This window comes from Dromiciops gliroides, chromosome 3 (assembly GCF_019393635.1).
Source record: "Dromiciops gliroides isolate mDroGli1 chromosome 3, mDroGli1.pri, whole genome shotgun sequence".
Taxonomy (NCBI): domain Eukaryota; kingdom Metazoa; phylum Chordata; class Mammalia; order Microbiotheria; family Microbiotheriidae; genus Dromiciops; species Dromiciops gliroides.
The window spans coordinates 259,741,416-259,885,594 of NC_057863.1; the positions used below are offsets into that span (position 1 = coordinate 259,741,416).

General features: G+C 37.8%; 1 protein-coding gene, 1 non-coding gene and 1 pseudogene across 2 annotated transcripts; 1 reads left to right on the forward strand and 2 right to left on the reverse strand.

The window, feature by feature from the left end:
* Positions 1–1,504: 1,504 nt before the first annotated feature.
* Positions 1,505–103,044, forward strand: LOC122745526 (heat shock transcription factor 2 binding protein). Its single transcript, XM_043990860.1, has 8 exons — positions 1,505–1,584; positions 18,027–18,174; positions 32,143–32,246; positions 45,949–46,098; positions 51,919–52,054; positions 57,151–57,268; positions 81,205–81,308; positions 102,275–103,044. Exons 1-8 carry the CDS (start codon positions 1,537–1,539, stop codon positions 102,481–102,483), a joined length of 1,017 nt encoding a protein of 338 aa, XP_043846795.1. The 5' UTR covers positions 1,505–1,536; the 3' UTR covers positions 102,484–103,044.
* Positions 76,873–78,479, reverse strand: LOC122746043 (annotated as a pseudogene).
* Positions 103,045–122,872: 19,828 nt separating the features above from the next.
* TRNAL-CAA lies at positions 122,873–122,954 on the reverse strand. The gene has a single exon. It is a non-coding gene; the product is annotated as a tRNA-Leu (tRNA).
* Positions 122,955–144,179: the final 21,225 nt, after the last annotated feature.

Here is a 144,179-nt window from a genome sequence, read left to right on the forward strand (position 1 = left end):
GGTAACATTCTTCATCACTAGCCCTTTGGAATCATGGTTGAACACTGAATTGAGTTCTTAAGTCTTTCAAAATTGCTTGTTTTTATAATCCTAGGAGTTTCTGTAGCAGTTTTGGGCAGGAACGGAGTTGTTTCTGAGTTTAGTTCTCCTGCCCTATAATAATTCATACAGTTTTCTTTACTGGACACATCATTTCAGTGTCCATATCTGGGTGAGAAAGTGTACAATGGGTGGATAGTCTCTTTTCCTCAGTCAAACACTAACATGCTCATCATACAGAAGAGGAAGCTTTTCAGGTAGAATTTGAATCCAGGTCTTCTGATTCCAAGTTGATTTCTCTATCCACAACACCTTACTTCCACCTATCTTGGAGAAATCTTCAGAAATCTGTTGCTATTAAGATGGGGCAGCTAGATGGCACAGTGGATAAAGCATGGTCCTGAAGTTGGGAGGACCTGAGTTCAAACCATACCTCAGACACTTACTAGTTGTGTGACCCATGGCAAGTCACTTAACCCCAATCGCCTTAAACACATGTGGCTATTTTCAGTCATCCTGATATATTTCTTGCCACTGGACCTAGATGACTCAGGAGAGAGTGAGGTTGGTGACCTTGTATAGCTCTCCCTCATTTAAATCTAATTCACTGCAAGTGATGACATCACCTCCTGAAGTCATGGTCCTCTTTGAGAATGAAGGGCAAACAACAACAACAACATTGCTATTAAGATAAGCTCTTTATGAAAATGGGATAGGAAAGAAGAGCCAGAGGTAGGATGCTTCCCCTGAGTCACTTGAGTGATGCTTCAGTTGGTGACTTACTAGTGTTTGGTCTGGACAGGATTTATATAACATGACTGAATTTTGCTTATGCTTTTAGATGAAGTTTAATTAACGGTCATAGTTGTTTTTCAGTTGTGTCAGCCTCTTCCCGGAAACGAAGGCAAACAGTTAAGGGACTTCGCCTGGGGTCACACGGCTGGTGAGGCCATATTTGAATTTAGGAAGATGGAAGATGTTTTCCTGACTCCAGACCTGGAACTCTACCCACGGTACCACCTAGCTGCTATTCAAATAATAGTAAACATTGGCATTTGAGTAGCACTTAAAGGTGTTTTGCTTTCTCTATCTCTTTTGGGCTGTATTTCTGTGAAGCAAGGCACATTGGCCTTATTATTACATATTAGGCAACTGAGGCACAGACGACCGACCACTGGTGAAAAATCGTTGTGTGAGTGACACGATTCAAACTCAGGTTTTCCTGACTTCCGTGCCACACTGTGTCCTTTACACAAGGCTGTCTACTTTTCGAGCATACCAATCAGAAGCATTACAAAGCAACGCAATTAGAGCGGGTAGGAGGAGAGGGCCCATTATTTCAAGCACGAATTCTCTAAACCGCAGCAGCACCTGAGTGAGTCATCGCCCCCGCCACAACGCAGCCCCTCCCAAACTCAACTCCTCCACTCATTCAAGGTGGAGGAACCTCACGTGACGTTGCCGCGCAGGCGCAAACACCAAAGGCCACTGCCAGCGATGGGGGACGATACCAGCGTTACGGCGGGCGGGGAGGATACCTACCGGGTCAGTGAGGCCAGGGCGCCTCCGCATCTTTCCCTTTTTTTTTCCAGAGCCTTGCAGCTGTTTATGTTATTCCGTGTCCTAGGAGACGGGCTCCACACCTGAACTGCCAGAGAGCCCTGCTCTCGCGGCCTTCCAGCCGCCTTCCTTGGGGGGTGGTGTGTGTGTATGGGGGTGGGGGGCGGGGCGGCGGAGCCTCGGGATTCTCCGCAGGTGCCGGGAGGTGGGGGCGCCCGGACCTGTCCTGCCTGGCCCCTGTGGTACCTTGCGAAGAGCCTTCCTCCCTTGTTTGGGGCCACCCCCCAGAAAACTGTTTTCTTCGTTTGTTGGGAGGACCCACGGAAAATTAGCCTTCGTTCGAGGGGAGGGCGAAGGGGGACAGGCAAGGCTAACAACAACCCTTTTAATCTTTTAAATGGGATGGGGGGAAGGACTGTTCTGGGCGGCCTCTTACGTTTTTATGCTTTTCGAACCCCCGTTTTCGTTTGACTCGTTGTTTCCGGGCATAATACAAATAAAAGAATTGTGTTCTCAGAGGCTACAAAGTTTACACCATCACTTGGTGATCCTCCCTGGTGGAGTTGGAATCCGTTACACCTCATTCTGTGTGATTCTTGATTATGCACTTAAACAAATTCTGTTTTTGGAGACCCAAAGTGGATGAGAGGCTAGCCAGAGAACACTTGCAGATTGTGCATACACGCCTTTTACTCCATGGGGTGGTGGTGTTTTTTACAGTGGCGGTGATGAGATGAGAAAATTCATTAAAGAAATGGTTGTTGAACATCTTGAAAAGGAAGTGTTGATTTCAGAGCGGGTTCCTTAAGAACAGGCTGTGCCAGACTAATTGCCTTTTTTGACAGGTTTACTAAATTGGGAGGTGAGGAGAATGCTGTAGAGCTCATTTACATAGATTTTTAGCAAAGCTGATAAAGTTTTTCATACTATTTATGTGGAGGAGATGGAGAGATGTTGATAGTACAATTAGATGGATTCAGAACATGGGGAAGTAGCAGGACTTATTTGTTAGGAAAACTTTAGTGATGTATTTTAGGGGATCTGGCCTTAGCCTTGTGCTATTACATTTTAATCAGTGACTTGGATAATAATACAACATTCCCGTCAGATTTGCAGATGAAATAGAGTTGGAAGGGATAACTAACACACTAGATGATAGTATCCAAAAGCAATCTTGACAGGTTTGAGTTAGAGTAGTAGAATAAGAAAAATTAAATAGGGTTAAATTTAGTATTATATACTTGGGTACAGGAAGTCAACTTCACAAATAGAAGTTGGAAGAGGCATAGTTTTCAGTATCTAAAAAAAGTCTGGAGATTTTAATGGACTGTTAAGTTTAATATGAGTTAGTAATACTATGTGGCAGCCCTCAGAGCTAAAAAGAGCTTGTGCTACATTGATAGAAACATAGGAATAAAGAGTTGATAATCCAGTTAGGTGGCGGGTCGAATAGAGTGCTGGGCCTGGAGTCAGGAAGACTTATCTTTGTGAGTTCAAATCTGGCCTTAGACACTAGTCAGTGTGACCCAGAGCAAGTCACTTAACCCGGTTTGCCTCAGTTCCCTCATCTGGAAAATGAGCTGGAGAAGAAAATGGCAAACCATTCCAGTATCTTTGCCAAGAAAACCTCAAAATGGGTCACAAAGACTTGGACATAACAACAAGAACAATCCCACTGTATTCTGCCCTGGTTAGATTTATCTGGAGCATTATTTTCACTCCCCCCCCCCCATGGGGCAATGAGGGTTAAGTGACTTGCCCAGGGTCGTCACACAGCTAGTAAGTATCAAGTGTCTGAGGTCGAATTTGAATTCAGGTCCTCCTGAATCCAGGGCTGGTGCTTTATCCACTGTGCCACCTAGCTGCTGACTATGTTCACTTTTGAGTGCTGAAGTTTAAGAGGCTGTTAATAAACTGAAAAGTACTCAGAAGAAGTACTCACATCCATACTAAAGAACCTTGAGTCCATGTCTTATGACAATCTATTGAAAGAACTGGGAATATTTAGATTAAAGGAGAGAAGACTCAAGGAGGACATGATAACTCTCCCCAAGCATTTGAAAGGCTGTTATATAGAGGATGTATTGGATTTGTTCAGTTTGGTCCTGTAGGGTAGAGCCTGGAGAGCAGATCCCCCAGTTGGTGGAAGTTGAAAAGAAGCAAATTAAAGTTCGATGTCAGGACAGTTTTTTGTTTTCGGGGCTATGGGGGTTAAGTGACTTGCCCAGGGTCACACAGCTGCTAAGTGTCAAGTGTCTGAGGTCAGATTTCAACTCGGGTCCTCCTGAATCCAGGGCCAGTGCTTTATCCACTGTGCCACCTAGCTGCCCCAGGACACTCTTTAAAAAAAAAAAGTGATGAGGTAGTGGATTTTCCTTCCTAGAAAGTCTTTAAGCATAGACTGACATTTTGTCAAGCATGTTTGTAATAGGAATTCTTTTCATGTATAGGTTGGACCAGATAATCACTGAGGTTCTTGCTCACCCTCCGATTGTATCTATGTGATTCTGTCACCCATGTAGTTCAGTGGTACTTCCTGGCTCATTGCAACATACTGCTTTCTGGGTAAAACAGCACATTATGTGAGGTCTACTGAGGTTAACTCTACTACATGTGAGCCATGAATATTGTATAATATGGGATGATGTGTTACATAAATAATATACGTATATCTGGTGTGATTCACAGGGACTGTTTTTTGACTGGGAAGATAAAGTGATGGGGACATGAATTTTACCAGCTCTACAGGGGCAGCAGAGATGTTCTTTCATTCTACAGGCATACCTTGGAGATATTGCGGGTTTGGTTCCAGACTACCACAATAAAACAAATATTGCAATAAAATGAGTCACAATTTTTGGGTTTCCTAGAACATATAAAAATTATGTTAACACTATACTTTAGTCTATCAAGTGTGTTACATATAAATAAACAGGGTACATGCCTTAATTAAGAATCCTCTTTGCCAAAAAATGCTAACCATCTTTGAGCCTTTAGGAGGTTGTAATCTTTTTGCTGGTGCAGGGTCTTGCCTTGATGCCAGTGGCTGCTGCCTGATCAGAGTAGGGTGGTGGTTGCTTAAGGTTGGGTAGCTGTGGCAATTTCTTTTCTTTTTCTTTTTTTTTTTTTTTTGGTGAGGCAATTGGGGTTAAGTGACTTGCCCAGGGTCACACAGCTAGTAAGTGTTAAGTGTCTGAGGCTGGATTTGAACTCAGGTCCTCCTGAATCCAGGGCCGGTGCTCTATCCACTGCACCACCTAGCTGCCCCATCTGTGGCAATTTCTTAAAAGAAGACAACAGTAAAGTTTGCCACATTGATAGACTCATCCTTTTGTAAAAGATTTCTCTGTAGCGTGCTATGCTGTTTAATAACCACTTTTAACTACAGTAGAACTTTTTTCAAAATTGGAGTCAATCTTCTCAAACTCTGCAACTGCTTTATCAACTAATTTTATGTAATCTTCTTCAGTGTCGTCGTGTCTCAGGGAGATGGGAATGGCCAGAGGAGCAGTCAGAACACACACAACATTTATTAAGTTCGTCATCTCATATGGATGCAGTTTGAAGCATCTCAAAACAATTACAATAGTAAGATAAAAAAATCACAGATCATCATCATCATAATGAAAAAGTTTGAAGTATTGTGAGAATTACCAAATGTGACACAGAGACATGAAGTGAGCACATTCTGTTGGAAAAAGAGTGCTGATAGAGTTGTTTCATGTATGGTTGCCACAAACCTTCAATTTGTTAAAAAAAACACCCCCCAAAACCCCATAATATCTGCAAAGTGCGATAAAGTGAAGCACAATAAAATGAGGTACGCTTGTATTCCTTCTTCCTCTAGAGCACTATAGGCCACCTATAAAATTTATAGCTAGACTTTCATAATAAGATCATATTTCAAGAGCTAACAGTGACCTTTGGTGACTTGCCCAAGGTCAGTATTTAAAAATCTAAGTCCTCTCACTGCAGTGCCAATGTTCTTTCCACTATGTCATTACTGCCTCTTTCAAATGTACATGTAGTGCAAATACTTCAGTAGGGTGTTAGTTCATTGCTTCCTGGATAAAGATGGCATATTTTGGGGGATCAACAATTAACTTTGTGTTTATAGGTCTTAATACTCTTGTCACCTTTTCTACCAGTCTATTACCTTTAAAATAGAAATAGAAGTGCCACCAGATCATATATGACTGAGAGCCATTACAATTTTTTTCTCCCTTTTATAAGTTGTTATGGCCAAAAAATTCAGTGGCTAATCTGTGAGCAATGAGTGTCTCCATACCACACACATCTTTAGGTAGTGCTCTAGCCTTTAAAGCTTGGTAGAGAGGGCCAGTACTTGCTTTCCCATGGCATGGCCTTTGAAAACCCAGTGTTTCTTCCATAGACGTCATGGGGTTGGGGGGCAGCTAGGTGGTGCAGTGGATAGAGCACCAGCCCTGGATTCAGGAGGACCTGAGTTCAAATCCGACCTCCGGCCTCAGACACTTAACACTAACTGTGTGACCCTGGGCAAGTCACTTAACCCCAATTGCCTCACCAAAAAAAAAAAATTGTCATGGGAGAAATTGGTGCTGGTGGGGGTCCTTAGGTAATGCCCCTTTAAAGAATGACACAGTCTTGGGACAGCTAGGTGGCGTAGTGGATAAAGCACTGGCCCTGGATTCAGGAGGACCTGAATTCAAATCCGGCATCAGACACTTGACACTAGCTGTGTGATCCCGGGCAAGTCACTTAACCCCAATTGCCTCACACAAAAGAAACAACAACAACAAAAAATGACACTGTCTTGCACACAAATCCAATTAGAATCTGACAATGGAAAGTTCCCTTTGGAGGTGGGGTGGTGGTCCTGACTTCTGGAGTTATCTCTGTCCCCTGGCACCAGTCGGGCAGCAGCCATGCCTAATGGGTTTATTTCCCTTAGGTGTGTCCTGATAGCTTAGCTTCTCAAGGAGAGTTACCTCAGACCCATGTTCTTTAGTTTAGCTGGCCAGTTTAAACTTTAATAGTCCCAAATTCCTTGATATATCCCAATCCCATAACAGAATTAAAAAGGGCTTTTGTGTAATATAAGAAAATGTTCATTTTATGGGATTTTTTGATATTCTGATTTTCAGGATGTAAAGATCTTATTGTTTGCATTTCAAGGACCTTAATTTTGTTTTTATCAATTTTTTATTAGGAAGGAATTAAAATTTTGTGAATTAGCTGAGGCTTTGGTAGAAAACTTAAAACATCCTCTCTAATATGCCTTTTTAATTTTTAACACTTTAAATTATAAGTTTTGTTTTTACTAAAGGAAATTTCAGTTTAATTAAACACCCACTTTGTGCAGTATGGGGTTACAAAGTTAAAAAAGGATAACTATCCTCAAAGAACTTATATTTTTTTAAAATTCCGAGAAAACAAATAAAAAACGATGAAAAAGTAATGGAAGGGGGCAGCTAGGTGGCACAGTGGATAAAGCACCAGCCCTGAATTCAGGAGGACCTGAGTTCAAATCCAGCCTCAGACACTTAACACTTACTAGCTGTGTTATCCTGTGCAAGTCACTTAACCCTCATTGCCCTGGGGTGGGGGTGGGGAGTAATGGAAAATAAGTATATGGCTTTTGTTTTTGCATATTTTAATTAATTATCTATCTTGGATATCAGATTAGAGATACTTGATGCAAATATTTTTTGCAGTTGACATTCCCATATTATCTTATTAGTACTAATTTTGTTCATTACAAAGCTTTTCAATTTCACATAATTAAAATTATGTGTTTTATAATTTGTAACTGCTTCTACCCTTGTTTGGTTAATAATTTGTTCCTTAGACATTTTATTTTTTTTCTAAAGGTTTGATCTTTACTATTCAGGTTATATTTCTATTTTGAATTTATTGTGTCATGTCTTCCCATGCCTCCCATATTCATCATATTCGGTTTTTCTTAGAGTACAATTGTTTTGTTACACTAATGTACCACATTTTGTTTAGCCATTCTCTAATCTATTTTGTAGATACTCGTGTAAATCCAATTTCTGCCAGCCTGCTTTCCAGTTTTCTCATAAATTCTTGTGAAATAGGAAATTCTTTCCTAGGTGATTTCTGTTTTCAAATTTATAGAACACTTGGTTATTGAGTTACACTGCTTGATTCTTCTTTTTCTAGTTTGTTCCATTGAACTACATCTCTATTTCTTAACTAATACCAAATGATTTTAATGTGTACTGTTTTATAGTAGAGTTGAGGACTGGAGATGCTATTTTGCCTTTGGTCCTACATTTTTCACTGATTCCCTTGATATTCAAAATGTTTTGTTCCACCAAATGGATTTTATTATTTTGTCTAATACTTTAAAAAATCCCTTAGGTAATTTGATTAGTATAACACTAAATCTGCAAATTTCAGTCTAATGGTTGTTTAAAGTCTTCATTTGTATAGTTAGAGACAGTGCACATATTATTCTTTTGTTTTTGTGTTATTCACTCTGCATTCCATGTAAGTTTCCCATATTTCTTTGTATTTTACATCTTCCCTTCTGTTACAGTGATATTACCTTATATTCCTATCCCACAAATTTTTCAGCTGTTTCCAAATTACTGGATTCACAGTTTGTTAATAACTTTTTGCTGTTGCAAATAGTGTTGCTATGAATATTTTAATAGATAGATGTTTTCCTTAAGGTATAAACCTAATAGTGAAATCCCTGAGGCAGAAGGGGTCTGAACATTTTTACTGCTTTCCAAAATGGTTTTGCAGTTCCTCCAGAATTTTTTCCACAGCTCTGCTGGCATTGAATTTTAAACTCTTTTGCCATCTTTGTCAATTTGATGGTTCTCAATTGTTTTAATTTGTATTTCTTTGATTACTTAGAGACTTGACATTTTCAAATGTTTGCTGAAAACTTGTTTCCTTTTCCCTAATAACTTGCTCATTTTTAATATTACACCACAAAATAGACATGTACATGCAGTTCTTTACACTCATTTTATAGTCATGTATGAGTTTATTAAAAGAATATATCCAGAAGAATACAAAAAGGAAATATATAATGATAAGAAATATGAGAAACATTCCAGTCCTCAGAAAAATAAAAAATGTATGAAACTATATATAGGCCATGGGTAATCTATGGAGAGGAAAATGTGCATTCTTTTTTATATTTTTCCATAGTTCATTTGATTTGTACTTTTTGTGTTCCCATAGGGAGAATATATCACTGACATTTCAGTGTTCGCTTTTATCTGCAAACATAATTTACGCAGGCTACAGATTACATGGTTGCCTCCAGTTCTTAACTTTTCTTTTAACCTGTACCAAAATACCTATAGTAGAATGAGATACAAACAGTATAATTAGCAATCTTATCTCTAAGGAATAGAGTAAAAAATCCAAACAAGTATTTTTTTTGTTTTGTTTTGTTGTTTTTTGTTTGTTTTGCAGGGCAATGAGGGTTAAGTGACTTGCCCAGGGTCACACAGCTGGTAAGTGTCAAGTGTCTGAGGCCGGATTTGAACTTAGGTACTCCTGAATCCAGGGCCGGTGCTTTATCCACTGCACCACCTAGCCTCCCCCTCAAACAAGTATTTTTCATATTCAAAAACTATTAAAGGAAACCACACAAGTAGAACAAATAATATACATTTTTTTTGGTAAGTAAATATCAAGTTTGGTTTCAGGTGACAGCCTACCTAACCCCCCTCCATTAGAAAGCCTCCTTGAAAAAACTAAAAGTCACCAAATGACATTGAAATAAATAATATTAGGCATGTTCTTTTTTTGTATTTGGAAACCAGTTGAAAAACACTTTACTCAAGTCTAAGTAGGGCATCCAGGTGGTGTAGTAGATAGAGTGCTGGGCCTAGAGTGAAGAAGACTCATCTTCCTAAGGTCAAATTTAGCCTCAGACACTATCTGTGTGACCCTGGGCTAGCTACTTAACCTGGTTTGCCTCAATTTCCTCATCTGTAAAATGAGCTGGAGAAGGAATGGCAAACACTCTAGTATCCTTGCCAGGAAAATCCCAAATAGGGTCACAGTCAAAACATGACTAAAAATGACTAAAGAATAATGAAACATCTAAGTAGGAAACATACTTGAAAGATGGCCTAAATACTTTTTTTTTTTTTGGGTGGGGCAATTGGGGTTAAGTGACTTGCCCAGGGTCACACAGCTAGTAATTGTCAAGTGTCTGAGGTCAGATTTGAACTCAGGTCCTCCTGAATCCAGGACTGGTGCTTTATCCACTGCGCCACCTAGCTGCCCCTAAATTTATTTTTTCTTGTTTTTGTTTTTTTTTTTTTGCGGGGCAATAAGAGTTAAGTGACTTACCCAGGGTCACACAGCTAGTAGGTGTCAAGTGTCTGAGGTCAAATTTGAACTCAGGTCCTCCTGTATCCAAGTCCTGTGCTTTATCCACTGCGCCACCTAGCTGCCCCTCCTAAATACTTTAAAAATACATTTATAATTAATTTGTTTCATGTGCAACTTGACTAATCTGATTTATATCAGTTATGTAACTTGTAATGATAAAAAAGTCATCAATAGATTGCAAAATAATGTTACTTTATTTAAGACATACAAATAATATTTATCATGCATAGTCTCTTGTATAAGCCTTCATTATTGTCCTTTTTCTACAGTATTTCTGTGGGGCAGTTAGGTGGTGAAGTGGGTAGAGCACTGGCCTTGAAGTTGGGAGGACCTAAGTTCAAACTTTACCTCAGACACTTACTAGCTCTGTGACCCTGGGCAAGTCACTTAATCCCAATTTCCATCTATATATCTTGCCACTGGACCCAGATGGCTCTGGGGGAGAGAGTGAAGGTTGGTAACCACAGTCCTCTTTCACTTAAATACAATTTATTGCATGTCGTGACTCCCTCCCTGATTTCTTAGTCCTCTTCAAGAACAAAGGACAAACAACAAACAACAGTATTTCTGTATTCAGCAAAATAAAATGTCTGAATTGTGAACAGTGCTTGTAATGCAGACTTAGTGGCTTAATGATATTAATGGAGGCAAGTGCTATAATTTCCATATGTTCTGGGACATATACCCATTTACTAAATTTCTTAGTTGTTTCACAACTATTTCTTTTAACTTGTTGCTGTCATTTTTCCTGAACTGACCCAATACATTGACCTTTATTAGTATCTTTAATCTTTTCTAAAAGGGTAAGGGCTGCATTTCTTTTTGGATTTCTTTGATGGAATTTAGAGAACAGTTGTTCATTTTTAGCTAGATAAGTAGACCACACCATAAAGTTGTCTGAAGTCAGTGAATGCTAACTGAAATTTCAGCAGCCTTAGAGCTAGCACACACTACACATTGTATGACATTTAAGTAAAATTGCTGTATAGCTCCCTTGGTTATGTTTTAACTCTATTAAAACCTCAGTGTCATCTGTGGCTCCTCATTTTCTTTCACCCCATATATTAAAATCAATTGCATAGTTTCCATCTCCCCAATGTATCTCAATTGTGACCCCTTCTTTTTTTTTTTTCTTTTTGGTGGGGCATGAGGCTTAAGTGACTTTCCCAGGGTCACACAGCTAGTGTCAAGTGTCTGAGGCCAGATTTGAACTCAGGTTCTCCTGAATCCAGGGTCAGCACTTTATCCACTGCACTACCTATCTGCCCGTGACCCCTTCTAACTCACATACCTACCACCTTATTTCAGATCCTCATCGGTTTTTACCTAACTATTGCAATGGTTACTAATTGGCCTTTTTCAAGTCTCTCAACTCCAGTACATGTGCACTCACAATTTACAACTATTTGTGGCTTTTCTTTAAGCATGGATTTGATCATGTAACTTTTTCATACTGACTTTTTAAGTCAACTCCAGTGATTCCTTATTGCCTCTAGAATAAATATAAACTTTAAGAAAAAAAAAAAAAGCTTGTAAAGCCTGTAACAACTCCGCCGCAAACGATTTTTCCACCTTCATTGTTCTTTTTTTTCTTATTGTTCTTTGATTCAGAGAATCATCTGTGTAGAGTTCATTATTGAACATGGAAACTGATGAGGTCACCAAGTGATATAGTATAGAAAGGCAAGAAAAGAGGGCACAGGGAGGGGTTCTACCAAATTCCTCTTATTATTATAAATATGGTCTTGCTGTCCAAACTAGGGTGTATCAAAACAGAAAGAAAGCTACAGACCAATTTTCCTAATGAATTTTGATGCAAAAATTTTTAAATAAAATGGAAATTACAGCAATATTATAAAGTCCATACATTATAACAAGCTAGATTTATATACCAGGAATGTAGGGCAGAGTCTGTTAGAATTATATATTAGGATCTTTATTAGGATTATATAAAATCAGCCATATTAATAACAAAAATCACATAATCATTTCAATAGATGCAGAAAAAGCTTTTGACAAAATATAACACTCATTCCTGTTAAAACCACCAGAAAAAATAGGAACTTAAAAAAAAATAAGAGCCAGCATTCTTTTGTAATGGGGACAAGCTAGAAGCTTTTCCAATAAAATCAGGAATGAAGTAAGGATATCCTTTATCACCATTACTATTTAATATTTTATTAGAAATACTAGCTATAGCAATAAGCAAAGAAAAAAGAAATTAAAGTAATTGTCATAAGAATATTTTAGAGATGAGGCCTTTATCAGAAGTACTGGCCTCAAAAATTGTTTCCCAGCTTTCTGCCTCCCTTCTAATTTTGGATGCATTGCTTCTGTTTGTACAAAAATTTTTTAATTTAATGTAATCAAAATCATCCATTTTGCATTTTATAATATACTCTATCTCTTGTTTGTTCATAAACTGTTTTCCTTTCCAAAGATCTGATAGGTAGACTATTCCTTTCTCTCCCAATTTAAAGGTCTCATTTCTAAAATATATAGGGAACTAAATCAAATTTATAAGAATCCAAGTCATTCCCCAATTGAGAAATGGTCAAAGGATATAAACAGGCAGTTTTCTGATGAAGAAACCAAAGCTATCTATTCCCATATGAAAAAATGCTCTAAATCTCTAATGATTAGAGAGATGCAAATTAAAACAACTCTGAGGTACCACCTGACACCTATCAGATTGGCTAAAATGACAAAAAAGGAAAATAATAAATGTTGGAGAAGCTGTGGAAAAATTGGAACACTAATCCATTGTTGGTGGAGCTGTGAACTGATCCAACCATTCCGGAGAGCAATTTGGAATTATGCCCAAAGGGCGATAAAGCTATGCATACCCTTTGACCCAGCAATACAACTTTTGGGTCTTTTTCCCAAAGAGATCATGGAAAGGGGAGAGGGACCCACATGTACAAAAATATTTATAGCTGCTCTGTACCTGGTGGCAAGAAATTGGAAGTTGAGGGGGTGCCCATCAATTGGGGAATGGCTGGACAAGTTGTGGTATATGAATACAATGGAATACTATTGTGCTATAAGAAACAGTTAGCAGGAGGAGTTCAGAGAAAACTGGAGGGTCTTGTGTGGGCTGATGATGAGTGAGATGAGCAGAACCAGAAGAACATTGTACACAGTATCATCAACATTGAGTGCTGATCTACTGTGATGGACTATATTCTTCTCACCAATGCAATGGTACAGAAGAGTTCCAGGGAACTCATGATAGAAGAGGAAAAAAAAAAAGAACTGTGCAGTATAGATGCTGAATGAACCATACTATTTCTTTTGTTTTTGGTGCTGTTTTGAGGTTTTTCCTCATTGCTCTGATTTTTGTCTTATAACATGACTAATGCAGAAATAGGTTTAATGTTATTATCTATCTATCTATCTATCTATCTATATATATCTATCTATATCTATATCTATATCTATATCAGATTACCTGCTGTCTGGGGAGGGAGGGGAGGGAGGGAGAAAAATCTGAAATTGGAAAGCTTTGTATAAACAAAAGTTGAGAACTATCTTTACATGTAACGGGAAAAAAATAAAATACTTTATTAATAAAAATAGCTTCATGGGAAGTAAAATGAACAATTTAAATTCTCTAAAATTAAAAAGTTTTTGCACAAAGAAAACCAATTCAGTTATAGTTAGAATAGATGAGGGGGCAGCTATGTGGCACAGTGGATAAAGCATTGGCCCTGGAGTCAGGAGAACCTGAGTTCAAGTCTGGCCTCATACACTTGACACTTACTAGCTGTGTGACCCTGGACAAGTCACTTAACCCTCATTGCCCCCCCCATCCCCCCTAAAAAAAGTTAGAGTAGATGGAACTGATTTAAATTTATAAGAATAAGACATTCCCCAATTGATAAATGATTAAAGAATATGAATAGGCAGTTTTCAGAGGAAGAAATTCAAGTTATCAATAGCCACATGAAAATGTTTTAAATTACTCCTAAGTAGAGAGATAATTGGGCACAGTGGATAAAGTGCTGGGCCTGGAATCAGGAATACTCTTCATGAGTTCAAATCTGACCTCAGACACTAACTGTGACCCTGGGCAAGTCAGTTAACCCTTTTTACCTCACTTTCCTCATCTGTAAAATGAGCTAGAGAAGGAAATGGCAAACCATTGAAGTATCTCTGTCAAGAAAACTCCCAATGGGATCATGAAGAGTAAGACATGACTGAAATGTCATGGTGCATGTAGAGGGAGGGATACGACTTGGTAAGAAGGGCCACTGCTTCAGTGGAAATCAGAGTGAAGGAGAAGATAATGGAGGAGGGTGTTTGAGTGATTTGGGATGAGGAAAAGGGTAGAAGGGAGTGCTCTTGGTAAATAGCCCCAATTTTTTTCGGTGAAGTATGAGGTGAAATCCTCAGCAGAGAGCATGGGAGGAAGGAGTCTTGGGGGGAACCTTATATATAAGTTAAAAGGTATGGGAAAGCATCTGTGTAAAATGAGATAGTAAATAGATTAGGGAGAAATGGAATGATTGCCTCACTATCGGGAGGGTTCAGTAGAAATCAGATAACAAATTTGTCGTGGACTGACTTAATACAGTTTCATGATTTTCTCCAGATCTCTTTAGCAGCACAATAATAGCAGTGAAGGAGCAATACAGAGTTGGCAGGATATCATCATTGATCAAACAGGAGGACAAGAAATTGAAGAGTAAAGGATAGTGTAAAGTTAATCTGCTTCAGCATGGGTCAAGATAAGGGAGGGGACTACATAATTTACGGGGGTGACAGTTTGGGAAAAGAACGGAAGAAAGGAGGGAATTGAGGTTATAGGATCACAAACAGGAAAAGATGCAACAGTAAAAGATTATGAATGGATAGAGGAATTTTGGAGTTTATATACAGGGAACTAGAGTTCAGGTCAGTGCTGCAACCTTCCCTGTGTGCAGCTGAGGTGGAGTAGAGTCGTTAGGATATGGCATCTAAGTGGATTGAGGAACTTCAGTATATTCGAGGGATCATCCGTGTGTATGCTGAAGTCCCCCGGTCTGAGAGGAGAACTTGTGAAGAGAAAGGCTGTGAGCTATACATTGAACTTACTGAGAAAGGAAGAATGTCCTAGGAGCTGATAGATCATAGCTAACAATGATCTGGACTGGATGATGAATCTGAATAGTGAAGACAGGTTGCTGAGTGATGGTGGTGGAGGGGTAGTCTGGGAGTGCTGACTAAGAGTAAGGAGTATTCTGACTCCTCCACTTTACCACTGAGGCAACCAGGGAATAAGTCATCTGTGACCACATACTGAGTCATATAGATCCAGAAATAAACAGGGATTATTTTCAGCTAGGTGGTGCAGCGAATACAGTGAGTGGTGGGCCTAGAGCTAGGAAAACTCATCTTTTTGAGTTCACATCTGGCCTCAGACACTAAGTGACCCTGGGCAAGTCACTTAACCCTGTTAGCCTCAGTTTCTTCATCTGACAAATGAGCCGGAGAAGGAAATGGCAAACTACTTAAGTATCTTTGCCAAGAAAACCCCAAAAGGGATCATAAAGAGTTGGACACGACTAAAAACAACTCAGTTTACCATATCACCCATCAGACTGGCTAAATTGACAAAAAAGGAAAATGACAAATGCTGTAGGGTAAGGGAAAACATGTCCTTTTTGATCCAGTGACACTGTTCGATAAACAAGACACTCCATTTCTTTCTTGAACAGTGTTTTCAGCATTCCATCTCAGCTCTGGGCACTTTCTCTGTCCCTCGTTCCTGCAATGCTCTCCTTCCTCTGTTCTGACTAACGCCCTCAGTGGCTTCCTTTGAGAGACAAATAAAATCCCATCTTTTACTAGAAGCCTTTTCCAACCTTCCCTCTGTTAATTATTTCCCATTTTCCTGTATATAGCTTACTTTGTATACATTTGTTTCCATGTTATCCTCCCCATTAGATTGTAGGCTTCTTGAGGGCATGGATTATCTTTTTTCCTCTTTTTGTATCCCTAGTGCTTAGTGCGGTACTTGGCACATAGTAGGCCACTTACACGTTTATTGATTGATTGAATGGCTGAGCAAGTTATGGTATATAAATACTATGGAATATTACTGTTTTGTGAGAAATAATGAAGGGGATGATTTTAGAAAAACCTGAGAAGATTTATATGAACTGATGCAAAGGAAAGTAGGCAGAAGCAGAACTATATATAAAAACAACAATATTGTAAAAACAAACAATTTGGAAAGACTAGGAAGTCTCATCAGCAAAATGACCAATTATATTTCTACAGGATTCATGATGAAGCATGCTATCCACCTCCAGATAGAGAAGTGATGGACTCAGAGTGGAGATTGAATTCTTACTCTCTTTCTCCCTTCCTTCCTCCCTCCCCTTTTTCCTATTTGCCTTCCTTTTAACTTTTTTTCTCTTCTTTTCCCCTTTCCTTCTTTCTTTCCTTTCCTTTTTTTTCTTGTATGGGTGTACATGGGCAAAAGTTACACAATTTTAAAGTATGTAAATGGGTCATCTGTATCACTGGAGGAAGTATTCATATCACTGGAATTCCTGATTAGTTGATTTAGTAAAATAAATTTTCTTTCTCTATTTTCTTATAAATACTTCAAGTCAAGTTTTGTGTGTGCATGTGTGTGTGTGTTGTTGTTGTTGCAATTCATTTTCTCCATGCTTTTCCCCCCTAATTTAGGGAGGAATATATTAAATGTAATAAGGCTACATCCTATACTTTATCCCCAATTCATTAACTATCAAGATGATTGCAGTATGTTCTGTTATCTTTACTTGTGTAAGTTGTTTAAACCTATATTAAGCTTTTTTCCTTCCAAATTTTAAATTTAATTTATGATATACTTTTAGTTATTATTTCATCTCTTCTAGAAATTCTAACAGAACTTGTGGCCAAACTATAAATGTATCTGATGTTCTTTTTGGTAGTTTCTGTGAGTTGCTTTCTTCCTTTTGACATGTCCTAGATGTCACTGGGTCTTATACAGTATCTCTGTGATAGGCATCTTTTGTTTATATTTCCAGCTTTACTTCCCCAAATTGGGCTTTTTGTCAGGTCTGGACTATGACTATGTGATTTGAAGGGATGGTGGGCCTGTTTCCTCCACATTGTTAATGTCTCATTTTTGGTTGCTGGATTTTCTGTTGGTATTTTCTGTGCACAAAAGGTTGTCATTCCTAAGCTCACTCATAGCCTTATGGTACAGAGTGCTGAGCTCTTCTAGGCTTTCCGTGGTAGCTTAGATAAGTGCGTATACACTTTAAGTGCCACCACGATGAGCAGACTAATCACCTTATTGGTAAAAGGTTTGTTGCTCTACTGGTTCCCATTTCTATTTAATCCAGGGCTTCCCTCACAGGAGTACTTAGATCTTTTGATTCTGGGATCTGGGGTGTCCTTGCCCTGCCTGGGGTTTTCCAGGATCTTCTGGTCTCTGTATTTGGGGACTCCTATTTGGTACATTCTGAGGCTGTGGGAATGGGAGATTTGCCTCATTGCAGCTATCTATGCCCCACTTTTTAGTGCTAGTGCCTACAGACTCTTTTTTGTTGTTGTTGTTGGGCGGGGCAATGGGGGTTAAGTGACTTGCCCAAGATCACACAGCTAGCAAGTGTCAAGTGTCCGAGGCCAAATTTGAACTCAGGTACTCCTGAATCCAGGGCTGGTGCTTTATCCACTGCACCACCTAGCTGCCCCTGCCTGCAGACTCTTGAATGTACACTTATGCTAACATAAACTAGATAAAGATACTTACTGTAATTTTTTTTTTTGGGGGGGGGTGAGGCAGTTGGGGTTAAGTGACTTGCCCAGGGTCACACAGCTAGGAAGTGTTAAGTGTCTGAGGCTGGATTTGAACTCAGGTCCTCCTGATTCCAGGGCCAGTCAGTGCTCTATCCACTGCACCACCTAGCAGCCCCTTGTAATTTATTTCTTAATCATTATTTAGTTTGATCTTCTTTTGTTTTACCTTTTCTTGAGTATATGTATGAGATTCGTACTGTTCTACTCTTATTCACTCTGACACCTTGATTAGAAATCTCTACTTTATCTTTTAATAGGTGGATACTAAGGAAGAATTTGTTCAAGTCAGAAAGAGAGACCTAGAGCGGTTAACAACAGAAGTGATGCAGTTACGAGACTTTTTACCCAAAATACTGAATGGGGAGATGTTGGAGAACTTCCAGAGACTGGATGCTGTAGAAACAAGTAAGTCCCATCTTACAGAAGTAGCAGTAACAAATAAACAAATAAATGATATTACCTTCTATATGGAAAATAATCATAAAGAGATTGGTTATTTATTACCAAGCCCTGACAGACTTGAAATCCTGATATGTTCCATTTTCCACTTCCAATTTATTATGTAACCTTATGTTTTGGGGGGTTTTGTTTCCTAAAATTATATTTGGCTTTGTTAATTTACTTAAGTATAAGTTTGGTGTATGAGGCATAAAACAAGGAGATGTATGCTTGCCAAAGTATTCACTACTGTAATGGAGGAGAATTACTTGAAGGAGGAATTCCTGGGAAAGTTTGAGGTTCTTTAGAGTCTGTGGATGGCATCATGCTATTTACATCAAGTCCCCCCCTGAATTATAGAACCTTTTAGAAGAGAGCTTTAAATACTCAACATAGTTTGGCCTCTCTACCCACAAAATAAAGACCTATAGATGAAAATATCCATTGCTCAGATTTCAGCATGAATTTGGATTGAATTTTGGCTTGAGATTATTCCATTATCCCTTAGTATGTACTGTATATTTGAGAAAATAGTTCAGTTAGAATAATGAGTTGAGCTCAGAGTTGAAAAGGAGGAGAGCAGGCTGGATTGCTTTTAGGAAACTTAAAAACTCTTTTAACAGCCCACAAACTTATCTTTTCAATATCAACATGGTGGTTATCATGGTGTTCCAGAGACCTAGAATACCATTGCCTCTGAAGAAATGAAGGTGAGAATCACATTGAGGGCAATGGAGAAACTCCTGAGTGTAAGCAGACTATACCATATATGGTATATAGCCAATATATGGGTATACCATATAACTAGCTCATAATCAGCGAGGAATTCTGAAGAACATGAGTAAAGGATGTCATCAAGGACTTATTTGACAGAAAAAGATGATATAGTCACAAGAGCAAGGGTTGGTGGGTGCACAGAATACTCTACTGCTATCCTTGTGATGTTGGGACAGTCAGTCAGTAGAGATTAATTAAATGCCTGTTATATTCCAGGCATTGTTTTTAGCATGAGGGATAAAAAAAGAGGCAAAAGACAGTCTTTATCCTCAAGAATCTCATAGTCTAATGGGGGACATATCAAGTAAACAAAATGTCCAAAAAAGATAAATACAGGATAAGTAGGAAATAATTTAAAAAGGGAAGGCACTAGAATTAATAGGGACTGGGAAATGCTTCCTGTAGAAGATTGAATTTTAGTTGGAACTTGAAGGAAATTAGGGAAGATAGTAGGCAAACATTAGGAGGGAGAGCATTCCAGGCATGAGGGAGAGAAGATTCCCCAATGTGAGAGAGGTGGTATCAAGGGTGTTGTTTGAGAAAGAACAAGAAGGCCAGTGTTACGAGATTAAAGAGTATGTTGCAGGGTGTAAGGTGTAAGAAGAATGGAAAGGTATGGGGAGATTTGTTATGAAGGTTTTTGCATGCCAAACAGAGGGTTTTATATTTGATCTGAGAGGCAGTAAGGAACCATTAGATTAGGGAAGGGGGAGAGGATGTGTAACATGGTTGTACCTTCGCTTTAGGGAAATACTTTAGTGAGTAAATGGGTGATAGATTGGAATGGAGAGAGACTTGAGGCAGAAGACCCACTAGCAGGCTATTGGAGTAGGTCAGACATGAATTAATGGCCTGTACTATGGTGGTAACAATATTGGAGGAGAGAAGTGGGTGTGGTGTATTTAAACAGTGTTACAAAGGTATTAAGAGATCATTGGTAACTTTGGAGAGAGTAGGTTCAGAGGAATGATGAGGTCAAAAGCTAGATTTTAAGGCATCAAGAAGAGAGTGAAAGAAGGGGAAATCTGTTGAAGGAGATAGGGTGGGATGGGATCACTTGTAGAGGTGGTGGGCTATGGTAAGGAGTAAGGCTGCCTCTTTGTGTATGATAGGGATGAAGGAGGAAATAGTGGTATTTGAGTGATATGAGATGAGGAAGAAGGAGCTCACAGTGAATGGCCTCAATTTCTTCTATAAAATATGAGGTTCTTAGCTGAGAAGGGAGGAGAAGTAGTCATGGAAGGTTTGAAGAAAGATGAAAAGTTTTGAAAGAGCTTCTGTGATGAGTGTGATGGTGAGTTGATAAGGCAGGTGGTGAAGGATTTCCTAGTGAAGGTCTAGTTGAGGTTGTATAACATAAATTTTTAGTGGACCCTGTTGGAACTGTTGTTTGATTTTTTTTATCTACATTTAGCAGCACACATGTAGGAATAAAGGCAGCAGATGGTTGGGGTGATGTAAGGCTGAGTGAGGCTTGGCAGGGTGCATTTGGGAGCCAGAGATTCAAGAGAAGACAGTGTAGAGTTGAACTGGTTCATCAAGGGTGTGAGAACCAGGGCCCCGCCCCCAGCAAGCATGTGGCTTGGCTTGGCGCCTAGAAGTCGTTACTATTCATAGAACTGCCTGTAAGTCATGTCAATCAATGCTACCAGCCACTTAGCTTGGAGCTGTGTGTGGGGACCGCCCCTTTTCCTGTCCTGCAGAGAGCTTCCCTTCAGGAAGATAGAAGATTTTTCTTTTTTCGGTTACTGGGACTGCTGGCAGTGGCAGAAAAACTTGGGAGAAGAAGGAGGCCAGGCTGAATTCCTCTCTCCTCTAGGGTAGCAAGGCTTTTTCTTTCTGAACTCCATGTGTTATTCCTCTCTCTTTTGCTAACTTCTAATATACTTTAATAAATGCTTTAATACCCAAAGACTGGGGCTATGAGCTTCTAATTAAAGGCAACCACACATTAGATTTTAGTTATAACAGATTTTATTTTATTTTTAAAATTTTTGTTAGCAGGCATAGTTCAGTTTATTCAATGTTTATTAAAAAAATATCTTACATGGTTGCCACAGCAGCTGCCTGGGTCCTCTGGACAGACACCCAAGTGTGAGTCTTCACAAGATGGTCAATGAATTCCTGATAGGGAGACAACAATTAGATTTTAAACATCACAAGGGGTCAAAAGAGAAGAGAATGGCTAGTACAGGCGAGATTAACTGGGAGGCAATTAAGAGACAGGGGGATTGTAGATGGTGATGTGGACAAAGAGTAGAGGTTGGTAAAGGAAAACAGAGGAAGTGGTTGAAGTCTTACAGATTTCAGGGGATTTCAGAATTCTTCAACATGGAGGTGATGCATTTGTAGGTGATGGCAAATTCAAGGGTGTGGCCATCTTTGGGTATGGCTGAGTAATGGTAGAAGAGTAGGTCATGGGGAATGAGTAGCTTGGGGAATTGAGTGGTTAAGGTGTTTGAGAGAGTTACCGTGTTTCTTGGGAGTCCCCCAGTATGAAGGCAGGAATTAGAGAGGAGAAAAAAATTGTGAGCCATGTATCACTAATTGAGGATGGAAGGGGAGTGACCTGGAGGTCTGTAGACAGCAACTACCAGGATTTTGATTGAGTAGTAGATGGGAATAGCATGGACCTCAAAGCAGGAAAGCTTATTGAATGATGGAGATGGGGGAAAACCTGAAAGCAGCAATGGGGGAACAAGGAATATTCCAACATCCTCGCCTCAGCCAAGGAGAATAAATGAAGGTACAGCCAGTACTGACACAGGGACCTTGTCTCATCAGTGAAGAGCCTGATTTTGGTGATAGATAGAAGATGGAAGGAGTAGGAGAAGAAAAGATTTAGGATGAAGAGAAGTTTGTTGCCTATGGAACAGATATTCCAGAGGCCCCAGTGGAACAGGTGAGTGGCATTAAGTGGAACTTTGGAGTGGGAGAGTTGCAGGGGGTGGAAATAAGGAATTGGGGCTTGGAGGATAAGGAATGGGGTTTGGATGATGACCTAAAGGATTCAGAATGAGTTGGGAGTGTAGAATATGACCTTATGTGAGAATATTCATTATGGAATAGAAAGTACTACTTCTCTTCCCAGAGGAGGCTGGAGAGCAGGCAGAAGACAAGTGCAGGATGAGATGAAAGCATATGGTCCAGATGGGAGCCCCAGTTTCACTACTCCTTTTGCCTCTGAAGTCTGGACTGAGGGGCTTCAGCTGCTGATCCATGCTATGGCCAAGTCTCCCCCTGGCTTGCCCAGACACCTTCTGCACTGTGCTGCCTTCCCCTTTTATCCAAGTGAGACATACCCTTCCTGAAGTCCTTCTAAGCTATCTTAAGTCAGAAGATTGTTTCACTATGTCTTTTTGTAGGTTCTGTAGCTCCAGAATCCATTTAGAGGCTTGATTTAATGTTGTTTCCAAGGGAAATTTGGTAGAGCTCAGGCAACTTCCTGGCTTCTTTCCGCCATTTTGGCTCCCAACTACTAAACTGAGCTTTGTTTTTTAATGAGGAAGGCTTCTAGTGTGTGTGTGTGTGTGTGTGTGTGTGTATTGTGACTGGGAAATAAAGCAATATAAAAAACCATCAATAAAACATTTTAGAAGTCTCAATTTCTCTTTGGATAGATATTTTTCTGTTTTTTATGAAAAGATTTTTAATACTCTATTGTTAGAGGGGGCAGCTAGGTGGCGCAGTGGATAAAGCACTGGCCCTGGATTCAGGAGGACCTGAGTTCAAATCCGGCCTCAGACACTTGACACTTACTAGCTGTGTGACCCTGGGCAAGTCACCATTGCCCCACCAAAAAAAAATACTCTATTGTTAGGATTATCATAAAATAACACTTATAAAGTCTTTTGTGCTCTTTTAGTTACTTCCATGGATCTCTAATCTCATCAATATAGATACATCATTAATGGACATTGCAGTTTTGTGGCTACCATGAATTTTTCCATTGTCCTGTGAATCACCTGCAAATTTTGTTCTCATATTCATTATATAGCATTAAATTATATAGCATCATTAGGAGAATATTTAAGTTGAAAAGTTGGGCTTTAGGGTTTGGCTCATCTTGGAGTTATTTGAAAACACCACATGATTTCTCTAACTCAATTAACTCTCTATCCTATTTTATATCATAGGAGTTCTTCATCATTTTAGTTTTTCTTGCAAGAATTGTTAGGAATTCTCTTTTGGTCTTTCTATGAGGAGGTCTGTAATATCTTGGGGGCTTAATGCAATCAACACAAGCAGGGTTCTAAAGGAATTTCAAAAGTATGCCTGAGAAGGCACATGCAACATATATATCTCTCAGAGGGCTTTGAGACAAACTTTGGCCAGCCAAGGATTTTTTTTTTTTAACTAAGAGGCAGAAGTAAGGAAGGGAGTACATTTCAGGTATGGGAGACAGCTTATGCAAAAGCACAGGATTATAAATAATGAGCTAGAAGAGACCTCAGACATCTTCTAGTTCATCCCCTTATTTTACAGATGAGAGACTAAGAACCAGGGAAGTTAAGTTACTTGTCTAAGATCACAGAGGTAGAAATCATTAGAAGTGGTATTTGAACCCAAATCCTTTGACTCCATTCTGGATTGAGTGTTGTGTGCAAGGAACAACAAGAAGGCCAATTTAGGTGGTTTTCAGAGTGTGTGAAAGGGAGTTTAGAAGTGTGGGTTAGAGTCAGATGGCTAAGAGCTTTAAATGCCAAATAGAATCAGTGAAGAAGCTAATCAAGACCAATTAGTAATTTTATATTTGATTCTAGAAGTAATGGGGAGCCACAGGAGTTTATTATGTAGAGAAGTGACATCGTTAGACCTATGCTTTAGGAAAATTACTTTGACATCTGCTTAGAATATTGAATAAAGACTTGGAAGCAGGGAGCCAATTAAGAGGCTATTTTAATAGTCTAGGTAAGATGTTATAAGGACTTGAACTAGCTTAGTGGCTATGTTATTAGGGAAAAGTGAATGGATACGAGATATGCTGTAGAGCAGTTATGTCAAACTCAATTAGAAACAGGGGCCACTAATCTGTATATAATGATCCCCACATCTCTCTAAAAGGTCACATGTTGACTTAGTTTAAAAATGTAATACTATCTATGTTTTATTGTATTTTTGTTTGTTTTGTTAAAAGTTTCCCAATTGCATTTTAATCTGGTTTGGGCTGTACTTGAGGGTCTTGTGGGCCATATGCAGCCTGGGGCCATGTGTTTGACACCTTTGTTATAGAGGAAGAATCATCAGGGTGTTAGGCAACTGATTTGAGTATATATGGCTGAGGGAGAGTAAAGAGTTGAGGATGACTGAATTTGTGAACTTGTGGTAACTGGGAAAATTTGGAGGAGAGGTGGGACATGTTAGGTTTGAGGTACTTGTGGGACATCTAATTCAAAATATGGCAGTTGGTGATAAGAACTTGGGGTTCAGAGGAGAGAATAAGGTTCAGTAGCTGAATCTGGGAGTCATCTGCATAGAGATGATAAGCAGGATTCATGAGTACTGGTGAGGTTGCTTAGAAGTAGAGATAAAATAATAATAATAATAGTAACAGTAGTTAGCATTTATATAGTGCTTTAAGAATTACAAAACATTTTACAAATATTACCTTACTTTATCCTCCCAAAAACTCAGGGAGGTAGATGCTGTTATTATTCCTATCTCATAGATGAGAAAACTGAGGCAAACAAGTTTAAATGATTTGTCTAATGTCCCATAGCTAAGTGTCTGAGACTACCTTTGAACTCATGTCTCCCTGAGTTCTAGATCCAGTGCTTTATCCATTGTGCCAAATAAAAAGATTTTGGACAGAACTGAGGTTGTGGGTTGTATATCTATTCAGATCATGTATCCATTGAAAATTTATTATGCTATATATTAATATGACCTAATGATCTAAGTAATAAAATTACTTAAATCTAATTTCTACCAAACTTAAAACTGTGCATACCTTTGATCCAGCAATACCAGTGCTAGGTTTTTATCCCAAAGACATCCCAAAAAGGAGTAAAAGATCTACATATACAAAAATATTTATAGCAGCTCTTTTTGTGATGATTAAGAATTGGAAATCAAAATTCCTTTGAACTGTCCATCAGTTGGGGAATGGCTAAACAAGCTGTGATATATAATAGTGATAGAATATTATTGTGCTATAAGAAATGACAGCCAGGATGACTTCAGAAAGGCCTGTAAAACCTTATATGAACTGATGTAGAGTGAAGTGACAGGAGAGATGTTGTATATAGTGACAGCAATATTGTGTGATTGTGTCAGTCAACTGTGAATGACTTAACTACTCTCAGCAGTGATCCAAGACAATCCCAAAGGACCAATGAAGCATACTATCCACTTCCAAAGAAAGAACTGAAGCATGCTGTTTTTCACTTTCTTTATCTCATTTTTTTCTTTTATTTGAGTTTTCTTACACCAAAGGACTAATATGGTAATTTTTTAAATGAATTGCACATATATAACCTATTCTGATTGTTTATCTCCTCAGGGAAGGGGAAGGGGAGGGAGGGATAGAATTTGGAGCTCACAACTTTAAATGAAAACGTTTATTATAATTTTTTTTTCTTTCCAAACTGCTTTCTGGTTTTATTGCAGATCTTGTAGACCTGGGTCCTTCTGTGTAAATTGGATTCTTCCTCAACTCGTTTTTGTTCTTAGGTTTATTGTGTTTGCTTCTCTTATTTTCAGTGATTCATTGAACTATTTTTACTACTTTTGAAATGATTACCAGATAATTTTGATAAATCACTGCTTTATCGTATAGTTTAAAGTTGGGAATGGAATCCTTTCTTCATTTCCTGCTTTCTTTTTAAATTATTTTCCTTGACAATCCTTGGGATTTGTTCCTTCCAATAAATTTTGTTATTACTTTTGACTTTCTATAAAGTGACCATGTGGCTTGATTGGTAAAGGAATAAATATGTAAATTAATTTAGTATTAGTGGTGTTTTTATTGTGTTAGTGCTATCAACAATAAGGAATTGGTATTATTCCAATAACTTAAATATTTCTTTATTTCTGTAAAGAGTGCTTTACATAGTGTATTTATATAAGTCCTTACAATATCATTGTAGATTTACTTCCACATATTTTATACGCTTTGTAGTTATTTTGAATGGTATTTCTCTTTTGATCATTTCCTTCTGGTTTTTGTTAGTACTAAATCCTGCTGATTTTTATTGATTTATTTTATGTTCTACTACTTGTCTTATTTACCACATTTACTTTCTACATTCATTTCCTTATTTATTTGATACATTTATTTACTTATTACTACAGTTGTCTTATTTAGTTTCTTCACTAATTCTCCGAGTTTTAAATGAACCATTATATAATCTGCATATAGTGATAATTTTATTTCTTTCTTGCCACTTTTTATACTTTTATTTCTTTCTCTTGTCTTATTGTTATATTTATAAAACTATGCCATTTAATAATGAAGAGAAAGGGGCATCTTTGGTTTGTCCATTCCCATTGGAAAAGCTTTCAGTGTTTTTCCATTTCAGATAAAGAAAAGCACTTTCAGGCCTCCTACTCTTTTTTGGGATTTCTCTTTTTTTCTTTTTAGGATTTCTAATATAAGTGAGTGCTGTATTTTAAAAAGAATTCTGAGCCTATTATTATAATCATGGTTTTTTTTTATCATTTATGAGTAATATTATTGTTTTCCTAATAACTGAATTTTTACATGCCTGGCACAAATTCAATGTAGTCTTTTTTTTTTTTTTTTTGGCGGGGCAATGGGGGTTAAGTGACTTGCCCAGGGTCACACAGCTAGTAAGTGTCAAGTGTCTTGAGGCCGGATTTGAACTCAGGTACTCTTGAATCCAGGGCCGGTGCTTTATCCACTGCCCCACCTAGTCGCCCCTTCAATGTAGTCTTAATGGATAATCTTTTATAGTATAGGAGTTTGGGCATCTAGTAGATAGTGTCCTGGACATGAAGTCAGGAAGACCTGAGTTCAAATTTGGCCTCAGATATGTACTAGGCATGTGATCCTGGGCAAGTCACTTAACTCTGTTTGCTTCAGTTTCCTCATCTATAAAATAAGCTAGAGAAGAAAAGGCAACCCCCTCTAGTATTTTGGACAAGAAAATTCCAAAGGGGGATTATAAAGAATTGGACACAACTAAACAACAACAATAACAAGTATAGGAATTAGTTTTTTTTTTTAAATTTTGTGAGGCAATGGGGGTTAAGTGACTTGCCCAAGGTCACACAGCTAGTAAGTGTCAAGTGTCTGAGGCCAAATTTGAACTCAGGTACTCCTGAATCCAGGGCCGGTGCTTTATCCACTGCGCCATCTAGCTGCCCCCAGGAATTAGTTTTTAAATATTTATTGGAACTCACTTATAGTAGCCATCTAGACCATCTCTGCTTAATTTTTAAATTTCAACATGCAGAATGTGTACTTTGAAGTGGGGCTAAAAGTGTGCCCCACTTACTATATGATAAGACCATGGCAGCTTCAAATTTATGGAACACTCAAGAACCAGGAAGTGAGCTAAGCAGTTTTTTATGTAAGATATTATATAGATGCTACAAAACACATGATGCACTTTCTTTTCAAGCATATACCCAGGACTTGCCCAAGACAAAAGTCAGGGAGGTTCTTCTTATACCCTACTCTTACTGCTTAATTCCTCTTTTCCCTGCCTTCTCATCACTAGTCCCTTCATGTACTGAAATAACCTTTTCAACTGTGACATCTATTTGTCCCATGTTCCCAAATTACCTCTCTTTATCTTTCTGGCATGAAAACTTCCATTCCTATTTAATATTGTACTAGAAATTTTAGTTATAGCAATAAGAGAAGAAAAAGGGAATTAGAATAGGTAATAAGGAAACAAAACTATCACTCTTTGTAGATGATATGATGTTATACTTTGAAAATCCTAGAGAATCAACTAAAAAGCTACTTGGAAATTATTAAGAACTTTAGCAGAGTTGCAGGATACAAAATGAACCCACGTAAATCATTAGCATTTCTATATATTACCAACAAAGTCCAGCAACAACAGATAGGAAGAGAAATTCCATTTAAAATAACTATGGACAATATAAAATACTTGGGAGTCTGCCTGCCAAGACAAAACCAAGAACTATATGATTAGAACTATAAAATACTTTTCACACAAATAAAGTCAGATCTAAACAATTAGAAAAATATTAATTGATCATGGGTAGGCCAAGCAAGCCAATATAATAAAAATCCTATCCAAGTTAATTAATTTATTTAGTGTTATACAATCAAACTATCAAAAATATTTTAAAGACATAGAAAAAATAATAACAAAATTCATCTAGAAAAACAAAAGCCCAAGGATATCACAGGAATCAATGAAAAAATATGGAAGAAGGTGGTGTAGCTGTATCAGATCTCAAATAATTATTAAAACAATCTGGTACTGGTTAAGAAATAGAGAGGTGGACCAGTGGAATTGAATAGGTACAAATTACACTATAGTAAATGACTATAGTAATCTGGTATACGATAAACCCAAAGATTCAAGCTTTTGGAACAAAAACTCATTATTTGACAAAAACTGCTGGGAAAACTGGAAAACAGTATGGCAGAAACTAGGTATAGACCAACATCACACCATATACTAAAATAAGGTAAAAATGGGTACATGATTTGAACATTAAGGATCATACAATAAGCAAATTAAGAGATAATAGAATTGTTTATCTGTCAGATTTATGGACAGAGGAAGAATTTAGGACCAAAGAAGATATTGAAAGCAAAACAAAATGTAAAATAGGTAATTTTGATTGTATAAAATTAAACAGTTTTTGCACAAATTAAACTAATGTAACCAAGATTATAAGGGAAGCAGAAAACTGGGAAAGAATTTTTAAAAGAAGTATCTCTGATAAAGGCCTCATTTCTCAATTATATAGAGAACCGAGTCAAATTTACAAAAATACAAGTTTTTCCCCAATTGATAAGTGGTCAAAGGATATGAACAGGCAGTTTCAGACAAAGAAATCAAAGCTATCTATAATCATATGAAAAAATGCTCTAGATCACTATTGATGAGAAATGCAAATTAAAACAACACTGAGGCATCACCTAACACCTATCATAGTGGCAAATATAACAAAAACAAAAAAAATATTGGATGTTGGAGGGGATGTAAGAAAGCTGGGATGCTAATCCACTCTTGGTGGAGTTGTGAAAAGATCCAGGCATTCTGGAGAGCAATTTGGAATTATGCCCAAAGGGCTATAGAACTGTGCATACCCTTTGATTCAGCAATACCACTGCTAGGTTTATATCCCAAAGACATCCCCCAAAAGAGAAAAAGACCTATTTGTACAAAAAATATTTAAAGTAGCTCTTTTTGTGGTGACTAAGAATTGCAAATCAAAGGAATGCCCATCAACTGGGGAATGGCTAAACAGGCTGTGGTATATGATGGTGATGGAATATTATTGTGCTATAAGAAATGACAAGCAGGATGATTTCATAAAGGCCTGGAAAGACTTGTATGAAGAGAACCAAGAGAATGTTGTGCACAAAGACAGCAATATTGTTTGATGAAGGATTGTGAATGACTTAACTATTCTCAGCAATACAATGATCCAAAGGGCTAATGATGAGACATACTATCCACCTCCAAAGAAATAACTGATATTGACTGAACACAGACTGAAGCATGCTATTTTTTACCTTCTTTCATTTTTCTTTTATTCAAGTTTTCTTGTACAAAATGACTAATATGGTAATATTTTATATAATTGTACAAGTATAGCCCATATCTGATTGCTTACTGCTTCAGGGAGGGGGGAAAAAGGGGGCAAAATTTAGAATTCAAAATTACAAATAAAAATTGTTTATGATTTTTTAAAAATGTTGCTATTAAAAAAAATTTTTTTTAAAGAAAACTTCCATTCCTAGTTGGTTCAGTGGATAGAACTCTGGATTTGAAGTCAGTGAGGCCTGAGTTTGAATGCCTCCCTAGACAACTTAGTGGGTATATTAACCTGAGGAAGTTGCTTAATCTCTCTTAGCCTGTTTCCTCAATTGTAAATAGAGATAATAATAGCATCTATCTCAGAGGGTTGTTGTGAGCTTCAAAGGTAATAACACATGTAAGGCACTTTGCAAACCTTGAAAGCTTTGCAAATGATAGCTATATTCTTTCAGCCGTGATTGATCTCAGCTACTTGTTAGGTAGATAGTCTGTGTAAGGCCATTCCTACTGGGGTACAAAGGACTATAATCATTTTAACTTGAACTCTTCAAGATTTATTTATATTTAAAAAGACAATTAAAATAAAACCAAATAAATCTCTTATTGGTTGAATGTCAGCATGACAAAGTGAATAATTATAGGCAGTATGAATGACTCTTCACATTGTATGTTTGATGAATTATTCAGTACTATCCTGTATTAGGATCAGAAAGGTTACAAGCAAAAGCTTTGGACAGGAAGTTAAAATTGCATTGGTGTTGGGGTAAAACAGCAAAATTAGACACATCTAATCTAAATCTTTTTAGATTTGAAAATTATAGCTCATAAGTTCAAATGTCATAATTTATAGCTGAAATAACTGAAGCCCAAAGATGGTAAGTGGTTTCCCTAAGGTTTTCTTGCTAGAAAATGGCAGTGACCATTTGTTCATAATTATAGTCTCCAAACTTGCTAGTATGGTGCCTTGTACATATGTAACACCTGTATCAAATGCCTGTCTTTCAGGGCTCTAGTGATTGTTACTGTCTCCTTAAGAGCCTGCCAAGTTTAGAGAATAATAGTGTTAACTAGTCATCTATTAGAGATTTTTGTCATAGCTGTGTAGAAACTAAGATTCTGGAGTTAATAGAGATGCTTGAGAGAAACTGGAGAAGACAGCAAAAAAGAAGTTAGGCTTTTTTTTCCTGGTGGAAGTTTTAACTTTTAACCCATGTAAAGGATAAAGGAAATCTTTAAGAGGAGATTTTGCTGGGTATCTTGAGCCTGGAGTCAGGAAAAGTCAGGAAGACCTGAGATCAGATTTGGTCCAGACATAACACTAGCTGTGTGATCCTCAGCAAGTCATTTAACCTCTGTTTTACTCAGTTTCCTCAACTGTAAAATTGGGATAATAATTGCATCTATTTTGTAGGGTTGTTTTGAGGATCAAAGGTACCTGGCTCTTAGTAGATGCTTAATGAATACTTGTTTACTGATAAAAATAGGAAAGAAAGAATTTACAAAATTCCTTCTTTCTTTTTTTTTCTTTTTTCTTTTTTTTTGCAGGCAATGGGGGTTAAGTGACTTGTCCAGGGTCACATAGCTAGTAAGTGCCAAGTGTCTGAGGCCACATTTGAACTCAAGTACTCCTGAATCCAGGGCCAGTGCTTTAACCACTGTGCCATCTAGCTGCCCCCCAAATTCCTTCTTTCTTGATACTTAGACCAGGGAGAGATAAAACAAAGAAAGAAAATTACAGGCAAATATTCCTAATGAATATGGATGAAACATTTTAAATAAAATCTTAGCAATTACGATAAGATTTTATAGATATGAAATATACCTTTAGTTTTTTGTATGTATTGCAGCTTTATCCTGCCAATGTTGTTTTTCTCTGCTTAAGTAACAAAGATTGAAAAATAAAATTAATAACAGTTTGGGATTAATTTAGAATTTGTAGGAAAAATTTAAAATATTGTATAGACAGTTTACACTTTTAGTCCTATATATCTTAAAGATAACAATATAAAGCAAATTATTATAAGAAAAAACTCAGCTTTTTATTACCTGTATAGTATTTTTGACATCTGTTATAAAATTAAGCAGAAACCATTAAATGAGCAAGTAAAGGTATAAGGTTTTATTAGGCAAGATTGAGTCACTGAAACCCCAAATCCAAGATGGCAAAGAAGGGGCACTGCCTATAAATGGCTTTTGTGGTGATGTTTGCAACTGGCCACAAGGAGGAGGCATTATACAAATGAAAAAGTTTAAAAGAGCAGCCTCTCATTTGTTAGCCCCAAAATGTTGGAGATAGTAGGGATCTTAGAGGGTCTTAGTCTGATTCTGTTATTTTTATGGAAAATCAAATAAAGGCTTTACTAACAGAGGAGGCAAAAGTTTGAGCCTATAGAGATTAACAGTTTGAAAAATCTTAAGAATAATTTTTCTTCCTTCTCACCAGGCCTAGGAAAAAAAGAGCAAGAAGTAGAACAGATGAGAATGGATTGTGAACATTTTAGAGCCCGATTGGAAATAGCACAAGCAGATAGCATAAAAGAGAAGAAGGTACAGTGGTTGTTAAAGAAAAAAATTAACTTTTCAAGTCCATATTTATGTTGAACAAATAGTAGAGTATTTCAGTTTTGAATAAGAAATAAAAAGAATTGTTATTTACAGCTCTTAAATCTCATTAGATAGATAATATTTCTCTAGTTTTTTAAAATTCTGAGTAAATTGGAAAATGGTTGGACAATTGGCTTTTATAGCTAAGTAATGTGGGTGTTCACTTTATGCCTTTTAGTAGCTGATTACTATTAATTTACTATAAAAGATTGTTCAAAAACATAAAGGCCTATATGTAATAAAAATAATGAAATAAAAATGCAGTCCAGTAGTGATTTACAACCAGATATAGACATATTTAATCTGAAGTATTCATCTCTTTTTTGGTGAGCTATTTATTGATGAGAGGCAGAGAATGAATTTGAAAATTGTTGGATGATAGATTTTTATAACTAGTGTGCACATTCACTTTATGTCTTTTAGTAGTTGATTACTGTTAATTTAGTACGATTGTTTTAAAACACACGCATACATACATATACACACATGCACACATTTTCAATACCCTACCTTGGACTCGTGTCCCATGATTGGTCTGAGCTCAGAGCTACACTCTCTGCATCTAGAACTGAAAAGGACAAATGAAAAGGACCAAAAATTCAGTTCCATTTTTTAGGACTACATGGTCTAAGGGGGGGAAGATGTGGCCCTCAGACTTTCCCTCCCAGTGCATGGTGTCACCTGCTATGAGTGAATGAGCCCTTTAGCCCTGGACAGAGACAGAAGAGAATGAGAGAGAAGGAAGAGAGGGGAAACAAGAGAAGCTGCTCCCAATTATGTGACAGGCCAAAGGAGAATATCCATACCTGCCCTGGTCTTCCTGTCTCACAGAAGCAGGTCCTTGTAGTTCCCTACATAGGCTCCTCCATTTTAGGTGATCTCAGCATGCACCAAGTACCATTACATTTATGTAAGAAGAAACCCAGTTTAACTAATATCTTTATGGTGTCCAGTTTGTCATAACAAGTGATTATTATTATTATTATTATTTTTTTTTTTAGTGAGGCAATTGGGGTTAAGTGACTTGCCTAGGGTCACACAGCTAGTAAGTGTTAAGTGTCTGAGGCCGGATTTGAACTCAGGTCCTCCTGACTCCAGGGCCGGTGCTCTATCCATTGTGCCACCTAGCTGCCCCCACAAGTGATTATTTTTATATTCAAAGCTGCAAGATATGTTGAACTCCAAGGAATTAGAGATCACTTTCTCCTTGATTGTCTGTTTCATTTAAGAACTGAGTCTTGGACAGATATCAGAGAGAAGAAATTAGGTTTGGGGAACATGGATAGAAACCAGTGACTTGGAATCAAATGAAGTTGTAGCAAATAGTCCTATTTAGGTGAGGTCATGCTAGAAGTTCTAGAGTCCAAGTTACAAGTCAGAGCTCAATTTAAAAGGTCAAGACTGGATAGGAGTAGATATAGGAGCAACACATCAGAACAACTTAGAAGATAATTCATTTGAAGATTATTGTTCCTTGTTCTCTGCTTTCTTTTGAGTCCGTGTCTAGGCTTAATTAGTCTTAGGAGGCAAATTTGGGCTATTTAATTTAAAGATTTACACTTGTGTTAGGAAATGGGAAATTCTAGGTTTCAAAACATAAGAAAACTGCTGAAGCCTCTTTGAAGTAGAATTATATCTTCTGACAATGTACCACTAGTTTAAGCCTTAGTATGGTTATTCATAATATTGACTAAAGTTTGTCTGGGATTATGCAAAGATCTGTTTTAGTGCCATTCTTATGTAAAAATATAGAATCATACTTATTTCAAGGGCTTCAGCATATCAAAATTACCAAGGGTATGTTTAAAGAGCATGCTGGGAGTGCTAAGCAAACCCTAATGTCTTTAAAAATAATAGCATCTTTGTGTTTTAATTTAATCACATGATATGCTCTTTTAGTTTTAAAGCAAAGATTTTTATGTTATACAATAAGCACTGACTTCTATAATATAGTTATTATAGAAATTTATTAAAAGCTCATGTTTACTTAAAGCATATATCTCTACTACGGTGGCAGAGCATTGCCATTGTTCTTCCTCTTCTCCAACTACTATTGTATAAAAAACTTTGACCTATATAAGTGACTTTGTAGCGTTTGTAATCTTTGTCACATGTAGCCTAATGAAATAGCATATCAAGCCTGTGGCCTTCCATTCATTATAGTGGTTGCTTCTTTTAAATTTTAAAATATAGATAATTTTTATATCAAGATAAGAAAGGGAATAAACACACTGACTATTAATGAATATGCTGATAGTTATGCAAATACTTTAGCCTCATTGGCTAAGAATTTACATGAAGATAATGCTGGTTCTACTGTGAGTAACAAACTGAGTAGAAACAGATTTTTTTTTTGTTTGGGTTAGTATAGTTTCTAATTAAAGTTATCAAACATCCACACTGATGACTTGGTTAAAAAAATAGATTAGAACTCCATTCCTAATTATCCAGAGATCCATATCAGCTTCTATTTAGTAAATTAGGGAATAAAAAAAAGTTTTCACTATGGTATGAAAAAGTACAGGTGGGGGGCAGCTAGGTGGCGAAGTGGATAGAGCACCGGCCCTGGAGTCAGGAGTACCTGAGTTCAAATCCGGCCTCAGACACTTAACACTTACTAGCTGTGTGACCCTGGGCAAGTCACTTAACCCCAATTGCCTCACTAAAAAAATTACAAAATGTAAAAAATACTTGGGATTTTCCCTCCAAGATACACAAAAACCTACGTATATATAATTTTTTTCATATATATAATTACAAACAATTGTTTATAGAAATAAAACCCGACTTAAATAATTGGAACAATATTAGTTTTTCATGATAGCACCAGCTGATATGATAAAAATAATAATACTACCTAAATTTATTTACTTATTTAATACAGTACCAATCAGCTTACCAAAAGGATTACTTTATAGAACTAGGCAAAATAATAAAGACATTCATATGGAGGAAAAACAGGTCAAAAATCTCAAGAGAAATAATAAAAAGGAATGGGAATAAAGGGGGACTAGCAGTTGCTGGATCTCAAACTTTTCTACAAAACGGTAATTTTTAAAACAGTTTGTTACTGGTTAAGGAATAGATAGCTTGATCACTGGAACAGATAATATATGCAACATACAGAAGAAAATAAATCTTATACTCTAGTATTTGATAAACACAGAGAACTCACTTATTTAACAGAAACTCCTGGGAAAATCAGACAGCAATATAGAAGAAATTAGATTTAGACCAACACTCTATGTCTTATACAAAGATAAACTCCAAACCTAGATATGTGAAGGTCACATCATAAACAGATTAGAAAAACATGGAAAAAATTAACATATTAGATCTGTGGATAAAAAAAAATTCACGACAAGGAATAGTTCACAGAAAAAAATGTATAGTATTGATTACATAGAATTTAAACATTTTTGCACAAACAAATCTAATGCAGGGGCAGCTATGTGCCACAGTGGATGGAGCACCGGCCCTGGAGTCAGGAGTACCTGAGTTCAAATCCGGCCTCAGACACTTAACACTTGCTGGCCGTGTGACCTTGGGCAAGTCACTTAACCCCAAATTGCCTCACTAAAAAAACCAAAACAAAACAAAACCCCAAAAAGCCCCCCAAAAATCTAATACAGCTAAGGTTAGAAGGAAAACAACTGGGAAGAAATCTATGCAGCAAATTTCACTGATAAGGGTCTCATGTCCAAGATATATAAGGAACTAATTCAAATTGATAGGAAATAGAACCATTCTCTAATTGATAAATGGTCTAAGAATATGAACAGACAGTTCTTGAGGTAAGAAACCCAGGCTATCTATTAGCCATATGAAAAAATGTTCCAAAATAGAGCAATTCTAAGATTCAACTGCATAGTGATTCGGAGGGGTGCACCAGATATAAAATGTTGCATGCCTTTTTAGATGATGTCACTGGTACTGTTAGGCTTACTTGACTATTTTATTTTGTTACAAGATATTTCTCTCAAAGTGAGAGTAATCTGTGTATAATGTAAAACAGAAAAAACAAACCTCATGAATAAAACTTAAAAAAAATAACCACTATCTGTCAAAACTTCATGTTCTTAATGGTCAAATTTAGTGAATGGAAACCTGCTGTTTTATTGTTAGATGAGAACAAACAGGCTTATTTGTCAAAGGAAGAAGAAATCTGCCATAAACAAAGAATAATCTAGGTCCTAATTGACTCTGTTCTGTATTGGGTCAAAGGGTGGAGACTATTAAGGGGAAATTATTATATAATGAAAAGCTGACAGTGTCCCTAATATGACCTCATAATGTTGAGGTATTCACAACATCTCCTCAAAATGCTACCTTTCTCATCCAAAATAGTTTAATTGTGACCTTTCAGAATGTTGTGTCACAAAAGATTATGTCTTCACTAAATGGAAAAATGATTCAGTATTTGCTAATGACACTACTGACTGGACATCACGAACTTATATCTTTTTATGATATTTTGACAATGAAAAATGTAGTTCATTTGAACATTTTGTTTTTGTTCATACTTAATTTATTTTTGACCAGTTAAATGATGTTCTTTGTGTTCTCAAAGTTGACCAGTCATCGGTGATGTCTGTCTGTTTGGATGACACATTGACTATATCTGGATGTACTGTCAGAGCTCATAGGAAATGTAAAAAAAGAAACAGTGAAATATTCTAAGCATATTGCTATGAACATTGTTTGAACTTTAACTGTTTTTATTCTATTCATTTATTCATTCATTCATTCATCTATTAATTAATTTTTGGTGTTAGACTTTTTATGCCTTCTTGGGGCAAATTTCAGCAGGACTCAGGTTGAAGGCCTTGATATTACTGTCAAACACAAGATGGGCATGGAGAGCAAAAACAATGTCTGCTGTAAAGCAAAATTTAATCCAACATTTTTTAAACTTAGCAAGAGCATACTGAAACAACTTAACCTTTCTGAAGCTAAAATAAAAGCCAGGAGTCTAATCTATGAAATAAATTTATTCAAGTTCATCTTTGCCCTTCATATAATGTATACTGTATGGTAGATGGGGGTAGATTAAGGCTCTTTAAGTGACAGATTTCAGTTTATTTCAGTAAGAGGGTTAGAAAATTCCTGTAACTCTGGCCATGACAAGTAACCAAGAGTATTGTTAATCTATTTAACAAATAAATTTTAGCCATTTTTTTTGGTTTTAGGTTAACCACATTTCACAATGTAATCCTTTCATAGGGGGGCCAAGCATAAATCTACAGTTCCTTCCTAGAGACTGCTTGCCCTGTTGACCTTGGACCATTAACAACTGCTCTTTCAGTTCTGCCGTCCAAACAGTTTTGAATCTGTTTGTATTATTGTCTAATCAAGAACTTCTTAGCCTTTCTTAGTGTGATAATCCCCTTTGGCAATCTGGCAAAGCCTATAGACCCCTTCTCAAAATAAAGGAAATGAATTGTATTGAAATAGTTATCAAAATATTTTTTAAAATTCTCTCTTAAATCTACCTGCAGATTGATCTGGGTCTGTGTATCACAGGTTAAGAATCTATCAACTCCATGTCTTTAAATCTTCTCGTTTTCCTTTTCTGTCATATTAGCCATATATCCTTTGTAGTTAATTTGGTATTTATAATAGTCAAAATGACTTAGTCATGCACAATTGTTCTTTTTTTTGGGCAATGAGGGTTAAGTGACTTGGCCAGGGTCACACAGCTAGTGTCAAGTGTCTGAGGTCTGATTTGAACTCAGATCCTCCTGAATCCAGGGCCAGTGCTTTATCCACTGTGCCACCTAGCTGACCCATCTACAGTTATTTTAAAAGGAATTTTTCTTTCTAGCTCTTGCTGCTGGGCTTTGTTGGTTATATATAGAAATGCTATATGATTTATATAGGTTTATTTTATATCATGCAATTTTGCTTAAGTTGTTAATTGTTTCAAGTAGTTTTTTAGTTGATTCTCTAGGATTCTCTAAGTATACTATCATATCATTTACAAAGAGTGATAGTTTTGTTTCCTCGTTGCCTATTCCAATTCCTTCATTTTCTTTTTCTTCTGTTATTGCTAAAGCTAACATTTCTAGTACAATATTGAATAATAGTTGCAATAATGGCCACCCTTATTTCACCCCTGATATTATTGGCAAAGCTTCTAGCTTATTCCCATTACATAAAATGCTTGCTGATGGTTTTAGATAGATACTACTAATCATTTTAAGGAAAACTCCATTTATTCCTATGCTATCTAGTGTTTTTAATAGGAACGGGTTCTGTATTTTGTCCAAAACTTTTTGTTGTGATTCTACCTTGTTCATTTGCTATTTTGTTGATTTGATTTCTATGCCCTTTTTGGCCTGGGTATCCAAAGTTTGGTTTTTTTTTAAATAAATTTCTATAGTATTTTCAGAATGTATCTCTTAATTTTATTGTTTTTCCTATAGTCATTTTTGGTTTCTATTTTATTTGTTTATGCTCTTAATTTTTACTATTTTCTATGGTGCTAATTTTGAGTTTATTTGTTAGCTTTCTGATTTTAAAAAATACACATTTAGTTCATTAATCTCTATATTTTGTTGGGATTTTTTTAGTCTTTTTCTATTAAGTAATCAGTTTTATTGATATATAATTGGAAAAAATAGTTTCTAATAGTTCCTTTATTTCCTCAACAGTTATGATTTTTTTTTTTGAAATGGTAAATTTTCTTTTTTAAAAATGTAATTAGTGGGGCAGCTAGGTAGCGCAGTGGATAGAGCACTGGCCCTGGAGTCAGGAGTACCTGAGTTCAAATCCGGCCTCAGACACTTAACACTTACTAGCTGTGTGACTCTGGGCAAGTCACTTAACCCCAATTGCCTCACTAAAAAAAAATGTAATTAGCTAAAGCATTATATGTTTTATAGTTTTAAACTTATTTTTACTTATCAATTAAATGGATTTTGGGATTTTTTGTTTTTTGTTTTTTTTGTAATAAACATTTTTATTTATAGTTTTGGGTTCCAATTTTTATCCCTCTTTCCCTCCCTCCCTTCTCCCCTCCCTGAGGCAGCAAACAATCAGATATGGGTTATACATGTATGATTATGTAAAACATTATCATATTAATAATTTTGTACAAGAAAACTTGAATAAAAGAAAAAAATGAAAGAAAGTGAAAAATAGCATGCTTCAGAGTGTGCTCCATCAATATCAGTTCTTTCTTTGGAGGTGGATAGTATGTTTCATCAGTAGTTCTTTGGGATTATCTTATATCATTGTATTGTTGAGAATAGTTAAGTCATTCAGAGTTTTTCATAAAACAGTATTGCTGTTTTTGTGCACAATGTTCTCTTGGTTTTGCTCACTTCACTATACATCATTTCATACATGTCTTCCAAGGCCTTTCTGAAGTCATCCTGTCTGTATATTTTGTTAATATATTTTAAGGGATATGGGTTTTTGGTTTTTTTTTTGCGGGGCAATGGGGGTTAAGTTACTTGCCCAGGGTCACACAGCTAGTAAGTGTCAAGTGTCTGAGGCCGGCCATGTACTTTTTTTGATTCACCTGATGCACAGTAAATTTTTTTTTTTTGTCTCTCATTTCTATGTATTTCCTTGCTTTTTAGATGTGTTTTGGGTGACATTTTTCTTCTTATATGATTCTGATTGTGATTCCTTGGTATTCTTTTTTTTTGCTGCTTATATGTTTTTTCTTTGACTTGGAAGACCTAGATTTTGCTTATGACATGCCTTAATGTTTTCAGTTGAAGATTCTTTTAGGAGGTGACTAGTGGGTTCATTTTAGTTTTACTTTAAATAGATCTGGGCATTTCCATTTTTAAATTCTTGAAATATGTTATACACTTTTTTTCCCCCTCTCTGGGCTTATGATTCTTAAACTATTTTTTCTTGACCTATTTTCCATGCTAGCTGTTTTTAATATCAAATGCCTTATGTGTTTTCCATTGTTTCGGTCTTTTAATTTTGTTCTACTGTTTCTTCTTTTCTTATGGAGTCATTGCTTTCTGCTTTGTACGTCCTGATTTTCAGAGAGTCTCTTTAAGATAAGGTTTTTGTACTTTTTGTCTTGAGTTCTTTATTTTCCTTCCACTTCTTTCATTCATAGTTCTTATATCATTTATAATTTTATTTTTCAGTCCCTTACTTCATTTCTTTAAGGTGCATTTATTGTTCTTGTGGCTGACATTTTTCTCTCTCTGAAGTTCTGTTTGTATTTGTTTTGGCAATACTTTCTTATTCTGGACTTATCTCTTTGGTTTCTATGGATCCATCCTATTTCTTCATATTTTACTCATATCTCCATCTTCATTTTCTGATTTGGAATTTTTTTTGTAAGTTCCATGCTTCCATCTTCTCTTGCACACTTGAATTGAATTACTCAAGCCGTGGTAAGTTCAAAACTCAATTTCCTTGGTCCTTGCTGTTGATGTTTTCCCTGGTGTATCTCAGTTCAAAATGCTGGTAGGTTTCAGGTTCCTCTGGATTGTCCAAGTTCAAAATGTTGCAGTCTTCAAGGCCCTCCATATAATTTCAAATCAGAGTGCTAAGAATTTCTTGGACCACTGGCTCCCTAGCTTGTGTCCATGAGTTTATGAGTACCTGGGAACTTTTTTTTTTTTTTTGGTCAGAGTACTCTTATTTTTTCTGCTCTCAGGTAGATAACACTTCAGGCCTCATTTGTTCCTGAATTGCCTTGGGTCCACATTGGCAGATTTATGACTTGTTTACATGTATTCATTCCATTTTCCCATACTGGATCCTTCATAGTCCCCATAGACTTCTGGCTTTCCTTTTTTGCATTTCCTAGCTGGATAAAGTTACTGTAACTTCTTTTTGGACTTCTTGATCATTATTTGGCCTTTTGCTGGATTACATAGGTGCAATTGTGTTCTTCTGTGACCATTCACACATGCATCTTAACCGGAAAATCCTATTACTGTTATTTATTGTAGTTCTAGAAATACTACCTCTAGCACATGAAAAGAAAAAGATACTGAGAGAGTCAGCACAGGCAAAGAAGAAACAAAATCATCATCTTTTGTAAATCATATGACTGTTAACTTAGAACATACTAAGGGTTCAACTAAAAATTAATTAAAACATGAATAACTTCAATAAAGTATGAGAATATAAAAGCAAATTTTTTTTTTTGTGAGGCAATTGGGGTCAGGTGACTTGCCCAGGGTCACACAGCTAGTAAGTGTCAAGTGTCTGAGGCTGGATTTGAACTCAGGTCCTCCTGAATCCAGGGCCGGTGCTCTATCCACTGCGCCACCTAGCTGCCCCTAAAAGCAATTTTAGAAAGTCATCAGCCTTTCTTTTTATTACCAAAAAAACTTATCAGGAATAGAAAGAAAAAGAAATTCCCTTTAAAATAAGTATAAAACTTGTAAAATATCTGTGAACCTACCTATCAAAACAAATACAGGATTTCTATATATTTGAATATAGCTGTGGTATACTCCATACAAAAATTAACATGGACTTTAATAATTAGAGATATTAGTTACCACGCCAACATAGTAAAAGTGACTCTATTAAAGGGTTAATTCATCAATTCAGTGCCATATCAATCAAATGGTTAATTTATTGAACTAGGGAAAATGGCAAAATTTATTAGGAGTAACAAAAATCAAGAATCTCAAGGGAATTGTGAGAAGGAATGAGGCCTAGTAGCATAATATCTCAAACTGTACCACAAAACAGTAATTGCCAAAATTTAGTAGAACTGATTAAATTATGTAAAAGTTGATCATTAAATCTAAAAGACAGATCTATAAGACTCAAAATTAATGGAACATGCTAGCACAGAATTACATAAAACCAATGATTTCAACTATTGGGTTAAGGACTCTCGTATTTCCAAAAAATGCTGGAAAACTAGAAAACAGTTTAGCAGAAATCAATTTTAGACCAATGTCTCACTCCATCTACCACAATAAGCTTTAAATGTATACAACAGATAGGATTAAATAGACAAGGAAGGAAATCTTCCTATAGATAAGGGAAGATTTCTTGCCCAGACAAGATTTAGAGAGTATCACAGCAAATAAAATGGATAATTTTGATGGTAGAAATTGTACTTAGAATGCAGTTAATTGGAAAAAACAGTGGTTAATTTATAGTAAACACCTCTAATAGAGGTCTGATGTTCAAGAGATATTGGGAATGGTTATAAAAATAGAATAGGAACCATTCCCTGGTAGACAAGTGGTAAAAGGAAATGAAGAGGCAGTTCTTAAAGAAAAACAAACTATCAACGACCACATATAAATATGCTCCAAATAATAAATATTAAGACAAATGCTTATTAAAACACTTCTGAGGTCCTACTTCTCATCCTTCATATTGATAAAGATGAAAAAACAAGGTAAATGACAATTGTTGTGGGGCATGGGTTAGGATAGGTACACTAATGTTTTATTTGTAGATTGTGAATTAATATAACTATTCTGGAAAACAATTTGGATTTATTTCTCAAGAGTCTTCATACCTGTTGACTCAGCAATGCCACTATTAGGCAATACATCATATTGACAAAAGAAAGCTATAAGCCCAGAAGTATTTATATCAGCACTTTTGTTGTGACAAAGAATTGGAAACAAAATTGGTACCCATTAATTGAGAAAGACTGAGCAAATTATGGTATAGGAATATAATAAAATATTATAGTATTCTCTAAGAAGTAATGAATTGAATGCATTTAGAGAAGCATGGGAATACTTTTATGAATTGAATCAGAGTGAAGTAAGAAGAAGGATAACAATTATTAAGTAATTACAATATTACAGAGGAAAATAGCTTTGAACAACTTAAGATTTCTGATAAATGCACTGATGTTGTGACTTCAGAAGACTGATGATAAAGCACGCTTCTTGTGTTTTTATGAAGAGATGATGATGTGGAGATTCAGAATGCGACATGCATTTTCAGACCTGGTCAGTTGTGGCTGTTTTTCTTGATTATATTTGTTATGAGGGGTCCTTTTTGTGGAAGAGAGAATTATAAGGGGAAGGGAGTAGATATAGAGATAACAAAAAAAGGAAAAAGAAAAGTATATCAACAAAACATTTTAAAAAATACAGAGAAGAGGGGCAGCTAGGTGGCACAGTAGATAGAACACCAGCCCTAGATTCAGGAGGACCTGAGTTCAAATCTGGCCTCAGACACTTGATACTTACTAGCCGTGTGACTCTGGGCAAGTCACTTAACCCCAATTGCCTCATCAAAAAAAAAAATACAGAGAAGATCAGAAGTTCAAAAGGGAATACATATAATCAGTACTATTGTAACTACCATGTTATATTTGTTTCTTTGATTTTTTTTTTTTTTTTTGGTGAGGCAATTGGGGTTAAGTGACTTGCCCAGGGTCACACAGCTAGTAAGTGTTAAGCTAGTGGCGCTCTGTCTCGCTCTCTTTCTTTTGGACGCTGGTGGAGAAGGGAGCTAGAAATGCGCTCTCCCTTTAATAGATAGATGAATATAGGCCTTTCTCTCTCTCTTTACCAAATTCTTATTCTCCTTAATAAATGCTTAAAAGTCTAACTCTTGCTAAAGCTTATAATTTATTGGCGACCACTGATTAGATATTTTAGACAGACTAGCTAGAATTTTAGCCCTTAACACCCCAATTGCCCCCCCCAATCAAGGAATTAGACTTTTTTTGTATTGTATTTATTGTATAAAACATGGGTAAGCTCATGGATGCTATTGTTACTCCTCCCTTGCCCGCTGCAAAGTAACTGAGAAGAGATCTATATTTATTGATGCATATGCCTATTTTTCATTTTTATAAAATTTTATGAGATCAGCCTATACACATATGGAGGGTGTCTTTAATGCCATTATATGGAAGGGATGGACAGACATTTCTACCACAGATCTCTTTTTCATAGTTAACAATTGACTGAAAACTATAGCCAATACAAGATCCTACTGGGCTTGTTTGCTGTTTGTTTGGGCTTTACTGACCTTATCTAACATATGGAAGGCCAGGAATGTGACTGGACTGGTAGATGAGATAATGTCCTTGTACCAGACTTATCTTTGACTCTGCCTTTTCCTGCCTGCTTATCTACATGGGAGGATGGAAAAGGTTTGGAGTTGAACCTAGTACCCAAGAGCTATTTAATGTTTATTTAGCAAATAGATAATGGTGAGGAGTACTCTAGACTTCAGAAGTTAAAATCAGGAGACTTGCTGGCCATAAGTGAGATCTCCAGAGAGACTAAGGGCCATTTAGTCCAAAGAAAAAGTTGAGTCTAAAAAAAGATCCATTTGATACTGAGAGCACTAACTCTTTGCCCTACCAAATTAATTTAATTTAATTTTTTTTTGGTTTGTTTTGTTTTTATGGGCAATGAAGGTTAAGTGACTTGCCCAGGGTCACACAGCTAGTAAGTGTCAAGTGTCTGAGGCCAGATTTGAACTCAGGTCCTCCTGAATCCAGGGCTGGTGCTTAATCCACTGTGCCACCTAGCTGCCCCGAGCACTAACTCTTTAGCTAAGATTATTCTTTCTCCTTTTTGTTTATAAAGCTTGGTGCCTGGGACTAAAAATTCCTAGATAGAATTTAGAAGTCTCATAACCAAGACTCTCAAGAGAATGAGACAGATTAGTCTCTAAGTGCTGTTTGTTTGTAAATAAGAAGCATTTTTTCCTAGGACTTTTGCTCATTAGTGGTTGGGGTAGCTATTTTTCTAAGAAATGGATTTGAGCTAAAAGATTCAAGCAGAAATAGCCCTAGAGATTGTCTTCAGATGAAGCTGGAAGCCAGAAGCTGACAGAAGCTCCATATCCGTGTAGTCCTAGTGGGACTGGACCCGGCAATGCTCAATGAAGACTTTGGTTAAGCCAAGCAGCTTCTCGAGTTGACTTTGACTAATACAGAAGTTTTCAGTGGACCAGCTGTTCTAGTGGAACTTACACATTTGATGTCCAGAGTCTAATGGAGCAGCATGCAGCTGAGATTATGTGTTAGAGTGGGGAGCAGGCCTGATAGGGGCAATGTGATGACATCACCAGAAGACATCATTGTCCCTAAAGCATCAGAAGCATGAGTTGCCCTTCTATACATGCACTCTGGCCACATGTATTTCTCACATGTTGACCCTGCATATATTCATGTTCCTCACTGATGGTGGGTGTTTGTAGGAGGTTTGTTAGGGAAACATTTTATTGCTACTTTTCTTACTATGAAATTTCATTATATAGTTTTGCTTTGAACTAATTGTGACCTCTGACTATGAAGAGCAGGGTATCTGAGCTATTGTTTTAGGACACACATATAGGGCTCTTAACAGTGTTAAAGTTCATAAATACTTTAAAAATAAGCTGTACATAATAAAGACTTATTGTTTCATATACAAGTCTCTTTCTTTGCATATGGAAACATTCAGATTTATTGATGCTTGTCAAGTTCATAATTTTTAAAAATTCAAAAAGATATAAAGCAGTTACACTCAGCTGTATCCTTCTTTCTCTGAGCTTTGCTTGCCCTGGATGGTGGCTCTCTAAGAAATAACTTTGATGAGTCAGCCTTTATAGTTAACATTTACACTTACAATTCTAGCATTTAATTTTAAATTTATTATAACTTTTTAAAAAGAATAGAAATAGAATGATGGTGTTAATCTTCTGATATTTTATTCTGATTTAATTTCAGGAGAAACTGGCTCTTAGAGAGCAGCTGAATGAATTGAAGCAGCAACTATTGCAGCAGGCAGAATATTGTACAGAAATGGGAGCAGCAACATGTACCCTTTTGTGGAGTGTCTCCAGCAGTGAGGAAGTAGTTAAAGCAATCTTGGGAGGCGTAAGTATCCTATGTGAACTAAATTTGGTATTATAATTGAACATTAAATAACTTAAAGGATATGGTAGTTATAGTAATACTTTTGTATGAAGGACCCAGTTCTTTATGTCTTTTTTTACAAAAATTTATTCAGTACTTAAAACACTGCAATGACTCTCATACTTTCCCAATCACCATTGGACTGAAGCAGGGTTGTGTGCTTGCTTCCATGCCTTTTACCATGATGTTTTCAGTGACATTAATATTGATAGCCTTCAATGAGGACAAAAATGGCATCAAGGTCAACTACTGCACTTAAGGTCAATTATTTAACTTGAAAAGGCTATAAGCCAAGACTAAAGTGGAGGGAGAGTTGGTTTGTGACTTTTTGTTCTTAGATGACTTTGCACTCAATGCAGCTTCTGAGGCTGATACAACAAAACATTGATGATTCTTTGTCGCTTGTGCTAAGAATTAACATGAAAAGACCAGGTTCTCCACCAGCCAGCACTGCACTATCCATATGTAGAACCATCAGTTACAGCAAATGTAGAAATTTTGAATGCTGTGGATAAGTTCACTTACCTTGGCAGTAAACTTTCCAGGGATATACACAGAGATGATGAGGTTGATGCATGCATAACACTGAACTAGCTCAGCATTTGGACTCCAAGAAAATGTGTGGGAGAGAAGAGGTATTAGGATGTCTACCAAACTGAACATTATTGTGCTGACCTCATTATTCTTTGCCTGTGAAACCTGGATAGTAAATGAGCACCATGTCAGAAAATTGAACTGCTTCCATTTGAATTATCTTAGGAACATTCTGAAGATTACCTGGACACTGAGGTCCTTTCTCAAGCTGAACTGTCAGTCATTCAAACCATACTATAGAACATGAAACTCCAATAGGTTGGCCATGTTGTTTGAAAGCCAAATGTAAATTTGCCTAAAGAACTATATTACCAAGAACTTACACAAGGAAAGCACTCACATGGAGGTCAGAAGAAGTGAAAGGACACTAACAAGCTCTCTCTGAAGAACTTTGTAATCAGCTGTGAGACATAGGAGACACTGGCACAGTATTATCTAGCATGCATGTGCACATCAAGAAGATGTTGTGTTCTATGAGCAAAGTAGAATTGAATTAGCTTAAAAGAAATGAAAGACGCATAAATTTAGAGACATCTCCCTTCCAAATGGTCACACAGAACTTGGATGCATGACTTGTGGTGGAGCTTTCTGAGCTTGTACTGATACGATCAGCCACAGTTGGACACACTGTACACTGGCCCCAATATTGTGATGTCATTTTGGTCTTTCTCAATCATGAATGACGAACAATAACACTAATAATCATAATGAAGGACACAAAGAAGTCATATAAGATTTTCTCTTCCCTTAAAAACTTAGAACTTAAGTTTCTCATAGAGATGAGACATGTACATAAACAGCTGTAATACAAAGTCATGTAATAAGAGCTAGATATCATAATATATATTTACTAGTAAGGAGAGTACTTATAGCTAGAGTGAGAAGGAGATGGTGGGAGGGGAATTTGAGGGAGTCAGGACATCAATGATGTGATGACCCCCTGAAGGTGACACTGGCATAGAATATTTATGTGGCAGATGATAAGGCTAGGAAGACAAGGTCACAAACTCCTATAAAGAGTCATAAGCAAATTTAGGAATCATCTCATAGTCCTACTCCCTCATTTTTATGAGGCAGAAATGGATTTCCAAAAAGGTATGTATTGATTTGTTCAAGGTTGCACAGGAAGGAAGCAGCCGAGCTGGAGTTTTCTCTTGCCTCGTCACTCCACCTCCCGTCTTTAAAAGATCAACCTCATAAATATGAGATGGGGGAGGTGTAGCTAGATAACAGTCCATTGAAAAATATTCATAAGATTTAGTAGATTAAAAGCTCAAAATGAACCAGTAGTATGATATAGCCCCTAGAAAAGCTAATGTGATCTTTGGTTCCATTAAGAGAATAATAATAAGGAAGTGGTATTTCCATTGTATCGTATCTGGAGTATTCTGTTCTACTTACATAAGATGTGCCATATTTTAGGTAGGACATTGATAAGTTGGAGAATATTTTTTTCTTTTTGTTTAGTGAGGCAGTTGGGGTTAAGTGACTTGCCCAAGGTCACACAGCTAGTAAGTGTTAAGTGTCTGAGGTCAGATTTGAACTCAGGTCCTCCTGACTCCAGGGCCGGTGCTCTATCCACTGCACCACCTAGCTGCCCCCAAGTTGGAGAATATTTAAGGAAAGATCTCAATTTCATGCCATATGAGGATCTATCAAAGAAAATGGGACTTTTTAGCCTGGAGAAGAAAAGATATAGAAGGAACATCATAGTTATCTTCCAAGAATCTGAAGCAGTGTCACCTGGACACACTGTGTGGACACATGGAGATTGTTTCCTCATCTGTAGAATGGGGATAACAGCTGTAACATCCACCACCTCAGAGCTGTTGTGCAGCTTTAGCACTTGGTAAACATTTTCTGAGTAACTGGTTTAATTAGGTGACATCCACATATACTACATCAAATTAATAAATTTTATAATTCATTGAAGTACAAAACATTAAATTCCAAACCTCAGCAGCAATAGTGGTGGGTGGTCCTTTCCCATCCCAAGTCCTTAGTAGACAGACAGTCTGGCCCAGGTTGCTATTAAAACAGGTCATTTGTTTCCTTGTACAAAGAATCCAATCTAACCCACATTTCTTAAGCACCTACCATGTGCCAGGCTCTGTGTTAAGTACTGAGGATACACTTAATACTAAGAGGATTCCTTTCCTTAAGGAGTTTAAAATCTCAAGGAGGAAGATAGCATACAAAAGGAAGTAGGAAAGTGGGGGGAGGGATGGGAGGATGGAGACAGCAGTGGGTATCTTGTTCTGTGAAAGTGAAACCAGACAGAGCAACAGATACAAAGCGGAATGCTATGACTGCATTGAAACAGGTTCTTTGTTTCTGTATACAAAGGATAACTTTGATCAGTATTAAATTATACTGTATTAAAATCACTGGTCTAAAAAACTAAAGGATCATAAACACCTTTCTGGTGCTACTACTGCCCAAGATCCCATTTGATGCTGAAACTACCATTTTCCTCCTTTGTAAACTTTTAAAACACTCTGTGTGTGTGTGTGTGTGTGTGTGTGTATAAGTATATATATGTATAAATATATATATATTATATAAATAATTGTTATTGTTATTGGACCAGTGAAAGGCTCCATAGTCAGGGAAACCAGGGAGATATTGATGTATTCTAGGCATGAGGTAATTTGGGCCTGAATTAGTGTCATGGCAGTGAGTATAGGAAGAAAAGATGGATATTTAAGATATTATAAAGGACAAATCAATAGTATCTGGTGATGTGTTTTAATTTTTTTCAATTTTTTTTTTTAAGCGAGGCAGTTGGGGTTAAGTGACTTGCCCAGGGTCACACAGCTAGTAAGTGTCAAGTGTCTGAGGCTGCATTTGAACTCAGGTCCTCCTGACTCCAGGGCCGGTGCTCTCTCTACTGCGCCACCTAGCTGCCCCTCAGGTGATGTGTTTTAAATAGAGGGATATGGGAAACAAAATAACTAAGGGTTCAATAATTAAAGGTATGTAATAAAAGAGATATGGACATCAATAGAAAGAGAAAGTTTGGGGAATGGGGAATGAAAGTAATAAGTTGCTTAGATTTTGTTTCTGAAAGTCAGTGTTTTACTTAATGTGTGGTTTAATACACAGGATAAGCATAATGACATTTTCAATCATCTACTGTTAAAACAACTTGCCTCTCATATTTTTACCTTGTTTTCATTTACTCTATCATTTCCTTATTCCTTTACCACAAACTTCTTTGAAACACTGAGAATAAGTGAATGAGGCTTTCTCTTCCTTCTACTTGACCTCATAGTTTTGTTTTCTTTTTTTGGCAGGGCAATGTTAAGTGACTTGCCCAGGGTCACACAGCTAATAAGTGTCAAGTGTCTGAGGCCAGATTTGAACTCAGGTTCTCCTGAATCCAGGGCCAGTACTTTGTCCACTGCACCACCTAGCTCCCCCCTTGACCTCATAGTTTTTGACACTATCAGCTAACTTTTCCTCTTGGATATGGTCTCTTTCCTTGGTTTCCCTGACACTCTTAGGTTTCCTTGACTTCTCCTCTTACCTGTCTGACATCTCAGTCTCTTTTGCTGGATGGATTGGTTCCTCACCTCCTAAGCATGAAATTCCTCAGGACCATCCTTGGCTCCTTTTCTTCTCTGACTACACTCTCTTGATGATATTATCAGCTCTTGTGGATTCAATAATCATCTTTATGCAGATGACTTTGAAATCGACTCCATCCTAATCTTTCTCCTGAACTTTAGCTCTTTGTTAACAGCTTCTTTATCTGGATCTCAGCAGGTCCAAAATGGAATTCATAATGCCCTTATAAGGGCTTATAAATTCTTTTAAGGGATTTATAAATCCATGTGTCCTCCTAACTTTTTGTTGTGGGCATTACTATTCTATTCATCTAGGTTTGTAATCTCAGAGTAATCTTTGACTCTTAGTATTTTTACTTTTTTTTTTCTTTCCTGAGGTTTTCCCCATTTGTTTGGATTCTTCTTTCACAACATGTATACTGTGGAAACACGTTTAACATGATTATACATATATTACTTATATCAGATTGCTTGCCATCTTGAGGGAAGAGGGAAAGGAGAGAGGAAAAAAAATTTGGAACTCAAAATCTTATAAAAACAGATGTTGAAAACTAGCTTTACATGTAACTGGGGAAAATAATATTAAGAGTGAAAAAAAATATTTGACTCTTTTCTTTCCCTCCTCTTCTGTGTCCAGTCAATTAAAAATTTTTGTCACTTTTACTTCCATAGCATCATTTATATCCATCTTTTTTTCTTTGCTCATGCAGCTTTAACTCTAGTTATGGCCTTTGCATTCTCCTGCCAGGACTATTACAATATCATTCTAATTAACTTCCCAGTCTTTCCTGTCCCTAATCCATCTTCCACATAAATTGATAATCCTAAAACACATATCTTGACAACATTGCTCCTTTGCTCAGACATCCTCATTGGCTACCTACTGCCTTCAGGGTAAAAGATTCTTAGCTTGGCATTTAAGTCCTTTGAAATCTGTCTCCCATCTATCTTTCCAGTGTTATTTCATCAGACTCCTTTGTACACTGTCTTTCAGTCATGGTGGCCACCGTGTGTTGTTCATACACTGAATTCCAATTCTTACTTCCTGCCTTGGCATAGGCTCTTTTTCATGTGTGCCTTATAGAATCCTGCATTTCTTTAGTTTTTTGTTTTTTGTTCTGTTTTCGTTTTAATGGACAATGGGGGTTAAATGACTTGCCCAGGGTCACACAGCTAGTAAGTGTCAAGTGTCTGAGGCTGGATTTGAACTCAGGTCCTTCTGAATCCAGGGCCAGTGCTTTATCCACTGCACCACCTAGCTGCCCCCCCCCCCTGCATTTCTTTCAAAAGCACAACTCAGGTGTCACCTCCTTTTCAAAAGCCTTTCCTGATTCTGCAAGTCATTGGTGTTCTCTTCCCTTCAGAAATTACCTTGTATCTATGTTCCATTTAGCTATCTGTGTGCACATGTTGTATATCCCTAGTAGAATATAAGCTCCTTGGTGGCAGGTGCTGTTTTGTTGTCTTATACTTTCAGTATTTTACACTGAGTACATGATTAATAAGCATATGTTTTATTGATTTAATTGTTCCTGGGAAAAGAGAGTAATGCTACTTACTCTGTTTTTAAAAGCTTTAAAAGAGTAAGGCTTTTTAATTGTTCTTTTCAAACTTTTAGGGTAAGGCGTTGAAGTTTTTCAATATCACTGGACAAACAATGGAGAGTTTTGTAAAATCACTGGATGGAAATATAAAACAAGAACTGGATTCCGATGAAAATCAATTTGTATTTGCTTTGGCTGGAATTATAACAAGTAAGTCATTTTTTTGAGCTTATTTCTCTTTACATCTACAGTCTAGAGAATATATTATATTGACAAAGTATTGGCCAGCACATTTTGTTCACTTATGTATGTGCACAAAAGTCTTTTTTTATGACATCTCAAACCACAGTGATAATTGAAAGTTTACATTAAAAAAATTCTGAAGTGAACATAACATTTCATTGATTTTCTATTTAAATGATGAAACACTTAAAAATTTAGAGCTTCAGCTCTTTTCAAATTAGCTTTTTATGTTACCGTATTTAGGGCAGCTAGGTGGTGCAGTGGATAAAGCACCACTCTGGAGTCAGGAGGACCTGAGTTCAAATCCGGCCTCAGACACTTAACACTTACTAGCTGTGTGACCCTGGGCAAGTCACTTAACCCCAACTGCCTCACCAAAAAAAAAAAAGAAAGAAATATATTACCATATTTAGTCTGTGTACTAATATGCATGCTAAGGTAAGTGCTAATTTAGTTTTTCAAAAGGCTTCATAGAGAAATCCTCTAAAATGAATATAAAGAAACCATGTTGCTTTTAGCCAGGCCAGATTCAGGCTAATATGGTAGTTCAGACTCAAGATTGGAATGTGAAATTATATCCTTACAGACAATTTAACAAAAAAAAATCTGTATATGAAAAAATAATACAGAAAAATGGCCTACCTCTATTAGAAGCATAGGGCAAAGTGAAAATACAGAGAATCTACCAGTAGTCTCTCGAGAAACCCCAAAATAAAAACTGCCAGGAAGGGTCATAACCAAACTAGAGCTCCAAGATCAAAGAAAAGTAAGCAACCAAAAATGAAAGAGTTCAAGTACCAAGGAGCCACTGTCAGAATCATAGAAGACTTGTCTGCTACTTTTTTAAACAGGAGATTTTGGAATGTGGTATTTTAAAAGGTAAAAGATAATGGTTTACAAACCAGAACAACCTATTTGGCAAAATTGAGTGAAATCCTACAGGGACAAAATAGATCTTTAATGAAATAGACTTCCAAATATTCTTGATGAAAAGGTTGGAACTGAGTAAAAACTTAGAAATCCAAATCAGAAATAAGGGATAACAATCATGACTTTAGAAAAGGCAGCCATAAATATATACACTACACTACTTACAGGTACTATATTCATTCATAGTTAATGAATTAATATCAATAATATATGCACCTGCATGCATATGCACAGGCACAGACACATAAATGTAACTGAAATAGGCAGTAAAACCATAATAGTGGAAGATCTCATTTTGTTTTTAAAATTTTGGAGTACTGTAGAGTGATGAAATGAATATTAGAAGTAAGGTAGCCAAAAAAAGAAAAAAAAGAGAAATGAGGATCATTGAAGCGTTTTTAAAAATATACAGAAGAGAACAGAATGGAGGCCAGAAAGAATGACAGACGATGACCACTTTAAATTACATGTTGAATTTATTATATATAATAAAAATTATATGATTATATTAATAGATGCAGAAAAAGCTTTTTGACAAAATCTGCCCCTTGTTTAGATTAAAAATGTTGCAAGTATAGAAATAAATGGACCTTTCCTTAATATAATAAATATCTAAAACTGAGAGTTAGTATTATCTGTAAAGAAACAGGAATCCTTTCAAATAAAAAGGGTAAAGCTAGGATGTTTATTGTTATCACTATTTGCTATGGTTCTAGAAATTGCAATTATACCAAATAAGTTGAGAAAAAGACAGGTTTAAGTAATTGGAGAGATATGAGTTACCTATGTGAAATTAATGTCCCACCAATTATTTGCCTTATTTTTAATAATATGGGAAATATATAATAAAATAATAAATAATAACAGTAATGATAAAGATAGGTGACATTACTACTCGAATTGACATACTCAGTGCTGTAACAATCAAACTACAAAAGAGTCACTGGAGGTCTTACTTTGCCAGTTTTGTAAAGTTAAGTTGATATTTTGCACCCAAGACTTTTTACATTTTATGCCCATTAAATTTCATCTTCATATATTGGACCCAATATTCTAGCCCATTAAGATCTTTTGGAATCCTAATTCTGCATTAAATTTTGTTAGCAACACCTCCTAACCTTATGTTATCTATAAATTTGATAAGCATGTCATTTATGCCTTTAAAAAATAAATGTATACTGATTTTTTGTTTGTAAAAAAAGAGTCATTGGATAGAAATAGGCAAAATAATAACAAATATGAAAAAAGATGTGAAGGAAAGGCACTTAGCAGTATAAGATCACAGAGGAAGCCGTTGTTTCTATACCTACCCCTCCAGGTTATATGATCATGAGTAATTTTAATGTGTAAGAAGGATGTGTCCTTTCTCTGTTCCCTCTATCAGGTATGTAATCTCTCTGATTTTTTGAGGAGGGGAACAACACAATTGCCTGAACAAAAAAGTTAGCCACACTTATGGAGGTTTTGAATATCTGGGCCATGGATGAATTTTAGAGTTGAGAGAGTTGAAGACCATTGTGCAAGATACCCTCATGGCTCTCCCAGAGGGCCTACCAGTTTATTTGAGATATGAATACTTATGTACTAATATATGTTATATTACTGTGTTCATTATGTGTTTAGAAGCTCTATCAACAATTTGGATTTTGTGGCAGTTCATCCATATTTATTTTTTGGTACTTGTAAGCAGGCCTGGGCTATTTGTTTTTTTTTTAGTGAGGCAATTGGGGTTAAGTGACTTGCCCAGGGTCACACAGCCAGTAAGTGTCAAGGGTCTGAGGCCAGACTTGAACTCAGGTTCTCCTGAATCCAGGGTTGGTGCTCCATCCATTGAGCCACCCAGCTGCCCTTATTTGGTTTTATAGTGACATGATTCTAGACAGTTTAAGGTGCTTATAAAATAAGATTTTCCTGATGACCTAGATAGAAACTCAGAGTACTAAACCCCAAGTACTTATCCCTTTATGAGCCCTACACATTTCTGAGGATTTTCTGAGTATTTTCTTTTTAATTTGACTTGCATATTTTAGTGAGGGGGTGATTGCAGACCTCCATGTGGACGTCCTTCTGTGTTGCAGGGGTAGAATAGGGAAATTTTAGGGGCTCTATGCGATGACCAAGAGGGAATTTTTTGTTTGAACGTTGAGTTGGATTGTCTATGTGTTGCTAGAACCCCTGGAGAAATTTTGGATGTCCTTATTTGTTTCCAAGGATTTGGGTGAATTTTTACCCAGTAGTAATAGCAATAATAATAATAATAATAGCTGGCATTTACATAGTGTTTTAAGGGTTTTGCAAGACACTTTGTATATATTATCTCTTTTTATTCTTATAACAGTCCTAGGAAGTAGATGCTATTACCCTCATTTTACAAATGAGTAAACTGAGGCTGTGAGAGGTTAAATCATGTGTCCAAAGTCACATGGATAGTCTGAAGCAGCTAGGTGGTTCAGTGTATAGAGCACTGAGTATGGAATCAGGAAAACTTGAGTTCAAATATAGCCTCAGACATTTACTAGCATTGTAACCCTGGACAAGTCACTTAACATCTGTTTGCCTCAGTTTCTTCAACTGTTAAATGGGGATAATGACGTTACCTACCTTCCAGGTTGCTGTGCTGATCAAATAAGATATTTGTAAAGCGCTGATTAGCATAGTGCCTGGAACATAGTAGGTGCTATACAAATATTTATTTCCTTTACTTTCCATTCCTCTGAGGCAGAATTTGAACTCCGGTCTTCTTAACTCCAAGTCTAACACTCTTTCCAGTATATCATCTAGTTTAGCTTTCTGACTTGAAAGGTTTATATTAATTTCCAGTTAATCCCAGATACGCTAATCCCTGTGACAGAGTCTCACATTTCTGGGAACTCTATAAGGACTCACAAATACAAATAACCAGTTACTGGAAGATGCAAGGGCAGCTAGGTGGCACAGTAGATAGAGTGCCAGCCCTGGGGTCAGGAAGACTCATCTTCCTGAGTTCAAAAATGGCCTCTGACACTTACTAGCTGTGTGACCCTCAGCAAGTCACTTAATCCTGTTTATCTTAGTTGCCTCATCTGTTTAATGAGTTTGAGAAGGAAATGGCAAATCACTCCAGTATCTCTACCAAGAAAACCCCAAAAGGGGTCACAACAAGTTGAACACAACTGAAATAACTGAACAACAACTAAGGCAGATTCAAGTGTTCATATCTTCATGCCAAATATATTTTTATTTTTTGCAAAATGGGGATAATAGTATCTATTTCCAAGAGTTGTTGTGAGAATAAGATGGAATAATATTTATAAAGTATTTTCTAAACCTTAAAGTACTATATACATGCTATTATTGTAGTAGTAGTAGCAGTGATGGTGGTGGTGGTGGTGATGGTGGTGGTAGTAGTAGTATAGAAGTTGACTTTACTTACCCATATAATTAAAGAAATTTGATCAGTACTGGTGAGACTTTCTCTCTTTTTCTCCTGGTCCCAGTTAGTAACTTGTGACTTTATCTTCTTGGTTAAAAGTTATTAGTAAAAACAGGCATGTTAGGGGCAGCTAGGTGGCATAGAGGATAGAGAATTGGCCCTGGAGTCAGGAGTACCTGAGTTCAAATCCGGCCTCAGACACTTAACACTTACTAGCTGTGTGACCCTGGGCAAGTCACTTAACCCCAATTGCCTCACTAAAACAAAACAAAACAAAAAAAAAAACCAGGCATGTTTTAAGGCAGAAATTCTCTTCCTTAGCTTTGCTATATGGTAGTCAGCTGGTTTTCCCCTCATCTAATATTCAAATGCTCACAATTTTACAGACATTTAGTCTCCATCCTCTGGGAGCATTATATACTGTTTATTTTGCTTCTGAATACATGCTTTAATTAAATTAAAACAGCATTTCATTGCAAAAGTTGTTTGTTCATCACAATAGGAATATCTCAACTACCTTAGTTAAAATACTGTGGTTGTCAGTTCAGCTTTATGGTTTGACAATTATTGGGCTAAAATAATTTTTAATCTACTTTTTAATACTTTTTGTAGTTCTGAAACTGAAATCAAATATTATTATACACTAAGGACAATCTTTTATAACTATTTAAGTCTTGGAACCATATGAAATTTAACAATGAACTTTATATTTCTGTTGCAGATGTTGCTGCCATAGCTTGTGGTCGTGAATTTCTGGTTAATTCAAGTCGTGTACTGTTGGACACAATAATACAGCTTCTGGAAGACTTGAAGCCAGGACAGTGTACCAAACTCAAAGTGTATGATGGATAATATTAAGATGAAGATTATTTTCTCATTGCTTAGAATGTATTGAACTAGTCTGTCTAAGTAAGCTCTATTCACTTGAGAGTATTCCTTAAAAAAATTAGAAAGGATAGATTTTTGGTGAGTTAAAGGAGCACTGTCTTATATGTGTGTGCATGTGTCTATATATATATTATATATATAGACACATACACACATATGTACACATACCATATATGCATGTATATGTATGTGCATATACACATGCACACATACACAGAAATATGAGCTGAATCTGTGTTTTCATTAGCAATGGAAACTCCTGGGTAAGGAAACTCCTAATTTGCAGCTTAGTACCTTCTTTGCAACTTACAGTATTAGAGAGTTGCTTAGAGCATTGAGACATTATATTACTTGCCCAGAGGACTACACACACACACACACACACACACACACACACACACAAATGTAGACATTGAATTCAGATTCATTCATTCAAATATGAATTCAGATTAATTCCAATTCCAACCAGTCACTAATTTACAAATAGGGTTTTATAACACCTCAAAGTAAAATGTAGTGACTAGAATGCTAGACTTGGAGTTAGGAAGACCTTAATTTGAATTCTGTCTCAGACACTAACTAGCTCTGTGACACTACTCAAGTCACATAACCTCTGTGTGCCTCAGGTTCTTTATTTATAAAATAAGAGTTGAGGGGGCGGCTAGGTGGTGAAGTGGATAAAGCACCGGCCCTGGATTCAGGAGTACCTGCGTTCAAATCCGGCCTCAGACACTTGACACTTACTAGCTGTGTGACCCTTGGCAAGTCACTTAACCCCCATTGCCCTGCGCAAAAAAAAAAAAAAAAGAGTTGAACTTGATAGCCTCTGGAGTCCCTTCCTGCTCATAAATTCATCTATAAATCCCATGGTCACAAATTAATTTTAATCTATTTTAGTTAAAATACACATATGTGTGGTGTAGCAGAAATGAGGAATATTCACAAAATCAAACCAAAATTTTGATACACATTGAAACTCCAAGATTAGTAATCACTGCCTTTGATGATACAACAGGAAAAGATGTTTAAGTTCAGATTTATTTTCTTGCTTCATTTCATTTAGTTTGAGTTTTGTACTTAGAGGACATTGAACTGTCAAATCAGATTATTTCACTTGATAATCAATTTTATTTTTTATTCCTTTTTGCAAATGCAAAGATAATTCGTGAAGTTGCATATATTACCTTTCTTGTACTTCTCTTTGGGGTTATTTATAGATAAAATAATCTGTTCATCTGTTTTGGGGTTATTGTTTTTTGTTTTTTGCAATTCCCTAAATGTTTTTCTCTTTCTTTTTTTCTTGACTGTATGTATACCTTTTTTCATTAATAATTAGACTCAGTTTTGTGGTATGTTTTTGCAGCTCAGGTTCTATTACTTTTTGGACTGTATTATTCCATTCCTTTCTCTGATTTCATATAGCTTCAGACTAATTCTTTGCTATTTGAGTTGTATTTCTGTCATATTTAAACTCGTTCTTGTGGATGTTTGCACATTTTGCTATTTTTACTTAAAATTGCAAAGTATAACCACTACATGTCTCAAAGTTTAGAAGAAAGGGTTTTTTTTTCTGGTGGCAGTTTGTGAGTTCTCTTAACTGATGCTTTGTTGTCCATATTTAAAAGGTGTTTTTTTTTAACAGTTCTCTTGTATTGTTTCCTATAGTATGGTATTTAAACCTTTTGATTTGTCATTTATTTCAAGGAGACCTGTAATCCTTAAATTATCTATGCACATCCTATCTTAAAGGTCAGCCATGTTGATTTATGTAGAATTCATTTGTTCTATTCATATTGTCCCTTTTTCTTCTCTTCAGCTAAATTTTCCTTTTCTTCAGTATTTTTGCGTCCCAAATTTGTTAATCTGTTTTTCAAAGTTTCTGCTTCTTTAGAGAGATTATCCATAATAGATTGTTTTTCCCATTCTGTTGTTTTATAATTCTGTGTTGAGAGCTTTAATTTCTGACCTAAATTCATTCCTAGCTTTTTTTTGAATTGTGATGTTCATTGGAATTCTTCAAAAACAAAGGAGGAATAACAACTTCCAGCTATTTAAGTTGTTCCTTATTTCTTTAAGGAGCACTTTGTAATTGAATTTACACAAGTCATTTGTATGCTTTGGTAGATTAATTTCCAAGTATTTTATATATTTTGTAGTTATTTTATTTTTTAACTTTAACAGTCTTTTTATTTTAAAATGTCATATGTGAATGCTTAGTCTTCCCCTACCCTGCCCCAAATTTTATATCAACTTTTGTGAAAATGATCCAGTCTTTAAGGTCTTGTTTTGGTGGGACCATCTAGCAAGACTAATCCTACTAAACAGTTGAGTATGCAATAGAAACATGATGAGGAAGCTCAGAGGCATAAGAGTTTTAGGGAAAGAGAAACAACAGATCTCTGGCAATGTCTTCCTGACATGTAGAAGAGAATAGGTACCTTATAGTAGCCGACCTAAGCTGTGGCCTACTTTAACCCAATTCTGTTCCCTGATGGTTGCTTCTTTTATTATCATTTCTCGTCAGGCTCAAAATATTTTTACTCATAATGACTTAGATATTTAAGCCTGAAAAGTTGTTATGTCCTGTGAATGAGTCCTCTGGCAATCTGTACTTTTTCGATGTGAGTCCACAGCAAGTATAGTACTTCCACCCATAGATGTCTTTGACATAATTCTACCCATCCCTGACACAAATACTCTTTGACCCCAAACCTTATAAATTCCTAGATATCTTTGCTTAATTTATATGCAGGAACAAGTAATTTTTACTTTTACTGAGCAAGAAATTTGTTACCCAGATTGGGCATAGAAACCCTGAAAAATGATCTGCATGAATTGGGGCCATTTCTACATGTTTGGATGACTGACATCCTATATATTTGGCCCATTGAGCCTTACACTCAACCTGGGGGTTAAAGGCTCCCTAGTCCAGGATTCTTCTTGTGAGGTTTGGTCTAATAGAAATATGTTGCCAATAAAGAAAAAGTTTGCTTACGCCTAACTAAGCTACTTATAGATGCTGGCTCATAGTGCTAATTGCTCATTAGAAAAGAAGAAATTGCCCTTAGATGAGTCAGCAGCCCAATTACTTCAGTGGGTATAGGCTGATAAAGAATAATTCTTCTTTGTTTTAAATTTTGGTTTACCACTCTTTTATCCTATGTACTATACCAAAGAGAAAAGTCTGGGAAAAGACAGAAATATTATTTCCTGATATTTTCAGTTTTGCTAAAATATTTTTAATATACTTTCATAGTATCACAGTACATTTTAAATTTGGAGGGTATTTTTGAGGTTTTTGTAGAATTTCTCTACTTCCTTATCCTCTGCAAGGGATATTGATACAAAAATTAAATTATTTTCCTAACCATGTTTTTTGCAAATGTTTATCATGTGCATTCAAGAATTAAATGCAAAGATGATGAAAAATGTTAGAAAATATAGTTCTGAAGTAAAGAATCAAAAAAAGAGAGAGAAGCCAAAAGCTACTACACGGAAACCTTACGCCTATCTGTGCATCATGAATACAGCTAGGTCCAGGTTAGTGCAGGTAATGAATCCCTTAAAGTGATCACATTATTTAAGATTACGCCATTCAAACTTTTAATTTTATGTAAAATCTGATAATTGGTTCCAGGCCAATGGAAATATACATAACAAATATAACAACAAAGGATAATAAAAATGTATTTCTGATTTAAGTTTATTACAGTCAATCGTCTTATACCTTACTCCTCTCACCTACTCACATATGCTTAGATCCAGTCAAGGAGGAGCAGGTTTCTTTGCTGCTCCTCAAAAATGAACCTCAATCTTCTCAGGCCAGGCGTTTTCACTGGCTAGCATCCATACCTAGAATACTCTCCCCCCTCATCTCTGCCTCTTAGCTTCCTTGGCTCCCTTCAAGGCCTAGCTAAAATCCTACCTTCTGATCCCCTTATTTTAATACCATCTCTATTTCCAATTTATCTTCTATATAGCTTGTTGTCACATAGCTGTTTGCCTATTTTCTCTCTCATTAGACTGTGAACTCCTTGGGAACAGGGACTATCTTTTACCTTTCTTTGTATCCCCAGTGGTTGACATAGTACTTGGCACATAATATATGTTTAATAAATATGTAATACCTATTTATAGAAAGCAGAATTTAAAATAAAAAACTACTGAACATTATTATTGGCTGAACAACAAAATTGATTAAAGAAAGCAAAATATATGTTTACAGCATTCATATGATGAAAACATTGTTATTGTCATTTAAACTATTTTAGTAGCATAGACTGAAATACCTTCTTTTTATGCTGATAAGTACAGAGAGCTTTATCCACATCTTGGAGAATTTACATGCTCACATTCTCACACAATGAACCAAGTGTATGATACATTTTTTGGTGGAGTAGTAAACTAATCCGACCATTCTGGAGAGCAATTTGAAACTATGCTCAAAGGGCTATGGGGCTGTGCATACCCTTTGAACCAGTTATACCACTGCTAGGTCTATATCCCAAAGAGATCATAAAAAGGGGAAAAGGACCCACAAATATTTATAGTAGCTCTCTTTATGGTGACAAAGAATTAGAAATCAAGGGGATGCCCATCAGTTGGGGAATGGCTGAACAAGTTGTGGTATATGAATGTAATGGGATACCATTGTGTTGTAAGAAATGATGAGCAGGCAGATTTCAGAAAAACCTGGAAAGACTTAAGTGAACTGTTGCTGAATGAAGTGAGCAGAACCAGGAGAACATTGTACACAGTAACAGGAATATTGTGTGATGATCAGCTGTGATAGACTTTGCTTTTCTCAGCAATACAATGATCTAAGACAATTCCAAAGGACTCATGATGGGAGAACTGTGGGATCTGAATGTAGATTGAACCATGCTATTTTTACTTTTTTTTTTTTTTCTTGAGGTTTTCCCCTTATGTTCTGATTCTTCTTTCACAACATGACTAATGGGGAAATATGTTTAATGTGACTGTACATATATAATCTATTTCAGATTGCTTTCTGTCTTGGGGAGGGGGGAGGAAAGGGAGGGAGGGAGAAAAATTTGGAACTCAAAATCTTATAAAAACAAACGTTAAATACTATCTTTACATGTAACTGGAAAAAATACTAATAAAAAAAACCAAACAATGAACCCTTCCCTTATATATCTCCCAGACCAGTAAGAGAAAGAAACCTCTGAGCTTTAATTAGAGATGGATTACTTAGCTTTTATTGTTTGGGAATTAATTAGCCAACAAACAGGTGATACTGATTAGAGAAATAGGAAATGAACCAAATGTAGTTGGATGATCCAGAGTGTTACCTAAAACTGTTAATGCTTTAAATGAAGTAGTTTTGTCCTTGGAAAATTTTTCAACAGCTGGGCTGAAATAACTTGAAGACCAGTCTTCAAAAACAGTGTTAGTCACCCATGCTTTTTCTGGACACTTCGTTAACCCAGAGGTCTTTCCTGGAGAAAAATTCTCCTACCATGGTCCATTTGACTAGAGGTCAATGAATCAATCAGGAGTCAAAGCTAGAAGATTAATAGGAAAGTAGAAATACAAATAGTCTTAGATCTAAGCTTAGTCTATATTGTTTTATAAAACTCACCGAATCCCAAAGCTACCTCTCAGGCTGAGAACAGCGTCAAGCACATGCTGCCACGAGGACCAGAGCCAATCATCCAAATACCCGAACACCCGTCAAACCTGAGCCAGCGTGTATGTGCTGAGAGCGAGAGAGACCACTTCTGTTCTCTCCTCATTTTTAAGCTCGCACCCTGGAAGTGGAGTGCTTGGTCACGCTCTCCCGAGCATCAGCAGGTGCACGGCTGTTTATCACGGTCTCCTCCCCAAAGGGAGGTCCTTCAAAAACTGGCAGTCCTTCAGTAATGTGCATTCAACTCTTAAATTTTAGTTAAAGAACTTTCATTTTTTACCACACTATCTACTTTTCCATTTTCTTTCACTGCCTTAAATAAACTTGAATTTTTTGTTTGAATGGCTGCTTTGATAAGAGAAATGCATTTTAGATTGCAGTCTTCATTCTGCGCAGCTAAAAGATATTTCATCTCTCTCACTGTAACACTTTCTGTTACTTGTACTTGTTTATAAACCACAAAAAGGTGATGTAACTTTGCTTTTTTCTTTTGTTTTGCCTGCATGTTTTATAGTATTGTGTACCTTAGTTTTAGGTACTCTTTTTTTTTTTTTTTTTTTTTGGGCAGGGCAAGGAGGTTTAAGTGATTTGCCCAGGGTCACACAGCTAGTAAGTGCCAAGTGTCTGAGGTTGGATTTGAACTCAGGTCCTCCCGAATCCAGGCCAGTGCTTTATCCACTGCACCACCTAGCTGCCCCTAGTTTTAGGTACTCTTGACATCCTGTCCTATTTTAAAGTTATTGTGACCATGTTTATGCTATTCAGTTATATCAAATTTTCATTCTAATATAATATCAAACCGCTTCTTTTTTGCACCGTCAGTGTTTCTGTTTAATTATTATTCCTCCTTTTATTCATTTTGTTAAGGACTCTTTTTAGGAAAATTATTACAATTATTGGTAATAAAAATGCAGTAGCATATCACACCCATACCTTGTGATGTTCAGCCTGATAATTTAACAGTGTGTTAACATTCTTCTTAACTAGCTTGTGCAAGTCACATTAATTGCATTTTGACTAACCTTGGATTTTGGCTTACCCAGTATCATTTTTATAATTCATGTTAAATTGAATTTCGCATTATTAGAACTCAAATTAATTGTGACCTAGTTAATACTTTCTTTAAAAAATAGGAAAAAAATAGGAAGATGTTAGACTGTGAGCCCCAAATATGTCACCAAAAAATGAAATGCATCACACATCATATCTTAGCATATGAGACTAATTGTTAACATGAAGGGCATTTCCAAATCATCTGTTTGTATATAGTCAAAGTACCTGCTTACTAGAGTAAAAATAAAAATCAATATAAAACTTGAATAAAAATGAGAAAAAGATATGCTATGAACTTTTGATTAAGACAGCAATAAGGAAGGTCTAAGTAAAGCTAGCTCTCCTGAAGATGTGTTAACATTAAGGAAGAATGCCACATGACATAAAATCAAGGAAAAATATCACTGAGGATAGGACAAGGAGATGGGACCTGAAATAAGGACTAGTGTAGGGGTTCAGGACTTCCAGGTAGGTAAATGCATAAAGAAACTGGGCTAAGGCTCACAACCATAAGGATATGGAGATGCTTTAAAAGCCCAGCCTGAATTCAGCACCATCTCTGGTAAGGCTGCTCCAGAGTACAAATCTTAAACAATGGATGAATGACTGCATTAATAAATTGCATGAGGCCAACTGGATGGGAGCAGGGGGTAGGGTTGCTTTTGTTGTTTGTTTTTTAAAGTTTTGAGTTCCAAATTCTATCTCCACCCCTCTCCATGAGATGGAGAGCAATCTGATATAGGTTGTATATGTGCAATCATGCAAAACATTTCCATATTAGTAACTTTGGGCATGAAGCCTCAAAAGAAAAGAGAAAGAAAGAAAAAAAGAAAAGTGTAGCTGGATAATTTGGAGTGCTCCCTAAAATTGGTAATATTTTAAATGAGATAATTTTGTCCTTGGAATATTTTTCAACAGCTGGCCTGAAGTAACTTGAAAACTAGTCTTCAAAAACAGCTTTAGTCACCCATCCTTTTTCTGGACACTTCCTTAACCCAGAGGTCTTTCCTGGAAAGGAGTTCTCCTACCATGGTCCATTTGACAGAGAGCACACTAGGATACAAGCTTGAATCAAGCATGATTCAAAGTTGGGCCACTTAGGAATGATGCCTGAAGCCATGGACTTCTGAGTATGTGACTACATAAGAAAATAAGCCAGCATGATTCAGGTTTTGGTTACTCCAGGAGCCAAGATTGAAAGCTACAGTGACTACACATGGAAATGGACTGAACCAACATTACCTGTTTGAAGGAAGCCCCAAAAGACTTGTATGAACTGATGCATAGTGAAGTGAGCAGAACCAGAACACTTTACACAGAGACAGCAATATTGTTCAATGAAGAACTATGAATGACTTAACTGTTCTCAGCAATACAATGACCCAAGACATTCCCAAAGGACTAATGATGAAACAAACATATTATCCAACTCCAAAGAAAGAACTGATAGTGATTGAACAGACTGAAGCATGCTATTTTTCACTTTCATTTTTTCTTTTATTCAAGTTTTCTTATACAAAATGACTAATATGGTAACATTTAATATAATTGCACTTGTATAACCTATATCTGATTGCTTAGCACCTCAGGGAGTGGGGAGTAGAGGGAGGGAAGGAGGGATAAAATTTTAAAATAAAATGAAGGAGGGGCAGCTAGATGGCGCAGTGGATAGAGCACCAGCCCTGGAGTCAGGAGGACCTGAGTTCAAATTCGGCCTCAGACACTTCACACTTACTAGCTGTGTGACCCTGGGCAAGTCACTTAACCCCAATTGCCTCACTAAAAAAATAAATAAATAAATAAAATAAAATGAAGGAAGTCTCAGGAGATAAATAGAAGTTGAAGACTATGTCTTTGGGTGGGGCTTGATACTAAATCAAGCTCCCAGGCCAAGACTGAAATCCAAGGTCAGGGCTGTGGAAAAAGGCAGGCTCTGAACCCAAGCATCCTCCTCCTCATGGATAACAAAACATCAGGTTTCAGATGGTAATGAAAGATATAGTCCTAATAGGACATTGTCCCATTTCAGGACTTCAGCTGGACATAACACCTGGGCTTAAGCACTCCATCCATTAATGCCAGGTAGTTCAGATTCTAGCCCTGTCACAAAGTCCTAATTTAAGAACTGAAGTTATAGATAGATACCAGCAAACAGAAAAAAACAAAAGGCCTACTGTAATGAAGATATGTTATGGTTTAAAATAATCCTAACAATACCCTAGAGGAAGGAAATAATTCAGAAAAGAACAATCAATTAGAAACTCAAAAAAAAAAAGATGAATTAGCTACTTTTTTTTTTTTTTTTGGTGAGGCAATGGGGGTTAAGTGACTTGCCCAGCGTCACACAGCTAGTACGTGTTAAGTGTCTGAGTCTGGATTTGAACTCAGGTCCTCCTGAATCCAGGATCGGTGCTCTATCTACTGCACCACCTAGCTGCCCCCGAATTAGCTACTTTTAAAGAGTAGATGCAAGAAATGGAACACCTGAAATGAGATAAAAAAAAATAAAATTAGAACCCTTGGAAAGACAATAAACATCTGAGTAAAAAGTTACAATCTTATTCAAATAGTACTTGACCTCATCCCCCAAAATAGAATGAACTAAGTAAAATTCGGTAATTCAGTGAAGCAACAAGAAATATTACAGTAAAGTCAACAAGGCTGAAAAGTTAGAGGAATTAGTTTTATATCTACTAACTGATCTAAAAAATAGGATAAGGATTTAAGAATCACTGAATTCCTTGAAAACCGTGGTGAAACAAAAGCTAGATACTGTGTTTCATGAAATCATAAAATAAAATTCAGTTCTATTAGAGTCAGAGGGCAAAGTAAAGGTACATTTGACTAGTTACCTCCTGAATAAAACCCCAAATTGAACACAACCAGAAATGTGTCTCTCACTCACACACACACACACACACACACACACACACACACACACATACACACACACACGTATAGAAATATGTTAACTTCAGAAATCTTTTTTTTTAACTCTTGCAATAAATAAACCATTAGCTAATCTAACTTTTTATAATGAAAGGAAAACCATATTTCCAGTATCAAAAATGAAAAAAGGACAACTTTTTTTTTATGGGCAAGGGTTTTTAATATCTTAGTACCCAAGGTATTTCTTTTATCTATCTATCTATCTATCTATCTATCTATCTATCTATCTATCTATCTATCTATCTATCTATCTATCTATCTATCTATCATCTATCCATTCATCCGTTCGTTCATTTGTTTGTTTATTTATTCATTTATTCATTTAAGTTTTCAACCTTTGTTTAGATAATATTTTCAATTTCAAATTTTTTCTCCCTCCCCTCCCTGGCCCCCTCCCCTAGACAGCAGTTAATCTGATATATAACATTAAACATATTTCTGCATTAGTCATGTTATACAAGAAGAATCAGATCAAGAAGGAAAAACCTCAAAAAAGAAAAACAACAGCACCAAAAACAAAAGAGATAGTATGGTCCAATCAGCGTCCATATTCCACAGTTTCTTTTTTTTTTTTTTCCTGGATTTGGAGAGCCTTTTTCATCATGAGTCCTTTGGAACTTTCTTGTACTATTGGATTGGTGAGAAGACTCTATCACAGTTGATCAACACACAATGTTGATGATACTGTGCGTAATGTTCTCCTGGTTTTGCTCATCTCATTCATCTTCAGCCCATGCAAGACCCTCCAGATTTCTCTGAACTCCTCCTGTTCATTGTTTCTTACAGCACAATAATATTCCATTACATTCACATACCACAACTTGTCCAGCCATTCTCCAATTGAGGGGCATCCCCTCAACTTCCAATTCCTTGCCACCACAAAAAGAGCAGCTATAAATATTTTTGTACATGTGGGTCCTTTTCCCTTTTTCATGATGTCTTTGGAAAAAAGACCCAAAATTTTTTTGGTATTGCTGGGTCAAAGGGTATGCACAGCTTTATAGCCTTTTGGGCATAATTCCAAATTGCTCTCCAGAATGGTTGGATCAGTTCACAGCTCCACCAACAAGGCATTAGTGTTCCAATTTTTCCACAGCTCCAACATTTATTATTTTCCTTTTTTGTCATTTTATCCAATCTGATAGGTGTCAGGTGGTACCTCAGAGTTGTTTTAATTTGCATTTGCATAAACTGTGGATAAGCCCTTCATTTCAGGAAAGGTAAACAAATGATCAAAGATCAATGCAAAATATAGTATGACTTCAGAGGAGTAATGGTGAATCATACTACCTGTCTCCTGACAAAGAGATGATAGACTGATAATGTAGAATGGGTCATATATTTTGACACATGACCAATATGTGAAATTCTTTTGCTTGACTATGCTTGTTTGTTAGAAGAGAAGATATTAAAAATTACTAAATAGCAAGGAGCTAGTAAAGCCAACAACAACAACAAAAAAGCAGACGTTGACATAAATAACCTGAACAGCTATGAAACTAATATTAAATTTTGTTAGATACTTTAAAATCAGCAACAAACTACTTAATAGAGATTATTATTTCATATACCATTCTCTTTTGTGGGAGAATATATAGAATTGTTTGGCTCTTATTCTTATAAATTCGTCTCAGTTCCCTATATATTTGAGAAATGAGACCTTAATGAGAGAAACTTGCTATGTAAAATCCTCCCCTCCTGCAGTTTCCTACTTTCCTTCTAATTTTGGCTGCAAAATTTGGATGCAAAATGTTGATTTTATTTGCGCAAACCCTTTTACATTTCATGTACTTAAAATTATCCACTTTACCTCCTGTGATCCTCTCCCTCTCTTGTTTGGTCATGAACTCTTCCTCTATCCACAGGTCCTGCAGGCAATTTTTTCCACACTTCCCTAATTTGCTTATGATGACACCCTTTATATCTAAATCATATACCCATTTTGAGCTTCTCTTGGTATATTGTGTGATATGTTTGAATATACCTCATTTTTGCCAGACTGCTTTCAGTTTTCCCAGTAGTTTTTGTTGAAGAATGCATTCTTGGCAAAGTAACTTTGATTTTGGGGTTTATCAAACATTGTTACTTAGTAATATATTTTTGCATATTGTATATTGTGTACTTAATCTATTCCATTGACCAGCCACTCTATTCTCTTTTAAATAAATGTATTTATAATATTACTTTTGTTAAATTTTGAGTTCCAAGTTGTCTCTCTCCCTTCATTTTCGTCCTGACCCATTGAAAAGGTAAGCAATATGATACCCATTATGTATATGAAGTCATGTAAAACATATTTCCAAATTAGCCATGTTGCAAAAAAAAAACCCCACAAGAAAAATAAAGTGGGGAGCGGCTAGGTGGCACAGTGGATAAAGCACCGGCCCTGGATTCAGGAGTTCCTGAGTTCAAATCCAGCCTCAGACACTTGACACTTACTGGCTGTGTGACTCTGGGCAAGTCACTTAACCCCCATTGCCGCGCAACAAAACAAAACAAAAATAAGGTGAAAAATGCTGTGCTTCAGTCTATACTCAAGAGTTCATCAGTTCTCTCTCTGGAGATGAATAGCACTTTTCATCATGAGTCCTTTGGAATTATCTTGGATCACTATATTGCTCAGAGTAGCTAAGACTTACTCTTGAATACGATTTTTTTTTTTGCAGGGTAATGAGGGTTAAGTGACTTGCCCAAGGTCACACAGTTAGTAAGTGTCAAGTGACTGAGGCCAGATTTCAACTCAGATCCTCCTGACTCTGGGGCCAGTGCTCTATTCACTGTACCACCTAGCTGCCCCAAATTTTATTTGTTTGATTTTTTGTTTGTTTTTGTGCTTTTTTGTGAGGCAATTGGGGTTAAGTGACTTGCCCAGGGTCACACAGCTAGTAAGTGTTAAGTGTCTGAGGCCGAATTTGAACTCAGGCCCTCCTGAATCCAGGGCCAGTGCTCTATCCACTGTGCCACCTAGCTACCCCAAGACTTACTCTTGATCATCGTTACAATATTGTTACTGTGTATAATATTTTTCTAGTTCTGTTCATTTCACTTTGCATCAGTTCATACAAATCTTCCCAGGTTTTTTTGAAACCATCTCACTTGTCAACCACTCTAATTTTCCTTTTGTTTTGTCTGAGATCATAATCGCCACCCCTGCCTTTTTTACTTCAGCTGCAGCATAATAATTTCTGATCTAGTTACTTATTTTAACTCTGTGTGTGCCTTTCTGTTTCATTTATGTTTCTTGTAAACATGTTAGATTTTGTTTTCTAATCCATTTTGTTATCCTCTTCCATTTTTTTTTTTTTTTTTTTTTTTTTTTTTTTTTTTTTTTAGGCAATGGGGGTTAAGTGACTTGCCCAGAGTCACACAGCTAGTAAGTGTCAAGTGTCTGAGGCCGGATCTGAACTCAGGTACTCCTGAATCCAGGGCCGGTGCTCCAACCACTGCGCCATCTAGCTGCCCCCGTCCTCTTCCATTTTTAGGGTGAATTCATTCTATTCACAGTTATGATTACTAACTGTGTATTTCCCTCCCTCCTATTTCTTTCTATTTCTCCTTTTTTCATTCTCTTTTTATCCTGTCCTTCCTCAAATATTTATTTTGCTTCTGACCATTACCTCCTTTAATCTGCACTGTCTTGTATCAGCCTCTCCTCTTTCTTTTATTCCCTTTGACTCCTACTTCCCTGTTTGGCCAGACAGAATTCTGTACCCAGCTGAGTGTATATATTTATTCTTCCCTCTTTGAGGCCATTTAGATAACAGTGAAGTTCAAGCTTTGCCCACCCCCCTTCCATTTTCTCCTCCACCACAATAACTCTTCCTTGTGGGCCTCTTTTACATGAGATAATTTCCCCCATTCTTCCTCTCCCTTCTTCCAGTTGATATCTCTTTCTCACCCCTCCATGTTTTTGGAGTTTGGCCAAATATCATTGACTCATACCTGTGCTCTTTATTTATGTAGACTCCTTCTAACTTCCTAAAAATGACAAATTCCTAGGAGTTAGACGTATCATCTTCCCATATAGGAATATAAACAGTTTGACTCTATTAAGTGTCTTATGAGTTTTCTTTTATGTTTACTTTTTTATTCTTCTCTTGAGTCTTGTGTTTGAATGTCAGATTTTCTATTCCACACTAGTATTTTCATCAAGAATTCTTGAAAGTCTTCTATTTCATTAAATATCTATTTTTCCCCTAGTGAGATTCTATTCAGTCTTTTCAGTTTTGCTGAGGAGGTTGTTCTTGGTTGAACTCTTAACTCCTTTGCCTTCTAGACTATCATATCCCAAGTCTTCCCCCTCTTTTTTTTTTTTTAAAGTGAGGCAATTGGGGTTAAGTGACTTGCCCAGGGTCACACAGCTAGTAAGTGTTAAGTGTCTGAGGCCAGATTTGAACTCAGGTCCTTCTGAATCCAGGGCTGGTGCTCTATCCACTGCGCCACCTAGCTGCCACCAGTCTTCCCCTTCTTTTTAATGTTTGCTGCCAAATCTTGTGGTTTCCACAGTGTTTGAATCATTTATTTTTGGCTGTTTTTGACATTTTCTTTTTGACCTGGTAGATCTGGAATTTGACTATAATATTCCTGGGAGTTTTCATTTTGGGATCTCTTTCAGGAGGTGACCTGTGGATTCTTTCAATTTCTACTTTGCCCTCTGGTTCTAAGCTATCTGGGCAGTTTTTCCTTTATAATTTCTGTTATAATTTTCTCTTTTTTGATCATGGTAGTCCAATAAAATTCTTTTTTTTTTTTTTTTTGTGAGGCAGTGAGGGTTAAGTGACTTGCCCAGGGTCACACAGCTAGTAAGTGTCAAGTGTCTGAGGCTGGATTTGAACTCAGCACCTCCTGATCCAGGGCCAGTGCTTTATCCACTGCACCACCTAGCTGCCCCCAATAATTCTTTTTTGGTTTGTTTGTAGGTTTTTGTTGGGTTTTTTTGGGGGGGGCGGGGCAATGAGGGTTAAGTGACTTGCCCAGGGTCACACAGCTAGTAAGTGTCAAGTGTCTGAGGCTGGATTTGAACTCAGGTCCTCCTGACTCCAGGGCTGGTGCTCTATCCACTGTGCCACCTAGCTGCCTCCACCTTTGGTCTTTTAATGTAGAAGCTGCTAAGTCTTGTGTTACCCTTACTTTAAGCTCCACAGTATTTAATTTTTTTTTCTAATTACTTGTAGTATTTTCTCCTTGACTTGGGAGTTTCAAAACTTAGCTATGATGTTCCTGTGAGTTTTCATCTTGGGACCTCTTTTAGATGGTGATCAGTGGAATTTTTTTTTTTCATTTTCTGTTTTACTCTCTTATTCTAAAACTTTAGGACAATTTTCCCTAATTACCTCTTGATTTCTCATAAAGTCATTAGCTTCCATTTGCTCAATCCTAATTTTTTGGGGGGGGGCGGGGCAATGAGGGTTAAGTGACTCGCCCAGGGTCACACAGCTAGTAAGTGTCAAGTTTCTGAAGCTGGATTTGAACTCAGGTCCTCCTGAATCCAGGGCTGGTGCTTTATCCACTGCACTACCTAGCTGCCCCTCAATCCTAATTTTTAGGAATTATTTTCTTCAGAGAGCTTTTGTACCTCCATTTCCATTTGGCTAATTCAGCTTTTCAAGGCATTCCTTTCTTCATTGACTTTTTGTACCTCTTTTACCACTTGGCCTAGTCTGTTTTTTAAGGTGTTATTTTCTTCAGTATTTTTTTGTGTCTCCTTTACCAAACTATTAACTTTTTTTCATGATTTTCTTGCATCATTCTCATTTCTCTTTACATTTTTTCCTCTACATCTCTTACTTAATTTTCAAAATCTTTTTGAGCACTTCTATGACCTGAGACCAATTCATATTTTTTCTTGGAAGCTTTAGATGTAGGAGCTTTGACTTTGTTATCTTCTTCTGAGGGTATATTTTGATCTTCCTTATTACCATAGAAACTTCCTATGGTCAGAATTTTTTTTTTCTGTTTGCACATTTCCCCAGCCAAACTCTCTCTAAGTGGGGCACTGCTTCCAGGGTGGAGAGTGCAGTGTCTCAAGCTTCAGGGAGTTTGTGCATCTTCTTTCAGAGATACTTCTAGGAATTTGTAAATTTTTACTTCTTCCAAGGTAGTATAATTTAATGAAAGCTATGTTTACTACTCTTTTGGCCTGTACCCTGGCTTATAAGCAACCACAGGTCTGCTTTTCTTCCCTGCAACTATGAACAGAGTCCCACTCCACTGTGGCCACAAGTTCCAGTGTGCTTGGTTTCCTCCCTGAACTGGGACCTCCATTAAAGACTGCAGCCTGGATGGGAGTATGGGCAAAACAAGAGTCCTGCCTCAGTGCTAGCAAAGAAATCCCTGTAATTTCCTTCTGACCAATTGTTCGACCCACATACTGTCTGTAGGCTGAGAGTTCCAGAAGCAGTTGCTGCTGATAATGATTCAGAGGCTCCCAAGGCCTGCTCCTGGTTTGCTGGGGCCTGGTGTGTGCTGGCGTGGTCTGCACTGGACTGTGCCCACTCTCACCCTGGTGCAACAGACCTTTCTGGCTGACCTTCTAAGTTGTTTTTGGCTGGAAAAATATTTCACCCTGTATTTTTGTGGGTTCTGCTGCTCCAGAAATTGTCTTATGAAATTATCTGAAGGTATTTGGAGGGGTCTTGGGGAGAGTTCAGGCAAGTCACTGCTTTTCCTCTACCATCTTGCCCCACCTCCCCAATAACCTCTTGAAGTATAGTATATAGACTCTTTTTTTGATCATAACTTTCAGGTAGTCCACCAGTTCTTTTATTGTCTCTCCTGTCTGTTCTACAAGTCAGTTGTTTTTCTAATGAGATTTTTCATGTTCTCTTTTATTTCTTCATTCTTTTGATTTTGTTTTATTATTTCTTGATGTCTTATGAAGTCATTAGCTTCTGCTTATCCAATTCTAATTTTTATTAATTTTCTTGATTTTCTTGCATTACTCTTATTTTCCCCCTGAATTTTTCCTCAACATATTTTTTTTTAAAGTCCATAGCTTAAAGAATTTTGAAGGCTCTTCCAAAAATTCTTTTGGGGCTTATGACCATTTTGCTATTTTATTTGAGATAGAAGTAGCTGTTTTAACTTCACTATCTTCTTCTGAGTTTGAACCCTGATCTCTCACCATAGTAATTAGCTATGGTTGAGTTCTTTCTCTTTTGCTTTATTATTTTAGCAGCTTATTTCTCATCTGTGGACTTTGTGTTAAAGTCTGGCTCTAGTCCTAAGGTATGGAGGATAATTTCAAGCTTTAGGTTTTTTGTCCTGTTGTTTTCTTAGCTCTATCCAGGGACCTGATTTCAGGTATTCTTCTCTGTCCCTAAACTATGACTAGGGCTCCCTATAGTACTATCCCTACAAACACTCTGGTTCCCTGCAATTCTTCCCTCTGCTGCAAGCTTCAGCTCACCCCCTCTACTCTGGAAACTAGGCACTCCACAAGTGTCCATAGCCAGCAGGGTCCCTGCCCTCTGTGATCACATTCACCCCCCATATACTCCTTCCTCCTCTCCTACAGCCATAGTCCGGGATTTAATGTCAGTTTACCTGGGCTCAGTGTCCAGCACCAGTGGAGAGCCCTGCGATGTTCTATTGATCAGCTATCTGACCCCCACACAGTTAGAGGAAAGTTCCTGAAGTTGAGGCTGCATCCTACACAGCTGCCCACAAGGCTTGTTGTTTGTTGATTCAGTTGCCCCCAGGGCTTGTTTGTTGACTGAACAGTATTTGCCCAAAGGTATTTGCACTTCTGCTAGATCAAACCACCACTTTAAGAGGTAGGATCTTTCCTAACATCTTCCAAAGTTGTTTTAGGCCAACAGCTTCTTTACTCTGACTTAATTACTTCTGCCTCTCAAAGTTTGCTTTGAAGCATTATTTTATATTATTTGTGGGGAAATGTAGCAGAGCCAGGTAATTTTCTGCCTTGTTCCACCATTTCCCAGAATCTTTCTCCAGGTTTTTAAAAAAATCATAGTTTTCATAGAGCCCAGTGATTCTTTAATTTTTTCTCCTTGGCCTATTTTCAGTTTTTTGGGGTTTTTTTTGGTGAGGTAATTGGGGTTAAGTGACTTGCTCAGGGTCACACAGCTAGTACGTGTTAAGTGTCTGAGGCCGGATTTGAACTCAGGTCTTCCTGAATCCAGGGCTGGTGCTCTATCCACTGTGCCACCCAGCTTCCCTTCAGTTCTTTTTGATATCAGATATATTATATTATGTTCACTTTTTCAACCTTTTGATTTTGTTAAAATATGTCTTGCTATCTTATGAAATTAATGATTTCTCTCTGGTCTTTTCTCATTCTCAGGAAGTCTATATCTTGGGTAAAATTTATTAAATTATTATTTTTTTAATTAACAGAAAGCTTTTTTCTTTCCCTTCAATTTCCCAACCAAAAAGAAAAAACCCAACACAAACAGCAACAACAACAACAAAAACCAGACACAAATATGCCTTTCATTGTATCCCAATTGCTTAGCACAGTGTCTGACACATAGAAGATAGTTAATCAATGTTAATTGACTGAAAGTACCAGTCAACTATGAATTCCACATATACTACCAACCCTACAAGACTAAAGTGGATTCTTATGCCCTGTCTCAAAGGCCATGTGACACCAAAGCTATGGTGATACCAAAAGAAAGAGTGAAAACCTAATGTGACACCCATGGAACAGAGAGAAAAGTTCCTAATCCCTTTCATAGTGACCCCCATCTTTAGAATATGAACATCACCAGTCTTTTCTAGCCACTTTTCCCATTGGGACTGACTGTCTCTTTAGTCACTGTCCTTGGCTAGACCAAAGGAGGTCTGAGCAGACCCAAAATAGATCAGTGGGAAGCATCCAGTAGCCTGCTGTGGTAGTTTACTCTGCCTTACACCAAGCAGAAATTGCTGCTTTTACCTTGGGGAAAATCAGATTTATGCTTTTACTCTGCTATGGGAAGTGAACAATAACGTTTCTTTAATTTAGTCCCCAAGTCCACTGCCAGAAAGATTCATTCATTCATTCAGTCAACATTTTTAAGCATCAGCAATTTTGACACAGGGTCTATTTTCTCCATCTAATTTTTCTATATATGTATTTATAGAACATGCCCTTCTCTCTTGCCTCTCATTCCCACTTATGAAATGCAGAGAAATAAGAAACTGTTGATGCTGACCACCTTATTTTCTTTTTTTGAGTGTTCTGTGTATTTGTTGTTTTATAGCAAAATGTCCAACAGATCATAACTTTGATCAGTTATGCAAATTCAGATTCAGCTGTGTATAAAAGTATATCTAGTGCTTAAGGACAAATGGCAGACATGACTTTTAAAAAAATTTATTTATTTCTGGTGAGGCAGTTGGGGTTAAGTGACTTGTCCAGAGTCCTCCTGACTCCAGGGCCAGTACTCTATCCACTGCGCTACCTAGCTGCCCCCCAGACATGACTTTTTAAAAAATGAATACTTAATACAAATTTATGATCCTTATAAAATAGCATTTAAACTAGATGGTTTAAATTGATCTACATCCTGAGACCCACAGAAACTTATTTTCCCCAAACCAAAATAATCATTAGTACCATTTTATGAATAATGGATTACAGTAAATAAATCCCTATTTCTAAGAGCTTTTCCTGGCTCTTCTACAAACATGATCTGTCCTAGAATAAAGACAACAGAAATCCCTTGAGAGTCAAAGGTCCAAAATGCTAACTATGGTTAAATATTTGACATAATCTATCTTTGCCATTTACATTTTTAGTTGGAATTTCTCAGATTACTTTCTTGTACTCATCATATAAAACAAAACACAAAAGCTCATCCATGTCTTTAAGAACAATGGACTAGGCACCCTTGAAGAAAGCTTTGTGACTCTCATCTTTGGTTGCTTGTGCCCAGTCGAAATCATCATTCACTACTTAACTGTATTGAAGTGATATGAGGCAGCACTTTCTATAGCAGTCACTGATTTTATAAATATCAAAATTATTGCAATATGAGTGTTCATAGGCTCTGGGAGCATGGCTTTTTCTACTCTATAGATAATATCCTGCACTGATCCATGGAAAACATGAAACATGCCATGAATTCCATCAGATTTGCTGATTTTCACAAGGCAGTTTCCCAGGCCTTTTAGTTCTCTTTCAGTATCAGATTTCCTGGTATCAGTTGCCAAGTGGGTTCTTGGAAAATCCAAGGGGGAGACAAAGCAGAGAGAGTGGCTCCAACTGTACCACCAGAGGCCGGATAAAAAACTATGTGTGCTTGTCCACTTCCCCAAACACCCACTTATACTTGTCCTTAAAGGCAAAGTTAAAGGCCTAGTGAGGAAATATCTGGTGACATTTGCTAAGTTACCTCACCAGAAGGAAAGCATCCCTTGTTCCTTGGAATTCAGACAATATGGTCACGCCCTTGAACTGCTTATCAGCAGGAATTTGATTGCTTGAATGCTGTATGTGCATCTGTAGTAGTTTGACTCTCTTGATGGGGACTATCAAGGTCTTAGAAATGGTTATTCCTAGAAATAGTTGCTCCACAATATTTACAGAGTGGGCAGGTGATAGAGTTGGGGCAGAGAGCCTGTGTGAGAGGGCCTAAAGCCAGGGAATACATTGCTTACATAGCCCCTTGCTATGGCTTGGACCAAAGAAAACCCCCCTTTTTCTTTTGCCTACTTGCAATACTAATGCAATACTGATAATGTTGGCCCCCACTGCCTAAAGGCCGTGTATGTTATATTTCAACTCTCCCACAGGGTTCCTCTATACTGTTAAGGGGATTTTGGGGTTCTAGGCTCTCTGCCATTGATTCCAGCTCCCACTGATGGTGTTCCTCTGATTATAGGAGGGAGAATCCATTCTACCCCAGTTCCATTTAAGCATTAACAGTTGAATTCGTTTTTACAAAGAAATATTTACTTCAAAAATATAATCACAGATGTGTAAACTTACTCCTTAACATGTGGGATTTCCTCCTCTCCTGTTCCTATACCACCTCATTCTCTGGGGAAGGCAAGGGGCTTAGATTATGTTAAGGGTTAAAATTCTAGCTAAACTGTCTAAAATATCTAATGAGTGGTCGCCAATAAATTATAAGCTTTAGCAAGAGTTAGACTTTTAAGCATTTATTAAGGAGAATAAGAATTTGGTAAAGAGAGAGAGAAAGGCCTAGATTTCTATCTATTAAAGGGAGAGCACATTTTTAGCTCCCTTCTCCGCCAGCGTCCTCAGGAAAGAGCCCCAGAGTCCGCGCCAGTCTCTTCCTTCCTCCTCCCACTAGTCCGCGTCACTTCCTGAAGCCTGGTCTTGCCCTCAAAGACCTTTGCTTCATGGGCAGAACTCTTCTACAGTAAGTATCCAGCAGGTGGCGTCATTCCAATCGTTACAATTAAGAGGTTAGTTTAGTTCCTAGAGAGCACAGTCCCCTAGTTTCAAATCCCAAATCCACTTTAGGCTTGAATACCAAGCACCCTGGCTTCTCAGGGCTTCCCTACCAGGCTGGAATCCTACCTGGAATCATGCCTCTGAGGTTGCCCTGGCTTCATCTTCTTGTCTGGTGGGGATCACTGCCAGCACTTGAAACTGAGAAGCACAAAGGAAACAGAAAAAGACGAACATCTCAGGCACAGGGTAAAAAAGGTTGGCAGGGGTGGTAAGAAGATATCCCTCCTTAGTTCAGTTCATGATGCCTGTGCTATGGGTAAATTGTGTGTGATCTTCACTGTCTGGATGCAACAGGAAAGAGCTTGAGGACTAAAGAATGAAATGTCCCAGTCTTGCAGCTTTAAAAACTCAACCTGTTCAGGTTATTACAGCCAATTGAAGAAGGCTCCTCCATGCTAAGAGAATTCAGAAAAGCAAAGAGAATGCAGAAACAGCCTAACCATGTTAGGTATCCAGACATGCTTCAAAGTCCCAGTGTATACTTCCCTCTGTTTGAAATTTGCCATCAGCAAAAAAATAAAAATAAAAATAAAAAATATATATGTATGTATGTATGTATGTATGTATGTATGTATATTTTTAACCATCCTTGTCCCAAGTGCAGAACAGTTCTTTATGGTCTTTGGGGAGGCAAAAGCAACGTCTTTTCACTTGCTTCCTCAGTGGCGTGTAGTAAAGTCTAAAATAGCCAATGTTGTACGATCCAGTATGTACAGATGAAAACCATAGTTATCCCCAAATACAAAGTTTTGCAAGCAACAAGAAGCACTTCATAAAGTTTGTCAAATATTTCTGCTTGCCTAGCCTTAGCCTTATATGATCTATCTCAACCCACAAGCAAATGAAAGAGCAAAGATAAAGAAAACTGGCTCCCCATTTTGGAAAGTATTGAACGTTTCAAACTACATGGAATTTAAACTACTTCCCTATAGGGATTTGGGACATGAGTCAATAATCACTACCCTTTTCTCAGATGAGAAACCGTCCTAGGTGGAAACTCTTAGATGCTTTTCTCAGTGCTATTCAACTCTGGTCCAGACAAAAAGTGCTCCTTTCTATACAGGGCATATCTATATTCTCTAGGGGTGCCTGTAGCAGAGGTAGTTTACCATAGGGGTTCAGACAGCTTTTCCTGGGTCTTTATTCCAAAGGGTACCCCAGATTTTCACCAAGGATCCTTGCTACTGTAAGCCTAAAACAAATACAACTGGACACTCACCCAATAGAACAAGAAGACAAGTCAGCTACTTCTGAATTTTAGGCATAAGCATTTTCACCATAAGAAATTGTATGTATTAATGTGCCTATTATTTAAAACCCTACCAACACTGACTATTTAAATTTTTTTGGTCATCTTTGCCAATTTGCAGTGTGATGTGAAACCTCAGGCTTGTTTTGATTTCTATTTTCCTTATTAGTGATTTGGAACATTCTTTCTTATGGTTGTGAATACTTAGTAATTTTGTTGAGAACTGACCACTTATCTATTGAGCAAAGTTCCATAGCCTAGAGTCAGGGTGTCCATGGCACTGAAAAGAGGAAGGAGGGGGCCACCAAATGGTCAGAGCAGATGTCATGTTGTGAGTTTGGTTTTTTTGTAAACCTGTGTCAGGTCCTTTTGTCTTCACTTATAACTGAATGTTCATATGGATATGGTTCAGTTCCTCCAGGAATGTATCAGTTCCCGAGTCACTGGAAAAGTAATGTTAGAAGTATTAATTAATGGTTGTATCAATGTTTGTAAATTAATGTTTGGCCCAAGATCTGTTTGAGTCTAATAGAAAGGTTATTATATGAAAGCCATTTTACATTTTTGTTCAGTGCTATACGTAACCATTATCGAATAAATTTGTCGCATTAATTTTCTAGTGATGAGTCCCACCATACTTAGCTAGGCTGATCCTTAGACACCATTGTCTATTGCTGAGCCTACATTCAGAGCAGTTTACCCTGGTTGAAGCTGTTTGTGCTCTGTTGGCATAGCCTTTGAGAATCTACTTTCTCTTTTTAATTGTAAGGCATGGTAGCAGGACTTTGTGAAGTAATACTGCCTACATAGCAAGTAAATGAGTAAATAAAATGGATCTGTGAGTCTGTTATGTATGCCCATAATGCTGTAGTTTTTGTAGAGAACTGATAATTCTTATTTTGCCTTTCATCATATATAGATAAATAGTATGTAGGAATTATAGTTGATTTTCATTATCTGAGTATAAAAGTAGAATTTCTGAAAATATGTTAACTCTAGTGTTTATTTAGCATTTTCTAAAAATTTTTTAAAAAAAATTTTTAGTGAGGCAATTGGGGTTAAGTGACTTGTCCAGGGTCACACAGCTAGTAAGTGTTAAGTGTCTTGAACTCAGGTACTCCTGACTCCAGGGCCGGTGCTCTATCCACTGAGTCACCTTGCTGCCCTAGCATTTGTTTTTAAAATATCCCACAAAGTACCATCAGAAATGGGGAGGAATAACATATATCATTTTCTACTATTGTTTACCTTAACACCTATAACTCTGTAATCCTTTTACTTTGTTTTTGATTTAAAGTAGAATGAGTTATTACCAGGATCTTAAATTAGAATAACTGAGGTTTTATACTATTTGTACCTTAAGTTTGTCAAATATTTCTGTTTACTATAAGTTTCTACTACATATAACAGAAATGGCTTTATATTCTCAACAATATTCCATTTTATAGAAATTGCCAAATATATTGATATCCAATTGAATCTAATAAAATATAATTCTGGTGGAGGAATTGTACCATGTTTTCAACTCCATTTTTTTTTTTCCACATTTCAGGTTAATGCTGATGACACTGTACAATGTAAGCATCAACTTGAAAGGCCTGAAGTATATAAGTGAAAGTCCAGGTTTTATCTCTCTACTGTCATGGCTCTTGAAAGGTAAGGGCTTTGCATAAGATATATATGTGAACTTCTTATGCAGTGGCTAATTATAATTTCCTGTTAAAATTTTGATTTAATATATTGGAATGTTTTAGTTCTTTAGAATTTTCAAGAAATTCCGTGAGATACAATTGGGTGGAGTAATCTCTCTAACCCTGCAGGAAAATAGGAGGGGAAGGGGATAAAGAGAGGGGCAAAAGAAGGGAGGGCAGATTGGGGGAGGGGACAGACAGAAGCAAATCCCTTTTGAAGAGGGATAGGGTGAAAGAAGATAGATAATAGAGTAAATATCATGGGGAAGGGAATAGGATGGAGGGAAACAACAATAGTAATCATGAAAAAGAGAAAAGGGAGGAAAATTGTACAAAAAATATAGCAACTCTTTGTGGTGGCTAAGAATTGGGAATCAAGGGAAAGTCCATCAATTGAGAAACGACTGAAGAAGCTGCGGTATATGATTATAGTGGAATGGTATTGTGCTATAGGAAATGACAAACAGGATGATCCCAGAGAAACCTGGAAAGACTCATATGAACTGATGTATAGTGAGCAGAACTGGGAGGACATTGTGCATAGTGATAGCAGTGTTGTTGAATGAGGAGTTGTGAATGACTTAACTACTCTCAGCAATGATCCAAGACAATCCCAAGGGACTAATGAGGAAGCATACTATCTACCCCCATAGAAAGAACTGATAAAAAGAGCACTTGTGGATTATACATATATAACCTATATCAGATTGGTTGCTGTCTTGTGGAGGGGGAAGGAAAGGGAGAAAAATTTGGAACTCTAAATATTATGAAAATGAATGTTGAAAACTACCCTTACATGTAACTGGAAAAAATAAAATAAATGTTTGTTGCAAAGAAAAAAAAGAAAATTTCCTTGAGATAAAGATAACTCAAAGGTATTCTATGAATATTTGTCATCTTCTTGTTATTTAAGTATAATTAGTACAGGTAAAAAGGCCACTTAATTCTGCTTAAAATGGGGACCAACATTTTATAGTAAATACTGAAGGACAGGTTTGATTAGGACTTTTATCTTGAAAAATAAAAATAAAATAATGAAAATAAGTATATTTCATCTTATATTTCAATAAATTTATATTCTAATTGCAACCACTCTAATTCTCAAAATGAACAAAGAATGTATCAAGTATTGAATGGTTTTGAGGAACATAATTTTTCTGACAAAATTGTATAATATATAGAGCATGATATGACATCCTTCACTTCAGATTTGACTTGTGTGGCATAATAATAAGGGGAGTCATTTTTACTAAAGTATTTGAGGACTTAATCAATTTTTCCAAGGGCTTCTCTTAATCCATGAATGCTCAAATTATTCTCTTTTGAAATACCTATCTAAAATTAGTGAGACACTGACACAAGATGTTGACTACCTGCGTGGGGATGGGCAGGGATAGATGCTATTATAGACAAGGATATTTGATCAAGAACTAATTTTGTATGTGATTTATTTGTGAATATTTTTCTGTTTTGATGAATTTTGCTTCCCTTTACAATATTTTTCTTCCCCTCAATTTCTTTAGCTTCACATTGCAAAACATTTACTGATCTGCATTGGTAGGAGTTTCATATAGCAGTTGTAATGAGTGCACTCTAGCCCCCCTCTCTAAGGACCAAGCAGACTACATCTCCCCTCAAAGATCCTTGGTACCCTGAAGAGTTGGGGATTGTGGAACTTTTTTCTAATGCCATTGACTAATGTCCCCATTACCTATGTTTTCTTTGTTTGTTAGGGACCTATGACTAGCATTCAAATTTGATATCAATTAGCTTTTTTGTTTTTGTTTTTTGGTGAGGCAATGGGGGTTAAGTGACTTGCCCAGGGTCACACAGCTAGTAAGTGTCAAGTGTCTGAGACTGGATTTGAACTCAGGTCCTCCTGACTCCAGGGCCAGTGCTTTATCCACTGCGCCACTTAGCTGCCCCATCAATTAGCTTTTACAAAGTAATATTTACTTCAAAGATATAGCATGAAAAAATATACAAATATTTTTACCCCCCAATACCTCAGAGGTATACTCTTCCCTATAAAACCTCTGTGTCAGAAGAAGGCTTGACATGTAGCTCAGTTATTACATAGCCTTGATCCTATCAGATTTATGTCCAGATACACAGTACAACTGCTAAATGAGTGTCTATGTCAGCTATTGCTAGGCTACAAGCCTGAAGCTCACTCCTAAAAGTTGCTCCTTGTGACATCAGCGTCACACTGGCTGTGAAACCTAGCTTGGGCTCTGACTACTGGATTCCAATGCACAGATTCCTGTGGTTTGCTTTCCTGACCTTTTAACACTCCCAAGGTCATCATGGTCTGTTACCAGGTGCCTTGAGTTAAGTGTCACTGAATAAAAGCCAAAGGAGAATGAGGCAAAAGGATAGTAGCTGAAGCTGACAGGCTTTTTGGAATGCTTTCATAGGAAATAATAGAGAGCCTTCTTTTCAGTGGGTGGTTAGTTAACTGGAACTATCCTGCTCCTCTGCCTGCTGCCACAAAAAAATGAAAAAAAAAAAAACCAAAAAACTTTTTTCTGAGATACTGCTGTCTAACCATATCTTGCTCATCTTGTATAAGATGAAATCGATTTCTTGACCTAAATATAAGACTTTAAGACATAGTAGTCAAGATGGTGCAGCCTACTATTTCTCCCTCAAGGTATTTTGCTTCTTTAGCTAGGCTTATTTGATATGAAATAATAATGATAGCTAACATTTATATAGCGCTTACTATGTGCCAGGCACTGTGCTAAGCCTTTTATTATATGAGAACCCTGTAGAGTCAATTCAAAATTAATTGAAATGATTAAAACTGGCAGAGTTTGGGGGGCAGCTAGGTGACTCAGTGAATAGAGCACCGGGCCTGGAGTCAGGAGGACCTGAGTTCAAATCTAGCCTCAGACACTTGACACTTACTAGCTGTCACTGGGCAAGTCACTTAACCCTCATTGCCCTGCAAAAACAAAACAAACAAACAAACAAAACTGGCAGAGTTTGAAGCAAAGTGCCTTGCTACTTTAGTAAGGCTGGTAGGCTTGCCCTGTGTGTATTAACTGGTTGGTATTTGGTGGGGATGGTTGGCTTCTCCCCAGGAGTCACATCCCCTAGTGATGGTAATGAGGGCTGGGGTGAAAGCAGGAATAGGACTCTAAATAAGGCTGCCACTCTCAGATTTCCTACACATGCTAGTGGCAGTTGATCAGCAGTTGTTGCTGGTGGTGATGAGGAAGTTATGCCCTCTCTTCACAAAGGTTTCTCTCCTCATTGAGACCCCAACTGGAAGCAGGTTTAGTGGCTTGGGGGCCATTGTTGTTCTCAAGGCTCTTGCATTCAATGTCCTGGGTCATCCTTATCAGGGTCTGAGGAAAAATGGTGGTGGTTGTAGGACTTGCTTTGCACTTACTGTCTCTGTGTGTCCCTTGGGAAGTCTTGCTGCTTCAGCTGTGCTAGTTTGATATGAGATGATATGAGAACACCAGAAAGTCTATTAAACATTCATTGAAGTAATTAAAACTTCAGCAAAATTGATAACTAGTAGTATGTAACATAAATCCTCATCAATCATCAACATTCCTGTATATTCCTAACAAAAACCAGCAGGGAGAGCTAGAAAGAGAATTGTTGTTGTTGTTGTTGTTGTTTTTGCAGGGCAATGAGGATTAAGTGACTTGGCAAAGGCCACACAGCTAGTAAGTATCAAGTGTCTGAGGCCAGATTTGAACTCAGGTCCTCCTGAATCCAGGGCCAGTGCTTTATCCACTGTGCCACTTAGCTGCCTCCTAGAAAGAGAGATTTCATTCAAAATAACTATGAACCTATAAAATATGTGGCAGTGTGTCTTCCAAGATATATACATACTCTTTGCAGAAATAAAGATAAACCTAAATAATTGGAAGAACATTAATTACTTATGGGTAGAACAAAAGCAAATACAATAAAAATGACAATATTCTTTAAATTAATTTACTTACTCAATCAAACTTTTCAAAGAATATTTCATAGACCTAAGAAAAAATGGAATTCATTTGGAAGAACAAAAGGTCTCATCTCAAGGGCAATCATGAAAAAAATGGGACTGTGTGGGCTCAGCAGTACCAGATCTCAAATTATACCACAAAGCAGTAATCATCAAAATTTGTTACTGGCTAAAAATAGAGAGGTTGTTCAGTGGAACAGATTAGATATTTAATATATAGAAGCAAAAAAAAAATACAGTAGCATTATGTTCAGTAAACCCCCTAGTCCCAGTTATTGGAGGGGAAGATATCATTCTTTGGCAAAAACTGTTGGAGAAACTAGATGACAGAAATTAGATTCTAGATAAACGTCCCATACTATATACCAAGGTAAACTCCAAATGGTTACATGTCCTAGATATAAAAAGTCACATCCTAAATAAATTAGAGGAGCAAGGAAGAAATTATCTTTCTGACTTATGGATAAATGTAAAGTTCATGACTAAAGTGATAGCTTCACAAGAACTATAATGGATAACTTTGGTTTTAAAAAATTTAAAACATTTTTATACAAGCTTATTTAATGTTTAAATGGAAGGAAAGTGGGTAACTTGGAAAAACATTTTCCACAATTTTCTCTAACTGATTCATTTGTATAAGACTTAAGAGCCATTCCCCAATAGAAAAATGGTTCAAGAATATGAAGAGGCAGTTTTTAAAGAAAGAAATCCCTACTAACTATAACACTATGAGAAAAATATTCTGACTAATAATTGCAGATATTTGCAAAGAAATGCATATTCAAGCAACTTTTGACATTCTGTATCATATTTAAAAGACTGGCAAAAATGACAAAAGAGAAAGTTAGCAAATGTTGGCAGGATTGTGGGAAACCAGTATACTATAAGTGGAGCTGTGAATTGGTCTAGCCATTATGAAAAGGAGTTTGGAACTATGCTCCCAGATTTACTCGACTCTACATACCTTTTGACCAAGGTATACTGCTAAGAAGTTAAACAGACCTATATGTACAAAAATATTTATAGCATCTCTTTTCATAGTATTCAAAAATTAGAAATATTAGGGGGGTTTTCTTACTGGGGAAATGGCTAGTTGGTGGAATATATGCTTAATGAAATATTATTTTGCCATGATAAATTATGAAAGGGACATTTTCCTTCTTTATCTCTTTTAATTAGATCTATTTTTGCCTTTGCTTTGTCTGAGATAAGGATTGCTACCCCTGCTTTTTTGACTTCCCCTGAAGCATAATATATTCTGCTCCAACCTTTTACCTTTATTCTGTGTGTATCTCTGTGCTTCAAATATATTTCTTGTAAATAGCATATTGTAGGATTCTGGGGTGTTTTTTGTTTTTTGTTTTGTTTTGTTTTGTTTTTTTAGATTTTTTTTTTTTGGTGGGGCAATGGGGGGTTAAGTGACTTGCCCAGGGTCACACAGCTAGTAAGTGTCAAGTGTCTGAGGCCGGATTTGAACTCAGGTACTCCTGAATCCAGGGCTGGTGCTTTATCTACTGCGCCACCTAGCTGCCCCTTTTTAGAATTTTTTAAAGGGTTTATTGAAAGATCGTAAAAGAAAGAGAAAGATTGAGAAGAGATTTCTTATAACCTGGCAATCCTAGCCTTCCTAATCTCCCACTTCTGAAGTTCCCTGCCACCATGCCCATGTCTCGCAGCCAAAGAAGAAGCACAGTCCAACCAGTGTCTCCAGGATTCTGGTTTTTCATCCACTCTGCTATTCGCTTCCATTTTATGGCAGAGTTCATCCCATTCACATTCATAGTTATCATTACTGTCTATTTCCTTCTATTCTATTTACCCCCTTTGTACTTTTTCCCCTTTCTTTTACCCTATTCCTCCTCACCAATGTTTTGCTTCTTACCCCTGCCTCCCCCAATCTGCCCTCCCTTTTTGTCAGCCCCCCTCCCTTTTCTTTACTCTTTTCTCCCCTGCTTCTGCCCTCCCTTCTGTCAGTGCACTCCCTTTTTCCCTTACCCTTTTTTTTTTTAATTTTTTTTTTTTTTTTAGTGAGGCAATTGGGGTTAAGTGACTTGCCCAGGGTCACACAGCTAGTAAGTGTTAAGTGTCTGAGGCCGGATCTGAACCCAGGTACTCCTGACTCCAGGGCCAGTGCTCTATCCACTGCGCCACCTAGCTGCCCCCTTCCCTTACCCTTTTAATTCCCTAAAGAATAAGCTAAATTTCTTTATCCAAGTGAACGTATATGTTATTCCCTCTTTGAACCAAATCTGATGAGAGTAGGGTTGAAACAATGCTCACCCCTCCCTTCTTTCCCTCTATTGTAATAGATTTTTTGTGTCTCTTCATATAATGTAATTAACCCCATTCCACCTCCCCTTTCCTCTTCTCCCCATAAATTCCTTTTTTCCACCCCTTAATTTTCTTTATATCATCACATCAAAGGTAATTTATATTTATACCCTCTATGTATATTCCTTCTGTCTGCCCAAATAGAGATACAGTTCTCAAGAGTTATAAATATTATCTTTCTGTGTAGGGATTTAAATACTTTAACCTTATTTAATAACCTTTTCCCCCTGTTTACCTTTTTAAACTTCTCTTGAGTCTTATATGTTAAGATCACATTTTCTATTCAGTTCTGGTCTTTTCATCAGGAAACCTTGAAAGTTCCCTATTTCATTGAATGTCCATCTTTTCCCCTGAAAGAAAATGATCAATTTTGCTGAATTGTTGATTCTTCGTTGCAATCCAAGCTCCTTTGCCTTCTGGAATATCATATTCCAAGCCTTGTGATTCTTTAATGTTGAAGCTGACAGGTCCTGTGCAATCCTGACTATGGCTCCATGATATTTGAATTGCTTCTTTCTGGCTGCTTAGAGTATTTTCTTCTTCACCTGATAATTCTGGTATTTGGCTACAATATTCCTTGGAGTTTTCCTTTTGGGGTCTCTTTCAGGAGGTATTCTGTGGATTCTTTGAATGATGATTTTTATCCTCTGATTCTATAATATCAGGGCAGTTCTCCTTGATAATTTCCTGGAATATGGTGTAGAAACCATAGACTTTTTTTCTGATCATAGCTTTCAGGCAGTCCAATAATTCTCAAATTGTCTCTCCTGGATTTATTTCAAGGTCAGTTGTCTTTCCAATGAGGTATTTCACATTTTCTTTTATTTTTTCATTTTTTTGATTCTGTTTGACTGATTCCTGGTGTCTCATGGAGTCATTAGCTCCCATCTGTCCAATTCGAATTTTTAAGGCATTGTTTTCTTCAGTAAGCTTTTGCATCTCCTTTTCCATTTGGCCAAATGAATTTTTAAAGGAATTGTTTTCATCAGTCAATCTTTGTGCTTCCTTTTCCAAGCTTTTGATTCCTTGTGCTTCCTTTTCCATGTTGTTGATTATTTTTTTCATAATTTTCTTGTGTTGCTTTAATTTCTCTTCCCATTTTTTCTTCTACCTCTCTCAATTGATTTTGGTTTTTTTGGTGAGGCAATTGGGGTTAAGTGACTTGCCCAGGGTCACACAGCTAGTAAGTGTCAAGGTGTTTGAGGCTGGATTTGAGCTCAGGTCCTCCTGACTCCAGGACCAGTGCTCTATCCTTTGTGCCACCTAGCTGCCCCGTCAATTGATTTTTTTTTTTTTTTGGCGGGGCAATGGGGGTTAAGTAACTTGCCCAGGGTCACACAGCTAGTAAGTGTCAAGTATCTGAGGTTGGATTTGAACTCAAGTACTCCTGAATCCAGGGCTGGTGCTTTATCCACTGTGCCACCTAGCTGCCCCCAATTGATTTTTAAAATCCTTTCTGAGCTCTTCCAAGAAAGCTTTCTGGTCTTGAGACCAATTCATCTTCCCTCTTGAGGCTTCACATGTAGGCAATTTGAGAGTATTATCCTCATCTGAGTTTGTGTTTAGCTCTTCCCTGTTGACACAGAAGCTCTTAATGTTAAGAGCCCTTTTTTGTTTATTACTCATATTGTAGCTTATTTTTTTAAAGTTGAGGTCTGCTCCTGGGGCACAAGGGCCACTGTTTCAAGCTTCTTGTGCTTGGATAGGGGCTGTGTCAATGGCTTTCTACTCTGAGGTCTCTATAGTTTGTGGATTTCTCACTGCCCTGGGCTTGCTCCCTGTGCTTGCTCCAGGTACTGGGATGGCCAGGCCCAGTTGCACCTGTCCCGTGGGTGGCCCTCCAGCTGCCAGCCTGCCCTCTCAGCTGGTTCTGGTGGATCTCACAACTGGCCCACTGCAGCACCAGCTTGCTGAGCCAGGATCAAGGGGCCTCAGTTGTTCCGCTGTGGTCAAGAGCTTCCTGTTGACTTGCCCAGACCCCCTCCCTGCTGAGCTGGCCTGAGCTGTGCTGCACTCCCCCTTTGCCCAGGTGAGACTGACCTTTCCTGAAGTCTTCTAAATTATCTCAAGTTGGAAGATTGTGTCTCTCTGTCTTTTTTGTAGGTTCTTTAGTTTCAGAATTCATTTAGAGGCTTGACTTAATGTTGTTTTTGAGGGAAACTTGGGAGAGCTCAAGCAACTTCTTGGTTTCTCTTTGCCATCTTGGCTCCACCTCCAAAAGGGACATTTTCAAAGAAAACTAGGAAGACTTCTATGAACTCATATAGAGCAAATGAGTAGAAGTTGGACAATTTATACAATGATAACAGAAAAAAACAACTTTGAATGATTTTAGAATTCTGGCCAATATAGAGGATAAGCTATGAGTCCAAAAGAATGAAAATGAAACACAATGGCCACCTTGTACCAAAGAAGTGATGAATTTAAAATAAAGAAATTGTAATGCATAGCTTGCCTAATGTGGAGATAGCTGTGTCCCCAACCACATGGGTGAGGTAATCTCCTTTGATTCACTGCCTGCATCTTCAAAAATGGTGAGACTGAGTTGGTCTCTCTTTTCACCATCTTTTCAACTATAATTCTAGCTGCTGTGCCCAACATGGATGCCTTGAATTGAACCAGAAAGTTATAGGGGAGGGACTTGACCTTCCCTTCCTTTTTCTTTTATTCCCACCTGCTTTGAAGAATGGGCTTGGAGTGTTTGTTTCTGCTTTTTGTTATTTGTCCTCAGTTTCAGTTGCTAGAGGTGATCCTTACAGACCAGGTTGAAATTCAAGCCATGGCAATCCTTGGAGCCAGCAGCTAGCCATCTCAGCATGGAAATCCTGAGAAGCAAGGATGCATGAGACACAAGCCCACAGCGGGGTATTTGGACTTGGAATTATGTCTATGCTCTATGGGAACTGAGTGAAGCCAATCTCTTTCCTCTCCCCAGAGACTGAGATGGTATACAAGGAAAGGGAAGTTAAGCTTCTCACATATTGGGGGAGATGTTTGTATATTTGTAATTATGCCTTTGGAAGTAAATATTTCTGTGTAAAAGCTCTGCTTACATAAGTGTATTGAGGCCTTTATTTTTACTTTTTCCAATCTTAATAGTATTTAACTTTTTTTCAGTTACATGTAGATAGTTTTCAACATTTGTTTTTATAAGATGTTGAGTTCCAAATTTTTCTCCCTCCCTCCCTTTCTTCCCCCCTCTTCAAGACAGAAAGCAATCTGAAATAGGTTATATATTTACAGCCACATTAAGCATATTTTTCCATTAGTCATGTTGTGAGAGAAGAATCAAAACAAAAGGGAAAAACCTCAAAAAAAACCCCCAAAGTAGAAATAGTATGGTTCCATCTACATTCAGATTCCACAGTTCTTTTTTCTGGATATGGAGAGCATTTTCCATCATAAGTTTTTTGGAACTGTCTTGGATCATTCTATTGCTGAGAAGGGCTAAGTCTATCACAATTGATCATCACACAGTGTTGCTGTAACTATGTACAGTGTTCTCCTTGTTCTGCTCACTTCACTCCACATCAGTACACTTAAGTCTTTTCAAGTTTTTCAGAAATCTGCTTGCTCATCATTTCTTGTAGCACAATGGTATTCCATCACCATCATATACTACAACTTGTTCAGCCATTCCCCAATTGATGGGCATCTCCTTGATTTCCAGTGCTTTGCCACCACAAAGAGAACTGCTATAAATATTTTTGTACATGTGGTTCCCTTTCCTTTTTTTATGATCTCTTTGGGATACAGACCTAGTAGTGGTATTACTGGGTCAAAGGGTATGCAGGGCCCCAAAGTCCTTTGGACATAGTTCCAAATTGCTCTCCAGAATGGTTGGATAAGTTCACAACTCCACCAACAAAGCATTAATGTTCCAATTTTTCCACATCTTCTCCAGCATTTATTATTTTCCTTTTTTGTCATATTAGCCAATCTGATAGGTGTGAGGTGGTATGAGGGCTTTATTTTTCATGGTTTAAAAAAATTCCTCAATGGAGAGAATATTGGGAGGGGCAGATTAATAAAATAAAAGAAAAAGAAATGAATGTATTATCTTAACAAAAAGCATTAGTAAAAATTTTAAAAGAAGCTAAAAAAAGAACATCTGGCTCCATTGTACTGAGAATAAGCTACAGTTATGTTTTGAAAACACTCATTTAACAACTTAGAGTTGCTATACTATTTCAATAGTTTTCTAATAAATAAATGGTTGAAAACTTAGTAATTGATAAACAAAGGTGCTAATTTTTAGAAACCAATGCTGTTGACCTTAAAAACTGTACATATTCTGTTGTTAGTTCTACCACCCTCTTCCTTATCTCCCCCATCTCTAATTCTGTAATCAATAAGATGAAAAAAGGAATATGATTACCATATCCATCCTGACATTCCGTTTTGTTCTTGGTAGTTCTTGACTTCACTCTGTGATGATTCTGCAAACCAGGAGTAAAGAAAAAGGCGATTTTATCTTAATGACCACATAATTAGATTAAAAGCTTCTTGTACCCAATGTTGCCTATTGGTAGAAATTTTTCTGTCTCTGATTATGATGTTTATTACTATCCCCTCCCTTCTTTATGCTCATTTACCCCCATTTGCCATGAGATCTCTCTGGGTTCATTAATTTCCACCCTTCTGCATTTCATTGCCCCCTAGGAGTTCTTGTTCTCCTTCTCACAAGATAGAATGCTTGTTAATGAAGGTATGATACCCTGCAATACAGTGGTTCTTTAAACACCAAATCCCTGCAGATCAGACCCATTTAATGTCCATTTCTCCCATTATGGATCCTGTCTCCCTCCATGGTAGTGTTCTTTAGTAGAATTTCCTCCCAACGCTGAATCAAGTTTTCCTCCTCCCCTCACCCCATTTTAATCCCCACCCCTTTTTTTGCCATCTTACTCGTTTTCCTATAGCTTCTCTTCTTAAATTACTAAAGGGTTATTTTCCCTGAACCATTTACTAGTGATTTGGTTATGGTACGTTGGGTAGTCCCTTCTATCTTCTTCCTCTACTCTTGCTTTTTATGTACCTTCCAATGCTGTAGTTTATCCCACAAAAGACATTAATTTACTTAATAGTCAGGGTTTTGTCAGAATTAGTCCATGATCTTTAGCTCCTCTTGTACTTTTAGAAAGGATCTTTTAATGGTCCCCCTCTTCTTGTTGTTGTTATTTTTGAACTCCTTAGGTGTCTTTCTCTTTTGTTTTTGTTTTTTCTCTTCTTTTTCTGGAGTAATGTATTTCATTTCTTGCGCTTTCCTTGGTTGCTGTATTTGTTTAACTTTCTTTTGTTTCTATTGACTAATATGTTCTAAACTAGTTTTTTTGTTTGTTTGTTTGTTTTTGATGAGGCAATTGGGGTTAAGTGACTTGCCTAGGGTCACACAGCTAGTAATTGTCAAGTGTCTGAGGCTGGATTTGAACTCAGGTCCTCCTGAATCCAGGGCTGGTGCTTTATCCACTGCACCACCTTAGCTGCCCCTAAACTAGTAATTAGATCATATTTGGTGTTCTTTTTTTTTTCTTTTTGCAGGGCAGTGAGGGTTAAGTGACTTGCACAGGGTCACACAGGTAGTAATTGTCAAGTGTCTGAGGCCAGATTTGAACACAGGTTCTCCTGAATCTAAGGCTGGTCCTATATCCACTGTACCACCTAGCTGCCCCATGGTGTTCTTTCTAGGAATGCTTCAAATGTTTTTTTTTTTAATTAAACACCTGTCCTTTTTCATTGATAATTAGGTTCAGGTTTGCAGGATATGCTTCCTTATGTTGCATTTTGGTCTCCTTTTGCTCTTTGTAATACATTATTCCATTTCCCTCCTATATTTTCTGTTGGGTACAGAATAGTCTTGTGCTATCTGAATTTCCTTTCTTTTATATTTGAAGATCTTTTTCCTGTCCCTTGAAGAATTTGTTGCTTGCCATTGGAATTCTTCAATTTAACTACTTTGTGTCCACAGCATTTTATTTTATTTTGTAGAGGTAAACATTGGATCCTTTGAATTGGCACATTGTTTTCTGCGTTTAGAAATTCTGGGTTCTTTTCTTGCGTGATTTTTTTGCATTTTGGTCTTCTCATGTTCTTTTCGAAGACCTATGGTCTTAGGTTTTCTCTATGGATCCTATACTTGAAATTGATATGTTTTGCTTGTATGGAGAATGTTTTCTTTTAACATGATTGCTTATTGCTTTTCTTTTCCCAGATTGTTTTTATTTCTGTTTATTTTTACTCCCAATCAGTTGTTCTCTCTTTAGTTTCTCTGGACAGCATGCATTCAAGTTGTTCTCTCCTGCCAATTATTTATTCTCTATAGGCCATAAATTCTGCCTTCATTATTCTTATTTTTCTCTTAAACCATTTAGGAATATCCTATTGTGGTTCCATGCTCTTTTGGGAATCCACAGAAATTTTTCCCTCACTGAATATTGATTCATTTTCCTTTGTCTTGTAATATTTATTTGGAAATGTTCATACTTATTTAGATGTCCTGCAGGCCACCTCCCATTCTATTATAAATAACATTTCTGTTGATTTATCTACTTGGCCTCGAGATTTGTTTGATTTTTTTTTAATTGAATTTTCATCCTGAAATATTTGGTGATTTTAGTCTTTTTGAAATTATATTCTGCTACTGCTCTATTTCTGACACTTTACCTTTTGATATCAGTTTTCCTGAGGATTGGACCTTAAAGCTGACTCTGCCTCCTCTCATGCTGGGGAATTTACTTTTTACCAGCCTCAATCTACTCAAAATGACTTTTTTTTTGAGGGGAAATGAGGGTTAAGTGACTTGGCCAGGGTCACACAGCAAGTGTCTGAGGTCAGATTTGAACTCAGGTCCTCCTGAATCCAGGGTCAGTGCTTTATCCACTGCATCAACTAGCTGCCCCTTTTGAGGGGATAGAATTGGCCCCTAGGTGGCTGTCAGTCCCCATTTCTTTACACTTGGTGCAGTCCCCCATACAAACTAGCAGTAACCTCTTCCCCAGTAACCTCTGTTATTTTCTTTTCTGAAGCAAGAGAATTGCTGAGTAAATTTCAGAGCACAAGTTCATGGGTCCCATTTTGCAACCCTCTCAGAATGTGGGCACTTTTGGGAGAAGGGGGTGCTAAGTGAGCACTAAGAGATTAGGAATTACTGTTCTCTGCATTTGCTTTTCTTCATACACATAATTCTTATTTAGGAGAGTTTTGAGAGTTTGTGAGGATCAGAGAAAATGTCTAGTCCTCCATCTTGTTGGTAACATGATATTAATCAGTTATATTTCAGTGACAGGTATGTGACTTCTTTCTTTGCAGTATTATAACTCAAATCAATTATGACCTATTTTAATGGTAACATTTGATCTTTATCAAGAGTATTATTACTAATGAAGCAGCTAAATGGCTCAGTGGATTGAGTACTGGGCCTGAAGTCCAGAAGACCTGAATTCAAATCTGGCCTCAGACATTTACTAGCTGTGTGACCCTGGGCAAGTCATTTAACCTCTGTTTGCCTTAATCCACTGGAAAAGGAAATGACAAATTACTCCAGTATCTTTGCCAGGAAAAACCCCATGGAGAGAATTGGCATGCTATCACTCATGTGCTTACATGACTGAATGACTGAACAACAATAACAATTATTATTAATAAAAATTCTTTTTCTTTACTTGGGTAGAACATATAAAAGAAATGGATTTATCACAGTTAAAGGTTCTAATAACACAAGCCCATTATATTTTGAGCTTTTTGTACTTCATAGCACTAAATGCACAGTGTAATTGGCTCATGTATGGGTCCAGTGATGGTGAAGCTAGCTAAGTTCAGAGAGACTCATCATAAGATTGAAAGCATGGTGAAGAAACTTTCATCAATAGTAACTTTCAAAGATATTCTAAGTTATCAAGATATACCAAGTTATCAGTGGAAGGAATATATACACTAATGAAATTATACATACTTGAAGTATATAAATTCCCCAGCTTTCCAGTAATACAACTCAGAATGGTATTAAATAATTCCCCCATGCAGACAGATTTATAGCTGAAAATCCTGATTCCAAGTGAATGCAAAGATAATGCTCTTTCCAGTCTCAGAGTTTGCTGCTTCTGTTCACTGCATTTTTCTCTTTGGTAGGTATGCTTTTGCAGCTGAGTGAGAACCTAACAGAACTTGCACTCTAGTGACATAACTCTTAAAAGCCCAGGGTCATCTCCAAACCACACTGAGATAAAAGACTAGGATTTTAGTGGAAGGGGCACAGTTGTTTTTTTCTTAATTTTTTGGCAGGGCAATGAGGGTTAAGTGACTTGCCCAGGGTCACACAGCTAATAAGTATCAAGTGTCTGAGGCTGGATTTGAACTCAGGTCCTCCTGAATCCAGGGCTGGTGCTTTATCCACTGCACCACCTAGCTGCCCGGCACAGTTTTTATAGAATGGGAATTGATTTTTTTCCTAAAATTGTTGGAAGAGAAAGTTTATGATGAGGAAAAATTGCATGAGAAAATATAGTAGTTTGTCTTAGTAATATCATAAAAACCATTTGTTATGTACTATTTTGTGTGGGGGGGGGCAGTGGGGGTTAAGTGACTTGCCCAGGGTCACACAGCTAGTAAGTGTCAAGTGTCTGAAGCTGGATTTGAACTCAGGTACTCCTGAATCCAGGGCCGGTGCTTTATCCACTGTGCCACCTAGCTGCCCTTGTTATGTACTATTAAAAATCAATATTATTAGCTACTGTTTTCTAGCTACCAGTGATAATATGCTGTCACAGGAAGGTAATAAGTATTGATTAAGTGTCTACTAAAGGGCCAGATATTGTGCTAGACACTGGGGATACAAAAAAAAAAAATCCTCCCAAAATGAAATAGTTTTGTACCTTCAAAGAACTTATATTTTGGGAGACACATATATAAGTATATACAAAATAGCTGGAGGAATCAGTAAAGACTTAATCCAGAAGGTGGTGCTTGAGCTGAGTTTTAAAGAAACAAGGGATTCTAACAAGTGGGTATGAGGGGGTAGTGCATTCCAGTCTTGGGACACTCTTAGTGCAAAGACGTAGAAACAGGAGATGGGAGTGTTGTATGTGGCAAACACAAAGGCCTATTTGGCTGGATTTATAGCATTCTGGATGGGTACTAACACATAATATTGGAAAGGCAGAGAAGGGTTCAGATGCTTTGAAATCTAAACAGGGAAGTTTATATTTGATCATAGCCACAAAAGGGAGCTATTGGAGTTTGTTGAATTGGTGAACTACACTCCTTTAGGGAAATCATTTTGCCAGTTTTGTGGAGGATATATTGGAGTGAAGAGAGACTTGAGGCAGGGAGACAATTTCGAGGGTTATAGCAGTTGTTCAGGTGAGAGGTGATGAAGGTCTGAACCTTGGTGGTGACCATGTGTGTAGAGAGAAGGGGACGAATGTGAGAGATGTTATAGAGGTAGAAATGGGGTGACTTGGCAACTGCTTAGTTATGTGGGGTACGAGAATGAAGAGTAGAAGAAAAAATGAAATGGCAAATCTGGGTGACTGGAAGGAAGATTGTGCAAGAAAATAAGAAAGGTCTGAAAATGGGTGGGGAGGAATAGTGCCCAAAGGATTCTGTCTTTTTGTTCTGACATGGACTGTAAAAATGACCTACTGTGGTTTCTTCTTCCATTTCCTGATCACCTCTCAGTTTGGTGCTTTTCCTTGGTCTTTGTTGGGGTAGTCATACTGTCTCAATTTCCATATCTGTTAGATGGCTCTACAACTATCATACCTCTTGTTCAGATTGTTTTAAATGAATGGTTTGTTCTGGGTAAGTGCAGTATAAGCTAATAATTTACATTATTTTTTAGACTATGAGCAAATATTTCTGAAAATAGAAAATAATTCAGATGCCATGTTGGTGTGAAAAAAGGAAGGAATTTTTATTGTAAGGTATGTTTAAAGACAAAATATTCAGCTGTCCCGCTGACATAAACAATCTATAAAGCTGTCTCCTATTAATGCTGTGATTAAACCCATTGGGACCAGAATTTGAAGATTTTCCTTTGGGAGTCAGCAATTTTAATTGAGAAATTCTGACACTTGAGAAATTAAGGTATAAAAAGGAATATGTATCTAAAGGTCTGTCAGTTGCCATTTGAAAAGAACAGCTGTTCTTTCCTCATGTCCATGAGTCCTCTTTTTGTGAATGGAGATTTCCAGAGCAGTTTGGAAATATGAAATCAAAGTGTCTCAGTGCTATAGCCAAATCCTTTGGTCTGAATCAACAATAAATTAGGCTGATAATAATGATGGGAATTGTTGGGAAGGGATTTTTTTGTGTGTATGTGTATAAGCTTTCCCTTCTTTTTAAAAAAATAATAGGGGGCGGCTAGGTGGTGCAGTGGATTAAGCACCGGCCCTGGATTCAGGAGTACCTGAGTTCAAATCCAGCCTCAGACACTTGACACTTACTGGCTGTGTGACCCTGGGCAAGTCACTTAACCCTCCATAGCCCTGAAAAAAAAAGAAAAAAAATAAAGTTATGAATTCCAAATTTTATCCCTCTTTCTCTCCCTCCCTGGGGTGGTAATCAATCAGATGTAGGTTATACATGTGCAATCATGTAAAACATTACCATTACTTAATCATTTTGTATAAGAAAAGAATAAAAGAAAAAATGAAAGTGAAAAACAGCATGCTTCAGTCTGTGTTCAATCAATATCAGTTTCTTCTTTGGAGGTGGATAGTATGCTTCATCATTTGTCCTTTGGTATTGTCTTGGATCATTGTTTTGTTGAGATTGGCCAAGTCATTCACAGTTTTTCATCAAATAATATTGTTGTCTCTGTGCACATTGTTCTCCTGGTTCTGCTCATTTCACTATATATTAGTTCATGCGTCTTTCCAGGCTTTTCTGAAATCATCCTGCTTGTCATTTCTTATAGCACAATAATATTCCATTATAATCATATACCACATATTGTTTAGCCACTCCCCAGTTGATGGGTATTCCTTTGATTTTCAATTATTAGCCACCACAAAAAGAGCTGATGTAAATATTTTTCCACAAATAGGTCTTTTCCTCTTTTTTGGAGTGTCTTTGGGATAAAAACCTAGCAGTGGTATTGCTGTATCAAAGGGTATGCACAGTTCTATAGCCCTCTGGGCATAGTTCCAAATTGCTCTCCAGAATGGTTGGATCTTTTCATAACTCCACCAATAGTGGATTAGCATCCCAGTTTTTCCACATACCCTCCAACATCCAGTATTTTCCTTTTTTGTTATATTTTCCACTCTGATAGTGCCTTTCCTTTTACCTAAAGATAAATGTTTCTAGATATCAGAAGGGCTGTTGATAGTAGTAATAATAACTGTGACAATAACTGATATTCACATAGTACTTTAAGGTTTGCAAAGTGCTTTACATTAATCTTCACAACAACCCCTGTGAGGTAGGTGCTATTATTAACCTCATTTTACAAATGAAGCTGAGACTTAGAAAGGTTTAACTTGCCTGAGGTCAAACACCTAATGTCTGACTTAGAAGACAAACCCAGGGTTTCTTGACTCCAATTCTAGGTATTTATCTACTATGCCATTTTGCCTTTCTCACCGACTTTGTATCAGTAAGTGAACATAAGTTTTTTTGTGCGTGAAGAAGCTATTCAAAGGCCTATGAAGAAACAGAAGCCCTCTGTGACATGCTTGAAAGAAGATTGAAATCTGTAATCCATACAAAGGAGGTATTTTTTTTATAGGAATCATTTTGCTGAAGGATATTGATATCCTAATTATCCATCCTGGATTTATTGGTATCCACCATAAACAAAAACCTAACAACTCTATAAATAATTTCCTTGTGGTGGTTCCACTTGTCTCACTGTTATAAATCATTTGACAATAATAAATCCTTTGTCCAGGTGGCCAGAGAATATTGTGGGCATATATGAATTGAGTTGGCCCTGCTTGTAGAGTCAATTGCATTTAAGCTGTTTAGCACTGATGTAATGCAATTACTTAAGCCTAACTATGGAGACCAATTTGCCAGAGAGCCATGTTGCAAATGACAGATGTGACTGAGAATCTGCTTGCTTTATCAGAGACTTCTGTCAGTAACACCAAATGGCATTGTTAGCTGTAGAGAAAGCATCTGCACAATGAAACGCTTTCATTATATTGTTAAAATTACATCAGTGCTTTGTAATTGTGGTGAGAATTCTATTATACCTTCTATTCAAGATCATTAACCCAAGTAGGGAACTAAAGAATTTTTTCCCCCTTCAAAATTACAGACTTGGAATTAATAGCTGAGAAATTAATTTGCTAATAAACTGTCCACATTAATGGTTAACAAGGGTTCACAAAGAACTTGACAACTAATAAGAATTACAATGACCACAAGCATTTCTGACAGTAATAAAACTTTGTCAATTCTGACATTTGACTGATTGGTCTACCAAAACATAATATGAACTTGAGGTTATAAACATTGTTCCATGTGGTGATTTTATTAGAACTTCTGCATTATGATTTATTATACAAAATGTCCAAGTCTTAAACTTAAGAAGAAAAAAATACATTTTTCCGGAAGTGAAGCCTAGGAGGATCATAAAGTAATTATTCATTTGTTTAGGTGAATGCTGCTGTTGCAAATGATAACTTATTTTGAGGACTGTATCATAGTTTCCATAATGGTAAATGTAAGCTTAATGAACTATACATATTCATTGTAACCAAAAAGAGTTTTGTTAAATGTTAAGTGCAGCTAGGATAGTCTCTTTCTTGCCCCAAACACCTTCATTGCTATATATGTTTTAGTATTACCTAACTGACCCTTCCTTCTTAGTCCCCTTTGCTAGCAGGACATTTTGATTTTAACTATAGCTTGCTCAGGCTCTTGGTGGAGGTTAATTTTTTTTTTGGTGGAAGTTGATTTTTATGAAAAATTATCCCTCAATTTACCTGGAAAGCATAAATTGAAAAACTAAAAAAAAAAAAAAAACCACCAAGTAGAATACTATTTTTTATGTTGTCTTATTAAATCAAGATAATAAGAAAAGGGCTTTCAAGGATATTGTTAGTCATAGAGTATTCTCAAAAATAGATAAAAATCTACTTATCCTGAACAAGTGGATTTCTGATTTCTGTAAGATTAACATACACCATCATCAGCATTAAGATTTCTCAGTTCTTTAACTCAGAGGGCTGTGGATGAGTTCTTATGATATTAAGTAGAGAAATCAGATATTGTCTGCTATAACTAGCAGAACTCTAACTAGCTAATTTTGTGTCCCAGGTCAAGAATATTCAATTGTACACACACAAATTCATACTAGCATGAGATACATGGGATCATAGATATATGTGTGATGCTCCTTACAGTTGCCAGGGAGGTGCGAATTCTGGAGATGAATATCTGCTGGAAGCTTTCAGCATTTTCCTTATTGAGTTCTCAGAGTTAGTCCTTCCCCTGGATGGATGCAGCCAGATTTGACTAATAAACCCTAGGCTTAAGTGATTCCTCGGGGACAAGAGAGAAGCCGAGAAGGGGGCCAGAGCATACCCAGCATTTGTGGGAAACCTCGTGCTAAATCATAAATACATGTCCTACTTCTGGATCTGAGTCTTATCCCTACTTTGCATTTGTTGTGCTGTAGCCATGGAGTTTGTACTCCAAAAGGGGGAAAAGACAGGTACACAAGTCATTATTACTCTTACTTCAATACTTCAACATCTATGATTTCATCTAGGTTTTCTTTAAGAGTTTGTAAAAGTTAAAGGAACTGGATTTAGATGCTACTTCTGAAACTACGTGTATGATTTTCAGTGTTACATAGCTTCTCTAGGCTTCAGTTTGCTAATCTGAAGATCCAATGAAGAGACTGGAATAGTTGACTTCTGTGAGGTCTCTTCTGGCTCTCCATCTAAAATTCTAAGTTTAGTAGCAGAAAAATTTGTCACCCTGAGGCCAACTTGTTCAAAACCCTTTATAAATTTAGCTAGGCTGGTCCTTGGATGTTGTCCATTATCATTAATCTCATATTCAAAAGCTTTCCAGTTTCTTAAGATCTGCTAGAGCTTACACAGACTTTGACCTTACCCACCACCTTCTCCATAGCACATCAAAGCAATAGAATTATACTTTAGTAGAGGACATAGAACTGTAATGCACAGTTATATATTCTAAGTGCATTAGAGAGCTGTAGTCAAGAAATAGAGTGAAAATCAGCGGGCTTATCCCAGCTAAAGAATTTTGTTGTGAGAACTTCTTGCTTCTTAAAGTATTTTTCTGACTATCTTTTGTTATCTAAGGTGGTATTTGGGTGTGAAGTAAGAGTACAGATGAAATGTTATCTTTAAAAAAAGAATTTGATGTTAGTGGAAAGAATTATAACAGACCCAAAGATAAAAATTTATTTTTGAATTAAGCATTTTGAAATTATATGATCCTCGGTAACTTCTGGTGATGAGATTGCCAATTAATATTCAGGATATAGTTGAGTTTTTTCTTATTTCTCACTTACAACTTGCATAACTGATTATGCAATTAATTTTTCTTTTACAGAAAAAAGAGATTATTTCTTTAGTTATAGAAACTTACATAAGGTTGTATGAGAACTTGTGTCACATCAGGAGCTCGAACTTTTTCTTTTTCTTTAGATCCAGACACAGAAGTATGTCTTCATGTTCTTCGGCTTATCCAGTCTGTGGTTCTGGAAACAGAAGTCTTCTCCAAATTAGCATCACAGTTCCGTGACTCCATGCTCCTTCAGCATATCATAACTACATCTAAGAGTCAAAATTTCAACCTGAGGACACTAGCTCAAGAACTCTTAGAAGATTTTAAAGTCCTAGAGTTTGAAATGTAGAGATGCTTAGAAATTGAGGTATTTTGGTCATAGGTATCATTGTTTCTGATCCTTTCCTCCTCTTTCACTCCCCCACACTGCATTTGTTATGCTGTAACCATATTTTCCACATGGTGAAATACAAATGACTAGAGAGGAACATAAATTTATATGTGAGTCCGGATTAAATTCCTCTTGGCAGAATACAAACATCTAAAAATAGTTGGGTGATTCTGCCAGAGGCATCTCAAGAAGGCATATCTTGTTCATTTCTTGAATTGTTTCTGGATATCTGAATATCTTGAAAATGGTATTTCTTGAAGTGAATGAATGATTCATTGCATTTCACTATGTTTTCATCAAGCCTTTAGTTTTCCTATGATATCATCTAAAAATGGAAAAGGAAATAAATATTTTCCTTGGATGCCTTTATTATGTGTATATGTATGTGTATAAAGAAAAGCAAAACCAAGTCATTCCAGTCCTCTTTCAGTGATTATAGTCACTTAAAATTAGTAGTAGTTGATTATTGAAATGTTTTGGTAAATCTCATTTAGGGACATTGCATGTTTTAATCCTATGTTTGTTTTCTGATGCATTAATTGTTTTTTTAATAAATGAAAACTATGAGATTGATAGATTTGCTAATATGTCTATTTATCTATCTATGGATAAACATACACCCTATCATCTATTTAGGGTAGAGTGGGAGACCTTTGAGGGGTATGTGATAGAATCAATGAGGGAACAATAAATGAATTGCTATTGGGTGGATCCAGCTGGCACAGTTGTATGTATGTATGTGCATGTCTATCTGTAGATAGGCAGATACTAAGTACCAAGCATTAGGCTAAGTGTTTTGCAAATATTATCTCATTTGATCCTCACAACAACCCTGTGAGGTAGGTGCTAAGGTACATAGAAACATCCGGAAATTGTGAGTCTCAGCAGAAGTGGGTATTATCACATGCATCAGTAGCAGAATGACAAAGGTAAAACCCTTTTCTTAATGGAATCTGGAACTGATAATATCCTTCCACATTGCAAGTACTACCCTATAGTCATCCCCAGAGAGGCCTTGGATGGCAGTGGCATTGTTGGGAGGTAGTTTATTTTCTTTTGACAGGGGAAAGTGAAAGTGTCTGTCCAGCTTCTTCAGAAAAAGGAGACAGCTCCTCAAAAACCTCTAAATGGACAAAGATTTGGTATTCCCCCCTCCCCACCCTTACTGTTACACCATTCTACATTACAGGAGTAAGTAGAAATTAGCAGCTTGTAGGTTCATTCTGCTAGCCCTAAAGTGAGAACTTCATTCATTATATTTGGCCCTTAGCTTCAGCTTCCTGTGCTCTGAGGTATGCTGTAGACCCTCCTAATAACCAAAAGTGCATGCTTACATTCTGTATATTGCTTCACTGCTGAACCATTTCAAAGACCTCAGGAGCTTGGTGGCAAAGGACTGTCTCAACTGGGTTTCTTTTTGTTTTTTCTTCCTGAAGCTAGTCCCCATAGAGGGGAACAGTATATCTGAGCCTGTGACCCAAGGATGGGACTTTATCACTATTTCAAGATGAAATCTCTAATGTGGGCTTGCATGGTATACACACACACATATATATTGGCAGGGCAATGAGGGTTAAGTGACTTACCCAGGGTCACATAGCTAGTGTCAAGTGTCTGAGGCTGGATTTGAACTCGGGTCCTCCTGAATCCAGGGCCAGTGCTTTATCCACTGTGCCACCTAGCTGCCCCCAAGTATATATATTAAAAAAAAAAGACAGCATTTGGAGGAAGCCAATTCCTAAGACTTATAGGTAAAATTAAAGCTTAAGAGTGACTTCCTTACCTCTAGAGAGGTAGGGGAAGGCGAAGATATAGGGAAGCAGAAGTAGGAGCAGAACTGAGGATGCCCACCACACTATGAAGTTATCCCTGCAGAGATGGAGCTGGATCGTAATGTATTTTGACTAGACCATCCAGTTAATGGAAGAGAATAACATGAAATAAGGCTGGACAAATAATATCCCTCCACATTGTGGTGGGTCTTGAGTGCCAGGTAGAGACATCTGAACTTTAATCAGTAGGAGTAGGTAGACATTTTTGAGCAAAGAAGTGATATGACTAGATCTTTGCATTAAAAACAAAACACTTGAATAGTGCACATGTAAATGTGAGTAAGACATTGTTCCTACCCACAGAGAGCTTACATGAAAAGAGAAGTGAAATAGGTGCTGGGGAAAGAGCACAAATTTTATTAGTATTTATTAGCGTGAAGTAATATTTATTTGTCCCCAGAGGCAGAAAAATCTGACCCTGAAAATAAGGAGCTCTACAAAAAAAGAGAATAAGTACAAATGTTCTTAGAACACTGAGAAAACATTTGCAGAGGTTTTTCTTTTTCTCTTACAAAAATTGTATTCTGCCAAAAGCATAATTTAGATAATCTGTTTCTAATCTATAATGTTTTGTCCTTTAATTTATCTGTTTGTCTTTTAAACTTAGATGAAGATGCAATAGTTATAAATTATTCTAGGTATAATTATGGGACTAACCAATGATCTTCTACTCCTTAGATGGCTTGGTGACCCTACTTAGAAATATAGGGTCCTTTCCCTCTCCACTTAGGGCATGTACAGTGATCTTCTAACTATTTCTTGTTGGCTTACTATGTAAGCCAAAAATCCTTTTAATCGACTGATGAACTAGAAGTGAATGTTCATACAAAAGACTTGCTCTTTCTTCCCTGGTGTTGAACAAGTCAAGAACCATTGTGATAAGCCTACTGGTAGAGGAAGAGGTAGCAGCAATAGCCTATTTCCATCCTCCAGCTGCCTTATCTCCCCACTTGGTTGGCATGTGGCTGTGAAAACATGGCACTGCTATTTCTTTTGTCTGTCATATTATTCTTTCCTGATTTAAGGTGACTGGAAGATTGGAGAACGAACAGACTATGAGCTTCAAAAAGTGAGAAAAGCTGCCAGAGGTCTGCCAATGGGGGACAGTAGCAGAGTCCGATGGTAGATAGAATAGCCATGCCTAGTAGGAACCATCACTAAGGAATAACCTGTTTGACCAAGACCAGTGGTAAATCAACCCAGAAGCCAAGACACTCTGTTCTGCAACCAAGGGAACAACTTTTTCATCAGCTATGCCACATCTCGAAGTGAATTTGTTAGGGAAGTGTTTGGTAATAGTTTTGTATCCACTTTAAGTCTGAGCTCATTCTCTCCAGGGATTGAAGTGGTAAGGAAGAGTATCCTCTTGGTTTAGGGTGTTATTGTACTTAGGTTTTTGCTATACCTTCACAGTCAATATCCCTTTGTTAAAACGAATTGATGTTAACTGTTTAAGTGTTATTGGGTTGATTTTAACTGGTCAAAAGATATGAGGGGAGATGCACTAGATGGGACACATACTTTCCAACCACTCATCAGAGTTATCCCTGGAACCCAGAAAAGAGAAGCATCCAAGCTCTGAGGACCCAAGCTGCTAGTTCAAATGTGTATTGGGAGGGTGAACTCAGCCCCTGTCCTACATAGTATTTTATAATATTTTAAGTATGGGCAGCTAGGTGGAACAGTGGATAAAGCACCAGCCCTGGATTCAGGAGGACCTGCGTTCAAATCCTGCCTCAGACACTTGATACTTACTAGCTGTGTGACCTTGAGCAAGTCACTTAACCCTCATTGCCCCGCCCCCCAAAATGGGCACTCTAAAAAAATCTCAATAATATTTTAAGTATTTGAATATTGAGGGTTGGTTCTATTACTTTTCGGGTCTTTTGTTTGTTTTTGCAGGGCAATTGGGGTTAAGTGACTTGCCCAGGGTCACACAGCCAATAAGTGTTAAGCTTCTGAGGCCAGATTTGAACTCAGGTCCTCCTTAATCTAGGGCCAGTGCTCTATCCACTGCACCACCTAGCTGCCCCTGGTTCTATTATTTTTCAAAGGAGTATATCAAAGGTGTGCCTATGTGTACATGGATATCTTTTTAGTATCTTCCACTACTGTTGCCACAAACCAATTCTGTGATATTCACAGAGCTAGGCCAGATGATCATTGGACCCAGTTGTCTCTGTATCTTGGTGCAGCTTGAGAGCTGTATATATTTTTAGCAAGTCCCCTCCTGAATATGCCAGAGATATATTGGGGCTTACAAAATGTGTAAGTGTTGATTTTACCCTTTATGGGACTGGGGCTATTGTTGGGAGGTTAACCACTGAAGCTTTACTGAAGTTGTTTTAATAAAGGCAGAGTTTGTTATTAGTAAAGATGTTCACTCTCCCTGCTATGTTTTGTATAGTTCTAGAAATGCTAGTATAGCAATACGACAAGAAAAAGAAATTAAAGGTATAAACTTCAGCAAAGTTGAAGGCTGCAAAATAAACTTACAAAAATTTGCTTCATTTCTGCATAATAATAACAAAACCCAAGAGACAATGATAGGGAAATCCTTTTCAAAATAACTACAAAACAAATAAGATATTTGGGGGTCACGTTACCAAGGCATACAAAAGACTTGTATAGAGCCAATTGCAAAGTGTTTCTTAAAGAAATCAAGAACAATTTAAATAGCTAGAGGCAGTGCTCATGCCTGGGCTATGACAATGATAATACTGCTAAATTAATTTACTGGGGGTTTTTTTGTTTGTTTTGTTTTTTGTAGGGCAATGAGGGTCAAGTGACTTGCCCAGGGTCACACAGCTAGTAAAGTGTCAAGTGTCTGAGACAGGATTTAACTCAGGTCCTCCTGAATCCAAGGCCAGTGCTTTATCCACTGAGCCACCTAGCTTCCCCCAATTTACTGTTTTAATAATATTCCAATCAGACAATCAGAGGGATATTTTATAGCTGTAACCCCAGTCTCAAAGTCTACTTGGATGAGACTCCCTCCTTAATGGTAGAGATGAAGGCCCAGCCCTGTATAAGCGGCTGGGCAGATTTGGCAAGAACAAGGGTGAGTGAGAAGATCCCACCTGTCTCTTCAGCTCTTTTTGAGTTCTTTTTGAGGCACTAGAGTCTTCTTCAAATTTTCTTCAAGTTGCTTTGGGCTCTATAGTTGCTTCAGGCACTTCTGGCTTCCAGCTATGAGAGAAAGGATGAAGGAGGCCAACTCCATTTCAGTTGCTGAAGGAAAAGGCTCTGGGAAGACATGAGAGGAATTGGCAGTCTCCATCATGTCCCTATCCCCACTTACTATACTAGAGACTTTGTGGAAACTTCACTTTGGGTGAGATCTAGGACTCTCTCTTGGTTGAGCTGAAGTACTTCTTTTCCAGTGGGAGAGCTCCTTCACTCTGTATTGTCTAGTATATATTCTCTCATGTATACTTTCTCTGATTTTGTTGTGTGTTTTTTCTGATTTTGGTTTTGCTACTGATTTGGATAAATGAGTTTGATGATTTCTGGGTGTGTTCATTGTGGAACTGGTATTTGGTGGGAAGGAGGTCAAGTCTTAGATATAAAACTTGAGACTCTCCTCTCCCCCAAAATGAAACAGTGATCAGAAGTTAGATTGAACCTGAAAATAACATCCCCAGACTAATAATATTTGAGGGAGCAGATAGCTATAATTCTATCCCAGTATTACCTCTCTCTGAGTGGCCTTTGGCCCCAACCTTCTGCTTTTCTTCCTGGCAGGAATGAAAGTCTGCCTTGGAGAATGTTAGGGTAAGAAGAGGTTAGAGATATCTATTCTGCCTCCCTTCAAGCCACACAAGTACACTACCATGCTACATTCAGTGGACAGCCCTCAGAATACATGGGCCCACATAACATGTGAGGCCTTGCTACATAGAATTTGTTAAAGAATGTTAAGTCCATTTGAAGAAAAAAAAGGATCTAAAATATCAAAATGATGATTAAAAAATGTAAAGGTGAAGGAAGAATTGTACTTCTAGTACCTCAAACAATATAAAACAGCAGTCAGAGGGGACTGAATCAAGATGATGAATGAAAGGAGGCATTTTTGCCTAGGTCACCAGCATACTTCCTCCACAAAAACTTAGAAAACGCACTAGACTGCATTCTGATTGGGAAAGCCAAGAAAAAGTCACAGTGAGTAATTTTTCCACCTCAGTGAAGCTTAGGAAGACAGATAGTATCTGCAGCCACTTGGGAAAGGAGTGGCCATTGCTGTAGCAGCAAGGAACATTCCAGTGCTCAGAGATAGAAAGGGGGCTGAGGCAGAGCACTCAAGAGGAAGCACCAAAACAGAAAGAAATCCCAGGGGGATCTCTAAACTAGCAGTAGGAACAGGAGATGGGTGCCATTTGCCAGCTCTATGGCCCATTGCTCAGTTCTGGTTCATAGATCTAGAGTGGAGAGGAGTGGTCACCTGAAGCTACTGATTGTATCCACATCTTCAAGGACTTGAAGATGAAATTTTAAAACAAACATCTTTGCTTGCTTCATCTTCCCCTCTCTATTCCTGAGGAGTAATAGACACTGTAATATACTTTGCTCACTTCTTGACTTCTCATTTTTGCCTCAGACATAAAGAGGCAAAAGAGTTAGCTAAAGAGAAATAGAATATTTTTATTAGTGCAGATGACCAAAACTTTGTTGAGATGTTAGGACTTTTCTTAACTGAGGCTTCAAGTTTGTGATTATATAAATAACTTACCATTTGTTTTTGGGTTTTTTTGGTTTTTTTGCAGGGCAATGGGGGTTAAGTGACTTGCCCAGGGTCACACAGCTAGTAAGTGTCAAGTGTCTGAGGCCGGATTTGAACTCAGGTCCTCCTGAATCCAGGGCCAGTGCTTTATCCACTGTGCCACCTAGCTGCCCCCCAATAACTTACCATTTGATATAAACATGTTAAAATGGAATATAAGACTGCTGGACTTGAAGACTGTTACATTTCCCCAAGCTAAAAAAGTGAACCAATTGTTCTAACAGGGTGTGGTTAATTAAATCTTCAGAGACAAACGGGGCAGGGAGAAGAGGGCATTGGCTAGAGCCCAGCTTCTTTAGTAATTGAATGTGGGGGGTTGCAAAAAATTTGGCAACAGTAAAAGGTTATGTATACCTATTTTATATACCTTTACCCAGAGTCGCATAAAAATTTCTTGGGCAAAAAGGAATTCTAAATAGAAAAAGTTTAAGAAGCCCTGAGCTAGAGAAGAGATTACACCCTAAGCCATACAGCCTAGGAAAAGATAAGAAACACCTGAGTGAGATTCAGCTCTGTCCCTATCCATCAAGAATGATGGAATATAAGGGATTGGATGCTGGCCAGCCTATTCCACGTTCCACAGTGATACCCACAGGTGTTACAATTTGAATAGATATGTTTAGATCAAGTGCAGTGGATGAGTAAGTACGAGGTCAGACAGTAGACTTCTAAAGAGTGGTTAGAGAATAGATTACTCTGTCTCTTGTCCACAGTAGGGATATTTGGGTTGGAACAAAATCAATGGGTTGGAACACAAGGATGCTTTGAATCTGAGTGCCTAGATCATATTCCATTTTTTTTTGTAAGGATGCCATGTAATGCTAAGAAATATGGATGTTCTTAATGTTCCCATTCAAAAGAGACTATAAATCTTTGAGTACTAAATTGTCCAACAGTTTGTCCAATACTCTATTTTCCAGTTTTGTTCCCTTTTAGATTTGTCCAGCTCTCAGAGAGGAACATTAGTGTCCTATTATTCTATTGCTATCTGCCTCTATGTAATTTAGTTAATTCTTTGTTAATTTAGTTACTCATTTGGTGTATGTGTTTCATTGTTTATGATTTCCTTTAGTTATGACTTTTCCTTGTTTAGCTCTCTCTCTCTCTATATATATATATATTTTTTTTTGGCAGGGCAATGGGGGTTAAGTGACTTGCCCAGGGTCACACAGCTAGTAAGTGTCAAGTGTCTGAGGCCGGATTTGAACTCAGGTATTCCTGAATCCAGGGCTGGTGCTTTTATCCACTGCACCACCTAGCTGCCCCCAGCTCTAGATATTTTTAATTTTAATTTTTATTTTGTCTAATACCGTGACTATAAGTTTTACAATTTTGGATTACTCTGATGCCTAGGAAATTTTGCTCTATCCTGTCATTTTGATTGTTTCTGTTTTTGCTTTTTAGATGTGTTTCTTACATACAACAAATTGTGGGGCTTTGTTTACTTATCCATTCTGCCCTTTTCATTTTATTGTATTGTTTAGTCCAATCATATTATTTTCCTCTATTTCTTTTGTGTTAATTTTTATTCATTCCTCTTTTAAATTAATAATTTGTCCCTGAAATTTTTTTTTTTCAGGGCAATGAGAGTTAAGTGACTTGCTCAGGGTCACACAGCTAGTAAGTGTCAAGTGTCTGAGTTCAAATTTGAACTCAGGTACTCTTGAATCCAAAGCCAGTGCTTTATCCACTGCACCACCTAGCTGCCCCCCAAATTAGTTTTTCTTAAACTATTTTGCTACAACTCTGTTCCCACAGGCTTTCTTCTTCCTATTTTCCTTGCTTTTTAGTTGTCTACCTTTTCTCTAGTTTTGGAGGTTTTACTTAAATTATGAATTCTTTTATTTGTTTAGTGATCTACTCATTCCCCTCTTTTACTTCTTCTCTTTCCCCTCTTTAAGTGACTGGTTTAAAATCTTCCCTCTTTTCTTCCTCTTTCCAAGTTCTTGTGTTTATTTATTATTGTTCTTTTTTCTACACCTTTTTCTAAGTTTTTCTTTGCTTCTCTTTTCTTCCAGTCTGTTATGAAATTTTGATCTCTAATTTATGGGTACCCCTTTATTTTTTCCTTTTATAATCTTTCTATGTTTTTTGTGGGGTTAAAGCTTCTGAAATACTAGGTGTGGGCTCCGTTTTCTAACCAATTTCTATGTTATTGCCTTTATAAATTTCTCATCATTCTTTTTTCCTGCTATGCCTTGTAATCAGAATGATCAATTCATGAGAGAAATAAAGTTAAATAGAAGCAACACTTCACATTAAAAATTAACCTGTTCCCCAAAATGTGTGGTCTGATTCTAACCCTTGCACTTCTCATTAAATTTTTCTTTCTATTGGTTCCCAATGCTGTCACATCTTTGTGTACATATCCCCTGTGGTAGGATCAATTTGTCTTTGACACATAGGTTGGGCTAGATTTTCCTAAGGCCCTACCCCATGCGGGCTAGGCTAGTTTTGGGGTTTTCTTTTCTTTTCTTTTTTTTTTTTGGTGGGGCAGTGAGGGTTAAGTGACTTGCCCAGGGTCACACAGCTAGTAAATTTCAAGTGTCTGAGGTCGGATTTGAACTCGGGTCCTCCTGAATCCAGGGCCAGTGCTTTATCTACTGCACCACCTAGCTGCCCCTTGTTATTTATTTTTTTTTTTAAGGTACTGAAACTAACCTTGAGAATTAATTGACCCAGGGAGTGAAGGCTCAGTCCATTGATGTCGTTTCCTGCTGGCCTAAGAACAAAGGCAAGTCCAAAAGGAGTCAGGAGCTCCTCCTTTGGGTTTGACATCAATGCACCACCATAACAAATGAAGAGGCATAAATCAATGTTTTTTCCATGCTATGACTGTAAACTTCCTTTTGTTTGCTGGTAGATAATCTATAAATGTATAATTTTGTTCTCATCCTGAACTTGGACCACTGGACTAGTCTAAGTCAGACTTGGCCTACGGTATCCTCCTGAACCTTCTGAGTTGCTGGCTGGTCCCGAGAGCTCACACATTCCTTCTCAAGGACCAGGATGGCCATAGAATCACATTTCCTCAGAGAAGGATCTAGGGCTAAATGATCTTTGTCCCTGTCCTGAATGCCTTAGAACAGGGACAGGACTGGCTTCAGCTGGGTTTTGGTTTGCTTCCTCTCAGGACTTCCCTTCAGGACTCTTGTAGAAATGTACCTTGTCCTCTGCTTCAATTCTTCTCTGCTTTCCTTTTCCTAGCTGGATGGAATCAGCATTTAACACTTTTTTCAGGATAGAAAGGGGATGTAGAGGGTGTTCTGAGCAGTGTGTCTGTAGTCTTGGGGGTCCCTGAACTAGGGCTGGGCTCAGTTATAAGGCAGCATATTTTCAGACCTTCCTCTCTTATTTTTTGACTAGATGTGGCTGGGCAGAGATGGTTATGTGTATTTGTGGTGAGGAGAAATGGAGTTCTCTCAGCAGGGGCAAGGTCAAGGATCCCAACACGGGCCCCAGGCCCAAGCCTGTGAGTTAGCTCGTGTCCCTTATGTTGGCACATTTTTAGCCTGTGGGAAATGGATGATAGGTGAAGCCTTGCAAGACTCGCGTTCTCAAATGTTAATTTCTAAGAATTTTAACTAGTTGGAATTTTCTCTTTGCTTTCTAGATTGAGCTATAATTGCTCCACCTCTGTTGCATAGTTCCTTTTCTGAAAGGTTAGAGAAGGGGTCCAGAGAATGCAGCTAAATCCCCATCTTGTATGTCACATGACTACTAATTACCTCCAGATCTCAGTATATTTTGCCAATTCAAAATGATGAAAAGCAAACCCAACATGGTGATGGGGACTAGAGATTGTATCTTAGGAGGATCATTTGAAGAAACTGGGGTTGTTTAACCTGAGAAGATAAAAATTTAGTCATAGGTTGTTAGGGACCTTAGAGATAAGAGTCCAATCCTCTCCGATGAGGGTCCAGCAAGGATAAATAACTTGTTTGAAGTCATAGAGCTAGTGAGTGAATGGCAGAGCTAAGATTTGAATCTATGTATTCTGACAAAGATTTTTCCACATTGTATTTTTTAGGAGAACAAGCTTCCTGCATTCAAATATCTGAAGGAGAAGCATAAGGAAGAGGCTTATTTTCTTGCTCCAGTAGGCAGAACTAGGACTAATGAGTGGAAGGCAGATTTCTGATCGATATAAGCAAGAGTTTTTCATAATCTAACAATGGAATATTCTTTTTTTTAATTCAATGAAGTAACCTGAAAGTATTCAAGCTAAACAAAGCAAAAATCTTGTAGAGGAAGGTTTCTCACATGAGGTCGTACACTATAAAAGATAACCTTGATGCTCATTCTTCAAAGAATGACACAGTAGAACCTAGAAACTTTCAAGTAAGAGATCATTCAATTAAAGGTCAGAGGAAGAATCAAAGGGCAGAAGTGGTTGGTGATTCGCAGTTTAGGGGTGGTAAGGCAGCTACTTATAGACCTAATCACAATAAAGAGGCCTTCCTGAGCCATATACCAAGACATGAAAGAGAAAAAAAATGCCTACCCTTTTTGTCAAGCGACAAGCATTTATTAAGGACTTACGTGATAGTACCTTGTAGGTGGGGAGAGGCGGGGTTGAGGGGGGAGTGCTGACAAGAGTTCTCGCCAGCTGCTTATTAGATGGTAAATTCCTTGAGGGCAAGGATCATGTCTGATCTTATATTTGTATGCCTAGCTCTGTTCTTTCTATATTGGAGGCACTTAATAAGTGTTTAATTGAATTGTTCTAATTTGCCATCCTAGAGGGAAGTGGCCATATTTGACAATAAGTAGGGGAAACCTCTACTGACCAGCAAAACTTGCCTTTATTTGTTAGGGCTTTAATTTTTCATATTTTATGTTGATTGAGATTTTCCTGAATATACTATAGGCCAAGGGAAGAACAGCAATAAAACATAAGTTCTTCTCTTTGCAAATGGAATGAAAAAGCTTTTTTTTTTCTCCCCTCTGGAAAATAACCTAGCCACTTATACACATGAGAAACCAACTTACAAAGGCTCTGGGCTCTGAAAATGAACACATATGCTTGCATGGGTACAAGAGAAAGAAGTATTTACAGCAAAAGGAACACACTGTGGGACCCAGCTGTAGCTCTTATAGTAGAGGAAATATGCAAGCTTAGTGCTAGCAGGAGGTATTTCTCCAGAAATTCTCACTTCCTTAGAAACAGTATGTATTTATTTCCTTGGCATAGAGCAAAGCAATACCACAGTCTGAGGAACCCGCCCAGGGTGGGAACTCTGATGCTCCAGGGGAATTTAGAAGACACTGTATAGGGCTCAGAGAGAAAGAGAACATCCCTCCCATTTGAAGAATGTTCCCTGATAGAGCTGAGATATTCTACACACCCACAAGTTGAAGCTTGTGGGATAAGAGACAGAAATGCTGTTAGTTATTTAGGGCATGGGTGTCACTACCATAAGGAACAGGTGGGAATTTTCTTTTCCTATTTAAATTTGTCTGCCATCAGGCAAAGATGAAAGGTCCTATATATTTTTTTTAAAGGCAGTTGACTTAAGGACAAATTGTATGATAAGGTTTTGAAAGTCTTGTTAACTGCAGGTTACACTAATGCCTCTGTCAAATGGTTTATAGGCCCTTGCAGAAACAATATGCTTTTTACTTAAAAGTTACTTTAAGATCACAAGACCCAGAGAGCATAAAACTATTAACTATTAAATTTTACATTTGAAAAATTATTTAACCCAACACTATCATTTTCCAAATTGGAAAAATGAGCCCCTGAGTGGTAGCTATTTAATGTCTGAGCCAGAATTAGAAGGTGGATAATCCAAGCTCCCAGTCCAGAGCTACCTTTTAAAGGTTGATATTGGCAAGTTATGAGAATGAGAGATGGATTGATGGAGAGGGAGTAATAGGGCTTCTGTTTGACACCAGGATTTAGGATACTCTGTGTGTGTGTGTGTGTGTGTGTGTGTATGTGTGTGTGTGTGTGTGTGTGTACATGTGCGTATGTGTGTGTGTGTACTATGTGTTAGACCATTTGACCTAGTAGGGGACTTAGCTATTACCTTGTTCAACATCTTGATTTTAAAGATGGGGAAACAAATCCAGAGAGGTAGCAACTCACTGACAATCACATAGCCAGTTATCTAAAGAGCTAGAACTGGAACTTAAATTTCCTGAGTCCCAGCCTCCTGTTCTTTTCAGATCATGAAAGGAAAAAAAAAAGTGTGGCTTAGTTCAAACCTGTTTGGTGTAGTAGTGCCTTGCCAGGTCTTGAGGCTCAATCATTGTTCATTATTGTTACTCAATCTATGACTAATTCCTTACTGATGTAAGCCATTTATTTTCTCCTGGTATTTGGGTCCTCCCCATTTCTTGCTCTACTATTCATGAGAGTGGAATATTTTCTCTATCTACAAAAGTCTAACACAATTTGGCCTCCACCAGCATTACTTCAGGTTTTCCCTTTCCATGCCCCTTATACCTGCATGTCCTTTTGCCATCTTGGTATAACTTCTTCCCTGCCATTCTCCTAACCCCAACACACACATTTGACCATGATGTCACATATTATGAAATCCTGATGGAATCTCAACATGGAGAGGGAAATCATATTTTGTTTGGTGCTTCTTCCTGTTGAAGATATGTTTCTATTGAAGATACGTAAAATATTACCATGCTTAGCCCCTTCCAGCATGAAGGAACATTGTATGACTGAATCTCTTTCCTGTTTCCTGAGATTTGGAGAAAACAAATCAAAAATATTTTCTTGAAGCCCTGGGGTTTGCTTTCTTAGTCTCTCACACACAAATATGCGCGCGTACACACACACACACACACACACACACGCACACATGCACACACGCACGCACACAGCCACATGCCTTCAGGCTCTGTTAAATTGAATATCTGGGTTCAATGATTAGATCCTTTTCCAGTCTGAATTCATCTCTCTCCCTTCTCCCTTCCTGGAAAAGTGATCTAAGACCACAGTACTCTGTATGTGTGTTAAATAAAATTGGTTTATTATTTCAGTAATATATGTTGTATTATATTCACTTTTGCCTAGAGCAGGAGTATAGTATAGTGAGTAGAGTACTGAACTTAAAGTCAGGAAGACCTGAATTTAAATCTCATTGTTGAAAACTTACTATTTGACTTTGAACAAGTAACTTTAACTTTTCTGAGCTTTAGTTTCCCCATCTGTAAAATAAGTCATAATAATTTCTATAGTATCTAACTTACAAGGTTGTTGTGAAATCCAAATAGAATTACATGTACAAAGTGCTTTGCAAATGTTAAAGTTCTGGGGCAGCTAGGTGGCGCAGTGGTTAGAGCACCGGCCAGACACTTGACACTTAAAAAAAAAAAGTTAAAGTTCTATATGAATGCCAATTATTATTATTATTATGGTCTTAATAGACGTAGGCTGAAAATTCCTTTTCATTCCCTCTCTGTTTCAAACTGTTATCACATAGATCAGGTGGGACATATTGTTGCTTCTTATACTATCATTGGTATCATTGTCACAGAATTTTTTTTTAATTCCCTCTCCTTTCACTTTTTAATTTTTTTTTTTTTTGGCTGGGGGGTTAAGTGATTTGCCCAGGGTCACACAGCTAGTAAGTGTCAAGTGTCTGAAGTCAGATTTGAACTCAGGTCTTCCTGAATCCAAGGCTGGTGCTTTATCCACTGCACCACCTAACTGCCCCGCTCCTTTCACTTTTTTTTTTTTTTTAGTGAGGCAGTTGGGGTTGTGACTTGCCCAGGGTCACACAGCTAGTAAGTGTTAAGTGTCTGAGGCCAGATTTGAACTCAGGTACTCCTGACTCCAAGGCCAGTGCTCTATCCACTGCGCCATCTATCTGCCCCTCCTTTCACTTTTAAAAGACAAAGTTCTTTGATTTTGTCTTTGCCAAATGAATTGGTTCAGGCACTTCCTGAAATATATTCATCAAGTTGTAATTTCCTTCATATCAGATTACCTAAAATTTGTATTCTCAATTCTTGCTGATAAGACCTGATAAATGACCGCTCATTTCCTCTTTTTCTTTCTATTGCTATTGCCCTCCCTCTAGTATCTTTTGCTATGACTGCAACTACTTTGCAGTTCTATTTCCTCCACTAATTAATTTATTCCAAGATTACTAGTAATCTACATTATGAACTATCTACCCCCTTCCTCCACAGTAGCATTTCCTTGAATGATCCCCACTGCTTGGGCTTCTACCACTTTGTGATTTCTTTTTTAAGTCATTTCTTTTCTTTTTTCTTTTTTTTTTTTTGCGGGGCAATGGGGGTTACGTGACTTGCCCATGGTCACACAGCTAGTAAGTATCAAGTGTCTGAGGCCGGATTTGAACTCAGGTACTCCTGAATCCAGGGCCGGTGCTTTATCCACTGCGCCACCTAGCCGCCCCTTAAGTCATTTCTGATCACCACTTATAAACATTCCTTGCCTTAAGACCCTATGAGTACAATATAATTTGTACAAATTATGTCTCAGGACAAAATTCCATAATATCATAAGGATAACCCTTGATTATCAGCATCATGCAACCTCTGACCCGCCCAAAACTTTCCTAGGAGTCACCTAAGAACATCCTTTCCTTGTCCTACCTGATTTCTTGGAGCTCCACTGCTCTGCTCTGAAGAGGCAGTCTTGTTCTGTCTTCTTGTTCCCTCTTCTATTAAGATGATCAACTCACTGGCTATCACATAAGAACTGTCTAGAAACACTAAAATAAAGATTCTGAGTCTTCTTGCTTTTATTTTTTGTTTTGTTTTTTTGTTTGTTTGTTTTTCTTTTTTTTCAGGGCAATGGGGGTTAAGTGACTTGCCCAGGGTCACACAGCTAGTAAGTGTCAAGTGTCTGAGGCCGGATTTGAACTCAGGTACTCCTGACTCCATGACCGGTGCTTTATCCACTGCGCCACCTAGCCGCCCCTTCTTGCTTTTATTAACTAACTGCAGTTGGTGCCTTCCATATTCCCAAAGATCAATTGCTCCACTTCTTTGTGCTGTTTCAACTTTAAGTCTCTAAGAAGCCCAATGAAGACTATTTTCTTTTTCTTCATACTTAACTGTCTGTCTCATGTCACCCACCAGTGTCCTGCTTTCCCTTTTGTGTTTTCTACTTTCCATACATGAAACACTTTCTCTCACTCAGCCCATTGGACTTCTTCTATTTGTCATATGGTAAATGCCTGCTTATTTCCTAAATATGCCATGTGATTCCTTGGGTCATTCTTTTATGAGCATACTCATGGTTGTGTCAGACTAATGTTATTTTGTTGTTGGAATGCTTCCCTTAAGTGCCTTCAGTAATTCTCAAAGGAATCCCTGACACTTTTTTGAAGCTGCAAATTCAAAATTAGGGAATTGAACCTGGGAAGACAGAGGTAGCACTGGAGAAGACCAACAATAGAAAGGGAATCATTATTACCCTCTTGGAGTTCTCTAGGAGGATACTAGAAGGAATAAGACACATTGATAACTATAATAAACAACAATACATAAGTGCATCAGAGAAAGGAAAGGATATATTATTTTCCTAGCATTATTCTCTACTCTTTTGGCTCTTGCATGGATAGAATGGTTTAGCAGATAGAGAACTGGCATGAGAATTGGGAAGATCTGTGTTCAGGTCTACCTCCGTTACATATTCGTTGTTGTAGGTGCAGCTCTAATTTGAGCACATTTGGGGTTCAATTTCAACACTGGGACAAAATGAGGCATTCCCAAATCACTGGACAGCAAGGAGGTTTACTTTTCCCTAACACATTATTAATATGCAATGAGAATGTAGTAGAGCTCTTCTCTGGAAATGGTCCCCCTTTTCTCCATCTGGAAATCAGTCTGGTCAATAAGTTATTAAGGTATGGTGACTCATATAGTCCCAACTACCTACTTACCAAGTCTGAAAGGCATTATGGTCCTTTTTATGTTCTTACACAAGAAAACTCTGTCGGGGCAGCTAGAGTTATTAGGAAATCTGGGTTTGAAGGGAGCTGCATCAGGAAAATGCCACCCTTTAGTAGCAGGGTCTTAAGGATCTTCTAGAGGACTTTTGCTTCTCTCATGAGATATGCTAAAGGGGAAAAAAGGAAAACAAAAAATGAAAACAAAAATGTAGAGAACAAAAGTTCTAGGCCTTTCTTCCCCTCCTTCACAAGGTCCAAGTCTCAAGATTTTTACTGAATAGTACTCCTAGTATGGACAGAAGGAAAAAAGAGGAAATGTCAAAAAATACAAAAATAGGGAAATCCTAAACCTTTTCTTATCTCTTTGGATAGAGTAATCAAAATCTCACAGGCTAGTTCATGTGATGGGTGATGTCACATCTTTGGAGTTCAAAGTGGATCAAAAGTAATAATGATGAACCAGAGCAACATCAAGAATGGGAGAGCCACAGCACAGATAATGATACCTCCAGGATAGTTACAGATTTTTCTCCTGATGTGAGGAGGAGATGATGAATAGAAGCAGGATCTGAGTTGATACTGAGGCTCTCCCTGTACTGCCACCCACTCAGTATTGCCTGGCCCACCATCCAAAACCTCCCCTTCTGTAGGAACTACATCAGGAGGATCAGATGAACTCTTTACCCCTTTAGAAGCCTCTGTGGAAGGCCTGTCCCCTTCTTCCACAATGGCTAAATAAGAACTCTTTCTCACCGGCATCCAGTGACTCAGAATTATCACCAAATCAACTAAGGGATCCCCTTTCTTCTAGGTAAATACACACCCACCACAGTTATATAGGAAAAATTCCATTTTTCCACATGCTATTAGAAAGCAATATACCTCTCAACAATACCATCTCTTGGTCCCCTAAGACTTTTCTGGGAAAGAGTTCTTTGAACCATCCTAGAGGAAAGGAATTGAAGGGATATTGATTACTTCTCCAGGGTTGATGGAGTCCTTTGATGGGGCAAATACCTTGAGGCTAAGGTGACTCAGCTAGGAAAGGAATAAAGAAGTAAGGAAAGGCAGGAGAGGTTTAGCCAGAACTATATTCACAAACAGTCCATTCTTATTAGATAAGCCTTCCTGAAGGCTAGAATCCAATAAATCACTAGACAAGAAAGCTCTCCCCCCTTCCAGGGTAGTATTGATTTGTCAGAGACATAGCTTCTGGGACATTGGACACCTGATGTGGGAAGTCAAATACATGATGAGAAAGTTCCATTTTGCCAACTGGGGGACAAATTGAGGAAGGGCCACTTGGATTAGGAATAACTGCCTAGTCTTTAGTGAGAAGGATCATATGGCCTTGTGCTCATTATACCATGGAATCACCACCTGAATGTCCCACTCCTCAACCTCTGCTATTATTTTATTTTATTTATTTATTTTTTTAGTGAGGCAATTGGGGTTAAGTGACTTGCCCAGGATTGCACAGCTAGTAAGTGTTTAGTATCTGAGGCCAGATTTGAACTCAGGTACTCCTGACTCCAGGGCCAGTGCTCTATCCACTGCGCCACCTAGCTGCCCCAACCTCTGCTATTTTTTTAGTATCTCCATCCTGGTTGTTTAGCATATGTCTCTGATGGTCACTGCCACACTTCACAAATAACTTCATGTAGAAGGAGACATCAGCAAAATTCCTTAATTGGTCTTGGGCACAAAAGGAAATACCTTTGATTATCCATTCCTGTGTTCTCCAGGTCCCAGTTCACTTGGCCAGAATCTTAGCCAGTGCCCAGGAACTAATATAACTGAAGATATTCTCTACCCCATCCCTCAAGGCTCTCTAACATGCCAGCCATGCATCCTAGAGCTCAGCCAACTAGAAGGACTTGCCAGGACCCCTACTCCCTAATGTATTTGTTGTTACCAGGTTAGTTGCTGTTCAATTCTAGTTGCTTCTGTCTCTCATAGCAGATAGAGCCATTGGTCCAACTGGCAAAATGGCAGTCCTCAGGAGCCAAATGCTTATAGGTGGGAGCCCATTGGACCAGGGGAGGAGGCAGAGTACCAAGGTCTCGACTGGAGGCCTTAAATTTCTTGGCATAGTCATCACCAGGTTGTTTGTGAAGAGTTCTAACACCAAGGGGATCCAGGTAATCATGATTTCTAATGTACCATTTCCACTTAGCAACAGAAGCTACCAGGTGCCATCTGCCTTCTGTAAGGGGCTAAAATTCTAGCTAGTCTGTCTAACATATCTAATGAGTGGTCGCCAATAAATTATAAGCTTTAGCAAGAGTTTAGACTTTTAAGCATTTATTAAGGAGAATAAGAATTTGGTGAAGAGAGAGAAAGGCCTAGATTCATCTATCTATCAAAGGGAGAGCGCATTTTTAGCTCTACTCTCCACCAGAGTCCTCACGAAAGAGCCCGAGAGCGCCAGCCTTGCCTCCTCTTCCTCCCACACGCAAACGTCACTTCCTGACGCCAAAGAAAAGCCACATGGCTTGCCCTCAGGTGCCTTCTCCTCATGGCGGAGCTTTCTTACAGTAAGTCTCCAGCAGGTGGCATCATTCCAATCATTACACTTCCTAATAATTAACATGGGGTTGTTGTAAGGGGATCTTGTATAATAAAATACTCCAACTTTCTTCATCTTCATCACTAGGGAAGAAATATCTTTTACTCCCTTAGAAACCTGATATTGTGGTGTGAGAACCATGTGGGATGGTTCAGGTAACTCTAAAGGTTTCCATTTGGCACTACCCACAGTAACATGCCTAGAGGTTACTGAAAGGGCCCATTCACATCCTAATCACATTACACCCCTTCCCTCCATGGACTACATGGATGTATGCCCTATATGACTCAAATGTGGTAGAAGCTTTGGAGGCTATCTCAGGCTTTGGTGGGGCTAAAGGTCCCCTAGTACCCTGCTACTTGATTTCTCTGTAGAGTTGTATTATCACCCCATGGGCTGGCTATCAGCTATTTTCTTATCAGTTTCGTGTTTCAGGAGCCACACCCAAAGCTCTCTCCAAGGAATAGTGTCATTCCCATATGCCCACCTACCAGTGTAGCAATAGGCTCTGTAACTTCTCCTCCCATTGGCAGAGAATCTATTTTCACTGAGAGCAGTTTTTGCCCAATCACAACTGTCTCAACTTCCTGCTTAAATTTCACTAGTTGATCAGGTTGTGGGGTGGCGGAGACCCGTAGTTAAGCCATTCAGGTGGAACTTTCTCCAGAAGGAATCTAATTGCTCTTGAGACTAAGCTGGGTATAGTGTGTTGCAGACCTTGGGAAGGGGGACATAAATTCAACTTATTAAACCCATTTCCTTTAGAAACTTCACGCCTTCCTTTATAGATCTCCACCCATAAGCTGGCTGCAAGGGGAATTCATCTTTACAAGACCAGCTACAAATAACTCCCCACCTCAGCCACCTTAAAAGGAATGATGAGCATTCGTTTTGGAGGCCCTAATAAATTTAGTTTGCTTTATAAAAGGAAATTCTGGGATATTATTGTTATTACTGTTGTTGTTTGTTCTTCCTTCTCGAAGAGTACCCTGACATCAAGGAGGTGATGTCATGTCTTGCAGTGAACTGGATTTAAGTGAGAGAGGGCCATGCAAAGTCTCCAGCCTACTCTTTCCTCCAGAGCCATCTGGGTCCAGTGGCAAGATATACATCAGGACAACTGGAGATGGCCCCAGATGTTTGAGGCAAGTGGGGTGAAGTGACACAGCTAGTAAATGTCAAATGTCTGAGGCCTGATTTGAATTCAAGTTCTTCTGACTCCAGGGCCAGTGTTCTATCCAGTGTGCCGCCTAGTTACCCCAAAACACCCTAAAGATGATGTGAGCAGGACTTGAACCTACGCAGGGAAACCCCATTGGATTTTGAATCCAACACCTTAGCCATGTGGCCATCACACCTTAGCTCCTGAGATATTTCCCCATCTGTGAAAGTCCCTAGCAGAGAGCCTTTCAGCATTGGTTCCATTAGAAAAGTAGCCAGGACTCCTCAAGTTTCTGTTTGAAATTCTGTAACTTCCTTAGCTTCTTGGTGGAGGAGGTCCACCCACAGCCTTCTCCCTCAAGGTAGGGAGTCAAGGTATTCCTCTTGGGAACAGTGACAGGATAAGCCTGAAGCTTTCATACCGTGGGTGGGAGTTTCCCAGTTTCTGCCTCATGTCTGCTCCAGTCTCATGGCTCTTATCTCAGCAAGATCTGGAATCTCTGGGTCAGAGAGCATAGGATGGGCTTCTGACTGGGGCCCCTCAGTCTCTATATGCATCAGAAGAGATCTCTTCACTTAGTCACTAACTCCATTAGCCACCCTCTGCTTTCATTGCAGTCCCTGAAAGTGGAGAGCTCTGTTTCTAGCTGCAGTGAACCAAGTTTACTTTCAGTATAATGACACTGGCAAGTACGATTTATGCATCACAGTCAAAAATCTGGATGGAATGCTGGCCTTAGCACTCTCTTCACCCTTCTGGGCAGTTCTCCTCCAACACCTCCCTCTGTCAGAATGGAGAACTTGTTGCTAGTCCCCCAGAGAGGATTCCTTATATAAGATCAGAGAGGTTCTAGTGACAGGGAGCCAGGAAGGCTCCCATTATCCTATCACACAACCCTCATTTTCCATCTTGGGATAGCTTTTCTCCCAGCTCAAACATGATGTGAGCCATGAGACCATCTCTTCTTGTCTCAACCTGCCAAGATTATTCCAAATGTTGTAGGCATAATTCTAATATCAGAACCTTCTTAGTTCAGGTTCAATGTTGGGATGAAATTTAGCACTCACAAGTCACTGAACATTTATCAAAGGAGATTTACTTTGCTGTAACACAGTAAGAGTGTGTAACAAGGTCCTTTGCTTCTTTGAGTGTGGCCCCCATCTCCATCTAGAAACAAGTCTGGTCACTGCTCCTCCCACCTTGGGCACTTCCTCCATCCAAGTATAATGACTTCAAATGTTTCATGTACCCAAGAAGTTTGAGAAACAAGGCTGGGGCTTTTTCTGTCCCTAGACCAAAAAGTTATTTTAGGGAAGCTAAGTCTATCAGGGAAGCTAAGGCTAAAACCAAATTGAATGAAGGAAATGCTGCTGTTCTGATCACAGTGGATGTGTGATCTGAGCAGGCCAAGGCAGCTCAGTTGAACCTTGGAGTTCTTGGAAACTCTTCAAGACCAGAAGTTTCAGAGAAAGTGTGGACCTGTATTCATGGAGGTAATTCCTTCTATCAATGACATCACAGACCAAGTCCCTTTCCTAAGGAAAATAAAAATGAGTTGTTTTAATTTTTTTTTTCAGGGCAATGAGGGTTAAGTGACTTGCCCAGGGTCACACAGCTAGTACGTGTCAAGTGTCTGAGGTCAGATTTGAACTCAGGTCCTCCTGAATCCAGGACTGGTGCTTTATCCACAGTGCCACCTAGCTACCTCTTAAGATCATATGAGCAACTGGAAAAAATCTACAAAAAATAATTTTGGGAAGGGTTCTAACAATGGGAGATCACAAAAAAATGGTCAGCTGCTACTTCTTGCTACTGTCAGTTGACCTCCCTCCTGGCCATTAATCTTTTAATTTGTTACTTTTAATTTGAGATGGTCTAGGAAATCAGATAACAAAAACTTATTTTTGTTGTTGTTGTTCAGTTTCAGTTGTGTACAACTCTTTGTGACCCCATTTGGAGTTTTATTGGCAAAGATACTAGAGTGGTTTACCATATCCTTCTCTAGCTCATTTTACAGATGAGGAAACTGAGGCAAACAGGGTTAATTGACTTGCGTGGGGTTACATAGCTAATAAGTATCTGAGAACAGATTTGAACTCAGGAAGATGAGTCTTCCTGACTCCATATCCAACACTCTATCCACTGTGCCACCTACCTGCCTAATAAAGCTTATTAGAATTGTTTTTAAGATGAAATAGTCTGGCAGAGCCAAGGTGGCGGAGAGGAATCAGCAAGCTACCTGAGCTCTCCTTCTGTTCCCTCAAAAAGAACATTAAATCAAGCCTCTGGACGGATTCTGAAACTACAGAACCTGCAAAGAGACAGAGAGACACAGTCTTTCAACCAGAGATAATTTAGAAGACTTCAGGAAAAGGTCGGTCTGACTTGGGCAAAAGGGAGGCCCAGTGCAGGGCAGCAGCCCAGCGCCGAGGGGGTCGGGGCAAGTCAGCAGGAGCTGCGGGCCACAGCCGAGCAACTGAGGCCCCTGGATCCTGGCTCAAAAATCTGGTGGCTCAGCAGGACAGTGGTGAAACCCACCTACACCAGCTGAGAGGGCAGGTTGCCAGCCGGAGGGCCACGCACAGGATAGGGGCGACTAGTCCCACTGATCCCAGTGCGCTCAGACAGGAAGTCCAGGGCGGGACAACTCCACACACCATAGAGGCCTCAGTGTAAAAAGCCGGTAACACAGCCCCTATATCCCAGCACAAGAAGCTCAAAACAGGGACCCTGGTGCCCCCAGAGCAGACCTCAACTTAAAAAATAAATAAATAAGCTGCAATATGAGTAAGAAGCAAAAAAGAGCCCTCTCCATTGAGAGCTTCTGTATCAACAGGGAAGAGGCAAACACAAACTCAGATGAGGACAATACCCTCAAATTGCCTACATGTGAAGCCTCAAGAGGGAAGGTGAATTGGTCTCAAGAACAAAAAGCCTTCCTGGAAGAGCTCAAAAAGGATTTAAAAAATCAATTGAAAGAGGTAGAAGAAAAAATGGGGAGAGAAATGAAAGCAAAACAAGACAACTATGAAAAAAGAATCAGCAGCTTGGAAAAGGAAGCACAAAGATTGACTGAAGAAAACAATTCCTTAAAAAATTCATCTGGCCATATGGAAAAAAAGGTGCATAATCTCACTGAAGAAAACAATGCCTTAAAAAATTCATTTGACCAAATGGAAAAAAAGGTGCATAATCTCATTGAAGAAAACAATGCCTTAAAAATTAAAATTGGACCGTTGGAAGATAAGGAATCCATGAATCAAAAGAATGAAAAAATAGAAGAAAATGTGAAATACCTCATTGGAAAGACAACTGTGGAAAACAGATCCAAGAGAGACAATTTGAGAATCATTGGATTGCCTGAAAGCCGTGATCAGAAAAGGAATCTAGACACCATATTCCAGGAAATTATTAAGGAGAACTGCCCTGATATCATGGAATCAGAGGATAAAATCGTCATTGAAAGAATCCACTGATCACCTCCTGAAAGAGACCCCAAAAAGAAAACTCCAAGGAATATTGTAGCCAAATTCCAGAATTATCAGGTGAAGGAGAAAATACTCCAAGCATCCAGAAAGAAGCAATTTAAATATCATGGAACCACAGTCAGGATTGCTCAAGACCTGGCACCTTCAACATTAAAGGACCACAAGGCTTGGAATATGATATTCCGGAAGGCAAAGGAGCTTGGATTGCAGCCAAAAACCTATTACCCAGCAAAAATGTGCATTCTCTTTCAGGGGAAAAGATGGACATTCAATGACATTGGGGACTTTCAAGATTTTTCTGATGAAAAGACCAGAACTGAATAGAAAATTCTATCTTAACATACAAGACTCAAGAGAAGTTTAAAAAGGTAAACAGAGGGGGAAAAAAGTTACTCAATTAGGTTAAACTGTTTACATCCCTACACGGGAAGATAATACTTATAACTGTTAAGAATTGTAAATGTATTTGGGCAGCCAGAAGGACTATACACAGGGTATAAATATAAATTGTCTTTGATGTGATGATACAAAGAAAATTAAGGGGTTAAAAAGGGAGTCTATGGGGGGCAGCTAGGTGGTGCAGTGGATAAAGCACCGGCCCTGGATTCAGGAGTTCCTGAGTTCAAATCTGGCCTCAGACACTTGACACTTACTGGCTGTGTGGCCCTGGGCAAGTCACTTAACCCCCATTGCCCCACAAAAACAAACAAACAAACAAAGGGAGTCTATGGGGAGGAGAGGAAAGGGGGTGAATTACATTGCATGAAGAGGTGACAAGAAAAACCCCTATTACAATAGAGGGAAAGAAGGGAGGGGTGAATATTGTTTCAACCCTATTCTCATCAGATTTGATTCAAAGAGGGAATAACATATATGTTCGTTGGGATAAAGAAATTTATCTCATTCTTTAGGGAAGTAAAAGGGGAAGGGAAGGGTGGGGACTGATAGAAGGGAGGACAAAAGCAAGGGAGAAAAGGGTAAAGAAAAGGGAGGGGGTGATAAAAAAGGAGGGCAGATTGGGGGAGGCAGGCGTAAGAAGCAAAACATTGGTGAGGAGGAATAGGGTGAAAGAAGGGGGAAAAGTACAAAGGGGGGTAAATAGAATGGAGGGGAATAGACTAATAATAACTGTGAATGTGAATGGGATGAACTCTGCTATAAAACGGAAGCGAATTGCAGAGTGGATTAAAAGCCAGAATCCTACAATATGCTGTTTACAAGAAACACATTTGAAGCAGAGAGATACACACAGAGTAAAGGTAAAAGGCTGGAGCAGAATATATTATGCTTCAGCTAAAGTAAAAAAAAGCAGGGGTAGCAATCCTTATCTCAGACAAAACACAGGTGAAAATAGATCTCATTAAAAGAGATAGGGAAGGAAACTACATCTTGCTAAAAGGTACTATAGATAATAAAGTAATATCAATATTAAATATGTATGTGCCAAGTGGTATAGCATCCAAATTCTTAGAGGAGAAGTTAAATGAGTTACAAGAGGAACTAGACAGTAATACTATTGATTAGAGAGATGCAAATTAAAACAACTCTGAGGTACCACCTGACACCTATCAGATTGGCTAAAATGACAAAAAAGGAAAATAATAAATGTTGGAGAAGCTGTGGAAAATGATGAGTGAGACAAGCAGAACCAGAAGAACATTGTACACAGTATCATCAACATTGTGTGTTGATCTACTGTGATGGACTAGATTCTTCTCACCAATGCAATGGTACAGAAGAGTTCCAGGGGACTCATGATGGAAGGGGATCTCCAAATCCAGGAAAAAAAAAAAGAACTGTGGAGTTTAGATGCTGATTGAACCATAATATTTCTTTTGTTTTTGGTGCTGTTGTTTTTCTATTTTGAGGTTTTTCCTCATTGCTCTGATTTTTCTCTTGTAACATGACATGCAGAAATATGTTTAATGTTAGTATATATATATATATATATATATAACCTATATCAGATTACCTGCTGTCTAGGGGAAGGGTGAGGGAGAAAAATATGAAATTGGAAAGCTTGTATAAATAAATGTTGAGAACTATCTATACATGTAACTGGAAAAAAATAAAATACTTTTATCAGAAAAAAAAGATGAAATAGTCTGAGTGATCATTTAAGGAGTTTTCTGTGAACCTGAATAAAATATGAAACTTGAATTGTCTTTCTTCAATTTTTTTCAATTTCCTTCAAATTTTGCCAAATTTCTCCTCCTTAAATTAAATTTCTGATCTACTTTACTAGTCCAAACCCTTCCAAGTCACCTATACTATTTCCTTCTCCTTTCTTCTTCTTTTCCTTTTTCTACAACCTTTTCCCACAGAAGTCAGAATTAGAAATATTCAATGCAATACAATAAATACAAAACAGTGCAATACAATATAGTTCAAATAAAATGTTGTTGTTGTTTGTTTGTTATTTTTGAAGACCAGTGATGACATAGGCTGATGTCTCAACGTGGATGAATTGAATTTAAGTGAGGTAGAGTTACACAAAGTTGTCAGCCTCACTCTCTTTTCTGGAGTCATTGAAGTCCAGTGGCAAGATGAAAGTCAGGATGACTGGCTATGGCCCAGGATACATTGGGTGACCTTGGTGTCTTCTATTTCTGATCAACTTCTAAGCGTTCCACAGCACCTGCTTCAGCCACTTTCATGGTCATTGGAACAAATTGTTCTCATGTGTCCATTCTGCCAGGGAAAATCTTCACATGCTTGGGGTAGACATCCCCCTAACTTACTGATGGGTTTGTAACCCATAGGTTATCACCTGGTTTAAACCATCTGTGGAGATGGTTTACTGGGGTGTGGCCACTGTGCATGCTGAGCCACAGGTGAGTTGACACCACGTAGACACCAAAGGTGAATGAGTAGCCCTGAAAAAAGGCTTGGCAAACCCTCACACCAGAGGTGCTACTCCTCCTTGAACACCCACAAACCCCAGTTCAAATAAAATAATTGTGAACAAATTATATACAGATGAATAAAAGATTATATTCAAAGAAGAAGGTATATGCAGCTGGGTAAATCCAGGAAAGGCTTCATGTAGAAGACCAAGATTGACCTCAAGGAAATTAGGGGTTCTAAGAGGCTGAGGTAAGGAGAGAATTGAAAGGTAAGAGGATAGAAAATGGAGTGTTGGATATGAGGAACATTAAGTGACCAGTTTTGCTGTCTCATAGAGTGTGAAAGGGAATAATCTATAATATGACTGGAAAGGTAGATTGGGACCAAGTTGTGAAGAGCTCTAAGTGCCAAAAAGAGGAGTTTTTATTTTATCTTAGAGGTAATAGGGAGTTTATTGAGTTGAAGAGCGGCATAGTAAGACAAGTGCTTTAGGAAAATCACTTTGGCAGCTGTGTGGAGGATAAATAAAAGAAGGAAGAGCAGTTAGATGGTAATTTGGAACTGGAATTTAGGAAAGAGAATGATGATCTATATGTGTAAATACAGACATATGCAATTTTATGTAATATAATACGCATATGCATTATGCAAAATATAAATATCTACACACATTAAATATCTATGTAGCCCATAAATATGTATAGAAACATACATGCATCTGGGAATCATTCACATCGAGATTATTTCTTTGTCTTTTTCTTTTTTTTTTTAGTGAGGCAATTGGGGTTAAGTGACTTGCCCAGGGTCACACAGCTAGTAAGTGTTAAGTGTCTGAGGCCAGATTTGAACTCAGGTACTCCTGACTTCAGGGCTGGTGCTTTATCCACTCCACCACCTTAGCTGCCCCACATTGAGATTATAATTAAGCCTATGGGAACTGATGAAGTCACCAAGTAAACAAGTATAGAGGGAAGAAAAGAGGGCTCAGGGCAGAGGCTTGGGATGCACCTAAAGTTAGGGGCATGATAAAGAGGACAATCCTGCAAAGAAGTCTAACAAGTAGTGGTCAGGCAGGAAGGAGAACTAAGAAAGAGAAGAACCCAGAAGAAGAGAGAGTATTCAGGAGGAGAGATGTTTGGTTCTCACTATACCAGTGAGAGCTAAAAGTGTGGCAAAGTCTGGGAGTTAGAAGACCAGAATGAAAATAATTAGAGCTCTTAGCGATCATTCTTTGGATAAAGCTGAATGACCCTCAAGGTCCATAAATAATGGTTTTTACTTTCAGGCCATTTGTATAACTTATTGGCTTGTCAGTTCATTTTTGTAATAACACTTCCTGCCCATTAATCTCAGGCTTTTAAAATGAAATCATGTTTCCAAGTATTTGGCAAAAGGGTTATGGGAGGACTTCCTATTTGGGGGGAATACAAAAGAACACAGGATCTATAGTGTACAGGAAATGGAAAGCTCTGATTTCCTGGCAAAGCTAGTAAAGGAACAAACAGGGAACATATTTCACAAAAGCAGCTGAACATGTATGTAACTAAGTCCTGGTTGTTCCTAGGATCGAAGTCAATTAGAAAGAATGACATTCTGAGAGTAATCTCTAGTTCCAGTTCCTGGGCTGATACTGTGTTCTTGTTACACTATGCTAGTGATAAAAAGTCTAAAAAGTAATGCTTTTCTTAAGGGGTTACAGTATTTAAAAAAAAAAGAAAACCCACTATTGACATAAATCTTGATGTCAGACTTCTTTAGAATAAAAAATTATGCAAGGAAACTCTTTTGATTAGGTAAGCACTTTTAGCTCTTGTGAAAGTCTAGCTGGAAATTTAATTCATCTTAATTCAACATAATGCAATTTAATTCAACAAATATTTATTAAATATCTACTATGTGCCTTTTAATTTAACCTCCATAATATCTGTGTTGTGGTAAACATATTTTGGCAGCAGTTACCTACCACATGAATTCATAGAAGAGATGTTTCTCCCATAACAATAGTTTGGGGAAACCAAGTCCCTGAGAAGCTTCCAGCAGGACCTTTCTCCTCTTGCTGTGGCCTGACCATTATGCCAGCTGATGTTGGCACTAACAATAATGTTAGTGACTTCTCCTCACCATCCTGCTGCAGAGACTGAGAAACAATTATACCCCTTCCTTCTGTTAATTTGGACCTGGGTATAGTCTTTGTCTTGAAACCATCTTCCTTTGCACGGTTCCTTATGCCCTGGGTTATGTTATGTTAGGTCTTAGGTCTTCCTGTGAATGAGTTGCTTTATATACTCTTTTTTTTTCTTTTCTTTCTTTTTTTTTTTGGTGAGGCAATTGGGGTTAAGTGACTTGCCCAGGGTCACACAGCTAGTAAGTGTCAAGTGTCTGAGTCCAGATTTGAACTCAGGTCCTCCTGAATCCAGAGCTGGTGCTCTATCCACTTTATATACTCTTTTGGACACTATTTTGGGAGGTGATTGTCCTGTCTTTGGGTCTTAGGAAGCCTGCAAGTCTGTAATGTGCTACAAAATATTCCTTTTTCTGGAGGTCTTTATTAATAGGATAGATTTTTCTCCATGTAGGGCTAGTTAAGTGGGACCCTGTGGGAAACAAGGGGATAGAAAAGGTTAGCAGGGGGGAAAATTTTTTTTTAAATGAGTTCAAGTTCATGTATGGGGTAAGTATCAAAAAATCAGCATGGGCTACATTAGCATTTTTTTTCAGTGGGGCCTCTTTTCTTGAGTTCCTCTTAATGTGGTTTCCTGGGGAGAGCTTTGTTTCCTACCAGAAGTAGGTATTATGGGGAACAGTAGGGGCGGTGGCAGTAAATGTGGGCAAAGACAATATTGAGGGCCTAATGACCTTTGCAAACTACTCTTTGTAAGGTTCGTCCATAACTTTTCAAGTTTCTTCCAAGGCCGGGTTTTGTACTTTTTGGAGAAGGGGTTCCTCTTGGAAGGAACCTGAGCCTGTTTGTTACATAAGGTTCTAATGTAACAAGTACAACGATACCCAAGGACGAAGACGCAAATGAAAACAACCAAAAAAGGGCATCTAAACCTAGATAGTCCAAGAGCAGGAAAAGCGTGACTGTTAGGAAAATTTGATTCCTCTGGCAGGAAAAAACCTCAGGGCAGTCACGTCTCTGAAGGAGAAAGTGGTTCTCGTTTGACAGACTGAGGAAGGAGTGGCTAATTCCTTCACACATACCAGCCTACCTCTATTGTTTCCAGCTGAGTTGTTCTGAGGCAGCTGCTTCTGGAACCCACCCCCACCCCTCATCCCCCACCCTCACTCCCACGTGGATTTTCCAGTTAGTATGTTTAGCTTCACCTTAGTGATTATTGTTAATCATGTGGTAATAGTTTTCAAAATGACATATTAAATACATCAATTATAATATGTATAAAATACAGAGCAAGAGAGAGAGACACATAGACAGAAGCAGCGTGGCATAGCTGGCCTTCGGAATCAGGAAGACCAAGGCTCAAGTCATTTTTGATGACTCTAGACAAGTCAATTAACTTTTCATTGCTCCAGGGAATGTTTTTAAATCAATTTCTGAATGTTTGCATATTTGCAAGTAGAAGGAGGTAGTGAAAATAAATATGAACATGTATATTGTATGTGATTTCACTTGAACCACAATATAAAGAACTCTTGATTTAGAGTTAGAAGGTTTATATTTGAATTGTGGGTCTGCTACTTACAAACTGTGTAATCTTCTGTAATTTACTTGGCCTGTCTAGACCTCTGTCCTAGATGCTCTCAAAGGTTCCTACTAGTTTTTATTGTGAACCTAAGCCACAAAGTAATTTTTGCCTTTGTCAAGTAGCCTTTTAGTTAAATGTCAGGATGGATTTCATATTATTTGAAGGTTGGTATTTTTGTTGTTGTTTCATTTCAGTTATGTCTGACTTTTTGTGACCCCATTTAGGATTTTCTCAGCAAAAAGTTTAAGGATTCCTTGGGGGTTGGAATCTTTGGTTTCTTGGGGTCCCACTACAGTAGGCATATATTTGTTTTCTAGTTTTTGGCTACTACAAAAAAAAATGTTATTGTGAATGTCATTTTCCCTCCTACATTTGACCTTTTTGGGGTATATGCCTAGCAATGGGATCTACTTGTCAAGAAGCTTGGGTGTTTTAAAGTTACTTTAAGTTACTCAGGAGAGTTGGATAAATTCCTAGCTTGGCCAACAATATATTAATTTATCTGTATTCATGGAACACCTAAAATTGATTGTATACGTTGTCAACCTGAAATTTAATGAAAACAATTAACATAACAAAATTAAAGTCTTTAATCAGGGTGGAGGAGTTGCAGTTTTCTGTCCTACACAGCAAGCCTTGTACCTGAAAGTATCTGAAAAAGGAAACTGTGGACAAAGTTAATATGGGGTACTAAAACAGAGAGAAGCACGAGGTTGTCTTTGGGAAGAGTAAGTTTCTGACAGTTTCACTAAATAGGTTCTTTTGCATAATAAGCTACAGTCGGGAGAGAAAGCTTGGGAATCTCATGAAGGGGAGAGTTTAGGGGTTTTACAAAATAATCAGAGGCCAGAATGATATAGTTGGGTCAGCTTCAGGAAACTCATTGGCCTGGGAGCTGAAACTAGATAGACATCAATCAGTTCTCAGTCAATGACGTTTGTCAGCATCTTTTGTCATTTTTGGTACTTTGCTGAGTGTGGAGTCAAACCTCAGAATTGGTTTGACTTTAATTTTTCTTCTTAGTGATTTGGAGCAATCTTTTTTGTTAATAGTTTGCAAATCTTTTAAGAACTATTGGATAGTTCTTATCTTTTCCCTGCTTATCCACTGGGGAAAGTGATTTCATTAATCTTCTTTTTATGGGGGAAATTGGGTGGGGGTTTGGGTTGGGGGTTCTTAGGAATTCCTCTTTAAAGAATTACACCCTCTTGCACACAAATCCAATTATAATAAAATAATATTTTATTTAGGTGCCAGGGAAAGCAAATCAAGAGAGAAGTCCTTGGACTTCTCATGGGAAGAAGGCATGGCACAGAAGCATGGCTCTCTGAGATACCTTTCTCCTCCAGCAGGAGACAGGGAAATCCTTTTATAGAGGATTGATGGGGGTGATCATCTGACTGTGGAAAGCCACTGGTGGTGGCTGGGGGAAGTTGGGTGAAGGGTGACTCTGGATCTCTCAAGCTATCCCTGTCCTCCTCATGCCACAAAGGCAACAGCCACAACTAATCTTATATCCCCGAGGGCTGGGGGAGACTGGAATGAAGGGTGGTGATCCTGGAGCTAGCTCAATCCCGATCCCATGCCACTTATCTCTTTAGGTGTGTCTGTCCTTTGGTTTAGTTTCTCAAAGAGAAGGTTCTTTGATTTGCCCCATAACATCCTCAAAGAACTAACTTTTAATTTTGTTGATTACTTTTGTAGTTATTTTGTTTTTCATATTAGCTATTTCTCTTCTAATGTTCAAAATTTCCTTTTTTGCACTTATTTTGGATTTATTGATTTGTTGATTTTTCTATCTTTTAAAATGGCATAAATTGCACACGCAGTTCATGAATTTTTTTCTGTTTTGTGAAGGCATGTTTCCAGAGACATTTTTCCTCAGAGATACAATTTCCTAAATTATAAATTTAGTTTAATCCCAGGAATTTTGGTATGTTGTCTCATCATTATCATTCTCTTTAGCAGTTATTAATTTTTCCATGATGAGTTCTTTAGTGGACTTATTATTTGGAATATTCATTATGGTCTGTATCCTTTGCTTATGTTCCTTGATTTAATTACTAATTTTATTGCATTGTGATTGACAAAGAATGCTGGACAGCATGAGCAAGAATAATACATAGGGAGGGCTAAGTTTAACCAGACAAAATGTTTTTCCTTACTTGACTGCCAGACAAAAAGAGAGTCTTCCCCATTCAATTCCAGGTTCAAAACCTGCTGACAGTTGAGAATACCTGCTTCTAATGAGGAATACCAAAGGAGTTTCCATGGAGTGAGTTTTAGGACAAGCCCTTAGGCAATATCATAAACTTATATTCAACAGTAAATTGACAAACCAGATTAGGGAAAGGTATATTCTGTCACCACTGTATCCTCAGCTCCCTTTTTTTTTTTTTATGAAGGACAGATCTTTTACTGTTTTTACAGACCAGTGTTTTATCCGAGGAGCCAGATTAGACTGTCTTTTTTAATAAATTCAGGAAATTTGTCTCTAGAGACAAACAGTGCTGTCAGTGCAGGGCACTGCTTTCTTTCCCACTGTAACCATAATATGAATGAGTCTATCACCTGATGACAATACCATTCTAAGGAGATTAGTGAAGGTGATAAGAATGCCAGAAATCACTGTGTTTTGGATGAAGCTAACTGTTCTGGGACCAGAGGAGACACTTGGACTTGACCCAGTTATTCTAGACTGGAAGAGCCTCTCTGCTCCTGTCATTTATGTGACTGTGCCTTCTGAGAACAGATACTCTACTTTTACATCACCCAGAGCTGGAATAATTGTTAAATATCAAATAATGGGCCAGCATTTTGTCTATGAAGGTTATACAGGATATGATAACAAAAAGATTATGGAGGATTTGGGAAGCTGGCACTTAGTGAGTCTGGGTTATCTACACTAGGGCTTCTTAAACTTTGTCTACTCATGATCCCATTTCACCTGAGGAAGAGAAAATGAGGCCGAGACGTTGCACAGTTCTGCCTCAAAATCCAATTCACACACAAGTCAAGATATCACCCATAATGTCAGTGGTCTTCTTCAAAAATGAAGGATGAACAACAACTGTCCATATCTTTTTTGTAATTCAGCTAGTTTTTCTATGAATTTAAATGTTATACCAGTTGGTACATATATGTTAAATATTATACTGTCTATTGTTGTTCAGTCATTTAATTTATGTCTGATTCTTTGTAACCCCATTTGGTGTTTTCATGGCAAAGCTACTGAAGTGGTTTGCTATTTCTCTGCGTCATCTTACAGATGAGGCAATTGAGGCAAACAGGGCTAAGTGATTTACGCAGGGTCATGTTAAGGGCTAAAATTCTAGCTATTCTGTCTAAAATATCTAATGAGTGGTTGCCAATAAATTATAAGCTTTAGCAAGAGTTAGACTTTTAAACATTTATTAAGGAGAATAAGAATTTGATAGAGAGAGAAAAGGCCTAGATTCCTATCTATTAAAGGGAGAGTGCATTTCTAGCTCCGCTCTCCACCAGAGTCCAAAGGAAAGAGCGCGAGGCAGAGCGCCAGTCTCTTCCTTCTGCCTCCCACTAGCCAATGTCACTTCCTGACACCAAAGAAAAGACGCATGTTCTTGTCCTCAAAGACGTTCATGGGCGGAACTCTTCTACAGCAATTCTCCAGCAGGTGGCTTCATTCCAATCGTTACAGTTACATAGCTGGTAAATATCTGAAGTCAGATTTGAACTTAGGCAGATAAGTCTTCCAGACTCCAGGCCCAGCACTCGATCCACCATGCCACCTAGCTGCCTCATTTATATTGTCTATCTTTTAAACAAAATGTAGTTTCCCTATTATTATAAATTTTATTTTTGCTTTCTCTGATACCATGCCTATAACTTCTGCTTTTTTTGAATTTATCTAGTGTGTAATAAATTTTGTTTTAGCCTCTCATTTTCATTCTTTATGTGTCTTTATTTTTTTCATGTGTTTCTCTTATGCAACAAAGGTTGGCTTTTGTTTTCTTATTCATTTTGTCATGTTCTTATTGGATTATATAATCTATTTACATTTAAGGTCATTTAATAATTATTAGACTTAGTTTTTCCTCCATTATTTCTTTTATATTACTTTTCTTTTGGTCCCCTTATACTTTTAAGTGAGTACTATGATTAATTTTGCTTACATTACTTTGCTGCTAGTCTATTCCCACAGGCTTTCCTCCTCTCCTCCACTCTCATTGCCACCTTATCCTAAGATATGTTAAGTTGTTTAAATTGTTGGTTTCTTTCTTTCATTTATTTAGTAATCTATTTCTTCCCTACTTTTTTCCTTTCTGTTTCCACATATATTTAAATAAGTATTTCAAAATTATTCTTCCCCTCCTTTCCTATAACATCTTTTTTAAAAAAGTAATTTTTTCTTTTTCATGGCACCTTTTCTTTTCTTTTCTTTTGGTGAGGCAATGAGGGTTAAGTGAATTTCCCAGGGTCACACAGCTAGTAAGTGTCAAGTGTCTGAGGTCAGATTTGAACTCAGGTCCTCCCAGGGCTGATGTTTTATCCACTGCGCCACCTAGCTGCTCCTCATGGCACCTTTTCAAGAAAGTTTTCTTTGTTTTGTCCTCATTATTTCTCTTCCACCTTTTTGATTTTTCTTTTAAGATCATCAAAACATAATAAAATCACTCCCAGGCCTTCTGCCTAATTAGAATCCCTCTATGAACCCTGATGACGATAGATTCTGAGGTATTACATATACCATTTTCTCATATGAGAATGTAAACAATATTCTCATATAAGAATGTAATCTAGTTTAGTTCTTTATGATTGCTCACTCATGTTTACCTTATTAATGCTTCCTTTTATTATTGTATTTTGTAAGGTCCAGATTTTAATTGGGGAGTGTTAATTAGGTGGCTCACCGTAATATTGGGGTAAGGAAGAAGATTAACAGCCTCTTTCAAAAAAAATGAAACAGGGTTTATTAACAGGAACAAATTTAAAACACAAGTAAGATTAGTAGAACTAGGGACAAGGGAAAAAGGGAATAGGATAAGGAAAATAATATGACCTGAAATCACACCAATTGGACTCAGCTGTGCTGCATCTCCCTCGTACCTGCTGGAATAAGCTGACTCCTCCCTTCTCTCTATCCCAAAAAAGGCCCCTCTTCCGAAGGAAACAGGGTCCACATTCACACAGCCCCAAGCTAATTGGCTGGCAGCCCTGATTGACAGAATCAACAGGCAGCTGTACAAACACCAGCAGCACCATTTTCCTGATGCCAGGGTCACCTGACTGCCCTCACTGGGCTTCCAATCATTATAATTTAGCCAGGCCCACTTAAGCGTCATCGAGAGGTGATGACGTGTGCTGCAGCGCCATGGATGGAGCACCTTGCTGAAGCAGAGGGGGCAGCATCTGAGGTCAGCCAGAGAGTGAGCTGGGGCTTCTAATTTTAACCAAAGATGGGGTCAGAGAAAGGTCAAATCACAATTAATTTTTTACAGTTTGTATATCACATTTTCTAATGGTCTTCACCTCTCATCTTTTCTTTAGGAATGCTTGGAAGTTCTCTGTTTTGTTAAAGGTTCATTTTCCCCCTGTAGGATTATACTTATTTTTGCTGGATAAGTTATACTTGGTTGTAAGCCTTTTTCCTTTGCTTTCTAGAATATCATATCCAAAGTGCTCTGGTCATTTAAGTAGTGGCTGGTAAATCTTATGTAATCTTGACTGTGGCTCCTCAGTATTTGAATTTTTTCTTTCTCATTGTTTACAGTATTTTCCCCCTGAACCTGGGTGCTCTGTGTTTTGGCTGTAATATTCCCTAGAGTTTTCATTTGGGGTTCTCTTTCAGTAGGTGACCAGTGAATTCTTTCTATTTCAACTTTGCCCTCTCTTTCTAAGAGGTTTAGGCAATTTAAAAAATGCTTCTTAACTATCTTTACATGTAACGGAAAAAATAAAATACCTTATACATAAAAAAAAATGCTTCTTGAAAAATGATGTCTAGGCATCATATCAATGTCTAGGTGATGACATTTTGATAGTCCAATGATTCTTATGTGTTGTGGTCGTCAGCTCCAAAGAGCCTGTGCCCCTCCCCCACCTGGGCCACTGCTACTCAAGGCTACCTCCTGGTTCTCAGCAGGGGTGAAAAACCCAAGTTCTTCTTCAGCACCAGCACAGACCCCTGTAGTCTCCCCTCTCACCAGACTGTGAGCTTAGTTCCAGACGACACTGGTGCTTCAGCTGATTCAGAGGCTCTGGGGGTCTCCTTTTCTGGTGAGGCCTTCCTGGCACTGTATCTGTGTCAGGGTGACTGTGGGGTTGGCTCCACTCCTGTCTCAGCACAGCAGCTCCCTCCTTCTGACCTTCCAAGCTGTTCTTGGTTAGAAAATGATTTCAGCACATTCTTCTGTGGGTTTTGCTGTTCCAGGCATTGTCCTATGGCATTATTTCAATATTTTTTGGAGTGATTGTGTCATGAGTTCAAGAGCTCATTGCCTTTCCTCCCCCATCTTGGCTCCACCGATGATTCTTAAATTTTGTCTCCTTGATTTTTCCAGGTCAGTTCTTTTTCTTAATAGATGCTTTACATTTTCTTCTCCTTTTTTTTTGGTCTTTTTACTTCATTTTATAATATTGATATTTCTTAGAGTCATTAGCTTCTGTTTCAATAATTCTAATTTTCAACGAATTATTTTCTTCATTAAGATTTTGTACCTCAGGGGCAGCTAGGTGGCACAGTGGATAGAGCACCGGCCCTGGAGTCAGGAGGACCTGAGTTCAAATCCGGCCTCAGACACTTAACACTTACTAGCTGTGTGACTCTGGGCAAGTCACTTAACCCCCATTGCCTCACTAAAAAAAAAAAAAAAAAGATTTTGTACCTCTTATTCCAAACTATTAATTCTATTTTCATATTTTTTCTCCTCTAGCTCCCATTTTTTGAATTTTCTTCCCCAAGTGCTCGTTTTTTAAAATAATTTTTAGCTCTTTTTTTTTTAAATTCTTGCTTTAACTCCTCTATGAAGTCTTGTCCATGCTGTATTTTTCTTTGAGGTTTTGCTTCTAGATGTTTACTAGTCATTCCCTTCTTCTGGCTTTGTTATCTTGAACTTTCCTATCACCATAATATCTCTTCCTGATGAGAATCTTTTTTTTTTTGTCTGTTTATTCTTCCAACCTACTTCCTGACTTTGGAATTTATGTTAGTGCTGGGCTCTGCACACTTCTGGCAAGGAAAGGAGAGAGGGGACCAGGATGACTGGACTTAGCTTCTGCCTTCTTACATAATTTTCACTGGATTCCCAGCTCATTTTTGGATTCTGCAAGTTTCTAGTGCTCTCAAACTGATGTGATCCAGGGCAAGGTCTTTTCACTGCTCTCCTAGTCTGAACTCTACAGGTTCCTGATTCAGGTTTGGGTCTGTCAGCTTGTCCTTGGTTGGAAGTTTCAGTAGGCTACTGATGACTCAGCCACTCAGCCTGCTAGGAGGCTCTGCAGGTTCGGAATGGCTTTATTTCTGGCTCTCCTTTGGTCTGGGACTCCTGCTCTGGTTATTTCACTGCAAGCTTTCACTGCAGGTTTCCACCTGAGTTGTAAGCTAGATTTGACTCATCACTCTGATCCTGGGATGGGAGTTCCACTTTACCTTGTGTCTGTGACATGGAACTGGGTAGTGGGCAACAGAGCTGCCAGATGGCACCCATCCATGCACCATGTACTAGTTCAGGGATATTCTGGGATCACTTTCTGCCCCAGGGTTCCTGCCCTGTACCCAGTCTTGGTTCTCTTTCATTCCCTGGTCACTGGAATGTTCCATGTGATGCACTCCTGGCCAGACCTTATCCCCAGTGCCTATAAAACCTTCCTTCTGTTTCCTTAACTTACCTGGGGCTGGAAAAGTGACTCACTGGGATGTTTTCTTTCTTCATCAGAATTCAGTCTGGTTCATTCTCTAGATCTTTATTGAAGACATTTAGTGGGGGGCTGGGCTACTTCTTACCTCTGACACCTTGCCTCTTGCCTCTTCATTATTGTTGCCTGCTCCCCTTGTTAGTCTTTGGATAAACTTTTGCATTCTCCATCTCTACCTCTCACCCCAACTCCCCTGCAATACAATGTCTTGTTAAAACAACTTTCTGTTAACTAATGATGATTGATCGTCAAAATATGAAGAGAAGGAAAAAAAACTAGAATCCTCTAGCAAGATTTTTACATAGCTTTAAGAGGTAAAATATAGATATTTTGAATAATTGTAATATGATATAGCAAGAAGCAATACAGGGAATCATCCCCACTTCCTCATTCCCCTGTCCACCGAAATCCTTCTCCAAATTGATGTAGAAAATTCACCATGCAGAATCTGGCTGAGAAAATCCAGAAAAAGCCATAGTGAATCATTTTTCTAACCCAGGTCAACATAAAGAGACAAACAGAGAGGTCTGTGGATGCTGGGGATGGAGTCTGGCCAGGAGCACACTATGTATGCATGGAACACTCCAACATCAAGGTGAGAGCAGGTTCCAGACCCATACTGGGCACCATGGGAAGGATTCAGAAATAGATGCTAAATGGCAGCTTTGTTATCCACTACCTGGTTCTGGATCACAGGTCCAGGGCTGATGGAGAAAGGGACTTGTGAGCAGGGGTGGCATTAGGGTGGTGTAACTGGGAAGAAGGTAGTTCAGAGAGCAACAGAAGTGACTCATAGCTCAGGGGCAGAATGAAGTTTCAGTTCTAGCATCTAGCTCAATCCGAAATCTGCAGAAGAATAATCATGTCAGGAATCCCAGACCAGCAATTCTTCCACTTGGAAACAACAGCTTTCAAGCTGACTCAAGAGGATGAGTCTAACAGCATTTTACTGTTGCTAAGGCTCAAATCCTGGTCAGGAACTTGGAGAGCTCAGACTAGGAGAGCATTCAGACTTTACTCAGCATCAGACTACTTTGGGAGCACTGAAAGATCCCCAGCCTGTGCTTGAGATTGTGGAAAAACACAATACTCACTATTCCAAGAAAGTAGCCCTAGCACTAGTCCGAACCTTTCCTCCAGAAGTACACAGTGCCTAGTTCTAACATCAAGCCCAAAGTCAAGAAACAGGCTGAAATAATTAGCAAACAAAAAGAATCCAGCCATAAAGAGGTATTATGATGGCACAGATGCTTAGGACACAAACCTAGGGAAAGGAGGCGGAGCCAAGATGTTAGAGTAGTAGGAAGCACAGACCTCTCCTCCACTTAACAGATCTAGAAACTGAACCAGACTGAATCTCAATGGGGAAACCCAGAAGAAGTTGCAGTCAATCCTTTGTCTAGCCTGGGAAGACATAGGGAGACAGACAGAGAGATCTTCAGACATTGGAGACAGGGTTTCACGCTGAGCATGGAATACTTTAGTACCCAGGGAGAGACTTACAACAGGGCAAGGGGAGGTACCAGTGTTCATGGTAGTAGTATTCTGAACAGGGAGGCCCTGGATAGTATACAGAGAAAGGGGAGAAGTTCAGAAATTAGTTAGAAGCAGCAGCAGCTGTGGTCTGACTCAGATGCAAAGCAAAGTCTCACTTTCAATGCCTAGCCTAGCCTGCAAAAAAAATAACCAGGGCAGGAAACCTAGATTAAAGGGGAACCTACAATCTGCTGCTCTGAGGCAACAGAGCTTTTCATTGGGGTCATAGGGATGGAATCCAGCATCAGTCTCTTTTTCACAGACCCAAATCCAAGTCAAGAACTTGCAGAGCTCAGACCAAGGGCTTGGATCAGACTTCTTTAGGAACACTGAAAGACGGCTGGTCCCCATCCGGTTCCAATTCTGGAATTACAGTGCTCAGTGCTCCAAATACACAACCACCGGACCTGTCTAGCCCTTCCCTCCAGAAGTGCCACAAAACCTAACGTTAACATCCCTCCTCCTCCCTTTCCCAGACACTCATCCCATATGACAAATACTATTTTTTTTTTTGGAGAGGAAAAAAATTACACAACTGGTCAATAGACAGTCTGAAAACATGTGCAATCTGTAACACCTGAAGGCCTGCCACCTGCACAAAGGGACAGGTTGAAGGTATCTTCTCATATCTCTTTGAGTCCCACTGGACCTTTATAATTTTGATATGTTTACTTTTTTTTGTTGTTGTAATGTTCTTTTCATTTAAATTGTAGTTTTATGGATATTGTATTCTTGGCTCTGCTTACTTTACTCTGCATCAGTAAATATAGATCTTTCCTTGCTTGTATGTATTTATCACACATAATTTCTTACAGCACAGTAATATTCTAATAGTCATGTACCACAATTTGTTTAGCCATTCTCCAATTGATGGGTATCTACTTTGTTTCCAATCTTTAGCAATCACAGAAAAGTGCTGCTATAAATGTTTTGGAGTGTGTGGGAACTTTTTTTTTGATCAATGACTTCCTTAGGCTCAATAATGGAGCACCTGGTTTAAAATATATGGACATTGGGGGCAGCTAGATGGTGCAGTGGTTAAAGCACCGGCCCTGGATTCAGGAGTACCTGAGTTCAAATCTGGCCTCAGACACTTGACACCTACTAGCTGTGTGACCCTGGGCAAGTCACTTAACCCCCATTGCCTGCAAAAAAATAAAAATAAAAAAATAAAATCTATGGACATTTTAGTCACTTTATTTCATAATTCCAAAATGGTTTTTACCATTTCACAGCTCCACCAAAAATGTATTACTTTGCTTATCCTCCTACAACCTCTCCAGTGTTGAGTGTTACCATTTTGGGGGTCATTTTTGCCAATTTGCAGGGTGTGAGGTAAAGTCTCTGGTTGTTTTGATTTGTATTTCTCTTATTATTAGTACTTTGGAGCATTTTTTAAAAAATGTGGTTGTGAATACTTCGCAGTTCTTCTTTTGAGAACTGTTTGTTCAGTATCAGATCTGTTGAGGAATACCTATTAGTCACACATATTTGTTAATTGTTTATATATCTTGGATACCAAACCCTCATCAGAGAAATTGATGCAAAGATCCCCCCCCCATTTGACCACTTCCCTTTGTACCCTAGATGCACTAATGTCTCTGAAGAAGCTTTTCAGTTTCAAGTTCCCTCTTCTGCTCTAAACATGGTTGCTATACATTAATATTTTTTAAAGTAGCTTTCTGTCCTTCATTCCTGATCGCCTCTTCTCATTTGATATTCTGTCTTCCTCTCCTCCCCTTCAACTAGTCCTGTCTCTAGTTTTTTAATTTCATTTTTTGCACCCATTTCCAAAAAGAATTTCTCTCATGATCTTCATTAACCATATTCTTTTTCTGTTTACTCTAGACCTTCATTCTCTGATTTATGACCCCTATAATCACCTGGCCTCTCTCCCTTCTCTGTAATTCTTCATGCTATCAAAGCTTTTGAAGTAGCCATTTTAGA

Coding starts and splice junctions, on each gene's coding strand:
- LOC122745526 (XM_043990860.1), top strand. CDS start 1,537: ATGGGGGACGATACCAGCGTTACGGCGGGCGGGGAGGATACCTACCGG. Junction 18,175..32,142: donor ACTGGATGCTGTAGAAACAA/GTAAGTCCCATC, acceptor CCTTCTCACCAG/GCCTAGGAAAAAAAGAGCAA. Junction 32,247..45,948: donor ATAGCATAAAAGAGAAGAAG/GTACAGTGGTTG, acceptor ATTTAATTTCAG/GAGAAACTGGCTCTTAGAGA.